Consider the following 144,179-nt stretch of genomic DNA (forward strand, 5'->3'; position numbering starts at 1 on the left):
GCCCCCAGCACGTTCCTTAGTAACAATACAGGATTTCCCTTTATATATGTTCCAAGTGAATCCAAGTTTTTGGAGCAACAGCAGCCTAGATGCAGAATATATACAAGAAGGAAAATGTGTTCTGTGGCTTTCTTCTCACTTCATAAAATATGCATACTCACATGAGTGATACTATGTTTAGAAGTTCTTGCTAGGTAAAAAAACAAAAAAAACAACCACCAACTGTTCACACATCATTATCAGACAATACCAGCTGTGCACTTGAACAGTAATCACAAACTGTAAACAAAACACATCAAGAGCCTTTTATTCAACATAATGTCCAAATGTACTACAATAAAATGATGAAAAAACGACGGCGAGACCGGGGGCCTGGAGAGGAGCAGACGGCTAACGGTTACTTGTAGAATTCATGTTCTTGTTCATCCTTCTTGATCACCGTTTTATACGCTTTCTCGAAGTCCTTGGCCAACACGATATAGCGATTCTCCCGCACCGCGAGCATGCCGGCCTATGAAAACAAACACATGCACCATGGGACAGGGGCTACTGCCGCTACAGGGACACGGCCGACCCAGTCTTCTCCCCCTGCATACTACTACTGGAGAACATCTTATGCACATTGTAGTAACATAGAATCTAACGGCAGATAAGAACCGCTTGGTCCATCTAGTCTGCCCATTTTTTAACCTATGGTAACCTCAAAACCTATATGATCCTTAGTTCTTTGCAAGAACATCCTTATGTCTATCCCAAGCATATTTAAATTGCTCCACTGTATTAGCCTCTATCACCTCTGATGAGATGCTATTCCACTTACCCACTACCCTTTCTGTCTCTGAACCTACTTCCCCCCAGTGTCAGTACATGTCCTCGTGTTCTAATACTTCTCTTTCTTTGTAGAATGTTTCCCTCCTGCACCTTTTTATAACCCTTGAGATATATGAAAGTTTCTATCATGTCTCCTGTTCCCTTCCCTGCTCCAAACTATACATAATAAGATCTTTTAGTCTCTCCGGGTAAGTTTTGTGCTGTAGGCCATGCACCATTTTAGTTACCCTTCTTTGTACAGTGTGTAATGTATTTATATCCTTCTGGAGATACGGCCTCCCAAACTGAACATAGTATTCTAGATGAGGCCGTACCAATGACCTATACAGTGGTATTATTACTTTCTTTCTGCTACCATTACTCCTATTACCACAACCACACATCTGACTTGTCTTCCTCATTGCTTTGTTACATTACTTACCTGCCTTTATGTCACCTGAAATAATAATTCCTAGATCCCTTTCCTCCTCAGTAGTTTCCATTATAGTGACATTAATACTATATTTAGCCTCTGGGTTTTTGAGACCCAAGTGCATGATTTAGCATTTTTTGCCATTAAACTGTAGTTCCACTCTCTTGACCAGTCCTCTAGTCTACCCGGATCATCAATCATTTGTTTTACCCCTCCTGATGTGTCTACCCTGCTGCATATCCTTGTGTCATCTGCAGAAAGGCATACTGTCATTTAAAATACCATTTGCAATGTCACCAATAAAGATATTAAAAAGCACTGGTCCAAGTACAAATCCCTGGATTACTCCATTGGTCACCTTTCCCTCCTGTGAATGCACGCCATTCATTACAACTCGTAACACTGTGTCACAATGTATTACTGACAAGGTGTCATCCAAATGCAATATTTTTTTATATGGGTTTAAAATCTCCACCCCTGCAATCATCACACCTGGAGACAATATGTATTGACCAAAAAATGCAAATGACTGATAACATTACAGTAACTTAGTAATAGGAGTGCTCTCATTTAACCACCAGAAAACATCCTATCATCAAGTTTTCTTGCTTTGGTTCCTTCTTAGTTAATAAATGCTAAACAGACACAATATTTTAATATTGATAGCAATATGTAAGGTTTCCTGGACTGACACCTGTGAAATAGAGATGTTAGAGGACAAATCACAGGCCCTACCTCTTGGCAGATTGAGTTAATATCTGCTCCGGAGATCTTATCAGGACGAGCCACATCTGTGACCGTGGTCAAGGAGTCCAACATTTAGTATTTCTGAAGCCTGAGAGAGGATTTTATGGTTATACAGAGAGTCATCATCTGTGTCCCTATCTCGTCACTAGATCTATTGGGACAATTCTCTGCACAGGTAGGATCCAACCACGTGGCAGCGAACCATCCACAGAGAACCAGGACATATGGACTAGCGATGGACTTAATTTCTCAACCACCATCATATAACAACTTATCTTCTCCGTTATCCTTCCAAACCTTTAATATCTCATGTCTTATATTTATCAAAGCTGCTATAAGCTTTTAAATTCCAATTAGTGGAATTAGTATTGACATGTGATGAGCCAAGTCAGAGATACGGGCACCTAGAAGTCATAAGGGTGAAATACTGAACCCGGTAGATAAGCCTATACACAAAAAAGGATACAGTCTTCTAGGTCCATCTCCTCGGACAAGTTCATCTTGCTGGTGATGGTGGACAAGATGAGACGTTTTTGCCTGCGGTCTGGCAGAGGGAATTCTATTTTACGGTCCAGACGGCCGGGTCTCAGGAGAGCTGGATCCAAAGTGTCCGCTCTGTTTGTCGCCATGATGACCTATAGGCGGGAGGCGAAACGTGTTAAAAAATGAGGAAAACAAAATCAACAACAGTAAGTACATGCAGGGTATGAACACTTTACTCGCATCGTTCGGTGTGTCCTAGACCACTCCAGGAAGTCTAGACTGACCTCTATAAGGACAGTAATAGCCTCATGTATTAGATTGAAAATGTATGCCCACAATTATGAGATAACAAGACTGATAGATTTTTTTTGTAGTATCCCCATCTTGAAGTCACACTGATCGGTCTCTGATGTCCTTTTCCTGGCCAGTGGCTCTTAGCGCCCAATGCTTCATTTGAAGGGCTTAGTTCTGATTCGATAAATTCTATGGTAGACCCAATGGAGCAAATTAAAAAGGAACAGCTGGAAGTCCTGTAGCTTTATCTCATGGATGATTGTGGAAGACACAGATCTTGGTTGTGTCCACAATGTAGCATGCCGGGTGGGTTGCTTGGACAATAGGCAACGCCAGACACCAAGCCAGGAATAGCTACTTAGAGGTGGGACTGAAGCTTCCTGGAGTTGATGCAGTGACTGCCGACTGCCAGAACCCATACAGATGAAGAAATGACCCTGGTCAATCTGCTCGGCCCTTTGATAGGCCAGAATACACCGACAAATTAGATCCGACAGGGATAACTCACCTTAACGTTGACGTTCTGATCAAACCCATCCATCTGGTTCAGAAGCTCGAGGAGAATTCTCTGCACCTCACGGTCAGCTGTAACCAGACATAACCAAAGATCAGGCCAATGTATAACTAATGACATTTACTTATTATTGAAACATTAAAGGCTTCGGAAGAAAAGTGTAACTTAGAAGCAAATAAATACATTGACATTTGAGGATGAAAATAGGGATTACATAAATCAAAAGTTACTGAAGAAAAAATAAATACAGTTGGAGCTGCCATTTCTTTGTCCAGAAACCAGGTGACAACCGCTGGTTACAGAGTAAACTAACTCCATGCTTACATTAAATTATATATCAGCAATGTATATTTTAATCTCTCCCCTTTTCTGAAATTGCGCAAGTACACAGCGCCAAAGTGAGACGCTGGAATTACTGAGTGCCCTTCGCTCGTCCTACAATGGGCCATGGATGGACGCCAGCACCAACCTAAGAGAAAGGGTACCGTAGCGGTTGGTTAAGCGATCCCCCCCCACCAAGGGCCACTCACCTCCCGTCTGTGCATCAAATCTCTTTGTGGCGATGGCATCAATCTCATCGATAAATATGATGGCAGGAGCGTTCTCTTTGGCCAGCCGGAAGACGTCCCTTACCATGCGAGGACCTTCCCCCAGATATTTCTGGACAAACTCCGAGCCCACCACACGAATGAAAGCAGCTGTGAGAAGGACAGGTCATGTGAGTGAGGCCATGTGAGTGAGGCCATGTTTCATAACCAAAAGTAATCACAGAGGTCTGCAATTATAACAGGGTTATCTAAATTACCAGCGGAACCTCACAAGAGGAACAAAACAAAAACCAAGTTCTCTAGTTCACCCACATTTCTTTACAATGGCCTATTGTTTGGATAGACCAGTAATATCCTAAAGAAGTTTATATTCTTTATTGTCAGTTTTCTTTAACCGCTGAAGCTATAAAATCTATTGCAGATGGAGTTATGTCACATGGTCCTCTACAATCAATCTGTCTTGCAGTGTTTCTGCCCGATTGAGTCTGTAACATGATTTTGTTGCAATGAGGAGACAAAAACAAGAGTCTCTCAATGCCAGTGTCATTCTAACCATGCATTTAATGATCAAACTTATTCCTCTTCCCGCTTTGAAATTTATATTAAAAAGGGACTTGTAAACAGTGCATTCACCCTTTGTAATAATATATCATTATATGCTATCTAGTTAGGAAGGACTGTGATTAGATGGTAACATATTTAGTGATTATTTGTGCTATTGCTCCACTACTCCATTGCTCTGTTGAAGAGAACAGAAATGGTAGTCAAGAATGAAAGCTTATAATACTTTCACCTACCTGTTGTGTGATGAGCTACGGCTTTGGCCAACATGGTTTTTCCGCAACCAGGGGGTCCGTACATCAACACTCCACGGGGGGGATCAATACCGATCTGCATGGCGAGTGGAGATAGAGAAAGACGTTATGGGTCACTCTATACCAAACACTCTAATGTAACAGTCTCTGGGCAAGAAGATGGTAGAGTGTGGAGTGTAACATACCTGTTTATAGAGCTCAAAGTGTGTTAGTGGCAGCTCCACGGCCTCTCTGACCTCCTGCTTTTGGATGTCCATGCCACCAATGTCTGAATATAAAACATCCGGTTTCTGGTCTGAAGGGACAAGAACATGAAGTGAGTCACTGCTGAGATACAGAATTACTGGAATGGGTGAGACACATGGGAGAGTGGGAATTTATCAAGTTAAATGATTGTAAATTGATATCAGTAGGAAACACAGCAAACTGAAGAGATGAAGGCTCTAACCAAGTAATGATCGTTGCAGATATTACCCACTGACAGTCGTGTTTCTTGGGTTCTATAGGAGTTAACTATTTACCAAGGGCATGAAAAACATGAGTACAGGCCAGACAGCACCAAGGAGAAAGGGCAGTTGTGGACAAGTAGTGTGAAAGGTGGAGGTTGTAAGAAGCCTTAGATTGGATGGGTACCAGATGTAAAATAGGGGTCATTTATGGAAGGTGACACCATGAGAGGGTCAGTAGTAGAGTTAAGTAAATTTAGGAGAGGAAAGAAGTGACCTGGGGGATGTGGGTGCGGGGTGAAGAAGAGCAGGTTGAAGGGGAGAGGGGAACGACACAAATAAAATGAGTTGGAAACACTTAGTGATTACCTGAGGTGAGCATCATGATACTGCTATCAGCCTCTGGGGGAAGTACATCTACCAAAGCATTGCTGTGTTTGTGGAGAGCAACTGAGGCATTCGGCTTCAGCAGCTCTCGGTCAATGGTGCTCAGTATTCGGACATAGTAATTAGATCCTAAAAACAGGATTTAAATATACAAATGGTTAACGCAGAAAAAGATCTCAATTGCATGTCAACCTAAGAGTTTTAGTACCCCTAGTAATCATAAAACTCTATAGGTAGTTAGACTTTCAATGACATGTCCTACCAGTTGTGGACCCGACAATTGCCGTATTCTGGTCCACTGCCTCCAGGAACTGCCCAATGACCAGGGGGATGCTCTGGATGCGCTTCACCTCCTCCTGGGCGTGCAAAAATTCCTTTTTCAAGTTCTTCTGCTCATCCTTAATATATTCCTCTTGAACCTCAAGGAACTCCAACTCCTGTTGTAGTTTCTATGACGTACAAAGGGAGACGATCAGAAAAACGTGTCCTCAGGTCTATCTATCTATCTATCTATCTATCTATATATGAGGACAAGAACTTTAGATCTGAAAAGTGATCAGACCACACTACATCTTATAGAAAGTTATCTCGATTTAGCTGGGGTGAGATCAAGCACACAGTCAGTCCTGCAGCACATGTAGGACAGATATAGACTAGTTTTCCTAGAATTTACGGCTTAATACAAATCGCTTATGTTATCAGAAAGACTATTGTGTATCTCAAAAAGCAACGCACACACAACTACTGGCAGTGTAGGAGCAGGGCCGTCTTTCCCATTGGGCACAATGGGCAGGTGGCCGGGGGCCCTGCAGCCCAGGGGGGCCCGTCGGAGGCAGCAACAAAAAAAAAAAAAAAAAAAAACTGGGGAAAAAAAAAGACAATACTTACCTTGCGGTCAGCTGACGATCCGGCTTCCTCCATGGTCTCCTCCTCCGTACGGCGCTCGCAATGCATGTCGGGCGTGACGTCATCACGCCCGCCCGACATCCATTGCGGAGTGCGACGGAGGAAGAGACCATGGAGGGAGCTGGATCGCCAGCTGACCGCAAGGTAAGTATTGTCTTTTTTTTTCCCCAGTTTTTTTTTTTTTTTGTTGCTGCCTCCGACGGGCCCCCCTGGGCTGCAGGGCCCATATATATATATATATATATATGGAGGAGGAGGCCAAAAAATATGTATATATCACCCAGGTGTAAGTGATAGGGGTGTATACGTATCAAACATGGAAATTCCACTACATATGACCAGTGTATTGTCAATAACAAATCCCTTAGCCTGAATTAGGGGGTCACCAAATCCACATATATATAGATGTATGCGTACCAGAAATAAAAACTTTTCCGCTTATCTGGAATGATGTTCCATAGACAGCACGATCAGGTCACATTCTCTTTAGGCAAAGAGGTCCTCAAATGACAAAGATAGACAAAGGACCAGCGATGTATTAACTCAAAAAACACTTTATTAAAAAAGGTAGCCACTTACATGTCTAGTAGCAGGTATTAAGCCTCTCTGGACAGGACCACCTTTCAATATGCATAGACCAGCAGTAACACAGCAAGTACTCAACGCGTTTCGTCTACAACAGCAAAATAGATTATTTTCTCCTGATGAAGTCTGCTGTTGTAGACGAAACGCGTTGAGAGTACTTGCTGTGTTACTGTTGCTCTTACTTATTGAAAGGTGGTCCTGTCCAGAGAGGCTTAATACCTGCTACTAGACATGTAAGTGGCTACCTTTTTTAATAAAGTGTTTTTTGAGTTAATACATCGCTGGTCCTTTGTCTATCTTTGTCATTTGAGGACCTCTTTGCCTAAAGAGAATGTGACCTGATCGTGCTGTCTATGGAACATCATTCCAGATAAGCGGAAAAGTTTTTATTTCTGGTACGCATACATCCATATACATGTGGATTTGGTGACCCCCTAATTCAGGCTAAGGAATTTGTTATTGACAATACACTGGTCATATGTAGTGGAATTTCCATGTTTGATACGTATACACCCCTATCACTTACACCTGGGTGATATATACATATTTTTTGGTCTCTGGTTTCCTCATCACTGGTGCTCATGTCCCACTGTGGATTCGTGTATGACTCCATTTGCATTATTGTACTACACTATTGTGCGCCTCCTCCTCCATCTTTTTTCTACAGATTTTTCCATGCAACACCGCCTGGCGAAAGGAGGATTGGCAGCCACCTGTACATGGGGAGTGTACTTCTAAGAAGAACATAGACTTTATGTTGCAATTAATTTGTGTACTGATATATGCCTTAAGCGCCATTGTATATCTTTTATTGTGATATATATATATTTTTATATATATTGATAGGGGCCCCGGTGCACTGCTGTGCCCAGGGGCCCAAGATGTTGTTAAGAGGGCCCTGTGTAGGAGTATAGAGCCACACTGCAGATTTAGAACCATGTACAAACGGCACATTGATTATCAGCAGTAGCTGGAGACTTTGAACTATAGGTAACATAACGCTCACCTTGTACCGACTGTATAAATCCTCCAAGTCTTCAGGCTCCGGACCAAGGAAAGAGAGAGCTGTAACTGGCCGCGAAGAAACCAGAGAGGGGGCCTCCTCCTGGGATAGAAGTACATTAAAATACATGAAACCTCCTACCATAGTAGAACACTTTACACGGTTTTTAGACTTATTATGCTTAATAAAGATGCCGACCTTTAAGGATGGTCTTAACCTCCTCCCAGCCTCATCGCTATGAAAGCAGTGATTGGGCATTTGCAGGCTAGGAGAAGACCACCACCATACAATGTCCCAGTGGTTGGATCACCCCCCAGTACACATTAATAAGGGAAGAGGTGGGAGATAACAGAGAGGGGCCTGTCAGTAGGATATCCCAGCAATAAGCATATGGACGCCTTGCCATGAATGACGGAGGTGGTGCAGCTTTCTCTGAGCAAGTATGACTTTATTTCCAATAGACAGATCAAGTAGAAGATACATTAAAGGACTCTCCCAATACGATATATAACAGAGAGAATAGAATTACATCAGAAAAACCACAGGAACTATATAGTAATTATATCCTACATATCCTGTTATGTAAGTGGTGATATACTAAGCAGTGGATTAGAGGGAGGTGTCTATGTATGAAATATACTGTAATAAGCAGATCTGCAGAAACAGAAGATTATACTGATATAACAGACTGATAGGAGCTGGGCTCCTGTGCTGCCCTGTATATAACGTCTCTGTACGGACAGATGTCACTGTACGGATATATAATGTCTGTACGGACAGATGCCGCTGTACGGATATATATTGTCTCTGTACGGACTCTGAGCTGGATGATGACCGGGCGTGCGAGGTATGGGGAAGCCGGAGGTGTGATGTGGGGGTACAGGTACCTGGACGCCGGTCTTCTCTATGATAACTCCGATGTCCTCCATTACTCCGTATCTCTGAGTCACTGCGGTGTTAGCTAGATCCGGTTCACCAAAGGACCTTCTTCCGTCACCAGGTCACATGGTACACAGTGGGGAAGACCTTCTAACTTCACGAGATCATGTGACTGCTGCGTATGATACACAGGGAGGAGCTGCGGACCTCACGAGGTCATGTGACTGCTGCGTATGATACACGGGGAGGAGCTGCGGACCTCACCAGGTCATGTGACTGCTGCGTATGATACACGGGGAGGAGCTTGGACCTCACCAGGTCATGTGACTGCTGTGGTCACATGGTACACGGGGGAGGAGTCTGCTGCACATGTGCCTGGTACAGTAATACAGAATCAGAGCAGTGATCCGGCCACAAACACTGTAATATTCTACTGAGGTCAGACCTCTCCCCTGCCAGGTCCAGGGCATCAATCCCAGGGAAGAGACTAAGATACAGGACACATGGGAGGGTATTATCTAGGGTTACTTGGCAGTAGTTTGAATATTCCAACATTGTGAATGAGTATCCCCCAAGGTGAGTTGCAAGTCCTATGTTTTTTTTTTTTAGTGCACTAAATGAGATACTTAATATTGGACAGTGATTGATCCAAATTGTCATCTTATGAATACCCTAGTAGTGAATGCCACAGTGGGTCCTGTCCCAACAATGAAGGGAGGCAAATGTACTTCACACTTTCAGAATGCAGAACTTCAACAGTAATAAACTGAGCTCCCCCAGTGACCTGTCTGTTTGATTATATCTACTGAGCCACCCAGTGACCTGTCTGTTTGATTATATCTACTGAGCCACCCAGTGACCTGTCTGTGTGATCATATCTACTGAGCTCCCCCAGTGACCTGTCTGTGTGATCATATCTACTGAGCCACCCAGTGACCTGTGTGATCATATCTACTGAGCCCCCCAGTGACCTGTCTGTGTGATCATATCTACTGAGCCCCCCAGTGACCTGTGTGATCATATCTACTGAGCCCCCCCGTGACCTGTCTGTGTGATCATATCTACTGAGCCCCCCAGTGACCTGTCTGTGTGATCATATCTACTGAGCCCCCCAGTGACCTGTCGGTGTGATCATATCTACTGAGCCACCCAGTGACCTGTCGGTGTGATCATATCTACTGAGCCCCCCCCAGTGTCCCGTCAGTGTGATCACATCTACTGAACCCCCCCCCAGTGTCCCGTCAGTGTGATCGTATCTACTGAGCCCCCCTGAGTGACCTGTGGGATCATATCTACTGAGCCCCCCGTGACCTGTATGTGTGATCATATCTACTGAGCCCCCCAGTGACCTGTATGTGTGATCATATCTACTGAGCCCCCCAAGTGACCTGTGGGATCATATCTACTGAGCCCTCCTAGTGACCTGTGTGTGATCATAACTACTGAGCTCCCCTGTGACCTGTCTGTGTGATATCTACAAATTAGTATTTCTACAGAAATACATAAATAACAGAGACCTGTGCATTCCCACAACACTTCTGAACCCTAACACAAAATACCACCCCCCATGGTCAACAGCTATGAAAACTGGTGCAAAACCAGCTGCTGAAACTACCAGTCATGTTGTAGTGCAGCTTGGAAAATAAAAACAACATCTGATTGGTTGCATCATTTTATCAATTTCCAGCAATGATCCCCTTTTGCATTTGGTGCAGTTTGTTTTGCTACATGTTGAAAGTAATAACTTTCTTCTCCAATTTCACTGACTTCTCTGTAATGCGCCTGCGCACATACGAGAGGAGTGACGCTTTGGCCATGTGTTTTGACTGATCTGATTTTTAGTGTGTAGTATGATCAGGGGAAGGAGGAAAACAAGCAGCTTCTTTGTAGTTTTTGACAGTAAACAGGTTAAGGCGGCTGTTAAAGTTCACACAGGGAGAGGTGGGAGGTGATACTTGGTGATAAACATACAGAAAGCTGCATGGTGTGAATAATGAGAATAAGGGCAATCAATAAAAGAAGTACCTGCATCCCACCTAGAGAAAGCAGAGCAGGGGGCATGCTAAATCTACGTGCCTTAATACTGCTCGAGTAGAGATCATTGATCCCAATGATAAGAAGTGCCATGCAGACAGGCAAATTCACATAAAGACATGTTCTATAGTATTATCAATAATTCTCCGCTAGCGTTGACAGGAATAAATGGAGCCAGACATATACTGTAAAATCCGTCTGCTTAGGGAAAAACAAAGTGAACTGCACACAAATCAATAACACAATCATTGAAGTCTTACGGACATGAGTACAGCAGTGTCAACCCCCTCCCGAAAATACTGCAGACACAGAGAAAACCAAAAATACAACTTTAATTATCTCGACCCAATGGGGCTTTAGGACGTCTCTCAGAAAAATGAGATAACGTTATGGAGCTACAAGTTCTGGAGTACAAACAATGGCTGGAAATAAAGCAATTTCAGCGTGATGACTTGAAGGAGTTTGTGAGCCGGTGTCATCTTGACAGTATTTTAGTTTCATCCATCCACGGCTCCAACCCTTGTCCAGATGGCGAGGTCTATAGAAGAAAGGCCTGTAGAAGGGACAGACCTCATCGCACATACAGTCTCTGGTAATAGAATTTGGGGGATGGTGGTTTCACGATTCGGTTGGTATTTTGGAAGTGACGGAGTCCAGCGGCTGCCAGCGACAACAGATCAACGCGTCGTACAGCTCATCGCTTTGCTGCATGAAATCTTTATTGGCCTCATTCACATCCACCGACGGGCTGGGATCTGTGGATCACAAACACCAATTTTAATACATTGTTTACATGCAAGAGCTGTATCAGAAACATGCAGAATATATATATATATATATTCATAAATTCACTTTCCATTACCTTCCAATTCCTCCTCTGCGTATACTTCAGGTGCCTAAAAAAAAAGCGAAGCGACAAATTAAGAAGCGTCCACATGACCATTTTTGGGTTTATTTTTTTTCCATGACGACACAGTAAAAACTTTACGTTATTTTGACATTTCTCTGCATTTATATCACAAGAGCCAATACCGTATTTTCTACTGAGATGAATGCAAAGGGGTAACTGCTGAAAACAGTGCTGCATTATATTGAGAAGGTGGTTTTACCCACAGCAACCAGATATTCGCTTTATTTTCTAAGGTATACTAAAAAATCTGATTGGTTGCTGCAGGAAGCGCTCCCTCCTCTAGTAACCTGAAGAACAACTTTCATAGAGGTCACCCAATAGCATCAATAACCAGCACCACCTAGTGGCCAAACGTCCATAGTTCTTGTCTCCTGCTTTTCAAAAAATAAAATAAAACATACATTTCTAGGTAATAAAAACTAACTGTCCTCACGAGCCATTAGGCTTTTTGCCCTTGGGAAAAATAGACCTCAAGGTCTACTACCTTGTAGGGATACCTAATATATGTACTTTATTACAGGTTATGCTTCAATATGTGATTGAAAAATGCTGCAGGCATGTGGTTATTTTTTTACTTGATGTCAAATGTGTTATTTACACTTTGTTTTCTTATATAGATTTTAAAAAATAAAAACCTTTTATTACAATCCCCACATTTACATGAGCTTGGAGACCAGGGTTATCTAGGCTAATGATAAAGCCTGTTACCAGGCTCTAAGAGGAAGAGGCACAGTATAGAGATGAAGGTAGAAGGTCACGTCACACGCACAGCGTTCTATACTGATCACCGCGTGAGAGCGATCTAATGGTCGGGGAACAACTCATTATGGATCCCCGTCATGACAGAACAGCCTCTGTGCTACTGCACGCGCTGGACATCATCAAGGCAACGTAACTATGATGCCTGGTAATCTAAGGCACCGGACAGAGGGATGTACAGTGACGTCTTATTACATGACCGGGTTAAAGAATTCCAAAACAGAAAACTTAGTTTTGGATGGAGGAGGTCATACAATAATACTGAGAACTGGACTAGGACAGTCCTGCAATGTTACGGTCATGTTATCGTTGCTTCTTTTGCAAGTTTCCTGTCTCAGACTGACAACAGTGTTGTCGTTGGCCCATGTGAGTGAATGGGAGAGTCATGAGGGAGGGGCACTGACAACACATCGCTTGTCCACTACAGACATCAGATACTCGCCAAATCGTAGGGGGAACGTCAGAGTCTGCGGCAAAGTAGTTTCAGTTTTAAGTATAACCTACTGAAATAAAGGATAACTCCGCTTATAACTTCACGTGCTCACAACATGTCATTCTAAGGCCTTCTTTATTCATGTCCAGGTGATTTAAATCTACATGACTGGGTCAGTAACTAGGCCACCTGTTCCCAGAGTGAGAAAACCCCAAAACGTGACCCGTTACGGAAACTAAATAGAGGAAACTTATACACAGAATAATATAACATGTTCAATAGTAAATCGGCAGCCTCACTACCGTTATCTGGTGCCTGCCGAGATGGCCACTTCTAATCTTTTAGTGAATGTGACATTTACATATCAGACAGATGTACAGCTAAGAGGTTCCCTTTACCCAGAGAGATCCCATGCAGGGCTCTTAATACAGACCCCCAATCCCCCTCCCCTCCGCCATACCTGCCAATTATTTGCGGTGTAGCCGTACTGTTGGGAGCTGTCATAGCCACTTTTCTGGTCGTACTTCCAGTTGGAAAACATATGTTGAAATTGCTGAGAATAGTAATTAAATGCCTGCATGTACTCTGCGGCTGGGTTCCTCGTTGGAGGACTGAAAACAAAAAGACATCAAATTAAAGACCACATTGTATTCTTCATGATACGGACAGCCCCAGAAGTGTGAGCATTGCAGCAACTCTTCCCACCCAAATACCCAGAGAGTTATCATTAATTATACAGCTGCAGGCGGACACCCCACAACATTTGCGAAATATATTAAGGGTATTTGACAAAAGGATATAGGATTGCGCTCTATTCCTATTGATTGCAAGGGCTGCACTAACCTCCCTCCCTTATAATAACAAAACATTTATATTAAGGGTATTTGTTTAGTTCTGCTTAAAGGCAAATTCCACCCAAATCTAAATGCAGCCTCTACACAGTATTGAGTCCTTGCATGGTCTTTAAACCAGCAAACTAGGAACACTTGTTTTAAAACTCCATGTAAGAGACAAGTATTCAGTCATAGGAAAGGGATAAATTGGTATTTTACACCAACTTACAGCTGTGCCACAGCCGCCGCTCCCGCTGAGTGGGCGCTGCCACGATCCTCGCTCAACGTGGGCGGTACTCTACTGTTTAAAAAAAACCTTTATGTAAAGTTGGAGAACCCCATTAAAATGTACAATATTACTCTAATCCCCCATTCTGCTTCACCGCACAACTCTAATATGTGTTATTACAATCTGTTAATGAAAAACAACAGGATAAGAATTCACCTCGGGTCCGGTGGCTTTGTGTATAGTGCGTGTTTCAGCTTAAACCTCTTAGGCTGTGAAAATAAAGAAATACATTTACTATATAAAACAACTATATGCTATAATATGATTTAGGGTCATAGAACACATCATCAGTCATAGATAGCAGGAGATCCCAGGGGGCCAGAAGCGGAGAATACCATCAGACGCTACAAGTAGAACATCTTCCAGCAAGAAGCCTGCACGGTGTAGAACGATCAGAGGCACCAGACAGTGCTAGGCTGCTCTCATAAGGTTTTGTATGAAAATAAGTTACTGTTTTGGCTAAACTAAAATATATATAAAAAAAGATCATATAAAATAAAAAATAGTATCTTTCTAATGGAGTATGGAATCTTGGGGCAAAAAATATGACAGCAGCAATCCCATAAGGGCTGCTATTAATGATTTTGGACTCTACACTACCATGGCAACCACAGTCACATAAACACAAGATGCAGAGAGGCTTTGAATCTCCCATCTGAACTCTTGTCTGCACTTTGACAACCCCACCCCTCAGCCATGACATACTGAGAACTGCAAGCCTGTGTGTCCATAGCAGACTGATTGTGCCTGGCAGTCATTTTTGATTGCCAACCAGAGAGCTTCTGTAAAGGAGAAAATGATTTGTAGGACAGATTAGAAAAATTACTCTCAGATGCATGCTTAAAAAATACTGAACTTGCAATTTAAAGGAAAAAAAAAAAACACCCATCTTCTATGTGATACTGCAGCTTTGAAATCTGTCACAGTGCTATGTTGTGGAAATTGTGACTGCACCGTATTGTGAATCTAACTTACAGGATTCGCGCTGGGGATCAGTTTTCCATTTACATTCACCAGACACCTGGAAGCTGCCGCGTGATCAGGAAACTCCACAAAACAATAACCAGACAGCGCACTGTGAAAGGAAGAGATCGATGAGCGCTGATGCAGATTTCATTGATACACTACATTTAAGATACAAACTATCTCGAATAAAGATCATTTTTTGTGCTTTTAAATTAAAGCAATTTTCTTGAAGTTTATGTTACCCAAGCGTCAGAATTATTAAAAAATTATTATTGTGGAATTACTGGGGACCTTTACAAGAGCCATAAATAGTAGTCAGGTGTCACCTGGTGGGATCATAATTTGTTCCCTCAAAGAATCAGAATCTGACTGCACGAGAGACATTGTTTTACGTTACAAAAATACCTTTAAAAAAAATGAAAAATGTTGTTGGATCCCCACACATTAATATTCTGTAGAGCCGCCGTTTGCAGCAATAACAGATTTAAGTCTTTGGGAGTAAATGTGTTCCAGCTTCAGACACTGTCAAAAGTGACTTTGGCCAATTCTTTCAGGCAGATTTGCTTCAGGTTGTACAGATTAGTCAGATGATGCTTAGGCACCCTAATTTACAAATAGAGCCACAGATTCTCTGTTGCCTATTGTAGGACATTCACCTTGTTGTTCTTGAGCCACTGCAATGTTAGTATAGCCTGGTGCTTGGAATAATTCTGGCTAATCCACTCACTTAAACCCAATGAGGCAATTCCGGGGAGGTGCAAAATGTTACATTACCAGATACCCAAAAAGAAAGAATATACCAACAATATGCAGTCTAAAGTAGAAACTTGAAATTGCCATTTTGTCTACGAGTAGTTGAAGACTATGCAAAAACAACAAAATTATTCTTGTCAATTTCAAAAATTCTCACCCTGTGAATCGATTACGGATGATTTTGACACTCAGGGCAGTCTCTCCCATAACTTGAAAAGCCTGCATTATAAAACTCTCATTCATGTTCTCGTCCACCTGTCCAGGAAGCAAGAAAACAAGATGTTAATAATAAAAAAAAAAGTACAGGTATACACACATATAGAGGGGGTGGTACAGGTATACACACACATATATAGGGGGGGGGGGTGGTACAGGTATACACACATATATAGGGGGGGGTGGTACAGGTATACACACATATATAGGGGGGGTGGTACAGGTATACACACATATAGAGGGGGTGGTACAGGTATACACACACATATAGAGGGGGTGGTACAGGTATACACACACATATAGAGGGGGTGGTACAGGTATACACACACATATAGGGGGTTGGTACAGGTATACACACACATATAGGGGGTTGGTACAGGTATACACACACATATAGGGGGTTGGTACAGGTATACACATATAGGGGGGTGGTACATGTATACAGACATATAGGGGGGGGGTGGTACAGGTATACACACATATAGGGGGGGTGGTACAGTTATACACACATATAGGGGGGGTGGTACAGTTATACACACATATAGGGTGAGTGGTACAGGTATACAGACATATAGGGTGAGTGGTACAGGTATACAGACATATAGGGGGGTGGTACAGGTATACACACACATATAGGGGGGTGGTACAGGTATACACACACATATAGGGGGGTGGTACAGGTATACACACACATATAGGGGGGTGGTACAGGTATACACACACATATAGGGGGGTGGTACAGGTATACACACACATATAGGGGGGTGGTACAGGTATACACACACATATAGGGGGGTGGTACAGGTATACACACACATATAGGGGGGTGGTACAGGTATACACACACATATAGGGGGGGGGTGGTACATGTATACAGACATATAGGGGGGGGTGGTACAGGTATACACACATATAGGGGGGGTGGTACAGGTATACACACATATAGGGGGGGTGGTACAGGTATACACACATATAGGGGGGGTGGTACAGGTATACACACATATAGGGGGGGTGGTACAGGTATACACACATATAGGGGGGGTGGTACAGGTATACACACATATAGGGGGGGGTGGTACAGGTATACACACACATATAGGGGGGGGGGTGGTACAGGTATACACACATATAGGGGGGTGGTACATGTATACAGACATATAGGGGGGGTGGTACAGGTATACACACATATAGGGGGGGTGGTACAGGTATACACACATATAGGGGGGGGGTGGTACAGGTATACACACATATAGGGGGTGGGGGTGGTACAGGTATACACACACATATAGGGGGTGGTACAGGTATACACACATATAGGGGGTGGTACAGGTATACACACATATAGGGGGGTGGTACATGTATACAGACATATAGGGGGGGTGGTACAGGTATACACACATATAGGGGGGGTGGTACAGGTATACACACATATAGGGGGGGGGGGGTGGTACAGGTATACACACATATAGGGGGTGGGGGTGGTACAGGTATACACACACATATAGGGGGTGGTACAGGTATACACACATATAGGGGGTGGTACAGGTATACACACACATATAGAGGGGGTGGTACAGGTATACACACATATAGGGGGTGGTACAGGTATACACACATATAGGGGGTGGTACAGGTACATGTATACAGACACATAGGGGATGGGTCCCAGGTACAGATATACAGACATATGAGGACCACCAGGCATTGGGGGTGTACTGTGGATCACGTGGTACATGGACACTAGCAGCAGTAAATAGATAATAAACATCCGGGTATCTCGCTCCCGTCACCGCCCCCTGCTGGACACTCACATCTCCCATCCACAGACTCGCCATCCTCGGTGCTCTCCGCTCACACCGAGACCCTGCTCGACGTTACACACGCAGATACGTCTAGTCTCTGATTGGTTAACTGGGGAGAGTGGGCGTGTATAAAGCTGTGCATCCAATAGGGAGCTATTTCCGGGTGTGACTTGCAATGAGCAGGGTAATACTAATACACACTAGAAAGTGTCCGCGGTATTGAAGCTGGAGGCGGCCATTTTTTCGGAGAACAAAAATCATATTTCCCCATTGCCAGATACAGGTGTAATATAAATACCTGTATGTAATGGACTCTGACAGAATTCCGGGTCTTCTAAAGCCAGTGCTGGTGATGAGATTTATATTCCATGATTAGTACAGACAGAAAGTCCCTCTTCTTGTTATCCTGAGAGAGCATATAATAAAACATTCACTTAACCTATCATTAAAATTCAAGAAGATGTCTTCCACCCAAAATATTTTTTGCCACATTGAATTTTTTTTTATATGTAAAACTGTTTTACAAACATCTTTTCCTAATTTGTTACCATTTAGTAAATGTGCTCTGCATACCACCCAACATTTGGGTAGGTGGTCCCAGGACAGGGTGCGTGCCTACGGCATGACATGGGAGCGACTACATCATGATGAATTTCAATCTGGGTGTAAGTACATGAGACTAGGGGGTAAATGTATCAAGCTGAGAGTTTTCTGGCGGGTTTGAAAAGTGGAGATGTTGCCTATAGCAACCAATCAGATTCTAGCTGTCTCTGGACTCATTTGAATCCAGGAGGCGCCATTAGAAAATCCTCCGGCAGCCAGTGAATTGAGGCCGCAGGCGGGGGTGTGACTGTGTGGTAGCTAATGCCCTATGGTGCAATAGTTCTACCAAACTCTGACATTTCCATGTTATTACAGCTGCATGCCGCACACTATCGTGGAAAGATAATACCCAGCTTGCATGATTTAGCCAAAAAATATGGACTTGCAGCATGGCAGTGATTAGTTGACATGTGGGTATGATGAAAATGATTTACTATTTTTAGTATGGTGAAAATGGAGATCTTCAGACCTGTTTTTTCATATATGTTCATATACCCAACATGCAAGTTTGCATCCATAGAACGTAAGATGTTACAACATCTGTATATCTGTATATCTGTATATCTCCATAGACCCTCATATGACACCAGATAGCCAATATGCCCCTTATACCCATAATACAGCCACTCCTTATATGCCAATATATAGTCAATATGCCTTACATGTTATCAGGTACCCAATGTACCCATATAGTTTTATATGGCCCTATGTAATGTATGTAGGCATGCAAGACTATATGACGTAGCCTCATGTCTCTCAATCCCCTTCCCCACCCACAAGGCCCAGAGTACTCTCCTATTTAGGTACTGTCGCTGGCAGCAGGGGCAGTAGCTTTATTGCTCCTCTGCTCCTCTTCTCCAATGCCAGAGTTATACAGTGGGATCTTTTGCATGTCCGATTTAGAGATGATTCATGTTTAATCCTCCATAGACTCCTGTATCTGTACTGGGTGTGGCATTTTCTTTTGACTTTGCACCCCTTTTTATATTTATGTTATTACTTTTCTGAAATGCTTCATGTAGCTTTTAGAGAGTAATTTGCTTTCTAGTTGATCTCGAGTCAGTTCTGTATTTAAACTTGATCTTCGAATTAGTGCAGTTGGTGGGTGTAATCTGTCCTTTCGTATGTGTTAGAGGTAAAAGGTGGGCGTATATTTATGTAAATGTGATAAGGAATGATTGGACCAATATTGCATTAATTAAGACAAAGCACTTATGACCGGACGACAAGTCTTCTGGTGTAATCACTGACGTTTGGGGGATGACTTGGTTGAAGTCTTATTTTGTAGACATTTTTCATAGAGGGAGCAGTTCTGCTTGAGCACCCTCTTAGGTGTTTGGCTTCTACTGATCATGATTATTATCCCTTACAGGTAAGTGGTCTATGTATAAAAGTGTAAAGTATTCACATAACATTGACAGATAATCTAACATACTTTCTCTTTCTTCTTATCTTGTCATTCGTTGTGGTCTACACAGAGAATAGTCTTATAGGTCAACATCCTGAACACAGACAACATCTATATTGACATTGTTCCTGATTGTATGTCCCTGTTATCCATGTGTGTATAAGAAGATGCCCATTGTGAGTGTAGCAGCCACATCTATGATCATACCCAGAAATAAGGTGTTAGGTGGGTGTTTCGTGGTTCCCAATAAGGGTGATTAGCTTAGATCTTGCTCTGTGGCTGACACTGTCCAATGTACATTATCCCTCATCCTGCTGGACGGAGCTATGAGCTGCCACAGGAGACCAGTTGTCTCCATTTAGTCTGTGCACCCGCTGTGGTCTGTGCTGATATTGCCGGTAAGATGGATGTAATCCCCCCTCTATAATTCGTGATGCATGTCAGCCAATCAGAAACTTGAATATCATGTCAGCCATTTTAATTTGTTTGGCAATGTATCTGATTGGTTGAATGCTCCACTACCTGCATTTACTAAGAGGACCTTGTACTGTTTCACCTGTAATAGAGATACAATTCACCATCTGTGATATCTCATCCACGTGCAACCATTTATTTTGTTCTACATATGGTGCTTTTGCATCACTCCCATATACAGATTTTATTTCATAATGAAAGCAGTTATTGGTCAAAGGATTTTTAAGCTGACCCCAGTTAAATAACACAGACAGGAGATTGGAAGGATCTCAACTTTATTAAAATTTGAACAGAATATACCGCACATGAGTGCATGTGTGTACATGTATATCATTACATGTAATTACTGTGTCGAGTAGGCTCAGTCACATTGTTCCGGATGTACACAGACGCCTTTTCTGTTACGGTAATACTTCGGCTTGCACTGACATGCTGAGTGTTTGCAGTTGGCAGTGCACATGGGTGGCTTGCGCCGATTTGCACACGTAACTGGACAATTGTTAGCGCATGTCACGTACACCTCGTTAGGTCCAGGACACTTTCCTGAATTAAAAGAACAAAAACAAGAAACTTACAAATCCACAGTGGACGGTTTTACTCAGACCCCATCAATTATTAACAAATCATAACACAAGCAGATGGAAAAGAAACAGCCAACATTATCTAAAGGCCTGACGCATACAGTGTGGTCAGTCACTTATCATCCACCCACAGAGAAAATAATTTACGAAATTGCAAAACGAATGAGCCGGGTGGCAAAATCCTCTTTGGTGGCGCTAAGTACCTGGATTTGCGCAGATGGACCAAGATCTGCCTCGTCTTATATATTTAATGGGTCACATTTTGCACATTCCAGTTGCACTTTGATGGAGAAGCGCATTTCAAGTCGCTCTTTGTCAAAGAACTTCAAACTCATAAAAGTGACCCCTATAATAAATACGTTCCTGGTGTCCCCTTACTTTCATGACTAATTTAAGCTGTAAATGAGGCTAAAATATTTTAGGAGAAAACCTGCAAATCTAATGAAACTGGTTCTAAATTGATAGGAGGTCTTTTCATTTAAACTTTACACTCTTACACAATGCGCCTCCTCAGAATTTCCTATCACGTGCCCACCGAGGAGCTCGTCTAGTTTGTGGAGGAGTCTACAACATATTTGCCTACGTTATATTTCTCTCCTCCGTGAGATCCCACAAGTGCTGAGGGATGCGATTCACTGCAAATTACGTCATCGTCGCCCCCGTCGTGACTCTACCCGCTTCATGATGCGCAGTATGCTGGAAAATGGCCGGCTGTCGCGCTAGTCCGGGAGATCTACCCAGAGTTCCAGAGATTCCGGCATAGTGGACAAGTTTGGTCTATAAAGGCCTTAAAGCAGGATCGGCTTAACAACATTATAGTCCCCAAGAAAAACGTGCACAGGGGCCCTACCTACACAACCACTCACCCACCTATGTACAATTAGTACGTGTACGTTGTCTACATCAAGGTCAAGATATGTATTCGCAAAAACAACAAGATCGCATGTACAGATAACTTCTGATACTTATGTGATTAGTTCACCTAAATGTTTTAATAAAGAGGGTTTGAAGCTTCTGAATAAATCTCCCAGAATAATTTACTAAAAAGTTGCCAATCCTATGGGGCCCCTATGTTCGTGGGGGCCACTGCCCAGCATGCCCATGTGTTAAGGTGGCTCTGCCTTGAAGTATGCTGGGAAGATCATATAGGCACACCGGCGGCACATATTGGAAAACCAAATAGATATCCAACGCGCATCCAGTGTGCTTTTGTAAATAAAGTCAAGTGCTTTTTCCTGTTTGTTTGGGAATTTAAATTAACTTGTTCCCAGATTCTGCAGAACTTCATTCTTTAAAATGAAGGAATTTTGAATGTTAGCAGCATCTGGAAACACTCCCCACTAACTGAGAATAAAAGCAGGTGAGGTTCAGTTCCGTGTAAGAATATTAAGTAGAACAGTATATACAGTATATGAATAGCCCTATGGGTCGTTGCCTTAGTGTGGGTGGGTAGTTTACCTTGCACATTTGTCATACAAAAGAATATAAAGAAAAGATATTTTATTTATTTTATAATAAAACAGAGTTGTACAGACCTGGGCGGCCCCCTTCCACCAATGCCAAGCACAGAACTAGAGGGTAAAAGTATAATACGTTAATATTCTAAAGACAGACAAATACATTTAAATGACATAATTCACATCTCCAGAAACTAAACAAGATATAAAGCTATAATGAACAATGATCTTTTTTTAAAAATACATTCATGAATAAAAAAGCAATATATGTGCAATTTAAGCGCTAATTTTTCTGAAATTGATACATTGGTACTTTATTGGCCATGTCTCCAGTTTAGTAAATAAGATATAGTTACTTCTGCCCATTAAAAAAATAAACTACCTTTATTTCTGCTTTGTAAATTGCTTCCAAAACCCAGGGCAGTCTAGGCTTTTGTAAATATTACCAGTTACTCTTTAATATATGGTATTAATCACCTTCTTCTAAGCAACGGGATGCAGTGCTAATACTCTTGCAAAATTCAGCAAAAGGCTTTCATGTGAAAATGTCAAAGTCTGTCAATGGGCTGAACAATATGAAACTTTACAATATGCTACTGGATTATCGTAACAAAACTCACCTATGCCTGCAAACAAAATAAAAGTCTTCATTTTCTCCTCTCGTTTCTGAAAGGAAAGTTGGATGTAAATATTATTTGTTAAATAATCTGAGAGATAAAAGGTTAATCAGAGATATAGTGACACAGAGGGATTAGGGAGAGAGGAGGAAGAACGAGTAAGAGACAGAGAGAGACACAGACAGAGAACGAGGGACAGAGAAAGCAGCAGAGAGATGGATGTCATATATCTCTGAGTCTCCAGTAAATAGCTGATATGTCTGTCGGTGTTTACCTGGGTGTGCAGACTGCATATATATGAATGAAGAAAGTTTATATTGGTCTTGGCTATTGCCCAAGATATGTTTAAAGTAGAGATGCTTACTGACCCCCGTGAAGTGGTTTTGGTTTTGGATCTGGATTAGCTTTGTGTTTTGGTTTTGGTTTTGGCAAAACCACCCTCGTCTGTTTTGGTTTTGGATCTGTATTTTTTTAGACAAATTGCTAAAATATGCTAAAATCACATAATTTTGCTCTTTTTTTGTTCCTACATTATTATTAACCTCAATAACACTAATTTCAAGTCATTTGCAGTCAATATTGACCACCTCACAGGTCACAATATTATTTTCATGCACTTTCGGACAAATACTGCAGCAACCTGGCTGGATGGTAAGCGACAGAGCAATGACACAAACACACGGCAGTTCCTACCACATCTAGGACACATTGTCAATGGAGCAATGGAGCTCTTCTCTTTGGGTGTATATAACACTGTACATTTTTTGGTGCAAATTGAGAAGAAAAGTCTGCAAGGACAAATATTTGTATTTCAGCTAAAGAGAAATGGAGCTCTTCTCTTTGGGTGTATACCACACCGTACACTTTTTTTTTGTGCAAATTTAAAAGAAAAGCCTGCAAGGACTAGTATTTGTATTTCAGCAATGACAATTAACAATAGAGCAATATAACTTTTCTCTTTGGGTGTATATAACACCATACACTTTTTTGTGCAAATTTAAAAGAAAAGCCTGCAAGGACTAGTATTTGTATTTCAGCAATGGAGCTTTTCTCTTTGGGTGTATATAACATCGTACACTTTTTGGTGCAAATTTAGAAGAAAAGCCTGCAAGGACTAGTAGTTTTATTTTTATTTTTCTGCAATTAGAATTACCAACGCAGCTCTCCTTTTTGTGTGTTACCTATATAACACAGTACAATTTGACTGCAGAATTACACCAACCCTGACAGCACTAGTATTTGTATTTTTCTGCAATGAGATTTAGTGATGGAGCAATGGAGCTCTCCTGAATGTTACTGATTACTTTGTTGAACACTGCTACCCCTCCTCTTTCAATTCTATCTATTTTCCTGCCCAACTGCTCTACACTCTGTGCTACCCCTTCTGTGTCCCTCTCTCAAATGGCGCTAGATCGCCGTGGAGGGCGGTATATATAGATTCCAAAACTCCCGAGATCCAACAACGTCACAATGACGTTTTGCCTCGTTTTCGATTCCGAAAAAGCGTAAAAGTACCGAGTCGTCTCGGCTCGGTACTCGGATCCCTTAAGTTCGGGTGTGTTTGGTTCCCGAGGAACCGAGCCTGAGCATCTCTAGTTTAAAATTGCAACACTTAAGGTTTCCCAATTTACAATTTCACATCTGTGACAAATTTCACAGACATTTAAACAAGTAATAAATAATCAATGTTATGCTATATAGTGTAAATTGTATTGTCAGGACTGCACTTAATTACTGTGTTTCTGATGAACTTTTCTATTCATCTTGTTATTCAATTAGACAAATTTATTCCAAACCCGTTAGGTAAGTACTTTGCTCCTCATTAGAGGTTACACCATTGTAGGGAAGCAGATGGATGTTACACGCAGATTATTACTGGATGTGGTCATATATTTAACTTATATGTGGCAACTATTGCATTGTGTTTTGCATAACAAATTAATGTCATAAAATATAACGACTGCAATTATATTCTTAGTTCTTGCGTTACTTATTTAAAAAAGACTACAGCGAAATTACTTGTCTGAGCAGAAATTCATGTTCTAATGTATAAATCTTTTAGACATAATGCTTGTCTACATCGCTATATAGTATAGGACTAGCCCGATAGATGCTTGTCTTAGTGTGAGTGAGTGGATGGGTGGGTAGGTCAGCTTGCACATTTTTTATACAAAAGAAAGTAAAGAAAATATATATAGATATTTGTTCTTATAATAGAAGAGAGAATTTTACAGACCTGGGAGGTAGTCCGCTTCCGTCAATACCAAGCACAGAACTATAAGGTAAAAGTATAATACGTTAATATCCTAAGGACAGACCAATACACAATAAACTGAAAATCATCATTCACATCTGCAGAAACCAACCAAGGAAATTTGCATTGATGCAGAATCAAGGAGAAAATGTATTTGTGTCCAAAGCATCGATCCCAAATGTGTGTTTTAAAAATATTTTAGAAAGTAACACTTAAAATGACTCTAGACATAGAAAATAAATTCATATTCCTAAAACTCAATGTAAGTGCTATTAAAAAAAATAATAATAATAGAACGTATTGGTGCCATTTTCTTTACCCAATGATAATCGGTGACTCCGGCAGTATGTAGCTAGCAATGATATGTTACTGAGGGGGTCAATATCCTGGTAAATAAGGCTGGGCTAACTGAGCACTGAGCAAACACATCTTTGACCAATTGTAGAGAGCCAGCCCAGCCGAATGGCTGAAGTCTACAAGGCAGGTAGGGAGGTTGGTCGTTGACCACGAAAGATCCAATGCAATCATCTCCCGACAGTCTGAGAGACCTCAATGAGGTATTGGTCAAGATCGGTGGTCTGTTGAGGCCGACAGATGCTCTGATTTTAAACTAGACAAAACTACCTAGTTGGCTTGCAAAATAGCAGAATGTAAGGACGGTCAACAGGTTCATTAATTAAAGTGACCAGCAGCAGCCCCAAGTAAAGTTAGTGCAATTCAGCATTTACTTTTACACATGAACAACTAGCTCTCTTTAGGCATTTAGATAGTTAAACATGTTGATAGCCGAAAAGGTCTCCTCCAATGCCCAGATCAGACTATGTCATTGTAAATGTTACAATTTAATATCCGTAACAAGTGGTGTTTATATATATATATATATATATATATATATATATATATATATATTCATTTTGTTATTCATTTAGACTTAACCAACCATCCTGTTTACAGATTATGATTTTGCAGGGATGGTGGAAATATACAACACAAATGTCACATAGATGGAGGCCCCCAGTTAAAACAATCAGTTAATAAAGAGGGTGCAATTCGCCAGGCTATATGTGAGGATACTGGGTTAATGTTTAGCTCTTCTCCTGTAGCAGCTGGTTGGTTGGCAAACAGACAGCCTCATGTACCAGCTCGGCACATCCTAGTGAGAACAAAACGACCCATGCGATCAGTTGGAAAGAACAAAGCAGTGTTTGGGCCCCATTAGGTTTGCTTGGCTGAGATGTTAAACAATGGGATCTTACTCACCCACACAATGGAACATAATTACTCCTGTATCTCAACATCTTCAGCCACCTCCTGATTTAACCATTTCCAGTGTTTTTGGGTAAATTTCGTGCTACCAACTGACTGGCACTTCCTGTGACATATGCCAGCAGTCTGTGTTGCCAGTAGCCTAGGGACCCCCAAGTGACAATAGATTTTTTAGTTGGCCTGGTATAGAATGCAGCAGTGTCTAGTAATACACACCTTGTGATATTTAACAACAGTTGTAAAGATATAGATTTAAAACATACATTAGCATTAGCAGTGCCATATAATCTAACTTCTACTGGTGAGAGGGGATTGCAAGCAGCTTGACCTTTATGTTTAGTTAGCCTGGCACCCTGCTCCTGCCACACCTAATAACACTAACTATATTAACCGACTAAAAGAGACCACAAAGTAGCGACCGAGGCAGTAAGTGGATTTTAAAGCTATACATTTAGGGCTAGATTTGCTAAGAATTAGAGATGCTCACTGACCTCCGTGTTTTGGTCTTGGATCTGGATTACCTTTGGGTTTTGGTTTTGCCAAAACCGCCCTTGTGTGTTTTGGTTTTGGATTTGTTTAACTATTTTTTACAAAATTCCATTTTTTGGGGTAAAATTACATAATTTTTGTATTATTTTGTACCTACATTATTATTAACCTCACTAATACTAAATAACAGTGATTTCCATTCAATTTTTACCATCTCACAGATCACAATATGCTTTTCATACACTTTCAGCCAAATACTGCAGCGAGCTGGCTGGATGTTAAGCGACAGAGCAACGACACAAACACACTGCGTGTGTAGAATGTCATGTTGGCAATTTTTTTGTTATCGGCAGTTCACTTTTCCTGGATTACAGCTCTTTTTTTCTTCAACACGGTAAAAGGTGTTTTTTTTTTTTCTTTGACTTCAAAAGATTATGTACTTTTACATAGGCTTTACCAGATGACGTACAGGGATAACTATCATCAGGACTGGTGGCAGCAGCTGCTTGCTGCTCCTGCTCTTCTGTGTACTGCTGTGAATCCATTTGGATAACACCCTACACCCTTTTTGGTGCAAATTCAGAAAAAAAGACTGCAAGGACTGGTATATTAGTATTTCAGCAATGACAAATTCAGCAATGTATCTCTTGTCTTTGGGTGTATATAACACCATACACATTTTATACACTACACCTACTCTCTTTCTCAATCTATCCTACCCCTTCTGTATATCTCTCTCAAACGGCGCTAGATCGCCGTGGAGGACAGTATTTATACATTCCAAAACTCCCGAGATCAGACAACGTCACAATGATTTGGAATGGCCTTGATTTGGAATCTGAATTGGCGTGAAAGTTCCGAGCCGACTCGGCTCAGTAGCGGATCCCCTAAGTTCGGCTGGGCTCGGTTTTCGGGAGCCCCCCATCTCTACTATGAATTGATTTTGGTGGTGGTTTTAAATTGCCACACATCCCCGGTGGTTTAGTGGTCCAAACCGCCATGTTTGCTATAGGGCAGTTTGAGGCTGCGATTTAAAATGGATGGCGATGTGTGGCAGATTGATAAAGCTAAACTGCCACAGTTGTTTTTCCAAATGACCTGCGGATGGGTTAAAACCGCCATTTAAATCGCCATCCAAAAGACAGGACAGGACAGTTTTAGTACCTGCTGCTGAATTGTTTGATGGCTCAAGCATGGAAAAAATTCATTATATTAAGGCAGGGGTCCTCAAACTATGGCCTGGGGGCCACATGCGGCCCGCTGAGGACATTTATATGGCCCGCCGGGTGTTTATGCCGCCGCTGCCTCATTCACCCCTGAAGAAATTTGCCAAAGCGAATGAAACGCGTTGGGTCACGCCCCCCCATCTTTGACGTCACCCGGAAGTAACGTGCGTTCCACTGTGGAACGCTCGCCATCTTCTTCCTGTTGTCGGCACTCACTACCATCAAGGATTCACCTCGGGACCGCGGCTAGCGCTATTTGATGTATCAGGGATCCCTGCATCGTTAGTTAGACAAGGACACCGCTGGACTTGATCCTATTGCTGGACTGACTGAGGTTGGTTATAGACTGCCTATTGAACCCTGTGCCCCTTCTTTTATCTAGTGACTTATTTGGGCTCACAGGATTTTCCATCTTCACACAGGGCAATTTGCAGTAACCCCTACTGCCCCGATATAATTGGACCTCCAGACATTGTTTTTTGTGACCATCTAGCACTGGTTGCTATGTTTATATTTTTATTATTTATTATTTTTTAATTTATTATAGAGTGATTATTCCTATGTTTGTATATTTGGGTGTACAAATAAATGTCATTGTTATACTATATTTTTTGAGCATCACTGTTTTCTATAGTCCAACATAATACATGTTATGTGGATGCATATTGCTTGTTATTGTTCCTAATCCATGTTAATTCTCAAACACCATTACTATTTATAGTCTCCTATAAGTTTATATCTACTACAAAGACAATCGAGCGCAATTACTTTACTATTGTGTATGCCGCCGCTGCCTGTCTGTCATTTTTTTTACATGAGAAGGACGGTCATTGGTGGAAGAGGAAGAGGGGGTGGCGGCCGCAGCCGATGGGCTGGCCGGCTGAAGCGCTGGATCATGAGAATTGTTGTCCGGCTGCAATCTAGCTTCAGGCGGTGAGAGGAACCGAACAGCGCAGCCGGACTACAACTCTCATCTCCCAGGATTCAGAGGAAGCCAAGGCACTTATGTCTGTGAACAGAGTTTTTCTAGAATGAAACATTTGAAATCTCCAACCAGATCAAGACTAATGATGCACACTTGCATTACTTGTTACGACTAGCAGTGACAAATATGGAACCAGACATTGACCATCTCATTAGCCAAAAGCAGGCCCATAGTTCCCATTGAAACACTGGTAAATTTGTTGATTTAACTTTACTTCATTTTAAATATTGTATTTATTCCCGTTTTGTTTCTTCACTTCAAAATAAGATATATGCAGTGTGCATAGGAATTTGTTCATAGTTTTTGTTTTTACTATAGTCCGGCCCTCCAACGGTCTGAGGGACAGTGAACTGGCCCCCTGTTTAAAAAGTTTGAGGACCCCTGTATTAAGGGGACAAAATTATTGAATTATTAAATATTTGTTGCCCCGATAATGATTTTTCTTATGTTCTGAATGACAAAATAGCTCAAACAGAAGCAGTTTGAGCAATCTCGCTACTCAACTACGTCTTATATTTTGGCCATTTGGATGGCATTTTTGCAAACCTCAGCTTAGTAAATCTGCTGGTTTGTATGTTAATCATTGTTAAAATCGGGATGGTGGTTTGTAAAATGATGGTTTTGAAAAATGTCAATTCTGTCTGTTTTAATGGCGGTTTGCGCTTTAGTAAATCACCGAAAACTGGCGGTTTCACCAAACCGTCCTTTTAATAAATCTAACCCCTAGACCGTTATCACATTGAAAAAATATTAGGCATCACTGTCAGGATGGGAGGTGTACCCTTGGAAGATCAGGAGTATGACTGATTTGTGTACACTTGGGGCCTTATTCATTAAGACATGTAAATGTTGATACTTGCCGTATTTCACGGAAAATCGCTCTGTGCATGACCAGAAACAATCCATACTCCAGAGAACGCAGCAACGTCCAATTCATCTTCGAGTGCAAAGGACCCTACTACAGCCTACGATTTCAGTGGCAGAACGGGGAGGGGTCTGGGCATATGCACGTAGTCATTGTACAGTAAGGGCGTGTAAAGCTGGAGTGCACTCAGCAGCGTCTGATTCAAGTTTTGGGCATCTCTAAGGCGGTGGTAGCTGACTACCCCGACACTACTTACCCCGTAGTGGAGAGACCGAAGGGCTTCTTTCCCGACCAGCGTGTGGGACGACTTCTGTGTAAGCCGACTGGAAGTCATGGCAATCCCTGAAGAAGCCGGCACCAGCTGATGACATCACCGATAAACGCACTCATCGGTGCTGTGAAGTACCCCCTTCACAGCACCAAAGTGTCATAGTTCATAGTTGAAGTACCCCCTTCAACTATGACAACTATGCAATCAGAGAAAAAAAGATTTGGGCAGGGAATCCCCTCCTTTTTCCCAACAGGTTTTGCATGTTGTCTACCATTTACCGTTTTAACTGTTAGCGAGTCCTAACTACACAAAGAGACCGATTCAATTACGCGGGAGCATCCGTAGTACCCTCTGGGCTATGTCACTGAGTGATGGATAGGTAATGATCTTCGCTCAGTTTTGTCTTCACCGTAATGGCTGGTAATGTGGACATAAACATAGCAGTGAGGTTACTATGGCACCTTCGGGCTAACTGAATCGGTATCATAGTATCTGCTTAATTGTGTCTAACACTAAGGAAAGTACATACTAAACATTATATTTATTGTTTCTATAATAAGTAGAGAATATGAGATTTTTAAATGTTTGACATTGTATTTAAATTTGCATGCCTACCAGCTGTTCCCATTTTGATGAGGTCATTTGAGGCCAATGTCTGGCCAACCTGTCAGTCATCATGTTTGTCCTAATTTTGCTGGAAACTCAGAGGTATAGTGAGTGTGTGCTATCTGCTCTGCCACTACTGCCCACAGCAATGCAGAGTTATTTTAGGGGATGGGCAAAAGCTTCAGACTGTTGGGCACGTCAGTTGGGGACGAGGAAGGTCCCAACGTGGCATGACCATGGCCTGATAACCCTGGGGCAATATAGGCAGGTATGCATTTGTGTAAATGAGACAAAGGTATTTTTCTCTCTTATCAATTATTTACTGCAGAAGTTGCTGCAGTTTCTTTCAGTGGGATTGCTGACAGGAAGTCCACTGTGTGTGGGAAATATCTGCCCCCAATTACACAACTTTATCTCAGATATCTTATACTCAGAAGCTTCTACAACTTCTACCTATATATTTGTAGATTATATTAGCAGCTCTTACATGTAAACTAACTTGTATTCTACATTTAGTGGTCCTTTAATATTAAAATGTGTGGGTTAGTAGAATTAGTTGTGGCCAAGACTGTAGACCTCATCCATTATCTCATTTACCCTCAGGCTCAACCCTGTTATGAAAGTTCTGCAGTCAGATGTCTCCTCTTTCCTAATTGAGAAACACAAAATACATCCTCCTGTTCCAAGCTGAGACACAAGTGTTCCAAACCCATCAGGAAAATACCTTCTTCTGCATTACAGGTTACACCATTATAAGGAAGCAGATGACTGTTGCACGCAGATTAGCACTGATTACATTTATCTAATATGTGTAAACTGTTGCACTTTATTTTTCATATCAAATTAATTTTACAAAATATAACTACTGCAATTGTTTTTTTTAGTTCCTGCATTTCTTAGGTAATGACAATTACAATGATATAGCTTGTTTGAAAACAAATTAATTGTAGCGAGTACATTTTGCATACATTACATAGACATAACCCTTCTCTTCTCTGGTCCCCCTATCATACAGTGAAGGGAGAGCCTTATAAATCTTCTCTACACACTAATATTACATGATCTGGTGCTATATGTACCCAGTAGCAGCTGGCCTGTAGTTTCACTTTGATAATTGAAGCAGTAAGAATTAAATCATTCAGTGACAGACTGGGTCAAACAACTGTAGAACGCACTGGAGTGAGGAATGCAAAAGCCTTGACGATCTGACCAATGCAAATTGGAAGGAACAAGGTGTTTTGAGTTAAAAGTACAGGACAAAACCTAATCTCCACCAGCTCAGACGTGGCACAAAAATGTACTTCTTTTGTGGAGTGTAAATGGCCGTGTGCCCCTTCCCGAAACAGCAATGAATGTCCAAAAACATGTGTCCTATCCACACCTGTTATTTCAATAATCTTGCTCCTTAGATTGAAACCTTATTGTTTGCACTGTTCCACAAAAACTAGGCATAGATGAGCACATACGACAGCAGCGGGTTGGGAAAGCTACAAGGTATGGGGTGAACATCACTGTCTGACACCTGTCCTGAATGTTTTGGTCATTTCCAAATTTGAAGGCCTGCTCCAAGCTACCAGGACTTAGTCAGTAGGGCAGTGTGCCCCACAATGATGCTCTACTCATGAGAGCCACGTGCACCTAACAGTGGTTATCCACAGGCCAAGCAAAAAAAAAAAACACCCATCAGCATCATCTACTGACAGTTTGTAAATAACAGGGATTGTAAAGATAATTTCTGAAAGCCAAAAACTTTATTTTTAAAGAAATGCGCTCAATTTCACATGACACCTGTGAAGTTTGCATATGAAAATGACAGCGTCTGCAGAGGTGACGCACTCTTCCCATTGGAGGATCTGAATGGATTGGGCTATTGTCAACTAAATGCAGACGGGGTGCACCGATGCCTTATGTTATGTTTACAGATTTTGTTTTGCAGGAAGAGGTTTGTAAAATATCCTCCAGCTTTGGCACACACTGGGCCATTTGGTTGAACTATTCTCCTGTGCTGAAAGTTACCAGCTAATCCCTGCACTCACCATTAAACAATTAGCCGCTATGCTGACCTCACCATTAAATTAAAAGCCTTCTCCCCATTTAATTAAGTATCCCCTCTTCCAATCGGAGCTGTATGATGTAGCAGGCAGACTCCTCGGTCTGCCTCCCTTGGTGCCTGCAGATGTGGCATATATTGCTTATGTCAGAAGCTGCGCTCCATACATATGAGTCGCTGCCAGGGGGAGATAGAGGGGGTAAGATGGGCACAATCAGAGGGATTGGCAGGAGGAACATTCAGGCTGACCTGCGGGCATCACACATATGGAAACATATCAATGCCAACAAGATTGCGTGGCCCTACAGAGAGGTTCCAGGCAACTGGAAAGCCCCTTAAATGAGTTCCTGATCTCAGAATGTTAAACTAGGCAGTTGTTGTGTCTCATTCAAAAGCTAAAACGTATTCTGCTCTCAGGGTCTCATCTGATGATTTGAAGACATGACGACATTTCCCTAATGTGCAATGTTTTTTTACAGTATAAATTTCATAAGGTTTATTTGCTGACCTAATAACATCCATTATACACAACAAGGTAAGTTTTAAGGACAGAAATCATTTGAGATTGAATAAACTGGGATTAAACCGCCTAGCGGTTAACATAAACTTACTCTTATCTGATTACACTTACCAAAAGAGTTACCTTACCTAAATATTTAAAGACGCAAGACACTTGTTTGGCGAATGAAAGGTCACAAATCTTATTGAAAATTGAAATTAAAGTGGTGGCAACTAAAAGCAAGACCAGTCAGCTATCAGCCATTATAAAACCATGAGTATAGCAAACTAAAATATTCGGACACTTCTAGGCTTCTAGATGGTGGAGCCCAACTCTACTCTGTTTTGGCTCTCTAGCTGGGGCTGCCCGAACAGGTGGTGTCCCATTACTCCCAAAGGAGGAGTATTACTAACAGAACCTCCCTGTTAAGGGAGATTGCCCAACTGCCAACTGAATGTGTCATCATGGCTGCTGATTGGCATGTTTTTCTGCCACAGCTAGGTTGCCCCACAGTGACCTCTCAAATCCAAACAAGAACCCTAAATATTTTCTTCACAAAGCAAGCTACACCCTTCTCAGGCAAATACCCCCTTCTGACCTGTACAAGTGTGGCAGAGTAATTTAATGGTTGGATGGCTACACTTTTTTTTCTTTAGTAGTTACTAGAGAGGAACAAATGGTAGAAGTAATACATAAAAATGGAAATGAAACCATGCCATTAATTAATACTTGGTTGTCAGAGGAAGAAGTCCAAAGGCGACTGAAGAATATTAAGATAAATAAAGCTCCAGGTCCAGATGGCATACACCCAAGGGTCCTTATGGAGTTAAATTTGGAAATAGCTATTCTTAATTTTCAGAGATTCAATCTCATCAGGCTCAGTACCAAGGGATTGGCAAATAGCAGATGTGGTGCTGTTGTTTAAAAAGGGGACGAGATCACAACCAGGGAATTATAGACCTGTAAGCCTGACATCAATAGTGGGGAAACTACTGGAAGATATATTAAGGGACAGTATTCAGGATTACTTGGTACGCCATAAAATTATTAGTGGCAATCAACATGGATTTGTGAGGGATAGGTCATGTCAAACTAATCTAATTAGTTTCTACGAGGAAGTTAGTGGAAACTTAGACCAGGGTAGCACAGTAGATGTGGTCTACTTAGATTTTGCAAAGGCCTTTGATACAGTGCCACACAAGAGGTTGGTTTACAAAATTAGGGAACTGGGTGTAGGAATCAACATTTCTACTTGGATCGAAAACTGATTAGAGAATATGGAACAGAGAGTTGTGATAAATGGAAAATTTTCTAATTGGTCAAAAGTCTTAAGTGGAGTACCTCAAGGTTCCGTGCTGGGACCACTCCTTTTTAATATATTCATTAATGACCTTGGTGATGGTTTAGAGAGTAAAGTTTCTATTTTTGCAGATGGCACTAAACTCTGTAAGGTAATAAAATCAGAGCAAGATGTAGCTTCTCTACAGAGGGACTTAAATAAACTGGAGGATTGGGCGGCCAAATGGAATATGAGGTTCAACACAGATAAATGTAAGGTTATGCATTCAGGGATCAAAAACAAGAACGCAATCTATAAATTAAATGGAATTAATTTAGGAGAATCTATAATGGAAAAGGATTTGGGAGTGCTCATAGACAGTAGACTTAGCAATAGTGCTCAATGTCAAGCAGAAGCTGCAAGGGCAAACAAAGTATTGGCATGCATAAAAAGGGACATAGATGCAAGGGAAGACAGTGTCATTTTGCCACTGTATAAATCATTGGTAAGACCTCATCTTGAATATGCAGTACAGTTCTGGGCACCACTCTATAAAAAAGATCATTTGGAACTAGAAAGGGTTCAGAAAAAGGGCGCCAAAATTGATAAAGGGTATAGAGTCATTAAGTTATGAGGAAAGGTTAGCCAGTTTAGGCATGTTTACTTTAGAAAAGAGGCGTATAAGGGGAGATATGATTACTATGTACAAATACATTAGGGGTCAATACAGAGAACTTTCATGGGAACTTTTTACCCCAAGGACTATACAAAGGACACGTGGTCCCCCTGTAAGGTTAGAGGAGAGGAAATTTCACAACCAGCAAGGGGAGGGGTTCTTTACAGTAAGGGCAGTCAAGATATGGAATTCATTGCCAGGGAAGGTTGTGATGGCAGATTCAATAGATATGTTTAAGAAAGGGTTAGACAAATTTTTAGCGGAAAGGTGTATCCAGGGATACGACCGTTAATTAAAATATAGGATTGTAGTGGAAATAGGGTAAAAATAGGACTGCAATAATGAGTCTGGGGGGATTTTCACAATTGAAACAGATTGGCGGTTGCTTACTCTGGATCAATTTCAAATATAAGTGCAGGATCGCAGGAGATCCAAAATAGGTTGAACTTGATGGACTGGTGTCTTTTTTCAACCTCATCAACTATGTTACTATGTTACTATGTCTACAGGGTCAGTCACCTTTAGAGACACTGATCTTCTCCTTGGTGAGGATTGGTTGAGAAGATGCAATGGAGTCACACTGATGAATGTCACAGATGCCAACTGTGCCCATCAATTGCTAAATTTTGCCAATAGGTGGACTCTTGTCTCTTGTCACTTTGCACTAAAAGGTATTGATGTCCCGAGTATTGTGCAGTGACAGCGGAGGTGAAGGCAAATGTGGCCATCAGCTCTGATGAACCTTTGTAAGTGAGCGAAGGGATCCCAAAATATACGGCCACACACCTTACTGAAAATTATATTGCATGCTTGTGCACAAAGGCAACCTTTTATTAAATAGGCTCAATTTACTTATTGTATTAAATTTAATATAAGAACAAAATTGTTCCTAGACTGAGTTCTTAGTTTTTAATAAATATAATATAAAAATATTACTGTTTATAAAACTGAGCACGTTCTGCATCCTGTGGGGTTTAGATGTCAGGTGAAGAGTTGATCCTATGATTTGTTATGTTGGTCTTAACTATAACCAAGTAGTCACTAGAGTAACTATAGAGCTAGAACGTATTTTTAATTTCTCTGGTTGATGTAATTTATTAATCTCTCAATGTGGGATAATCATTAAACTAACAATACAAAGGACTCGCCTATCCCCTGTACACGCCCTCGACCCTATGTCTTATATAACTCTGTACACTTAGCAGCGTCAGAAGAACACACTGATATAACACACAGGTATGTATTGCGTTGCAGCATTACTTGTTTGATTGATTTAATACAGACACAAATATTATGAAAAATTATTTCATGTTTTAATGATTCATGTTAATATAAAGCAAATATATAACTAATACAAATTGTAATTTGTGGTAAATATTTTCATTTCTACACATTCATACTATACTCGCTTTGTATTACAATGACTCTTGTCTTCCTTTGCTTCCCAGTTTTCTATTCAGTCATATCCTTCATGGTCACTCCACCGCTTCCTAAAAGAATGTGTCTGCTTCCTTAATAAAATATAATGAAATTTGCCTCGGTATTAGTTTGTTTTATAGCTTTGGGATGTTTTCAGTTGTTTATTGTAAGGCATGTTTCAATCTTTTTTTGCATTTCAAAATCTACCAAGTGTTGCATGTTCATACAGTGATAAAATGTCTCCCTGTATAAATACACTAATTCTCCCAATCTCTCGCTTCCCATGCAGGATACAGTTCAAGCAAATCTATTAAACATGGCACCGACATCTCTGCACCAACTGATGACCATTGGTAAGTTCATATGTCTGCTAGTACATAATTTAATTTATGTGTCTTAGATTAAGCAAACACAGGTGACTTTATTTCTGTTTGCGGGAGATTCACAGGAGGTACCTTATATCCGCCCAAGATTTATATATATATATATATATATATATATATATATATATATATATATATATATGTGTGTGTGTGTGTGCTCTTATTTTCTATGTAAGGGCGCAGCACACTGCCACTTCTAGTGATGAAAATGCATGGGATAAAATATTGATATCTGTTCTTTTTATAGATAATATTGCAATTTTAAGATTTCAGTCATGTGAGCATTTAACATACAAGTGGTTTGTTTAATGACCATGCAATTTGGTCATCGACTGTTATTGGTGCAGTTTGAGTAATAATGATTTGGATGCGGTCGATAAATCCATTTGTAAATCCATTTTAAATCATTTATCATAATTCACAGACTGTTCATTACCCTCATTCTATAACCAAATAGCTTATAAACATTTTTTGTTTTGCAGGTGTGACCTTCCTACTATTAAATACAATAACACCAACTAATTCAGGCGGTAAGGAATGTGTGCAACAATGCTATTATAATTTATTATCCAATCATAACATTAAACCTGTTTAAATATGGGTAATATTCTTTAAGAGGCTCTAAATCTATATATTTTTTAGATTTTCTATTTGTATTTGACTAATTTAAATATTAAGGGATATATGTATAAAAATGATTTGTTAGATTACTTTGCCTAGTTTCTTTGGTATGCTTACAGAGTTCACTATTCAGTAGAGATGTCATTGTTTCTCTTCTGTTAACCAAAATCCCTGACTCTTCTCTGAACTCTCCTGTTAATCTTATTGAGTATGGTTATCTTCTCACAATACAATATAATGATGGAGTTGTCTAATAACAGAGAATATTTATAGTCTGATGTAAATGAACAGCTCAGGAAATGTCCAAAGTCTTAACAGAGAACATGTAAAGAGGAAACAGATACAACCCCTGAATTTGCTCACAGCATGCACAGAGATAACATAATTCTATACTATGTCTATCATATACATTTCTTCATGCTAGACACAATCAGGCAAAGGACATTTTAAACCTATGTTACCTTTAAATGTGAGGTGATATATATCCTCCTGGAGAGTTCTGGTGGTCTTCATTAGAGACCTGCTGGATGTTTGGTCTACAAAGCCATTTTCTTCAAACTACTTTAATTATGTTGTTGCATGTTTACAGGCGCAGTTAATAAGTGTGAAGAGAAAAAAGAATTTAGTGAGTGTGGAGCTGCCTGTGTGCCAACGTGTAGCCAATACGACCCCCCTCCTGCGTGTACCAAGAAGTGTGTCCCAGGCTGTGTCTGTAAGAAGGGCTTCCTAGTCGATGATTCAGGACAGTGCATTCCGAGAAAAATGTGTATCTCCTGTAAAGGGAACACAACATACACAAGCTGTGGTACCGCTTGCCCGAAGACATGTAACAATATGTATGATACTGGAGTGAAACCCTGCAATCTAATGTGCCTAATAGGCTGTGTCTGTAAGCCAAGATATGTGCTTCTGAATGACAAGAAAAAGAAATGTGTGCTTCCTAAAGATTGTCCTAAAAAGAAACCAAAGCAATAAAGAATTTTAATAAAACTATGATTCCGGGGGCCTGTGTTTTCCTAAACTCTGTGTCCTATAAATATATATTTATTAAAAAATATGGGTTCCCCTCATTGGCTACCAGAGCATACTGGCATTTGCAAAAACTACAGAATCCTATAGTGCACAGGTAAAAAATACACTCAAATAAATACTCTAACACCATGAACAAAGTCCTTTATTAAAAATAAATACACCCCCATATACCCTCGTTCATCACTTTATTTTTTTCACCTAAATCCTTGTGGAGAATATTCATTTTCTTTTTCCAGCAATTAAATCCCTTTGAAAAACATAATAAAACCATCTCTGACGCCAAGGATATGGTTCTGGAAGAGCTGCAAAGCAAATGACAAACTCTGAGCCTGTCTTTCCAAGCAGTATTGAGCAGCTACATTCTGATTGGTCAGAGCACAGGGAAAACTGCTTTTAATTGTTTACTATTGATGAGACCACACATGCATCAGTAGTTCAATGATAATGTCTAGGCTATGACCTCTAGTGTTGGTTGTCCTTTGGGGCATGGTATGCTTTTAAGAAATACATTTACTTAGTAAAAGAAAACACTAACACATTAATTTTGGTGGTGGTTTTAAATTGTCACACATCGCTGGTGGTTAATTGGTCCAAACCGCCAAGTTTACTATAGGGCAGTTTGAGGCTGCGATTTAAAATGGTTGGCGATGAGTGGCAGATTGATAAAGCTAAACCGGCCAGCGTTTTTTTTCCAAACGACCTGCGGTTGGGTTAAAACCGCCATTTAAACCACCATCCAAAAGATAGAACATGACAGTTTTAATACCTGCTTCTGAATGGTTTGATAGCTCAAACATGGGAGAAAAAAAAATTCATTATATTAAGAGGACAAAATTATTGAATTATTATATTATTCGGGAACTATGTAATGCCAAATTGTGCAACATGATTAATTATATCCACCATTAACAATCAGTTAATATTATTATCTATTCACATTTCCCTCATGATATAATTCTATAATAGTGTCCCCTTAAAAAAAAAAAAAAAAAAATCCCCATAAGTTACTATTCGATTAATTTTGCACCTCAATCAATAAATATTTGTTGCCCCGATAATGATTGTTCTTATAATCTGAATGACAAAATAGCTCAAACAGCAGCAGTTTGAGCAATCTCGCCACGCACAGCCACCTGTTTTATTTTGGCCATTTGGATGGCGGTTTGCAAACCTCAGCTTAGTAAATCCGCTGGTTTGTATGTTAATCATTGTTAAAATTGGGATGGTGGTTTGTTAAATGGTGGATTTGAAAAATGTCAATTCTGTCCGTTTTAATGGTGGTTTGCGCTTTAGTAAATCACCGAAATCCACCCTTTAGTAAATCTAACCCCTAGACCAGGGTTTCCCAAACCCAGTCCTCAGGGCTCCCCAACAGTGCAGGTTTTCTGGATCACATGTGACATAATTAGGACCACCTATGGATCTGTTACAATATGTCAGTCAGTAATGAATACACCTGTGCTCCAGCAAGGAGATATGGAAAACCTGCACTGTTAGGGAGCCCTGAGGACTGGGTTTGGGAAACCCTGCCCTAGACAGTTATCACATTGAAAAAATATTGGTCATAACTATCAGGATGGGAGGGGTACCCTTGGAAGATCAGAAGTATGACTGATTTGTGTACACTTATTCATTAAGGCACGTAAATGCCGATACGTACCGTATTTCGCGGAAAAACGTTCTGCGTATGACCAGAAACATACCATACGCCAGAGAACGCAGCAACGTCCAATTAATCTTCAAGCGCAAAGGACCCTACTACAACCTATGATTTCAGTGACAGAACGGGGAGAGGACTGGGCGTATGCACGTAGTCAATGTACAGTAAGGACGTGCCAAGCTCTAGCGCACACAGCAGCGTCCGATTCAAGCTTTGGGCATCTCTAAGGTATGTGTTTGTCAGTCCTATCACTTGCACCAGCTACAGATCGGGTGTAAGCAGGGCCTGATCAACCACTAGGCTGACCAGGCTGCAGCCTGGGGCGCTGGGTCCCGGGGGGCGCTGCCCTGTGGGTATTTAAAAAAAAAAAATTTTTTTTTTTAATTTTTTTTTTTCTTCATTCATTTTTTTTTTCGGGGTGGGGGAGGGAGGGGGTCGCCGCAGGGGGGTGGAGGGCTCGACAATCAAAAGCAATGGTGGTCAGTGGTTAGCAACACACAGCCAATCGCCAGGCTGCCTGTTGCTGTGCAGCAGACAGGAAGCAGGACGTCTTCACTTCCTATCTGCTGATCTGAGGAGAGGAGCGACGCTGGCACAACTACAGGTAATTGAAGGGGGGAACTGCCCTGCATATCTATAGGGAGGGGGGGGAACTGCCCTGCATATCTATAGGGAGAGGGGAACTACCCTGCATATCTATAGGGAGGGCGGAACTACACTGCATATCTATAGGAAGGGGGGGAACTACCCTGCATATCTATAGGGAGGGCGGAACTACACTGCATATCTATAGAGAGGGGGGGAACTACCCTGCATATCTATAGGGAGGGGGGGGGGAACTGCCCTGCATATCTATAGGGAGGGGGGGGGGAACTGCCCTGCATATCTATAGGAAGGGGGGGAACTACCCTGCATATCTATAGGGAGGGGGGGAACTACACTGCATATCTATAGAGAGGGGGGGAACTACCCTGCATATCTATAGGGAGGGGGGGGGAACTGCCCTGCATATCTATAGGGGGGGAACTGCCCTGCATATCTATAGGGAGGGGGGGAACTGCCCTGCATATCTATAGAGAGGGGGGGGGGAACTACCCTGCATATCTATAGGGAGGGGGGGGGAACTGCCCTGCATATCTATAGGGAGGGGGGGAACTGCCCTGCATATCTATAGGGAGGGGGGGAAACTGCCCTGCATATCTATAGGGAGGGGGGGGGGGAACTGCCCTGCATATCTATAGGGAGGGGGGGGAACTGCCCTGCATATCTATAGGGAGGGGGGGGGACTGCCCTGCATATCTATAGGGAGGGGGGGAACTGCCCTGCATATCTATAAGGAGGGGGGGAACTGCCCTGCATATCTATAGGGAGGGGGGGAACTGCCCTGCATATTTATAGGGAGGGGGAGAACTGCCCTGCATATCTATAGGGAGGGGTAACTGCCCTGCATATCTATAGGAAGGGAGAGGGGGGACTGTCATGCATATGTATAGGGAGGGAGAGGGGGACTGTCATACAAATCTATAGGGTGGGAGGGGGGGGCTGCCATGAAAATCTATAGGGAGGGAGAGAGGTTGATATGTATGAAGGAGGGCAGAGGAGGGGGGCTGATATATGTGACTGGGGGAGTTTTGATGTGACGGGGGGGGGATAGCTAGCTAGCAGAGTGGAGGTAAGGAAAATAGCTGCAAGGGGGATGGATGCAGGGTGGGAGGTAAAGAAAATGGCTGCAGCAGGGGTTAAGATAAATGGCTGTGGGGGGGTTGTGGTTAAGGAAAATGGCTGCAGGGGGTATTTAAAAAATACAGCAGCTTTGGGGGGCAGAATCTCATGATTGTGTGGTGGTCACATGGGTGGTCTCAGCAATCACTAGAATACTAAATATTAGTGAGATGGGGCTGGTAGAGGTTTGTATTTGATTGACAACAAATATTCAGATATTGCTTATATATGCCTGTCCAATGGGGTACTTTTAGCCGGCCATAATGGAGTGTTTTGTTTTAACTAAAGGGCCTAATCATTCAGGGTTTGCATTATAATACATTCTTGCATTTTCAAAACAGGATGCCAACTTTCCAGAAGCCAGCGAGAGGATAACAAAGTTGCAAGAGAGAAGAGCAAGAACAGGTAAGAGACAATGGCACAATCTGTCTAAATTTGAATGCTGGAGAATACACCTGAACATTCATATTCAGGAGTGTTCCTATACACCTATATATTCGGAGGAGGGGGGGGGGGGGCGCTGCGGCCGTATTAGCCTAGGGCGGCCAGAACCCTTAATCAGGCCCTGGGTGTAAGTGCTGATTACTAGTGATGACGGCTGTGTATACAGCTAGAACATGTGTTTGTAATCAGGAGCAATTGTAACAATGCATTTTATGTACAGTAGACATTAATAACATCCTAATAAATGTATTTTATGGAGAGAAAAAAACAGGGGGAAAAACTTTTTTGTTTTTATGTTTTGTCATTAATGACTATATTAGTTACAAATGTCATTAATTGAATAGTTTTTTCTTCTTCTGTGTGTTCTTTTGGGACTTTATATTCCACACATGTATTGGACGTATCCTTCAGAGTGCCGTCTGTTACCGCGGAGCTGACCTAGACCCGTATTCATCCTCAAACGTATCTTTACATCTGCTGTTTTTTTTTAATACGGACGTGCGTATGCCCAATGTATGTGTGTTCTGCGTTCCTTAATGAATCAGGCCCTAATTGTGTATTTGGATTTATGAAATTTTGTGGGGGGTTTAGGCAATTTCTGGTGTAAACCAGCCCACTGAATATTTGTTTAAACAATGATGTTCTGGAACACAGCAATTGCTAAAAATGCTATGAACAATGTGGAAAATGTAATTTCAAGAGAATCACTCATCTCTAACATTTAAACTACTGGATTGTACATTTCTGTGGAATTATATAGACATTTTTTTTAATTTTTAGGGACAATCTCAGATTTTTAAAATTTGCCCTTGTATATTTTTATTTCTCTGTGGACATATTTTTAGTATTGATCAACTGCACAAGAAATAGGAACTGAGGGCTGAATCTAAGCTCGAGGGATATTAAAATCTAGGCCTGGACCTGTTAACTGTAGTGGTGCTCTGGGGTTAATAATTTGACTAAGGGAGTACGCCATTCTGATGTCACGGAGGAGGGATTGTCAGAAGTGATATATTAGATGGGCAGAGATTAGGCAGCCTCTTGGCTTCTGGATGTTGCCCACCCACCCTCCATGTTTGTTGGATGTCGTTAGGGACCGTAGGTATGCAGTCGGTTATCTACAGCCTTGAATCCGGTCATGGTACGCGAGCGTGGCTGGTGGACATCACAGTCGAGGCAGTGCCGGAAAACGCAATGCAGTCGACAGCCAGTGGCGAGGGCACATTACTGTTGCGGGCACACTTAACCCACCTCTCTTCAATAGAATCGGCTATAGTCTCGGTCCAAGTACCACCCAGGCGGGTCGGCTTGCGGCTGCTTCCATTAGCCCAGAAGAGGGTCGGGTTCTGTAGTGCCCGGGGTGGCTGCCCCATTTAATGTAGATTTGTGCGCCTGGGGTGTGTTGGTTGTCCCCCGTTTGCGGATATCCCATGGTAAATGTCGGGACATCCTGGTTTGTCTGGCTGATGTTGAATTGACTGCTCTCATTTTCTCCACCACCATACCTTCAAAATAAATTCCTTTTATTTTGCCACTCCTAAGTGGTTGTGTCATTTATTTAAGATTAGTTAAATAGAGTTAAGAGTTTAAGGGATAGAAGGATGTCAGCCGTTAAGCATTTTAATATGTTTTATGAATATTAGAATCTATTCTTCCCATCTATTCCTATTCTTTATAAGCCAACAATCTCTGTAGAGGTGTACGTAAAATGGAAAAAGTGAATTTTAATTAACGCAACAACATTATGAAAATTGTGGTGCACCAAGGTCTGCCGAGACAGTAGCCCGTGAGATGGGTTTAGATGCCCCAAACGCAGCCACAACGTGTCCCTGACAATGATTTATAAATGTTGCAACTGGCGATAGACTCTCATGTCATGTTTATTGTATGCAACAATACTGTACTTCTTATATTTTAAATCAACAGTCTCATGTAAAGAAAATAATAATTTTTAAATACAAATCATTGTGGAAGACTACAAGAAGAATGTTGATATTTATTATTTTCCCTTGTTTTATTTATTTATATGTACCCAGTAGCAGCTGGCCTGTAGTTTCACTTTGATAATTGAAGCAGTAAGAATTAAATCATTCAGTGACAGACTGGGTCAAACAACTGTAGAACGCACTGGAGCGAGGAATGCAAAAGCCTTGACGATCTGAGCAGTGCAAATTGGAAGGACCAAGGTGATTTGAGTTAAAAGTACAGGACAAAACCCAATCTCCACCAGCTCAGAGGTGGCACAAAAATTAACTTCTTTTGTGGAGTGTAAATGGCCGTGTGCCCCTTCCCAACAGCAAAGAATGTCCAAAAACATGTGTCCTATCCACACCTGTTATTTCAATAATCTTGTTCCGTAGATTGAAACCTTATTGTTTGCACTGTTCCGCAAAACTAGGCTTAGATGAGCACATACGACAGCAGCGGGTTGGGAAAGCTACAAGGTACGGGGAGAACTTCACTGTCTGACACCGGTCCTGAATCTTTTGAACAGTTTCAAATTTGAAGACCTGCTCCAAGCTATCAGGACTTAGTCAGTAGGGCAGTGTGCCTCACAATGATGCTCTACTCATGAGAGCCACGTGCACCTAACAGTGGTTATCCACAGGCCAAGCAAAAAAAAAACAACACCCATCACCATCATCTACTGACAGTTTGTAAATAACAGGGATTGTAAAGATCATTTCTGAATGCCTAAAACTATTTATTTTTAAAGAAATGCGCTCAATTTCAGATGACACCTGTGAAGTTTGCATATGAAAATGACAGCGTCCGCAGAGGTGACGCTCTCTTCCCATTGGAGGATCTGAATGGATTGGGCTAATGTTAACTAAATGCACCAATGCCTCATGTTACGGTTACAGATTTTGTTTTGCAGGCAGAGGTTTTAAAATATCCTCCAGCTATGGCACACACACTGGGCCACTTGGTTGAACTATTCCCATGGGCTGAAAGTTGCCAGCCAATCCCTGCACCCACCATTAAGCAATTAGCTCTCCATTAAATTAAAAGCCTTCTCCACATCCACATTTAATTAAGTGTCCCCTCTTCCAATCAGAGCTGTATGATGTAGGAAGCAGACTCCTCGGTCTGCCTCCCTTGCTGGCTGCAGATGTGGCATATCGTGCGCATGTCAGAAGCTGCGCTCCATACATATGAGTCGCTGCCAGGGGGAGATAGAGGGGGTAAGATGGGCACAATCAGAGGGATTGGCGGGAGGAACGTTCAGGCTGACCTGTGGACCTCACACAATACCACTGGAAACATATCAATGCCAACAAGATTGCGTCGCCCTACAGAGAGGTTCCAGGCAACTGGAAAGCCCCTTAAATCAGCTCCTGATCTCAGAATGTTAAACTAGGCAGTTGTTGTGTCTCATTCAAAAGCTAAAACGTATTCTGCTCTCAGGGTCTCATCTGATGATTTGAAGACATGACGACATTTCCCTAATGTGCAATGTTTTTTTTACAGTATAAATTTCATAAGGTTTATTTGCTGACCTAATTACATCCATTATACACAACAAGGTAAGTTTTAAGGAGAGAAATCTTTTGAGATTGTATAAACTGGGATTAAACCGCCTAGCGGTTAACATACACTTTTAATCTTATCTGATTACACTTACCAAAAGAGTTACCTTACCTAAATAAATAAATGAAAACACAAGACACTTGTTTGGCGAATGAAAGGCCACAAATTTTATTGAAAATTGAAGTATAGCAAACTAAAATATTTGGACACTTCTAGGCTTCTAGATGGTGGAGCCCAACTCTACTCTGTTTTGGCTCTCTAGCTGGGGCCTGCCTGAGCAGGCAGTGTCTCATAACTCCCCAAGGGGGAGTATTCCTAACAGATCCTCCCTGTTAAGAGAGAGTGCCCAACCGCCAACCGAATGTGTCATTATGGCTGCTGATTGGCATGCTTTTCTGCCACAGCTAGGTTGCCCCACAGTGACCTCTCAAATTCAAACAAGAATCCTAAATATTTGCTCCGCAATTCAAGCTACAACCGTCTCAGACAAATATCCCTCTTCTGACCCATACATGTGCGGAAGAGTAACCTTAATGGTTGGATGGCTAACTACTATCCCCCCTAATACCAGCAGAAATGTCACATCGGCCAGGTTAACTTTAGAACGGGCATTACTGAGGTCAACCAGGTTAATAAGGCACCTCCAAGTTCTCCTAGAGATAATAACTGACCAGACTAAACAAATTCCAGGCCAGTGGGACAGAATAAACTCAAAAATCAGACTCATTTTGCTCAATGAGGTTGGAAACCTTCAATTACTTGGGTCATTACCACCTAAATGAACTACCAGTATCTCAGGACACCCAATCGAGCCTCAATTGGGATGGAATACCCAAGAAGGAAGTTTTTCAGTGAACCTCTCTAGCCTGGGGGAAAATGCTCGAGCAGAAAACTGGACCACCCTTACTGACCCAATATAAGGAATGACGTCATGGAGTTCCACCGTGAACCGGAAAAGATGGAGGCAAGACAAAACATGATAAACAGCCGAATGCATTATATTAATTTCTTAACACAGCAGGTCTAGCCAAGGATGTATGAGATGACCCATATGGAGATAAAAATGAAAAACATTGAGGAAATTAAGGCTATCCCTCCATGCCCCTTTGAAAACAAGGCAATCAATGCATATACATATTATTACACCTAGACTTCTATTTACCCAATACCCTAATGGATTGAATAGAACAACCTTACTTGGCCATAACCGTACTGGCATTGAACCTAAATGAATGAGCACTGTAGCAGGCCAATTTCAAACTCAGTTTACTCAAACATATCTGAAAAGCTGCCCTGAACTGAAACTTGGTCAACAAGGACCACAATGTCCCAATACAACCAGGGGCCGGACCTTTGAACAAATTAACCTCCTCCAAACTAACCAGACAATAGCATTTCTGTAAACCAGAGTCATACAACATGAAAACCTTGAAGAAGCCACCATATCACTAACCCAGAAAGCACCAAAAAAGGCCATAAAGAAAGCCAACCTAAACAAGCATACCTCAAACATCTCCACCACAATATTGGGAACAGCCCACATCATTCTAACCAAAATCAATAATCCGCCTTCTGTCCGCTACCACCAGAGCAAGCCTGGCCCAGCCTTTCAATGCATTATGGACCATAAAAGTCCTTGTGACATCCTCAGCACCCTGTAACTGAAAAAATAAAGAGAAGCCCACCAGGGACAGCACCATGGAGACCTTAGATGTACCAGAAGAAAAAACAATCCCATAGAACAGCAACAAACACTGTTCCCTTGCCACTAATGTCACAGAAACCGTGCCTGGCACTCCCCGATTGCTCTCTGGCCAAGCGGCAGGTAAGACTCAGAGAAGCCGAGCTCACCAACACGTCCAAACAGCGGACATGCCCAGGCAGAGATGGGGCCCAGGGAAGCCTCTATGAGGACTCTTGCGCTGCAATATGACATTTTGAACAATAATCTTTTCTATATTTTTAATTTTTAATCCTTGTTTACAGGTCAAATTTCAGCTCAATATCATTTACTGAGATGTAGCCCCTCAAACACCATGCCCCGTTTGCAAAGTTAACATTGTAGAATGTAATTTTTTAGACTCAATATATTTGCATGAATGTACCCTTTACTAGATGTTCCCATCCTTCAAGAAATACTTTTAAAAAATGACTCGCTCCCAACATACAAACACATTAGCAACACTGTAGCAATGTATATCTCCCCCCTTGGCTCAAAATATCTCCCAACTCAACTTCACCACTCCGCCCAAGATGTGTGCCCATCAACCTTCCTCATTATTTGCACTTCCATCCCATACCATTGTTACCATTCCTGCTCACAGACTCCCTTGTACAACTAGAATTTCCCCTAGCCTGCAAGCGTTCCCTGAAAGCTCTCTTCTTTATGAAAGCTTATAAAATTCCCAAACCACCCTCTTAATCTCCCTAGGGTATTCTACCCAAATACCCCCCCTCTACACAGTTCACTTAAAGCGTTACATTTTTTTCTTGCTATACTCAGACATCTTACTTTCCTTTCCCCTTTAACTGAAATTTTGGGGTTCCTGCTTTGTAACCCTCTACTTCTGCACTGCTGGGGTCCCTCTGAAACTCTGTCATAGGGCACAATTTTCAAATAAATTGTGGCACAGCTTCTGTCAGCTTTAGGATTACTACTTAAAAACATATATCAAAAAGGGAAATTGTCCAGTAATTTAAAATGGACGTGTGTAAAAATATTACTTGGTAAATTCAAAATAAATTTGCAAACAAATTGTAGAATGTTCAAATGTTTCTTCTGTGGGCAAAGGGGCTTTATTTACATAACAGTCTTCATAAGTATATACATACAGGTGGAGACATTATGGACTTGTGACCTTGGATCACATTATATGCACTTAAAATATACATTGCATTAAGTGGGACGAAGGATTTACGTTAACAATGTAATACAATGGGAAGTGAATAATATTCTGGATTGTCATACTTAATATAATTAACGTGATACTTAAACCACCCTACCAGTCTTAAAGAACATTTTACAGAAGTACATCCTCTTAACTTAACCCCAATTTAATCCTTACAACCTTGATATAAACTGCAAGTGATCAGATCGTTTAACCATTCTCTGAGAACAAGCAAATAACAGTCAAATAAATCAGGCGCAGAGGGTCAGAAGAAACTATGTATACTTTCTTCAGAAAGTTAATACATATAAACATATCATAAAAAACTATATATAATAATAAATATGGTAAGGCTGCTGTCAAAAAAAAAGGATAAGGGCTGCCCCAGCCCCTCCAAATATAAAAACCACAAACTCACAATATAATTGAGAGCGTTCTAAACCCTTGTAAAAATTAAGGATGAGCGGGCTCGGATTTTCTAAATCCGAACAGATCCGAACAGTGCGGACCCGAGCCCGATCCGAGCACTGTTCGGGTATTCCCGCCGATCGCAAAACGAGGCATTTTGTCATAATCCTGCCGTCGGATCTCGCGAGATTCGGATTCTTTATATTCCCTGCTTGCCGCCGCCATCTTCACTCGGGCATTGATCAGGGAAGAGGGAGGGTGTGTTAGGTTACGTGTCCTCTGTCCTGGTCATTCCGGTGGTTCTGTCCTGGTCAGTCCAGTGGTGGTGTCCTGTAACTCTGTCCTGCTCAGTCCAGTGGTGCTGTCCTGTACTCTTTCCTGCTCAGTCCAGTGGTGGTGTCCTGTACTCTGTCCTGCTCAGTCCAGTGGTGCTGTCCTGTGCTCTGTCCTGTTCAGTCCAGTGGTGGTGCTGCCATTATTCCAGTGGTGCTGTCCTGTGTCCAGTACAGTGGTACTGCTATAGAAGTTCACTGATCCTGCAGTATAAATCTATTGGTACTGCAATATAATAACTACGTTCACTGATCCTGTAGTATAAGTCCATTGGTACTGCAATATAATAACTACGTTCACTGATCCTGCAGTATAAGTCCATTGGTACTGCAATATAATAACTACGTTCACTGATCCTGCAGTATAAGTCCATTGGTACTGCTGTATAACTCCAGTCCAGTGGTACTCTCATGTGCCGCATATACTTTTTAAAGGCCTTGCTGAGTGTGTGTGGTTTAGGGGTACGCTCTCTTGTGCTGCATATAATGGAGAACAAAAATTTGGAGGATAAAGTAGGGAAAGATCAAGAACCACTTCCTGCTAATGCTGAAGCTGCTGCCACTAGTCATGACATAGACGATGAAATGCCATCAACGTCGTCTGCCAAGGCCGATACCCAATTTCATAGTAGAGGGCATGTAAAATCCAAAAAGCCAAAGGTCACTAAAATGATATAAAAAAATAAATTAAAATCATCTGAGGAGAAACGTAAACTTGCCAATATGTTATTTACGACACCGAGTGGCAAGGAACGGCTTAGGCCCTGGCCCGTGTTCAGGACTAGTGGTTCAGCTTCACCCAAGGATCTAAGCCCTCCTCCTCCCCCCCCTCTAAAAAATTTAAAAGAGTTAAGCTGTCATCAACAACACAGCAAACAACTCTGCCTTCTAAAGAGATGGCATCACAAATCCATAAGGCGAGTCCAAGGGTGTTGGTGGTTGCGAAGCCTGACCTTCCCATCACTGTACGGGAAGAGGTGGCTCCTTCCACCATTTGCAGCACGCCCTCTGCATATGCTGGAAGGATCACCCACAGTCCAGTTACAGATTTGGATAATGAAGGTGTCAATGTTGTACACCAGGAGGAGGATATTGATGTAGCTGGCGCTGAGGAGGAACTTGACGAGGAGGATGCTATTGTGGTTATCTTAAATGAGGCAACAGGGGTGGAAACAGTTGTTGTCCATGGGACGAAAAAGCCCATGGTCATGCCTGGGTAGAAGACCAAAAAATCCACCTCTTCAGTCTGGAATTATTTCTATCCCAATCCGGACAACAATTGTATTGCCATATGTAGCTTATGTAAAGCTGCAATAAGCAGGGGTAAGGATCTTGGCCACCTAGGAACATCCTCCCTTTTACGTCACCTGAAGACCCTTCATAATTCAGTGTTTAGTTCAGGAACTGTGGCTAGGACCGTCAGCAGTCCAGGGACACCTAAATCCCTTGGTCCCATTGTATCCACACCAGCAACACCCTCCTCGTCAATTTCCTCCTCAATCTGGATCGGAGATAGTCCTGCAGGCCATATCACCGGCATGACTGAGTCCTCTTCAAACCGGGATTCTTCCGGAGGATCCTGTAGCGCTACGCCTACTACTGCCGCTGCTGCTGGGAGTCGGTCATCTTCCCAGAGGGGAAGTCGTAAGACCACTACGTCTTTCACAAAGCAATAGACCATACAACAGTCGTTTGCCATGAGCACAAAGTACGACAGCAGTTATCCTATTGCAAAGCGGATAACTGCGGGCTTGACAGCTATGTTGGTGTTAGACGTGCGCCCGGTGTCCGCCATCAGTGGAGTGGGATTTAGACGGTTGATGAGGTATTGTGTAACCAGTATCAAATCCCGTCTAGATTCCACTTCATTAGGCAGGCAATACCCGAGATGTACAGAGAAGTACGAAAAAGTGCCCTCAGTGCTCTGAAAAATGCGGTTGTACCCACTGTCCACTTAACCACGGACATGTGGACAAGTGGTTCAGGGCAAACTAAGGACTATATGACTGTGACAGCCCACTGGGTAGATGCATCGCCTTCCGCAGCAACAGCAGCAGCATCATCAGTAGCAGCATCTCCAAAACGCCTGCTCGTTCCAAGGCAGGCAACGTTGTGTATCACCGGTTTCAGTAACGCTGACAACCTCTTAGAGAAACTGAGGGAAATAATCTCGCAGTGGCTTACCCCACTTACACTCTCCTGGGGATTTGTGGTGTCGGACAACGCCTGTAACATTGTGCGGGCATTACATATGGGAAATTTCCAGCACGTGCCATGTTTTGCCCACACAATAAATTTGGTGGTGCAGCATTATCTGAAAAGTGACAGGGGTGTGCAGGATATGCTTGCGGTGGCCCGCAAAATTGCGGGACACTTTCGGCATTCTGCCACTGCCTACCGAAGACTGGAGCAGCATCAAAAATGCCTGAATCTGCCCTGCCATCACCTCAAACAAGATGTTGTGACGCGCTGGAACTCCACCCTCTATATGCTGCAGAGGATGGAGGAGCAGCAAAAGGCCATTCAGGCCTACACAGCCACCTACGACATAGGCAAAGGAGTGGGGATGCGCCTGAGTCAATCACAGTGGAGACTGATTTCCGTGTTGTGCAAGGTTCTCCAGCCATTTGAACTTGCCACACGAGAAGTCAGTTCCGACACTGCCAGCTTGAGTCAGGTGATTCCCCTGATCAGGCTGTTGCAGAAGCAGCTGGAGAAAGTGAGGGAGGAGCTGGTAAACCATTGCGATTCCACAAAGCATATAGCTCTTGTGGATGAAGCCCTTCGTACGCTTTGCCAGGATCCGAGGGTGTTCACTCTTTTAAAGTCAGAGGAATACATTCTGGCCACCGTGCTCGATCCTCGGTTTAAAGTGTATGTTGTGTCTCTGTTTCCGGCGGACACAAGCCTACATCGGTGCAAAGACCTGCTGGTCAGGAGATTGTCATCTGAAGAGGACCGTGACATGGCAACAGCTCCTCCTTCATTTTCTTCCACACCTGTGGCTGCGAGGAAACAGCTGAGATTTCATAAACCACCCGCTGGCGGGGATGCAGAGAACATCTGGTCCGGACTGAAGGACCTGCCAACCATTGCAGACATGTCTACTGTCGCTGCATTGGATGCTGTCACCATTGAAAAAATGGTGGAGGATTACTTTGCTGACACCATCCAAGTAGACATGTCAGACAGTCCTTATTTTTACTGGCAGGAAAAAAAGGCAGTTTGGAAGCACCTGTACAAACTATTTTACCTGAGTTGTCCCCCCTCCAGTGTGTACACGGAAAGAGTTTTTAGTGCAGCAGGGAACCTGGTCAGTGAGCGGCGAAGGAGGTTGCTTCCGCAAAATGTTGAGAAGATGATGTTCATAAAAATGAATTATCAATTCTTCAATCAAGACCAGCAATGGCCTCCAGAGACTACAGAGGGACCTGTGATTGTGGAGTCCAGTGGGGACGAATTGATAATGTGTGAGGATGAGGAAGTACACACTGAAGGGGGAGAGGAATCAGAGGATGAGGATGAGGACGACATCTTGCCTCAGTAGAGCCAGTTTACTTTGTACAGGGAGAGATAATTAGCTTTTTTGGTGTGGGGGCCCAAACAAACCAATCATTTCAGCCACAATAGTTTGGTAGGCCCTGTCGCTGAAATGATTGGTTTGTTAAAGTGTTCATGTCCTTTTTCCGCAACATAAGGGTGGGTGGGAGGGCCCAAGGACAATTCCATCTTGCACCTCTTTTTTTTCTTTGCCAGCTTGTTTTGTGGGGATCCAAACGAACCAATCATTCCAGCCACAGTTTTGTAGGCCCTGTCACTGAAATGATTGGTTTGTTAAAGTGCGCATGTCCTATTTCACCAGCATAAGGGTGGGTGGGAGGGCCCAAGGACAATTCCATCTTGCACCTCTTTTTTTGGCATTATGTGCTCTTTGGGGCCTAGTTTTTGAAACTGCCATCCTGTCTGCTACTGCAGTGCCACTCCTAGATGGGCCACGTGTTTGTGCCGCCCACTTGTGTCGCTTAGCTTAGTCATCCAGCTACCTCGGTGCAACCTTTTGGCCTAAAAACAATATTGTGAGGTGTGAGGTGTTCAGAATAGACTGGAAATGAGTGAAAATGAATGTTATTGAGGTTAATAATAGCGTAGGAGTGAAAACAAACAAAAAAACAGGGTTTTTTTTATCAGTTTTTAGGCTTTTAAAAAAAAAAATCAGAACCCAAAACCCAAAACCTTGAGGGGGGTGTTTTGGCAAAACCCATTAGAACCCAAAACCTTAAGGTAATCAGAACCCAAAACCCAAAACACGAAAAGTGGCCGGTGCACATCACTAGTAAAAATTAGTGAACCACACACATGGCAGAGTTAGTAACTAGACACAAGCTGCAGTGTGTAATAAAGTATCAACATGTATTAAACATAACAGAAACAATAAATTCTAAATATAAAAAAAACTAGTTGAAAACAGAACAGACTGAATAACAATAGATAAATAAATAAACAAATAAATAGCAAGGAATAAAATATCCACTATAATGCAATAAGTGACTGGAGCTTATTAAGCTGATTAGACCTCGTAGATCAATGCTCAGAAAAGAGCCCTCTATGACACATTTCCTTTTACATACAGAATCCTTTTCTGTAGGAGGATTATTGTCTCCAAATGCATATAGCTTATAATAATGTAGCCTCAATGCTCAGGCAGTAGATACAAAAATGTAAATTAATGAAAAACAGAGAAAGTCTTATACTTTACCCGTCCTGGGCTATTGATCGACAAAGCGTAGAATACTTGCAGTTCCTTCTCCAATAGAATCACACAACACCGTACAGGTGGCCACCTGAATAAGATCCCCTCCCCTCGTTCCTTACTTGTCAAAAAGACAAACCAGTCCTGGGGTAAAGATTATAATCACCCTTCAGTATCGATATCATATTCCAGTTTTACCGTGGCTCTAAAACAGAAAGGACATAGACTCCGACTCATTACTCCCCACCATCTCAGTGACGCGTTTCGTAACTCATCAGGAGATCACCTGATGAGTTAATTGGGAGGGAGACTATGATTGGTAGCAGATATGTATAAAAGGAGCTTTATTTCTTACTTCATATATGCTTGAAAAAGTTCAGTGGAGCAAAACGCGTCGCTGAGATGTTGGGGAGTAATGAGTAGGAGCTATTATTTGATGAAATAATCGCCTTTCCTACTCATTATGTAATGAGTAGGAAAGGCTATTGTTTCCCAACCAAGTCACTTATGTTACAACTGGCAGACATTGTATGGGAACCATGTTTCCCCAAATATGTATTAGTAATCTGCATATGGGTCATTACATTTATATTAGATAACATTACAGTTTAGGTTTATTTACCCAGTAAATAATACATATTAGAGATTCTAGCTGATAATGCTAAATTGTTGCAAATGTTCATTATATGCATTTTGTTCTTTACTTGCGTTTCATATTTCTTTACAGCTTTTAGCTGATTTGTGCTATTTTACGTTGACCTCTCCAGCATCGCCGTTATACCACCAGGTGATATGTAATATGATAGACCAATATGTTCATCTAAACATATTTTTCAAAGGGCATCTATCCTATAACCTGAATTATCTTCTTCATATATATCAAACAATTCTTGAGACTTCAATATGAAATAATCCAAAATTCCCTGCACTGGATAAAAGACGTAGCCGCTCTGCAACAATTTTTCACAACTTTTCCCAGTGGCAAGAACTTTCTGTCCTACCTCATAACACCTTCTATAGACATCTACAGTTAAGTCATGGTCTATGGGTCCAATATCTGACTATCCCATAAAAGGTATATTGAACCCTGTAAACAAGGTTTGTATGGTGTTATTTCTGACTTGTATATTCAACTTCTTCAGTCTAAAATCACCAATCTGTCTACAGGGTCAGTCACCTTTAGAGACACTGATCTTCTCCTTGGTGAGGATTGGTTGAGAAGATGCAATGGAGTCACACTGATGAATGTCACAGATGCCAACTGTGCCCATCAATTGCTAAGTTTTGCCAATAGGTGGACTCTTGTCTCTTGTCACTTTGCACTAAAAGGTATTGATGTCCTGAGTATTGTGCAGTGACAGCGGAGGTGAAGGCAAATGTGGCCATCAGCTCTGATGAACCTTTGTAAGTGAGCGAAGGGATCCCAAAATATACGGCCACACACCTTAATGGGAATTATATTGCATGCTTTTGCACAAAGGCAACCTTTTATTAAATAGGCTCAATTTACTTATTGTATTAAATTTAATATACCAACAAAATTGTTCCTACAGTGAGATCTTAGTTTTTAATAAATATAAAAATATTACTGTTTATAAAACTGAGCACGTTCTGCATCCTGTGGGGTTTAGATGTCAGGTGAAGAGTTGATCCTATGATTTGTTATGTTGGTCTTAACTATAACTATATAATTAGTCACTAGAGTAACTACAGGGCCATCTTAACAACATTATGGGCCCCTGGGCAAGGCAGTGCACCGGGGCCCCTACATATATATATATATATGTATATATATATATATATATATATATGTATATATATATATATATATATATATATATATATATACACATATATATATATATATATATATATATATACATATATAGATTTATAGAGATACAGATATAGATATATAGAGATATAGATATAGATAGATGTACTTGCTCAGTGACCCTTGAAGTGTTTTTCTGCAGGTTTTTTCTTTTGCAGGATTATTTATTCTAATTAAGAGCCCTGCCTATGGGGCCCCCTTGCCCGTGGGGCCCCCAGGCACCTGCCCATTGTGCCCAATTTGAAAATATGGCCCTGAGTAACTATAGAGCTAGAGCGTATTTTTCATTTCTCTGGTTGATGTAATTTATTAATCTCTCAATGTGGGATAATCATTAAGCTAACAATACAAAGGACTCGCCTATCCCCTGTACACGCCCTCGACCCTATGTCTTATATAACTCTGTACACTTAGCAGCGTCAGAAGAACACACTGATATAACACACAGGTATGTATTGCGTTTCAGCATTACTTGTTTGATTGATTTAATACAGACACAAATATTCTGAAAAATTATTTTATGTTTTAATGATTCATGTTAATATAAAGCAAATATATTCCTGAAAAATGGATGAATGCTGTACATGTTTACACAAGTTTTTTTTTTAACTAATACAAATTGTAATTTGTGCTAAATATTTTCATTTCTACACATTCATACTATACTCGCTTTGTATTACAATGACTCTTGTCTTCCTTTGCTTCCCAGTTTTGTATTCAGTTATATCCTTCATGGTCACTCCGCCGCTTCCTAAAATAATGTGTCTGCTTCCTTAATAAAATATAATGAAATTTGCTTCGGTATTAGTTTGTTTTATAGCTTTGTGATGTTTTCAGTTGTTTATTGTAAGGCATGTTTCAATCTTTTTTTGCATTTCAAAATCTACCAAGTGTTGCGTGATCATACAGTGGTATTATGTCTCCCTGTATAAATACATTGATTCTCCCAATCTCTCGCTTCCCATGCAGGATACAGTTCAAGCAAATCTATTAAACATGGCACCGACATCTCTGCACCAACTGATGACCATTGGTAAGTTCATATGTCTGCTAGTACATAATTTAATTTATGTGTCTTAGATTGAGCAAACACAGGTGACTTTATTTCTGTTTACGGGAGATTCACAGGAGGTACCTTATATCCGCCCAAGATTTATATATATATATATATATATATATATATATATATATATGCGTGTACTTATTTTCTACGTAAGGGCGCAGCACACTGCCACTTCTAGTGATGTATATGCATGGGATAAAATATTGAGATCTGTTCTTTTTATAGATAATGTTGCGTTCTTAAGATTTCAGTCATGTGAGCATTTATCATACAAGTGGTTTGTATAATGATCATGCAAATTGTTCATGTCATCAACTGTTATTGGTGCAGTTTGTGTAATAATGCTTTTTATGCTGCCGATAAATCCATTTTCAATCATTTATCATAATTCACGGACTGTTCATTACCCTCATTCTATAACCAAATAGCTTATAAACATTTTTTGTTTTGCAGGTGTGACCTTCCTACTATTAAATACAATAACACCAACTAATTCAGGCGGTAAGGAATGTGTGCAACAATGCTATTATAATTTATTATCCAATCATAACATAAAACCTGTTTAAATAAGGGTAATATTCTTTAAGAGGCTCTAAATCTATATATTTTTTAGATTTTCTATTTGTATTTGACTAATTTAAATATTAAGGGATATATGTATAAAAATGATTTGTTAGATTACTTTGCCTAGTTTCTTTGGTATGCTTACAGAGTTCACTATCCAGTAGAGATGTCATTGTTTCTCTTCTGTTAACCAAAATCCCTGACTCTTCTCTGAACTCTCCTGTTAATCTTATTGAGTATGGTTATCTTCTCACAATACAATATAATGATGGAGTTGTCTAATAACAGAGAATATTTATAGTCTGATGTAAATGAACAGCTCGGGAAATGTCCAAAGTCTTAACAGAGAACATGTAAAGAGGAAACAGATACAACCCCTGAATTTGCTCACAGCCTGCACAGAGATAACATAATTCTATACTATGTCTATCATATACATTTCTTCATGCTAGATACAATCAGGCAAAGGACATTTTAAACCTATGTTACCTTTAAATGTGAGGTGATATATATCCTCCTGGAGAGTTCTGGTGGTCTTCATTAGAGACCTGCTGGATGTTTGGTCTACAAAGCCATTTTCTTCAAACTACTTTAATTATGTTGTTGCATGTTTACAGGCGCAGTTAATAAGTGTGAAGAGAACAAAGAATTTAGTGAGTGTGGAGCTGCCTGTGTGCCAACGTGTAGCCAATACGACCCCCCTCCTAAGTGTACCAAGAAGTGTGTCCCAGGCTGTGTCTGTAAGAAGGGCTTCCTAGTCGATGATTCAGGACAGTGCATTCCGAGAAAAATGTGTATCTCCTGTAAAGGGAACACAACATACACAAGCTGTGGTACCGCTTGCCCGAAGACATGTAACAATATGTATGATACTGAAGTGAAACCCTGCATTGCAATGTGCATAATAGGCTGTGTCTGTAAGCCAAGATATGTGCTTCTGAATGACAAGAAAAAGAAATGTGTGCTTCCTAAGGATTGTCCTAAAAAGAAACCAAAGCAATAAAGAATTTTAATAAAACTATGATTCCGGGGGCCTGTGTTTTCCTAATCTCTGTGTCCTATAAATATATATTTATTAAAAAATATGGGTTCCCCTCATTGGCTACCAGAGAATACTGGCATTTGCAAAAACTACAGAATCCTATAGTGCACAGGTAAAAAATACACTCAAATAAATACGCTAACACCATGAACAAAGTCCTTTATTAAAAATAAATACACCCCATACACCCTCGTTCATCACTTTATTTTTTTCACCTAAATCCTTGTGGAGAATATTCATTTTCTTTTTCCAGCAATTAAATCCCTTTGGAAAACATAATAAAACCATCTTTGATGCCATGAACATGGTTCTGGAAGAGCTGCAAAGCAAATGACAAACTCTGAGCCTGTCTTTCCAAGCAGTATTGAGCAGCTACATTCTGATTGGTCAGAGCACAGGGAAAACTGCTTTTAATTGGTTAGTATTGATGAGACCGTACATGCATCAGTAGTTCAATGATAATGTCTAGGCTATGACCTCTAGTGTTGGTTGTCCTTTGGGGCATGGTATGCTTTTAAGAAATACATTTATTTAATAGAAGAAAACATTAACACATTGAACATCATCTTCAAGTGATTAATGATGACTGACGTCTCTCTATGTCTCTCTCTATAGTAAAATGCACTATTTAAATTTCCCGCTCACCTCTTCTTCTGCAGTGAATAAATAGTGACGTCACAGAGCAGCTGGAACATAATAAATTCTTGTACAACAGCCTCATGTAGATGGATTTTCAGCCAAAAACAGAGGTCTTACCCATATTCTGCCCTGTGCTGGTGTCCTCATCATACAGAGAGCATACACCAGTTCAAGGAGAGTTATGTAAGCCAGGTCACATGACTAGCTCCATCTGATGATCTATCTACTTGTCTCTGGCACAGCACGGGTTAAGCTTACTTAAATAAGTTCCATGCCAGGGCAAATATTTTTAAAGTGAGCCCCTCACAACCCCAAAACACTACCTAGCTCCCCTGTTTTCCCACATATATGGCTCATTCATCTCCCACTCACGAAAAAAAAATGTCAACAGCGGAAAATCAGCCATATTGTGAACGTCTTTTAAGTCAGTCACATTACACCCATCAGAGACCTTTACTGGCCATGCACAAAGTTATAAAATCACTTCTATTTAAAATGGAGAAGCTGTAACTTTTTTTTTAAAAAAAACCAAACAAACAGTTCATTTCTTAAAAAATAACCCCCAAAGGCTCTCCACCGAAACACTAGTATTGCAACACAAATAAACACTAGTCTTACAATGTCCTGTACAATAAGTTATGATTCCCCCCCTAAAAAAAAAATTGTGATTTCGGAAAAGCTGAGGTTGAGAAAAATTGACAATATAAAACATTTCTCACATTATTGTATTTTATTCGTTTGATCTCTGTTTACATGCCAAGTTTCAGCTCAATATCTTGAGACTGAGATGTAGCCCTACAAAAACAATGGCACCCAATTAACATGGTAGAATGTGATTTTTTTTGTTTAGCTTTAATATAGTTCCACGATCGTGACCTTATAATATGCTCCCATCCTTCAATAAAAAAATTGAAATATTACTTTTTCTAACATAGAAAGTCATTAACAAAATTGCACCAACATACATCTCTTCCCTCATCTCATTATACCTCTAAATTCGATCTCATATCTCTGCCCAAGATCTGCGTTTTTCATCCTTCCCCTTTACTGGCTTTCGTTTCCTTAAATACCATTGCTCAAATTCCTGTTCACAGGACTCTTAAGTCTGTACCCTCCTTTGTACAATTAGACCTTCCCCTAGCCTGCAAGCATTCCTTGACAACTCAACTCTTGAATAAAGCTTATTAAATTCCTGAATCACCCTAAGCTATTCTCTCCAATTACTACCCCTCACTCAAACTGTAACATCTATTCTCTCTCTATATTCAAACAACCGACCCTCCTACTACCTCCAGTAGGTAGTAACCACCCTACTGAATTTTTGAATTTTTGGGGTTTCCTCCTTCGAGACCCTCTTCCTCGGTGCCATTGGTGTCCCTATGGAAATATTGCATAAGGCACATTTTTTGAGTAAATTGCAGCAGGGCCACTGTCAGGCTGTGGATCGCGATTTAAAGACAGCTAATTAAAGTTAATTGTTTCTAATGATATTTATGAAACAAACTGGCATCATTTAGATAACTGTCTTCATAACTACATACAGGTTGGGACATTATGGCCATTTGAAACACGGTTGCTTTATATGAACTTAAAATATACATTGCACCAGGAGGGGCAAAGTATTTATTCTGACAATTTAATAAATGGGAAAGGGAATAGTATTCTGAATTATTATACTTTATTAATTACTGTGGTCCTTAAACCAACTAACCAGTTTTCAATGAAAGGGCTATATATGGAAGTATTTGCATTACCATAACTCTTATTTAATCCTTACCACCCTGATATAAACTGCAATTAATGAGATCATTAAATATTTCTCTAAGAAGATCAGAAAGGAAATGTACTTTATATTTGTAGATTTAGAGGTAAAGGTTGACTAGAAACAAATATAGTAACGTTGAATGGAATTAAGACAAACTGTATATGTGAAACTTCCAAATTGTACATAACATCGTTTGATCGTTGATCGTGAACAGTAGGAAGTTTTATAAAACCAAATCAAACGATGCAACGTGCTTTAGTGCAAAAAAACATGATGGTGAGAGCGTGCACACGAATGCGATATTTGACCAAACTGTCGTTTATTGTGTGAACTGCACACTAATTGCATGAAATTACTGTAGTGTGCACCCAGCTTAATGTAGCATCATCCAGTTTCCGTCACTGAATGAGCCAATAGTTGAAGACATATATAGACATATATTATTATAACCTGTATTAAACTCTGCAGTCAAGATTTATTGAGGGCAGTATCTGTATAATTTTCATGAAAATGATACAGGTACTGCCCTCAATAATTGTAAGTACCGGTATATAGATACTGTGTTCAGAATGTGTCTTTGTAGCATGACATAGCCTCATGCAAACATCCACCTACAAATAGCTTGTTACATGCTTGGAGTTCTCAGGGTGACTAGGGAAAGTAAAAAGTGAAAAAACTAAAAAACAAAAGTGAAAAAAGTGAAAACACTATGTTTTTAAATACTTGACAGATTACACAGAGAACACATCTAAAGATTAGATTTGATATAATCTTTTCTCTGAAAGTTGAAAATCGCACTTCTCATTAAACTATTCTTTAAATTTGGAAATTTTCAATAAAGAAACTGCAGAAATAATATTGGACAACATAGGGTATTTTTGTAACAGACCCCAATATTTTTTTTTACAATTTTTTACACAGTTGATTATATCCAGTAATGGAAGGAATTTAAGTACTTTGTTTTTGTCTGTTTTAGTGATTCCCCTTTTTCTGTATCAATTGCTAAAGTGTAAGCCTTTTCTACAATGCTCAGAACATATCCCTTATTTAAAAGTATCCTTTTCATCTCATTAGCTTGCGTAAGAAAATATTCCTTGTCAGAACAGTTTCTTTTTACTCGTTTAAATTGGCCAGTATGTTCCTTTATTAATTAATGTGATGATTACTTTGAGAAGTTATTTACGTGCTGGAATCGGTGGGTTTAATAAAGTTTCTTGTATAAACCTTATGAGTTTCAATATACAGAGATAGATTGAGGTAATTGACTTCTCTTTTTACTGATTAATATTATTGATATATAAGCAAAATTGGTCTAATTTCTCCCTTCTACTGTCCCAGATGACTATTACGTTGTCCATGTAAGGGAACCAGGTCATGGGGTTTGCCCCATGTTCATGGCCACTCCAAACACTTACCTCCCAGTGGCCTGTGAAATTGTTGATATAGCTCATGGCGAACCTGGTGCCCATTGCCGTTCCAACTTTTTGTATATGAAGCTGTTCATTAAAACAGAAATGAATTTCAGCTAAATTAACTCAAACCCCTCCAGCAAAGAAGACTTTAACGAAGTGAATAAGAAGAATACCTTCAGGTTGAAATTTTGTGCCTTCTGACAGTGAATTTTGTCTTATTTAATCCACTATGTATTGAAGTATCCCTGTGTTGTATTTCAGGTGAAGCATCAGAATTAATTTACTTGTATTTAGTAGTCCAAAGATTCCTTGGACTACTAAATTCTCTTTTAAGCAAATTAGGCTATAATGCATCTATATAATTACAATGTATGTCCTTGATATTATTATTATCTGTATTAAATTGTGCAATGAAGATCACCTAGGAGCAGTATCTACTTTTCATGTATGCCCTGGTAAATGTCTGCAATTATTGCTTATTAATCAGTGATGCAAAATTTATGATGCTACATTAGTCTGATTATTATTAAGTCTAACTCTCAGTACATATATTCGTTTATCAGCTGACAAATTAAATCCAATGGGCTTAGTCTTTAAATTAGCTTAACTATATCCTAATAGTCAGCCTAATATATTTCCTGGGGGTGATGTATATAAGTATTCATGTAATATTAACCCTTATAGTACCATGCCTTGTCTTTCTTCTTTTCTTGACATTTGTTGTTGTCTACACACAGAATAGTCTTATTGGTCAACATCCTGACCATAGGCAACATCTGTATATTTGACATCATTGCTCCTAAGTGTGGGTGCCTGTAATCTGGATATAAGAAGATGTCTATTTGTGAACATACATAGAAATAAGTGGAGGGTGGTTGTATGAAGGTGGTCAATGAGTGTGATTGGCTTAATAATTGCTCTGCGGCTGAACTGTCTTATGTACAGTGTCCCACATCCTGCTGGATGTAGCTATGGAGCTGTGAACTGCTTGTGAGTTGGATGTAATCCCCCCTCTCTAATTGGTGACACCTGCCATCCAATCAGAAGCTTAAATATCATGTTAACCAATTTAATTTGGTTTGCTATGTCTCAGACTGGTTGAGTTCTCCACAACCTGCATTTACTAAGAGGAGCTAATACAGCTTCACTTATAAAAGCAGAAATGCAATTTATCTGTTCTATATCATCCACATGTAAATATTTATATTTTTCATTCTCATGTAAGTGCTTTTACACCATCCATTATTATATAGAGATGAAAACAGACATTGTAATTTCTTTTTTTTTTTCAATTAAAGAATTTTTATTGAGAGCATCTTTTAAACAGCAGGTATGAGCCAAGGGGACGACAATGACCGTGGGAAGTGTAAAAAGTAAAAGGAGGTGGTAAGGTTACACAGCATTGCAGACTAGATAATAATGGTATATGAGAAGAGAAAAATAATAGAATACCACAATTGATATTAACAGACTTGAACTTAGGTGTCAATTGGAAGAGGAATCAAAACCATACTTGCCTACCTTTGGCAAATTGTATCCGGGAGAGAGGTGTGTCTAGAGGGTGGGAGGGGGTGGGGCATGGTGAATTGCGTCATATTGGCCCCGCCCCCATGTCAAATATGCCATTTTGTCATGGGGACGGGGCCAAAATGAGGCGATTCACCACAAACCGCGTCATTTTAGCCCCTCAATTGCGGGATGCAGGAGATTTGCCAGCTCTCCCGGGAGTCCGAGAGACCAACCCAAATTTCGGAAGGGTTGGCAAGTATGCTCAAAACTAGGTGAGATGTTCAGCGGAGTACACAAACCAGAGAGTAGAGTATATAAAACCAATCGCCTCCATTTCATTACTTTATTAAATTTTAGAAATAATTTTAGACAAAGGAGGTGGAATAGAATCTTTCCAGTGTTGAACGATAGCAGCTCTGGCAGCTATAAGAATTCCAGTTATATATTTGGGCTCGGAGGTGTGGGGGGTAAAGAGTTAGTAAAGCCATCTTAGGTGTGGAAAGTAAGTTTTACTATTTATCACATGTTGTGATATAAAATGACCAAAATTCAGCGCTCAAAGGAGTGCAGCTAAAGTGATCTAAATCTGCCACTGCACAATAAACTAAATATTACAAAAATGAACAACACTATACAGCGCTCTCCCAGTTAAACATAAATGGGCCTGATTCATTAAGAAAAGTAAGGCAAAAAATGAGTAAGTTTTCTCCTGGACAAAACCATGTTACAATGCAAGGGGTGCAAATTAGTTTATTATTTTGCACATAAGATAAATACTGACTGTTTTTTCATGTAGCACACAAATACTTGATAGATTTATGCTTACACTGACACTTAAAGTTGATCTACGACATGCCCTATCCCAACTATAAATCTGCTATAACATTTAAATTTACCTCCCCCTCCAATGCAACATGGTTTTGCTAAGGTGCAAAGTTACTCATTTTTTTTGCTTTCCTTTCCTTAATGAATCAGGCCCAAATGTGTCTAAACAACATAATAACACAATCTAACACACCATATGTTACAAAATAACATACAATGTATTAATTGTGAAAGTCCTTCAAGATTCCCTGTAACTCTAGGGGGTCAATTTATCAAGCTGCACGTTTGAAAAAGTGGAGATGTTGCCTATAGCAACAAATCAGATTCTAGTTATCATTTATTTAGTACATTCTACAAAATGACAGCTAAAATCTGATTGGTTGCTATGGGCAACATATCCACTTTTTCAAACCCGCAGCTTGATAAATTTACCCCTAGGAGTTTCACTACATGCTGAATATCTGCCATCTAATCATAAGTGCAATTACAAAAGGGATAAGTGATGCTGTAGAAGAAAAAATATCTGTATTTCTTAATGTTTGCACAGGATATGGGGATATTTTAATAAGATTTTGAAGGACTTTTTACAATTAATAGATTGCATGTTATTTTGTCACATATGATGTGTTCGATTGTGGTATTATGATGTTTAGACACATTTATGTTCAACTGGGAGAGCGCTGTATAGTGTTCTTTATTTTTCCAATATTTATCACATGATGGACTAGAGCAGGGGTAGGTAACCTGCGGCTCTCCAGGTGTTGTGAAACTACAAATCCCAGCATTTCTTGCCACCTATCTGCTGGTTTTCTACTGGCAAAGCATGCTGGGACTTGTAGTTTCAGAACACCTGGAGAGCCGCAGGTTACCTACCCCTGGACTAGAGCAAAGACCTCAGACCACAGCTTCCACCCTTATGGGATTTAGCTGAGAGCTTTGCAGGAAGGTATGAATGGAGAGCTTGGGAGTGAATCCAATGTTGTACCTGTAGATATTTAGAAAAGTTGTCTAAAGCATTTTTAAAGTTGAGCCCCAGTTATATAGTACAGAATGAAGATAGCAAGAACTGCACCTTTGTAAAAAATTTAAGATAATATCCAGCAAACGTACATCTATATAATTGCATGTAAGTGATGTGTCGGGCAGGCTCATAGGCAAAATCTCGGAAGTACACAGATTTTTTCTTTGTTACGAACACATCCAGGCTTGCAATCACATCCTGAGCGAAAGCACGCCTTGTTGCACATGGGTGGGTTGTGCCTGTTTTCACATGTAAGTGGACAATTGGAAACGCAGTGCACGTACTGCTCGTTAGGTCCATGACACTTTCCTGAATTCCAAGAACAAAAACAAGAAATTACATATCCACAGTGGACTGTTGTACTCAGATCTCACCAATTATGAACAAGCCATGACACAAGCAGATGTGAAAGAAATGGGAAACATCATCTAATGGCCGGACGCATACAGTGGTCAGTCATATATCACCACCCACAGTTCCTTCAGAGGAAATCATTTAAGAGTTGTATATAACAGCTGAGCCCAAGTGCAAAATCCACTTTGATGGTATTAAATAGCTCAATTTGTCCAAATGTGCCTACATCTAGATTTACGTCAAAGCGCGTAGGTCTGAGGCGAAAGGTGTTGGCATTTGCAGAGGACAAGACATTTGCGTTGGCCATTGGGTAGAGTTGGGTGGAGCGAGGGAGTTCCTTGCTAAGAATATAAGATTTGCACAAGTGCCCCTTATTTTGCAGATCAATGCAAACATGACAAATCATTTTGTAGAGCAAGATTATAAAAACGAGATCAAGGGGTTAAGTGAGAGGTCATATTTTTAACGGAATTTCATTGCTTTGCAAAATAGCTGATGGCAGGGGCATGACCTTCACTCATTATTGCCCCCCCCCTTACCATCAGCCCCCACAGTGGTTATATGCCTGGCTGTCAGCTGTCTTCACTCCAGAAAAATGCCTTCTGCACCAACTCTGAACTAGCCAAAATCTGGTTTAATCCTCTATATTTAATGGGTCACATTTTGCTTCTTCCTGTTGCACTTTGGCGCATTTCTAGAAATAAGAGGCAAATCCCAATGTCCCCTCACTCTCATTAATAATATAAGACAAGAATGAGTCTACACTGAACAGTGTTTTAGGAAAAAGTGATTGTTCTAAATTGGTAGGAGATATTTTTACGTGATCATTACACTTTTACCGGTGGTAATCGTTTTTACAATTACCACTATTCCGACATGGAGAAGCCCTACAAAGAAAATCGGAAATTATGAAAAATCGATTGGAAAATAAACAGACTTACCTTCAACCAGATGGTGGAAATCTCTGATGGGAGCACCATGCTGACAGCAAGTGATTCCGATTGGAGAAGTGTTCGGCACTGCAGGCTGACGTCATCGCGACATCTGTCAATACAAATTTAAACCGGCAATGTGGGGACCCCTAAGGTTAAGCATTTAAACACTTAACCCGACATTACCACTTTAAATTGCTATTGACCGATGTCGTGATGACATCAGCCTGCAGTGCCAAACACTTCTCCAATCGGAATCACTTGCTGTCTGCAAGTGATCTCCGGAGATCTCCAGCGTCGGGTTGAAGGTATGTCTGTTGATTTTCCAATCGGTTTTTCATAATTTTGGATTTTTTTAGTAGCCCTTTTCCATGTCGGAGTAGTGGACATCGGTAAAGTGTATCCAACCCACCTTTACACACTGCGCCCCATTCTGAATTGTCCCACACCCTGCAAACCTAGGTGCTCTTTTAGTTTACGAAGGCGTCTACAAAGACCTTGACGTAAACAATGTTTTGTTTGGGAAATTTAATTCACCTATTCCCAGATTCTGGAGGGCCTTCAAGCATTTAAATGAAGGCGTTTTGAACGTTAGCAGTATCTGGAAACAGAATGAAAATACAAGCAGGTAATGTTCAGTTCCATGTTACTTCAAGACCAAAGTTTGGAAAAAAACATAGAAAGGCCCTACGGTTCACTAGTTTATAATTCTTATCATTAAAAGTTTATTTTTAATTAATACCCTTAAAACGAATATTCTCTGTTATATGTCAGGTATCACTTGGCAAAATATTAAAAAAATAAAATAATAATTAAAATAATCAAACCTTAGGTGGGAACCGAGTAAACAATTTGGAAAAAAAAGGCTTGGTGAACACTTTAATATTCTTGTGTCCTATTCTACTAGACTATTCCAAACCCTGAGAAAATACAATCTCTTCTATTCCGTACCACTAGTGAATTACGTGGATTTAAAATAATGTGTTTCTCAAAGGGTATTTCCTCTAAGGGCTAGATTTACTAAGCTGCGGGTTTGAAAAAGTGGGGATGTTGCCTATAGCAACCAATCAGATTTTAGCTGTCATTTTGTAGAATGTACTAAATAAATGAAAGCTAGAATCTGATTGGTTGCTATAGGCAACATCCCCACTTTTTCAAACCCGCAGCTTAGTAAATCTAGCCCTAAGAGTCTATTTTTTAAATATTTTACCAAGTGATACCAGAAATATAGCAGAGAATTTTCTAAATAATAACATAGTAACATAGTTGATGAGGTTGAAAAAAGACACCAGTCCATCAAGTTTTAACTATTTTGGATCTCCAGCGATCCCTCATTTATATTTGAAATTGATCCAGAGTAAGCAAGCGCCAATCTGTTTCAATTATGAAAATACCCCCAATATTGCAGTTCTATTTTTTCCCTATATCCACTACTATCCTTCATTTTAATTAACGGTCGTATCCCCGGATACACTTTTCCGCTAAACATTTGTCTAACCCTTTCTTGAACACATCTATTGAATCTGCCATCACAACCTTCCCTGGCAGTGAATTTCATATCTTGACTGCCCTTACTGTAAAGAACCCCTTCCTTTGCTGGTTGTGAAATTTCCTCTCCTCTAACCTTAGAGGATGACCACGTGTCCTGTGTATAGTCCTTGGGGTAAAAAGTTCCCATGAAAGTTCTCTGTATTGACCCTTAATGTATTTGTACATAGTATTTTTTTTTCTTTTTTTTTTAATTCTATTTAATTGTATTAATTAAAAATAAACTTTTAAAGATAAGAATTATAAAATAGTGGACCGTAGGGCCTTTCTATGTTTTTCCAAACTTTGGTCTTGAAGTAACAGTAATCTGTATGGTTAGAAGAGCACCCCCTCATAATATTCTGTTAGTAGTGAACTACGGTATTTAAGCAAGGAGGACAGTTCCCCTCCTAGGGGTATATTTACTAAACTGCGGGTTTGAAAAGTGGAGATGTTGCCTATAGCAACCAATCAGATTCTAGCTGTCATTTTGTAGAATGCACAAAATAAATGATAACTAGAATCTGATTGGTTGCTATAGCCAACATCTCCACTTTGCAAACCTGCAGTTTAGTAAATATACTCCCTAGTGTGGAATCAAACTCTTTTTTGGCAATGTTCAGTTCCATCTAAGAATATTATGTAAAACAATATAGACAGTATAGGACTAGCCCAATAGATAGTTGTCTTAGTGTGTTGGGTAGGTTAACTTGCACATTTGTCTTACAAAAATGTAAAGAAAAATATAGATTTTTTTTTTCATAATAGAAGAGTTTTTTACAGACCTGGGAGGTAGTCCGCTTCCACCAATGCCAAGCACAGAACTATAGGGTAAAAGCATAATACGTTAATATCTTAAGGACAGAACAATACAAAATAAACTGAAATTTAATCATTCACATCTGCAAAAACCAACTAAAGAAAATTTGCATTTATGCAGAATCAAAAAGAAAATGGATTTGGGCAGCACGGTGGCTCAGTGGTTAGCACTTCTGTCTCACAACACTGGGGTCATGAGTTCAATTCCCAACCATGGCCTTATCTGTGTGGAGTTTGTATGCTCTCCCTGTGTTTTCGTGGGTTTCCTCCGGGTGCTCTGGTTTCCTCCCACACTCCAAAAACATACTGGTAGGTTAATTGGCTGCTATCAAAATTGACCTTAGTCTCTCTCTGTCTCTGTCTGTCTGTGTGTGTGTGTGTGTGTATATATTAGGGAATTTAGACTGCAAGCTCCAATGGGGCAGGGACTGATGTGAGTGAGTTCTCTGTACAGCGCTACGGAATTAGTGGCGCTATATAAATAAATGGTGATGATGATGATGATGATGATTTGTTTCCATAGCCTTACCCCGGATGTGTGTTTTAAAAATATTTTACAAAAATAACACTTAAAATAAATCTAGACATAGAAAATTAATTCATATTATTAAAACTCAACTTAAGTGCCATTGAAAATATAATAATAGAATGTATTTCTGTCATATTCTTTACTCAGCGATACTTGGTGACCCCAGCAGTATGTTATTAGCAATTAATTGTTACTGAGGGTGTCAAAACACTGGTAACTAAGGCTGGGCTAACTGAGCACTGAGCAAACACATCTCTGGACAATTGTAGAGAGCCAGCCCGGCCGAATGGCTGAAGTCTACAAGGCAGGTAGGGAGGTTGGTCGTTGACCACGAACGATCCAATGCAGTCATCTCCCGACAGTCTGAGAAACCTCAATCAGGTATCGATCAAGATCGGTGGTCTTTTGAGGCCAACAGATGCTCTGATTTTAAGCTAGACCAAATTACCTAATTGGCTTGCAAAATAGCAGAGTGTATGGATTTTTTACATGTTTATTAAGTAAAGTGACCAGCAGCAGCCCCAAGGACAGTTAGTGCAATTCAGCATTTACTTTTACACATGAACAACTAGCTTTCTCTCTGCTTTCAGATATTTAAACATGTTGATATCCTAAAAGGTTGCATCCAATACTAAAACCTGCCAACAGTTTGAACATTATGGAATATTACAATCTGCTACTGAATTCTCTTAACAAAACTCACCGATGGCCACAGACAAAATAGTAGCTGTCATTTTCTCTTCTTGTTTCTGAAAGTAAATTTGGCTGTGAGTATTATTTGTTAAATAATCAGTAAAAAAGAGAGATATAGAGATAAAATGATAATCAGAGTGAGTGACAGAACGGCACTATAGAGAGATAAGATGAAACAAGTGAAAGAGCGAGAGAGAGAAAGCGACAGAGAGATGGATATCATATACCTCTGTCTTGAGTAAATGGTCTGTCGGAGTTTGTAATTTTCTTTAGCTGAGTTTGCAGACTGTATATATATGAATAAAGAAAGTTTTTTTTTCTGTTGTAATATTTATTTCTAGTTCATAATACAATTAGAACAAATATAGGTGTTAGCTATTGCCCAAGATATATTTAAAGGTGCAATACTTAAAGTTTCACAATTTACAATATGACAACCGTGAGAAATTTCACAGACTATTAAACAATTAATAAATATTATTTAATGTTATGACATATAGGGTAAATTGCATTTGTTAGAACTGCACAGATTACTTAATTTCCACACTTCTAATGAACTTCCCTATTCATTTTGTTATTCACTCAGACTTAACAAACCACCCTGTTTACATCTTATGATTTTGCAAGGATGGAGTAAATATACACCATAACTTTCACAGAGGTCAGGATGGAAGTAGTCAGTCAAAATAATCAGAGGTTGTTAAAGAGGATGTAATCCACCAGTCTGTATGTGAGGATAACGTGTTAATGTTTAACTTGTTTCCCATACCAGCTGGTTGGTTTGCAAATAGACAGCCTTATGTTCTAGCCTGGCACATCCTAATGAGTACAAAATTACTTAGGCAAATAGTTGGAAAGAGCAAAAACAGACCTTTATTGTACAAAATACACAACCCAGATTATATCTGTTTCAAAGAACTAACACCAGGAGGGCCACCACACTCAGAGCCTACAAAACAACCCTATCATAAATGAGGCTGAGCCACATGATTCACCCCCTCTACCAGCATGGCAGGGATCAAGCCCAATGTCTTCCTGCTTTTTTCAAGTGCACAAAGTGACAAAGTTTGCAGAGGCTTAAAGATCCAGGTACCAGTAACAATTCACAATTAGTCTGACAGAAATTGTAACACCAAGTCAGTACTATAGAATATACATGTTACCTGGCTGAGGTCCACTTATATCTCTTATCTGGTTCCCACAGTATAGGGCTTCCCAGAAGGAGAGTAATTAGATATTAAAGTGTCTATGGATTGGGTCTTGTTCTGTAGAGTGCTGGCCAGGTCTCCCTCGTCCCTTATATACTCAGCAGGCCCCCTGCAGTGCTGGACTGTGGGAAGTCTGCTTGGCTGAGATGTTAAACAATGGGATGATACTAACCCACCAATGGAACATAATTACCCCTGTATCTGAACATCTTCAGCCACCTCCTGATTTAACTCTTTTGTGTAAAATCATGATACCAACTGACTGGCACTTCCTGTGAAATATGCTAGAAGTCTGTGTTGCGAGTATCCTACAGACCCCAATAAACTCTAAGGACAACAGTTGTTTTGGTTGGACTGGTATAGATTACAGCCTAGTAAAACACACCGGCTGACATTTAAGAACAGTTGTAATGATATAGCATTAAAACATTAAGTACTTTACCATTAGCAGTGCCATATAATTTGTGTACGTTTTTTTGGATTTATGACATTTATTTTTGGCAATTTCTGATGTAAAACATCTTACTGAACGTTTGTTTAAAGATGATAATTTGGAAAACAGGATTTACTAAAAATTATATTTTAAACTGTGAAACATTGTATATAAAGAACAAACTAAAAAATCTCAAAGCAAGCAACAAACTGAACAAGTTAATAACATAAACTAGAGATGCTCGGGCTCGGTTTTCTGAAAACCGAACCCACCCGAACTTAGGGGATCCGAGCCGGCTCGGTACATTCGCCAACCTCGGATCTGAATCGAGGCAAAACGTCAACATTGCGTTGTCTGATCTTGTGGGTTTTGGATTCCATAAGTACCTCCCTCCCCAGGAGATCCAGCATCATTGCTCACACAGAAACAGGGGTAGCAGTGTTCTTGTCACTCTCCAGTCTCCAATGACATTGCTCAGTGCCATTGCTCACACAGAAACAGGAGGGGTAGCAGTGTTCTTGTCAGTTGACAAAAATTGACTAGAAATGACTGGAAATTATTGTTATTGAGGTTAATAATAATGTAGGAATAAAAAAAGAGCCCAATTATGTTATTTTAGCGAACAAAATAGGGATTTTAGAAAAAAATAGGGATCCAAAAACAAAAACAAAACATGCGAGGGCAGTTTTGCCAACACCAAAATAAAAACAAAAACACAAAGTTAATCCAGATCCAAAACCAAAACCAAAACACGGGGGTCAGTGAACGTCTCTAATAAAAATATGCTTATTTTTGCTATCAGAACATTTTAACAAAATACCATTTTCTGTTTTATCTAGGAATAATAATACATGCAAATAGATTTGGGAAACCTAGAATTATTGATCCATTATTGGAATAATGTGGAAAATAGAATACCAACAGAATCACTGATCTCTAACAGACGTTTAAACTAGTGGATTGCACATTTCTGTGAAATCATGTAGACATTTGTTTAATTTCTAGGGACAATCCCAGGTTTTTAAGATTTGTCCTTGGATTTTTTGCCTCTTAAAGTGGACATATTTTTAGTATTGATCCACTGCCCAAGAAAATAGATATTATTCTGAATGCTATAGGCTACTCCCCCCATCTATTCCTATTCTTTAGGTGTACGTAAAATGCCAAAATTACATTTTAATTAACAAGAACAACATTATGAGAATTGTAGTGCACCAAGGTCTGCCGAGACAGTATCCCGGTGAGATGTGCTTAGAGCCACCAATGCAGTCACAAAGTGTCCCTGATAATCATTTTAAACTGTTGTTACTGGCGATAGCATCTCTCTGGAACTTGGAGCACTACAATTCCTATCATGTTTACTGAATGTCACAATACTGTACTTATTACATTTTAATGCAGCAAGCCCATGGAAAAAAACATTGTTTTTAATATAAATCAAGGTGGCAGACTAGAAAAAGAATGTTTGTATTTACCATCTTCCCTTGGTTTTTTTTTCTTCCGGCTGCTATTAATGATTGATGATTCTGAACTACCATGGCAACCACAGTCATATGGGCCAATGATGTGGGGAGCAGAGAGGCTTTGGAACGCCTCTCTGAGCTCTGTCTGCACTGTGACCTTAACACGTCCCCTATCATGCTGCCCTCAAAAGACTTCATCAAGACCATCAAGATGGAGCTTGAACACCTAAGAGTCCTTTATTCTCCATTACTGAGGAATTATCTGTCGGAGATCATCGACAAAAGACATCTGAAAACCTCATGAGAAGGATTGGAAAACTGAATGATGTTCTCAGTTCTGAGTGGTTGGCTGCTGGGGACACGAACATCATATTTGAGTTCTTCAGCCGTGCTATAACATCAAGAGAGGACGCTGCAAAGCTATTTCCTGAGAACATCGCACATATGGTCGAGAAGGCAATAAGTGTAGAAGATGGTTCCTCTGCACTCTCAGTAAGCACTGCTGAACTCAAACCACCAGTTCCATCTGGCAGTGCTTACGATACATGTGCATTGACTAAAGACCTTGTCAACAACATCATCGAGAGCAGGGTCTATGGAGAAATTATGGAGGATATGAGGCCACTGTACAATTCCAGTGATTCCAACAACAAACTGATGGGTGCCATTATTTCAGCAGGTTTATTGGCACAGGCACCCGATTTGTATAGTGGGAGAACATTATGATCAGGTCATGCATGAAATCCTAACCATGCTGTCACACACCGCTCCCATAACTAGGTGCTGCTGTGTGACTTGCCCTTTAAGGAACTATGCTGGTGCTTGTCTCCTGTTTCAGAGTCTCTACCTTTTCATGGCTGTTATTAAAGTAATTATATCGTTTTAAAATAAGCATTGCCCAATCAATTGTATGTGTTTCCAAAGCACATGGTGGTTTATTTTAGCAGATGTAAATAATCAACAATTCAATACATTATTATATTATGATAAAGTACAGTACAGCACAGCCAATACCAAAAGTTACATACATACATATCGCTGCAATCGCTTCCATGGGTCCCAATGGAACAGTGTATCTGTTAGATAACTGTGGTCAGAGTAGACTGACCCTGGTGGGGGATGCAGCTAATATATACAGTCAGTGTTTCATTGTGAACAATAGAGTTGACGTAGCTTGCTTCTATAGGTCCAGGCACAGGGTGGCTTCAGGGTAAACAGTTCATAGGCTGATTCAATCTAAGGAATCCAAAGGAGGGGGTCGTCTCTCCAGGGGGTCTGCTCCTTTCATAGCAGGCATCATACAAAGGTTTATTCCCTAATATTAATAACTAAGGTATGCAATGTGTGATCTATTCGCCGACTGCACCGGACAGCTGCTGATGATTAGGGCTTCAATATGATATCAGGCATGACACCTTTCCTATAACCTAAACCTTTAATAACACTAAAATGTACATATAATCATATTATATAAACTAATAATAAACCACATGCTATCTGCTCATAAATTACAGTGTAACGGAACCAATATGAATTGTATAAATAACTAAATGTTGTAATGCCAGTGTGTGCGTGCGTATTTTACCGTGCGATCGCATCACGCCACGTGTTACGTCTCAGCGTTGAACTGTGTTATTTGTTTGCATGCGGTTGCCTATGGTTACCACCTGAAGTACTGCTGTGATTATTTTATTTCTGTGTACTCAGCATAGCTGAGTTGTACATACTTTTCTGCTGTTGCACCATTGAACAATATACTAAAGTTGCAACACTATTTCCATCGTCTGTGTATTTCTTCATTGTGACTCTCATCTGAACTTATCCCAGCGTGTTCTGTCTCCACCAGCCTCTGCTTTACCACCTATGTAGAGGTTGGGGATCCAATAATATCCTTAGCCGTGACACATGCTGAGTGATGAAAACCATGACATCCGGCTCCAAGCTCTTCACTCTGTGCGAAACTTCATATTGGCATCAAGGGACCAGGCTGTGGGCTTAACGCACACATTCATAAAGACCCTGCTCAAGGCCATGAAGATTGAACCCCCGGAATTAGTCCCCATGTACCTGAGAACATTGTTAGCGGTAGTCCAGATGCACAGAAAGAAGACCTGGCACAAATTTGATGAGCTTCTATATTACATCCTGAGGTACCTGAAGTAGGACAATGAGGACATCAACCTGCAGGCCATCATCTTGTATACTGAAATTGTGCGCAGGTACAGGATCTATCCCTGTAGCCATATCACCGCCACAGTGAAGGAGCAGTGCCTGACATTGATGGTCCTGCAGCACAGCTCCAATGCAGACATATCATCGGCTGCAGCTGTCTGCCTCTCCATGTGCATTCAACATCTAGGCTGCAAGGCCACAGCACTGGATGCAGGCAGTGATTGGAGACATTCCATACATAGTGCCCTGGCTAGGAAACATCTGCTCAAACCCCTGCTCATTGAAGCAGTGCAAGGCCTCTGTATGTATATATGGACAATGGGGCACTAGTAAGATTCATATTAGCAGTACATGACTACATGGGTGACAACGAGTTGGTTACATCAGATTATAACAAAATACGTAAGTGCCTTGAGAAAGCACGTTGTCACCCACACAAAGACATAAATAAACCTGCGAAGACTGCAACCATGTTCCTGGAAAGGAAATGGAAGTGCCTGAGACCAGCGGCTGAAACATCGGCGAGTCATCCAGGACCCTGGTGGAAGAGAAGGAAGGTGAATAGTGTGGAAAGGGACCGACAACCCAGGAAATGTCTAGAAAAGACAAAGCACTTGGAGATGCCAGGACCCTCTTCTACAATATGGCAATGTCAGCAAGATTCTGAATCCTTTAATTGCTCTTATATAGAATAAATGAATTATTAATAAAGCATTTACATTATAAAATGATAACCATAGATTGTAAGCTTGCGAGCAGGGCCTTCTCACCTCTTTGTCTGTTTTACCCAGTTTGTTTATTAGTTTATTACGTTTGTCCCCAATTGTAAAGCGCTACGGAATATGTTGGCGCTATATAAATAAATGATGATGATGATGATGAACTTGTATTCATTTTGTGTTGAAAACCTAGAATAACATTTCCATTAAAAGGTTATTGCACATAACTGCAATCACTGTGGGTGCACTATGAACAGAGGAATAGATTGGTTGGCTATTCAGCTAATGGGTTTTGTTGCTGGGGAAGACGTTTTCAATAATTTTTTACTGTGAGTGAAAAAAGAGAGAAGATATAGAGAAAGAGATAGAGAAAGAGATAAAGAAAAGAGAGAGAGGAGAGACAAAAAAAGAGAACAGAAGAGAGAGATAGACTAAAGGAGAAGAGAAAGAGAAAGAGAGGTGAAAGAGAGAAGAGAGAGAGAGAGAGAGAAAGAAGAGAGAGAAAGATAGAGATAGAAGAGAGATAGGAAGTAGAGAGGAGAAAGACAGACAGAAAAGAGAGAAGATAATTAAATAGAGAGAAGTAGAGAGGGGAAAGAGACAAAAGACAGAGAGAGAGAGAGAAAGAAGATAGAGAGAGTAGAGAGTGAAAAAAGAGAGAATAAAAAGAGACAGAGGAGAGATAGAAAAAGAGATAAAGAGAAGAGAGAGAGGAGAGAGAAAAAAGAGAAGAGAGGAAAGAGAATAAAAGAGAATAGAAAGAGAAAGAGAGGTGAAAGAGAGAAGAGAGAGAAAGAGATAGAGAAAGAAGAGGGAGTATAGAGAGAAAAAAATAGAGAAGAGAAAAAAACAGAGAGGAGAGAGAAAGAAGAGAGAGAAAAAATTTAAAGATAGAAGAGAGAGGGGGAGTAGAGAGAGGAGAGAGACAGACAGGAAAGAGAGAAGAGAATGAAATAGAGAGGAGAGGAAGAAAGAGGAGATAGAACAGATAGAGAGAGTAGATAGTGAAAAAAGAGAGAAGAAAAAGAGACAGAGGAGAGACAGAGAAAGATAAAGAGAAGAGTTCACATTCTACCATGTTAATTGGGTGCCATTGTTTTTGTAGGGCTACATCTCAGTCTCAAGATATTGAGCTGAAACTTGGCATGTAAACAGAGATCAAACAAATAAAATACAATAATGTGAGAAATGTTTTATATTGTAAATTTTTCTCAACCTCAGCTTTTCTGAAATTACAGGTTTTTTTTTGGGGGGGGGGAATCATAACTTATTGTACAGGACATTGTAAGACTAGTGTTTATTTGTGTTGTAATACTAGTGTTTCGGTGGAGAGCCTTTGGGGGTTATTTTTTAAGAAATGTATTGTTTGTTTTTTTTAAAAAAGTTAAAGCTTCTCCATTTTAAATAGAAGTGATTTTATAACTTTGTGCATGGCCAGTAAAGGTCTCTGATGGGTGTAATGTGACTGGCTTAAAAGACGTTCACAATATGGCTGATTTTCCGCTGATGACATTTTTTTTCGTGAGTGGGAGATGAATGAGATATATATGTGGGAAAACAGGGGAGCTAGGTAGTGTTTTGGGGTTGTGAGGGGCTCACTTTAAGAATATTTGCCCTGGCATGGAACTTATTAAAGTAAGCTTAACCCATGCTGTGCCAGAGACAAGTAGATAGATCATCAGATGGAGCTAGTCATGTGACCTGGCTTACATAACTCTCCTTGAACTGGTGTATGCTCTCTGTATGAAGAGGATAAGAATAGGGCAGAAAATGGGTAAGATCTCTATTTTTTGGTGAAAATCCATCTACATGAGGCTGTTGTACAAGAACTTATTATGTTTCCAGCTGCTCTGTGAAGTCACTATTTATTCACTGCAGAAGGAGAGGTGAGCGGGAAATTTAAATAGTGCACTTTATTCTAGTTCCTGCTTTAAACACACGGAGCTGAGCAAGCACCGGTAGAGAGACGTCAGTCATCATTAATCACTTGAAGATGATGTTCATTGTGTTAATGTTTTCTTCTATTAAATAAATGTATTTCTTAAAAGCATACCATGCCCCAAAGGACAACCAACACTAGAGGTCATAGCCTAGACATTATCATTGAACTACTGATGCATGTACGGTCTCATCAATACTAACCAATAAAAAGCAGTTTTCCCTGTGCTCTGACCAATCAGAATGTAGCCGCTCAGTACTGCTTGGAAAGACAGGCTCAGAGTTTGTCATTTGCTTTGCAGCTCTTCCAGAACCATGTCCTTGGCGTCAAAGATGGTTTTATTATGTTTTCCAAAGGGATTTAATTGCTGGAAGAAGAAAAAGAATATTCTCCACAAGGATTTATGTGAAAAAAATAAAGTGATGAACGAGGGTGTATGGGGTGTATTTATTTTTAATAAAGGACTTTGTTCATGGTGTTAGCGTATTTATTTGAGTGTATTTTTTACCTGTGCACTATAGGATTCTGTAGTTTTTGCAAATGCCAGTATGCTCTGGTAGCCAATGATGGGAACCCATATTTAAAAAAAAAAAGAATATTTATAGGACACAGAGATTAGGAAAACACAGGCCCGGGAATCATAGTTTTATTAAAATTCTTTATTGCTTTGGTTTCTTTCTAGGACAATCTTTAGGAAGCACACATTTCTTTTTCTTGTCATTCAGAAGCACATATCTTGGCTTACAGACACAGCCTATTTTGCACATTGCAATGCAGGGTTTCACTCCAGTATCATACATATTGTTACATGTCTTCGGGCAAAAGGTACCACAGCTTGTATATGTTGTGTTCCCAGTACAGGGCTCACACGGTTTTCCCGGCACGCACCTTCCTGAATCATCTGTAAATATAGAACAACATAATTAACGTAGTTAAAAGAAATGGCTTTGTAGACCAAACATCCAGCAGGTCTCTAATGAGGACCAACAGAACTCTCCAGGAGGATATATATCACCTCACATTTAAAGAGAACATAGGTTTAAAATGTCCTTTGCCTGATTGTGTCTAGCATGAAGAAATGTATATGATAGACATAGTATAGAATTATGTTATCTCTGTGCAGGCTGTGAGCAAATTCAGGGGTTGTATCTGTTTCCTCTTTACATGTTCTCTGTTAAGACTTTGGACATTTCCTGAGCTGTTCATTTACATCAGACTATAAATATTCTCTGTTATTAGACAACTCCATCATTATATTGTATTGTGAGAAGATAACCATACTCAATAAGATTAACAGGAGAGTTCATAGAAGAGTCAGGGATTTTGGTTAACAGAAGAGAAACAATGGCATCTCTACTAAATAGTGAACTCTGAAAGCATACCAAAGAAACTAGGCAAAGTAATCTAACAAATCATTTTTATATATATATTCCTTAGTATTTAAATTAGTCAAATACAAATAGAAAATATAAAAAATATATAGATTTAGAGCCTCTTAATGAATATTACCCATATTTAAACAGGTTTTATGTTATAGTTGGATAATAAATTAAAGTAGCATTGTTGCACACATTCCTTACCGTGTGAATTAGTTGGTGTTATTGTATTTAATAGTAGGAAGGTCACACCTGCAAAACAAAAAATGTTTATAAGCTATTTGGTTATAGAATGAGGGTAATGAACATTCTGTGAATTATGATAAATGATTTACAAATGGATTTATCGACCGCATCCAAATAATTATTACACAAACTGCACCAATAACAGTCGATGACTGGTGAATGAACAAATTGCATGATCGTTATACAATACACTTGTATGTTAAATGCTCACATGACTGAAATCTTAAGATTGAAACATTATCTATAAAAAGAACATATATCAATATTTTATCCCATGCATTTACACCACTAGAAGTGGCAGTGTGCTGCGCCCTTACGTAGAAAATAAGTACACGCATATATATATATATATATATATATATATATATATATATAGACACACATCTATGTCTATCTATCTATCTATCTATCTATCTATATATAAATCTTGGGCGGATATAAGGTACCTCCTGTGAATCTCCCCTAAACAGAAATAAAGTCACCTGTGTTTGCTCAATCTAAGACACATAAATTATATATTATATATTAGCAGACCTATGAACTTACCGATGGTCATCAGTTGGTGGAGAGATGTCAGTGCCATGTTTAATAGATTTGCTTGAACTGTATCCTGCATGGGAAATGAGGGATTGGGAGAATTTTTTGTACAGGGAGACATAATACCACTGTATGAAGACGCAACAAATGCAAAAAAAGATTGAAACGTGCCTTAAAATAAACAACTGAAAACATCCCAATGCTATAAAACAAGCTAATACCGAGGCAAATTTCATTATATTTTATTAAGGAAGCAGACACATTCTTTTAGGAAGCAGCGGAGTGACCACAAAGGATATGACTATATAGAAAACTGGGAAGCAAAGGAAGACAAGAGTCATTGTAATACAAAGTGAGTATAATCTGTATGTGAATGTGTAGAAATGAAATGAAAATATTTACCACAAATTACAATTTGTATTAGTTAAAAAAAAAAACTTGTGTAAACATGTACAGCATTTATCCATTTTTCAGGAATATATTTGCTTTATATTAACATGAATCATTAAAACATAAAATAATTTTTCATAATATTTGTGTCTGTATTAAATCAATCAAACAAGTAATGCTGGAGCACAATACATACCTGTGTGTTATATCAGTGTGTTCTTCTGACGCTGCTAAGTGCACAGAGTTATATAAGACATAGGGTCGAGGGTGTGTACAGGGGATAGGCGAGTCCTTTGTATTGTTATATTAATCATTATACCACATTGAGAGATTAATAAATTACATTAACCAGAGAAATGAAAAATACGCTCTAGCTCTATAGTTACTCTAGTGACTACTTATATGGTTATAGTTAGGACAGCCATGACATATCATATGATCAACTCTTCACCTGACATCTAAACCCCACAGGATGCAGAACGTGCTCTGTTTTATAAACAGTAATATTTTTATATTATATTTATTAAAAACTAAGATCTCAGTGTAGGAACAATTTTGTTGGTATATTGAATTTAATACAATAAGTAAATTGAGCCTATGTAATAAAAGGTTGCCTTTGTGCACAAGCATGCAATATCATTTTCAGTAAGGTGTGTGGCCGTATATTTTGGGATACCTGCGCTCACATACAAAGCTGATGGCCACATTTGCCTTCACCTCCGCTGTCACTGCACAATACTCGGGACTTCAATACCTTTTAGTGCGAAGTGCTCGTAGACCTGACCGTGGCATTTCCTGGCTGGCTGATACACATCACAAGAGACCGCCTATTGGCAAAACTTAGCAGCTGATCGGCACAGTTGGCATCTGTGACATTCATCAGTGTGACTCCATTGTATCTTCTCAACCAATCCTCACCAAGCAGAAGATCAGTGTCTCTAAAGGTGACTGACCCTGTAGACAGATTGCTAATTTTAGACTGAAGAAGTTGAATATACAAGTCAGAAATAACACCATACAAACCTTGTTTACAGGGTTCAATATACCTTTTATGGGATAGTCAGATATTGGACCCATAGACAATGACTTAACTGTAGATGTCTATAGAAGGTGTTATGAGATAGGACAGAAAGTTCTTGTCATTGGGAAAAGTTGGGCAGCACAGTGGCCTAGTGGTTAGCACTTCAGTCTCACAGCACTGGGGTCATGAGTTCAATTCCCAACCATGGCCTTATCTGTGTGGAGTTTGTATGTTCTCCCTGTGTTTGCGTGGGTTTCCTCCAGGTGCTCCGGTTTCCTCCAACACTGCAAAAACATACTAGTAGGATAATTGGCTGCTATCAAAATTGACCCTTGTGTGTGTGTGTGTGTGTGTGTGTGTATCTATGTTAGGGAATTTAGACTGTAAGCTCCAATGGGGCAGGGACTGATGTGAATGAGTTCTCTGTACAGCGCTGCGGAATTAGTGGCACTATATAAATAACTGATGATGATGATGAGATAGGACAGAAAGTTCTTGTCATTGGGAAAAGTTGTGAAATAATGTTGGATAGCGGCTACGTCTTTTAACCAGTGCAGGGAATTATGGATTATTTCATACTGAAGTCTCCGAAGGGGCCAATAATTGTCTGATGTATATGAAGAAGATTTATGCCCGTTCTAAAGTAATGGGAGTAATGGGACAACGCCTGTTTGGGCAGCCCCAGCTAGAGAGCCAAAACAGAGTAGAGTTGGGCTCCACCACCTGGAAACCTAGAAGTGTCCGAATATTTTAGTTTGCTATACTTATGGTTTTATAATGGCTGATAGCTGACTGGTCTTGCTTTTAGTTTCCACCACTTTGATTTCAATTTTCAATAAAATTCGTGACCTTTCATTCGCAAACAAGTGTCTTGTGTCTTTTAATATTTAGGTAAGGTAACTCTTTTAGTAAGTGCAATCAGATAAGATTAAAAGTGTATGTTAACCGCTAGGCGGTTTAATCCCAGTTTATACAATCTCAAATGATTTATCTCCTTAAAACTTACCTTGTTGTGTATAATGGATGTAATTAGGTCAGCAAATAAACCTTATGAAATTTATACTGTAAAAAAAACATTGCACATTAGGGAAATGTCGTCATGTCTTCAAATCATCAGATGAGACCCTGAGAGCAGAATACGTTTTAGCTTTTGAATGAGACACAACAACTGCCTAGTTTAACATTCTGAGATCAGGAACTCATTGAAGGGGCTTTCCAGTTGCCTGGAACCTCTCTGTAGGGCCACGCAATCTTGTTGGCATTGATATGTTTCCAGTGGTATTGTGTGCGGCCTGGAGGTCAGCCTGAACGTTCCTCCCGCCAATCCCTCTGCTTGTGCCCATCTTACCCCTTCTCTCTCCCCCTGGCAGTAAATCATATGTATGGAGCGCAGCTTCTGACATGCGCACAATGTGCCAAATCTGCAGGCAGCAAAGGAGGCAGGCCAAGAAATCTGCCTCCTACATCATCATTTATTTATATAGCGCCACTAATTCTGCAGCGCTGTACAGAGAACTCATTCACATCAGTCCCTGCCCCATTGGAGCTTACAAAGTTCCCTAACTTACACATACAAAGTCACACACACAGACAGAGACAGACATACTAGGGTCTATTTTGTTAGCAGCCAATTAACCTGCCAGTATGTTTTTGGAGTGTGGGAGGAAACTGGAGCACCCAGAGGAAACCCACGCAAACACAGGGAGTACATACAAACACCTCACAGATAAGCCCTACATCATACAGCTCCGATTGGGGACACTTAATTAAATGTGGATGGGGAGTAGGCTTTTACTTTAATGGTGAGATGAGGATAGGGGCACATTTTTTAATGGTGAGTGCAGGGATTGGCTGGCAACTTTCAGCCCATGGGAATAGTTCAACCAAGTGGCCCAGTGTGTGTGCCACAGCTGGAGGATATTTTAAAACCTCTTCCCGCAAAACAAAATCTGTAAATGTAACATGAAGCATTGGTGCGCCCCGCCTGCATTTAGTTAACAATAGCCCAATCCATTCAGATCCTCCAATGGGAAGAGAGCGTCACCTCTGCGGACGCTGTCATTTTCATATGCAAACTTCACAGGTGTCATCTGAAATTGAGCGCATTTCTTTAAATATAAATAGTTTTAGGCTTTCAGAAATGATCTTTACAATCCCTGTTATTTACAAACTGTCAGTAGATGATGGTGATGGGTGGTTTTTTTTTTTTGCTTGGCCTGTGGATAACCACTGTTAGGTGCACGTGGCTCTCATGAGTAGAGCATCATTGTGGGGCACACTGCCCTACTGACTAAGTCCTGGTAGCTTAGAGCAGGCCATCAAATTTGGAACTGTTCAAAACATTCAGGACAGGTGTCAGACAGTGAAGTTCTCCCCATACCTTGTAGCTTTCCCAACCCGCTGCTGTCGTATGTGCTCATCTATGCCTAGCTTTGCGGAACAGTGCAAACAATAAGGTTTCAATCTACGGAACAAGATTATTGAAATAACAGGTGTGGATAGGACACATGTTTTTGGACATTCTTTGCTGTTGGGAAGGGGCACACGGCCATTTACACTCCACAAAAGAAGTACATTTTTGTGCCACCTCTGAGCTGGTGGAGATTAGGTTTTGTCCTGTACTTTTAACTCAAATCACCGTGCTCCTTCCTATTTGCACTGGGCAGATATTAAAGGCTTTTGCATTCCTCGCTCCAGTGCGTTCTACAGTTGTTTGATCCAGTCTGTCACTGAATGATTTAATTCTTACTGCTTCAATTATCAAAGTGAAACTACAGGCCAGCTGCTATAGGGTACATATAGCACCAGATCATGTAATATTAGTGTGTAGAGAAGATTTATAAGGCTCTCCCCTCACTATATGATGGGGGTACGAGATGCAGAGAAGGGTTATGTCTAAAAGAATTACTCACTACAATTAATTTGTTTTCAAACAAGTTATCTCATTGTAATTGTCATTAATTAAGAAAAATGCAGGAACTAAAAAAACAATTGCAGTAGTTATAGTTTGTAAAATTAGTTTGATATGAAAAATAAATTGCAACAGTTTTCACATATTAGATAAATGTAATCAGTGATAATCTGCGAGCAACAGTCACCTGCTTCCTTATAATGGTGTAACCTGTAATGCAGAACAAAGTAGTTACCTGATGGGTTTGGAACACTTGTGTCTCAGCTTGGAACAGGAGGATGTATTTTGTATTTCTCAGTTAGGAGACATCTGATTGCAGAACTTTAATAACAGGGTTGAGCCTGAGGGTAAATGAGATAATGGACGAGGTCTACAGTCTTGGCCACAACTAATTCTACTAACCCACACATTTTAATATTAAAGGACCACTAAATGTAGAATACTAGTTAGTTTACATGTAAGAGCTGCTAATATCATCTACAAATATATAGGTAGAAGTTTCAGAAACTTCTGAGTATAAGATATCTCAGATAAAGTTGTGTAAGTGGGGGCAGATATTTTCCACACACAGTGGACTTCCTGTCAGCAATCCCACTGAAAGAAACTGCAGCAACTTCTGCAGTAAATAATTGATAAGAGAGAAAAATACCTTTGTCTCATTTACACAAATGCATACCTGCCTATATTGCCCCAGGGCTATCAGGGCATGGCCATGCCCCGTTGGGACCTTCCTTGTCCCCAACTGACGTGCCCAACAGTCTGAAGCTTTTGCCCATCCCCTAAAATAACTTTGCATTGCTGTGGGCAGTAGTGGCAGAGCACATAGCACACACTCACTATACCTCTGATTTTCCGGCAAAATTGGGACAAACATGATGACTGACAGGTTGGCCGGACATTGGCCTCGAGTGACCTCATCTAAATGGGAACAGTTGGTAGGCATGCAAACTTAAATACAATGTCAAACATTTAAAAATCTAATATTCTACACTTATCATAGAAATATATAAATATAATGTTTAGTATGTACTTTCCTTAGTGTTAGACACAATTAAGCAGATACTATGATACCAATTCAGTTAGCCCGAAGGTTCCATATTAAGCTCGCTGCTGTTTCTTTACACATTAACGGCCATTACGGTGAAGACAAAACTGAGCGAAGATCATTACCTATCCATCACTCAGTGACATAGCCCAGAGGTTACTACGGATGCTCCCGCGTAATTGAATCGGCCTGAGAACACGCCAAACCTGTTGGGAAAAAGGACAGGATTCCCTGCCCAAATCTTCTTTTTTTTTCTGGTGCATAGTTGTCAGGGATACAGGGATCTCAGGTTTGGAAGATTTTCACCAAAAAACTTTATCCCTAGAAAGGTCGCTATTTTGGAGTGGCGGGTGGCTTTCCATACATTTGCAAATGTGTGCAACTGAGACTTTTGCATTTTTATTTACAGTAGAAATGGCAGCTTCTTTGCTGGCTATAGCAGTGTGCTGGGGGATTTTTCTCTGTGTATGTTCCTTTTAGGATAACCCCACCCTTTCAAGCACCTGCTATGAACCTATAAATTGAGTGAGCAACTTCCACTACTGTATTGTTTGTTTGAGAGGCATGTTGGTGTCAGTAGCTGAGGGGGAGTGCTGTTGCTGTATTGCTATTTGGAGGCTTCTGGGGTACCTCTTGGCAAATTAGCTCTCAATTTAAAAACACATATATGTATGGCCCAAATATATTGGACTCTCCCTATTTAGAGTTAGGATCACCCTATTAGCCAAATCACCGTGGAGTGGCGGGTGGCTTAAAATACATATGTAAATGTGTGCAACTGAGACTTTTGCATTTTTATGTACAAGTAGAAATGGCAGCTCCTTTACTGGCTATAGCAGTGTGCTGGGGGATCTCTCTGTGTGTTTGTTCCTTTTAGGATAACCCCACCCTTTCAAGCACCTGCTATGAACCTATAAACTGATTGAGCAACTTCCACTTCTGTAAGGTCCCTATTTTTGTCAGCATTGACTAATTCCACAGTAACAATCTATTTTCTTTGCATGTACCATATATTTTTCCTCTAGACTTATTGAACCCTAAGTTCATATTTATTGGAAAATTAACATTTAAAGCAGCAATGCAACATAGTAGATTTTATTTTTAAATAGCAAGTTAAGTACCTTTAAGTTTGCGTCTGATTCTTCTTAGCTTTCCTCCTACAAATTGTTACAAAGAAACAGGCTCACAACTTCTCAACATGTCATGTGATGGCAGGGGAAGGGGGAAGGAGCATGTCACAGTTCAGACAGAGCTCAGAGGGGCGTTCCAAGGTCTCTCTGCTTAGTACATCATGTGCCATGGGACTGTGGTTGCCATGGTAGTTTAGAATCATAAATCATTAATAGCAGCTGGAAGAAAATAAAACAAGTGAAAATAATAAATACCAGCATTCGTCTTGTAGTCTTCCACAATGATTTGTATTTAAAAAAAATTTTTTTTACATGAGACTGCTGGTTTAAAATGTAAAAAATACAGTATTGTTGCATACAGTAAACATGACATGAGAGTCTATCACCAGTAACAACATTTTTAAACCTTGATAAGGGATACGTTGCAGCTGCGTTTGGGCCATCTAAACCCATCTCACGGGATACTGTCTCGGCAGACCTTGGTGCACTACAATTCTCATGATGTTGTTGTTGTTGTTAATAAAAATGCACTTTTTCCATTTTACGTACAATTTTACAGTGATTGTTGGCTTATAAAGAATTTGAATAGATGGGAAGAATAGAATCTAACATTCATAAAACATATTAAAATGCTTAACGGCTGACATCCTTCTATCCCTTAAACTCTCAACTCTATTTAACTAATCTTAAATAAATGACACAACCACTTACGAGTGGCAAAATAAAAGGAATTTATTTTGAAGATATGGTGGTGGAGAAAATGAGAGCAGTCAGTTCAACATCCACCAGACAAACCAGGATGTCCCGACATTTACCATGGGACATCCGCTAACGGAGGACAACCAACACACCCCAGGCGCACACATCTACCTTAAATTGGGCAGCCACCGCGGGCACTACAGAACCCGTCCCCTTCTGGGCTAATGGAAGCAGCCACAAGCCGACCCGCCTGGGTGGTACTTGGACCAAGACTATAGCCGATTCTATCGAAGAGAGGTGGGCTAATTGTGCCCACTACCGTAATGTGCCCTCGCCACTGGCTGTCAACTGCATTGCGTTTTCCGGCACTGCCTCGACTGTGATGTCCACCAGCCACGCTCAGGTACCATGACCGGATTCAAAGCTGTAGATAACCGACTGCATACCTACGGTCCCTAACGACATCCAACAAACAGGGAGGGTGGATGGGCAACGTCCAGAAGCCAAGAGGCTGCTTAATCTCTGCCCATCTAATATATCACTTCTGACAATCCCTCCTCCGTGACATCAGATTGGTGTGCTCCCTTAGTCAAGTTATTAACCCCAGAGCACCACTACAGTTAACAGGTCCAGGCCTAGATTTTAATATCCCTCGAGCTTAGATTCAGCCCTCAGTTCCTATTTCTTGTGCAGTTGATCAATACTAAAAATATGTCCACAGAGACAAAAAATATACAAGGGCAAAGTTTAAAAATCTGGGATTGTCCCTAGAAATTAAAAAAATTGTCTATATAATTCCACAGAAATGTACAATCAACTAGTTTAAATGTTAGAGATGAGTGATTCTCTTGAAATTACATTTTCCACATTATTCAAAGTTTAAAGTAGAATCTTTAGAATTTGCTGTGTTCCAGATTATGACCTTCAAACAAATGTTCAGTGAGCTGGTTTACACCAGAAATTGCCAAAACCCCGCCACAAAATTTCATAAATCCAAATACACAATTAGGGCCTGATTCATTAAGGAAAGCAGAACACACATACATTGGGCATACGCACGTCCGTATTAGTAAAACAGCGGATGTAAAGATACGTCTGAGGATGAATACGGGTCAAGGTCAGCTCCGCGGTAACAGACGGCACTCTGAAGGATACTGTTACGATTTTGATGCCTTAGTCAGTATTAGCACAGGCTTACCTAGGGCGCGGAGTCTAACGGCCTTCCGGTCTTCACCAAGAACCACCGCAAGGTAGTGTGGGCTTAGCTGCCGAAGAACCGCAGGTCGCGGCCCCCAGATTAGCCTACTGACGTAAGGGAGAAAGTTCTAAGTGATGGCAGGCAGACAAGAAAATAGACAATGCGGTGCAAGTACAGGCACTAACCGTGAATTCCAGGCGTAGTAGGTCTGGAACAGTAACCGGTAGATGCACGGAGGCAATGGGTGCGTGGCAGGATCCAGAGAATAGTCGGTAACACAGCCGGGTCGGTACACAGAAGGTATCAGGTATACGGTGCCAGAGGGAGATCCAGAGAATAGTCGGTAACACAGCCGGGTCGGTACACAGAAGGTATCAGGTATACGGTGCCAGAGGGAGATCCAGAGAATAGTCGGTCACAGCCAGGTAGGTACACAGGAGTAGGAGGAATAGAGGGGTAAACAGGGGGCAGGATCACAGGAGTCAGGACACAGGAACTGTAGCCAGGAACAGGAAACACATTGCTCTGACACAGGCAGCGTGTCAGAGCAGGGAAGATATAGGAGTTTGAATTCCCGGCCCAGGAGTCACATGATCAGCAGCAGAGAGAAGCCGGAAGTGCGGCAGCGCTAACAGAAGCAGCGCTGAAGATATGGACACCGCTGTCAGCTCCCGCTGACAGCGCAGCGGAACGGGGACAAGGTAAGTTCCTAACAGATACGTCCAATACATGTGTGGAATATAAAGTCCCAAAAGAACACACAGAAGAAGAAAAAACTATTAAATTAATGACATTTGTAACTAATATAGTCATTAATGACAAAACATAAAAGCAAAAAAGTTTTTTTCCCCCATTTTTTCTCTTCATAAAATACATTTATTAGGATATTATTAATGACTACTGTACATAAAATGCATTTTTACAGTTGCTCCTGATTACAAACACATGTTCTAGCTGTATACACAGCCGTCATCACTAGTAATCAGCACTTACACCTGACCTGTAGCTGGTGCCAGTGATACGACAGAAAGACACGTACGTTAGAGATGCCCAAAGCTTAAATCTGACGCTGCTGGGTGCGCTGGAGCTTGGCACGTCCTTACTGTACATTGACTACGTGCATACGCCAAGACCCCTCCCTGTTCTGCCACTGAAAGCGTAGGCTGTAGTAAGGATCCTTTATACTCGAAGATGAATTGGCCGTTGCTGCGTTCTCTGGCGTATGGTTTGTTCCTGGTCATGCGCAGAGCGATTTTCCACGAAATGCGGTACGTATCGGTATTTACGTGCCTTAATGTATCAGGCCCAAAGTGTGCACAAATTAGTCATACTCCTGATCTTCCAAGGGTACCCCTCCCATCCTGATAGTTATGACCAATATTTTTTCAATGTCATAAGTGTCTAGGGGCTAGATTTACTAAAGGGCGTTATGGTGAAACCGCTGGTTTTCTGCGATTTTTCCGGTGGTTTTAAAACCGCTGGATTTACTAAAGCCCAAACAGCCATTAAAACGGTTTGGGCTTTACAAACCACCATCCCGATTTTAACAATGATTAACATACAAACCACCGAATTTACTAAGCTGAGGTTTGCAAAACCATCGCAAAACCGCCATCCAAATGGCCAAAATAAAGAGGTGTTTGTGAGTGGCGAGATTGCTCACACTGCTGCTGTTTGAGCTATTTTGTCATTCAGAACTAGAGATGGGCGGGTCCGGTTCTCCGAGAACCGAACCCACCCGAACTTTGGGTATCCGAGTACCGAGTTGAGCAGCTCGGTACTCTCCCGCCCATTCCGAATCCAAATCGAGGCCGAACGTCATTGTGATGTTGTCGGATCTCGGGACTCGGTTCTCGCGATACTTCAACTTTATAAATACACGCCTCCACAGCAATCCATCGCCATTTGACAGAGGGAGAGAGCAGGGTGTAGTCATAGGCTAATTAGAGCAGGGACAGAGAATACAATATTGTTCTTGCAATTGCTCTAACCAAAATTGCTAGTGCAGAGAGGAGGATAGAGGTTTATTATTTTTTCTTCATATTTGGCACTCCCCAGCGCTTTTGGGGTGTCCCCCATAATTGTGCATTAATATTTCTGGCTGTCAAAAGTCATATCTGTCAGCAGTATCTACTAAATAATTTGTAGCACACCTCAGTGCTTTTGGGGTGTCCTCCCTAATTGTGCATTAATATTTCTGGCTGTCAAAAGTCATATCTGTCAGCAGTATCTACTAAATAATTTGTAGCACTCCTCAGTGCTTTTGGGGTGTCCTCCCTAATTGTGCATTAATATTTCTGGCTGTCAAAAGTCATATCTGTCATCAGTATCTACTAAATAATTTGTAGCACACCTCAGTGCTTTTGGGGTGTCCTCCCTAATTGTGCATTAATATTTCTGGCTGTCAAAAGTCATATCTGTCAGCCGTATCTACTAAATAATTTTTAGCACTCCTCAGTGCTTTTGGGGTGTCCTCCCTAATTGTGCATTAAAATTTCTGGCTGTCAAAAGTCATATCTGTCAGCAGTATCTACTAAATAATTTTTAGCACTCCTCAGTGTTTTTGGGGTGTCCTCCCTAATTGTGCATTAATATTTCTGGCTGTCAAAAGTCATATCTGTCAGCAGTATCTACTAAATAATTTTTAGCACTCCTCAGTGTTTTTGGGGTGTCCTCCCTAATTGTGCATTAATATTTCTGGCTGTCAAAAGTCATATCTGTCAGCAGTATCTACTAAATAATTTTTAGCACTCCTCAGTGTTTTTGGGGTGTCCTCCCTAATTGTGCATTAATATTTCTGGCTGTCAAAAGTCATATCTGTCAGCAGTATCTACTAAATAATTTGTAGCACACCTCAGTGCTTTTGGGGTGTCCTCCCTAATTGTGCATTAATATTTCTGGCTGTCAAAAGTCATATCTGTCAGCAGTATCTACTAAATAATTTGTAGCACTCCTCAGTGCTTTTGGGGTGTCCTCCCTAATTGTGCATTAATATTTCTGGCTGTCAAAAGTCATATCTGTCAGCAGTATCTACTAAATAATTTGTAGCACACCTCAGTGCTTTTGGGGTGTCCTCCCTAATTGTGCATTAATATTTCTGGCTGTCAAAAGTCATATCTGTCAGCAGTATCTACTAAATAATTTTTAGCACTCCTCAGTGTTTTTGGGGTGTCCTCCCTAATTGTGCATTAATATTTCTGGCTGTCAAAAGTCATAACTGTCAGCAGTATCTACTAAATAATTTTTAGCACTCCTCAGTGTTTTTGGGGTGTCCTCCCTAATTGTGCATTAATATTTCTGGCTGTCAAAAGTCATATCTGTCAGCAGTATCTACTAAATAATTTTTAGCACTCCTCAGTGTTTTTGGGGTGTCCTCCCTAATTGTGCATTAATATTTCTGGCTGTCAAAAGTCATATCTGTCAGCAGTATCTACTAAATAATTTTTAGCACTCCTCAGTGCTTTTGGGGTGTCCTCCCTAATTGTGCATTAATATTTCTGGCTGTCAAAAGTCATATCTGTCAGCAGTATCTACTAAATAATTTTTAGCACTCCTCAGTGCTTTTGGGGTGTCCTCCCTAATTGTGCATTAATATTTCTGGCTGTCAAAAGTCATAACTGTCAGCAGAATCTACTAAATAATTTTTAGCACTCCTCAGTGCTTTTGGGGTGTCCTCCCTAATTGTGCATTAATATTTCTGGCTGTCAAAAGTCATAACTGTCAGCAGAATCTACTAAATAATTTTTAGCACTCCCCAGTGGTTTGCGCTCAGAATGGATTCAAAGCAGTCCACATATGATCTAAATGAGCAACCAGGTTCTGTCACCAGTCCTGATGTTAGTGTTCCCAGTACGTCATCTGGCCAAGGCGATGTCAAACAACAGAGTGTTTTCAAATTAGTGCAAAAAACAAAAACCCAAAAAAAATTTACTGTATTGAAGCGAAAAAGAAGTGTAACTGAGCAAAAGTTAAGTGACGATAAAAAAAAAATTGCAAGCATGCCATTCTACACACGCAGTGGCAAAGAGAGAATGAGGCCTTCACCTTTGGCTATTAGTGGCAGATCCCAAAAAGTTACCCAGCCTACAATTGGTGCACAACTACTGTTACGCGTCAAAGCCGAGCTGCAAGATAACAGTGAGGCATTACAGGAGAATATTTGCTCTGATTCACAAATGACAACAATCCCTGTGGAGAGTCCATCCAACAGTGGGATGTCTAATCGTGAGCATTCTGCTGATGTGTGCCTTAATAGCCCGAGTGTAGCCGGTGATACCCAAATTGAGGATGCCACTTTGGAATTAGAAGAGGATGAGGGGGAGATTTGTGTAGGCGACGAGGGCGCTAATGAGGATGTTGATGAGGATGAGGTTGTTTGTGTAAGTCCTGCACCAGTGGCAGCAGTTCTGGCACGTGACAAGAAAAAGGCCATTGTCATGCCTGGGCATAAAACAAAAAAATCCACTTCTTATGTGTGGAATTATTTCTACCCAAATCCAGACAACAATTGTATAGCCATTTGTAGTGTATGTGAAGCCACAGTCAGTCGAGGGAGGGACCTTAACCATCTTGGAACCTCGTCTATGTTACGCCATTTAACGAGAGTTCATGGCAAAGTGTTGGGAAAAGCTGAAAGTTCTTCCCAAAAGAATACAAGCACTCCCTCATCAGCTAAGACCCTCCGCTCACCGACATACCGACGGCTACAAAATACACCCACCACACCATCCTCATCAATATCCTCAGTAGCGCTCGGAGTTAGCCCGGCATCCCACTTAAGGCTGGATGACTCCGGCACTATTATTGATTCCTCTGAAGAAAGCGTTAGTCCTGCTGCTGCTGGGGGTGAATCGTCATCCCAGAGGCAGGTGAATAAAATGAGCAGTCCTACATTTCAGCAATTAACTGTGAAACAATCATTTGCGAGGGGAAGCAAATATGACAGCAGTCACCCAGTCGCCAAGCGAATCACAGACGCCATGGCTGCAATGTTAGTGTTAGATCTGCGTCCAATCTCCACAATAAACGCAGCTGGTTTTTCACAGTTAATTGAGGTTTTGTGTCCGCGTTACAGAATTCCATCGCGACACCATTTCTCCCGTAAAGCTATTCCACAACTATACCAAAAAGTGTGTAAAAATGTAGAGATTGCGCTGAAAAATGCCATTCTGCCCACTGTTCACTTAACCACAGATATGTGGACAAGTGGAAGTGGCCAAACCAAAGACTATATGACTGTGACAGCCCACTGGGTTGGTCATTCACCTTCACCAGCAGGAACAGCAGCAGCATGTACACCACTACGTAACATTTGTCACAGGCAGGCCACTCTTTGTATCACCGGCTTCACTAACAGGCATACGGCTGACAATTTGTTACGCAAACTGAGAGATGTGATTGATGCATGGCTTATACCACTCGGACTCTCCCCAGGGTATGTCATTTCAGATAACGCCAACAATATAGTGCGAGCATTACAGCTGGGTGATTTCCAACATATTCCCTGTTTTGCTCACACCATCAACTTGGTGGTGCAGAGCTTCCTATGAAATAACCGTGAGGTGCAGGAGATGCTTTCGGTGGCCCGTAAAATTTCAGGCCATTTCAGGCATTCAGCCACAGCATGTAGGAGATTACAGCAGCTCCAAGAGCAGTTTAACTTGCCCTGCCACCAACTTAAGCAAGAGGTGGTAACTCGGTGGAATTCCACCCTGTACATGCTTCAGAGGATGGAGGAACAGCGCAAAGCCATCCAAGCATATTGCACAAGTCATGACATTGGGAAAGGAGGGGGGATGTATTTCACTCTTGCACAGTGGGGAATCCTTTCAGTGCTGTGCAAGGTGCTGAAACCATTTGAAGTTGTGACATGTGAGGTCAGTGCTGACTCTGCTAGTTTGAGCCAAGTCATTCCTTTAATTATACTATTGGAAAAGCAGCTTGAGAAAATGAAGGAGGAGCTGAAAGCAAGCAATTCAGCAAAGTATGTTGGCCTTGTCGATCAAGTACTTAATTCGCTTCACAATGATCCTCGAGTTATTAAGATCTTGAACTCGGATCAGTACGTTTTGGCCACTGTGCTTGATCCAAGGTTTAAAACCTACATTGAGTCTTTACTTGTAAATGAGCGAGATGTGAACTTTTGCAAGGAGCTATTGCTCAGCAAGTTGGCCGCTGAACTGGGCCTCGGCTTGACGACGTGTCCTCCTTCACTTTCTCAAGCTGTTGCTCGTAAAAAATTAAATTTCCAAAAAAGAAGCAGGGAAGACACAGGGGGCAGACGAGAACAATTTAACATCTGGGCTGGTTTGAAGGATTTTTCAAAAAAATGTGTCACTTTGCCCATAACTCCATCCAATATGAGTATAAACATGCAAAGGATGGTGGAGGATTACTTTCAAGAGGTAGTTGATATGGAAATGTCAGACAGTCCCTTTCCTTACTGGGAAGAAAAGCAGGCCATTTGGAAACCCATGTACAAACTTGCTTTGCAATACCTAAGCTGCCCACCCTCCAGTGTGTACTCTGAACGAGTGTTCAGCACAGCAGGGAACTTAGTCAGTGATCGCCGTAGAAGGTTACTTCCCAAAAATGTGGAGAAAATGATGTTTATAAAAATGAACTACATCTTCCACGAGGAAGGCCTTCACCATCCAAGACATCCAAGCACTGACTGTTCTCTAATGGCGGATTCAAGCGGCGATGAATTGATAGTCTGTGATGATGACGTACACACTGATGAGGGTGAGGATTAAGCTGAAGATGATGCCGATAACATCTTTTTAAAACTTTCTATGTAAGTGTAGGGTGCAATCTACCCCCAAAGAGGAAAGGGACTTGAGGCATTTCCATATCACATACCATCTTGAAAGGCTGCTGTTAGGGCAATTTATCCTTAAGGGTAGGGTGTCATAGACAGAGTGACCCTAAACTGGCTTTGTCCATTTTTCATAATATTGTACAGTCTATAATGGCTGAATTTTTGGGTATTTTATACAAGTGGAGGGGGGCCTAGAGAGACAGAAACCAAACTGTCTTTCTCCATGTCAATTAATATTGTACAGTCTATAATGGCTGAATTTTTTGGTATTTTATACAAGTGGAGGGGGGCCTTGAGAGACAGAAACCAAACTGGCTTTTTCCATTTCTTTACATATTTAACTATAAGTGTAGGGTGTAATATACATTCAAAGACGATGGCTGCATTGCCAATATGCATAGATGGAGAGGAAGACAATCTGTTTTGTGTGTAGAATAGGCCTACCAACGAAGAATTAAACTGTTTTTTTGGATGATTTATTACCTCAACAATTAGATTACTTGTCTCTAAAACAGTTGGAGCACTAAATTGGGTTAATTTAGGCCCAAAAACATGGATTTTCCCAAAAAATAGCAAAACAAAACCAAACAAATCCAAAACCAAAACCAAAACACGCAATGGCGGTTTTGCAAAACCAAAACCAAAACCAAAACACGACGGTAATCCAGATCCAAAACCGAATCCAAAACCAAAACACGGGGGTCAGTGACCATCTCTATTCAGAACATAAGAAAAATCACCACTGACATTTAAATTATCGGGACAATTGTAATAGGAACCTGTGTTCCGCCATAATAATGATACAATTCCTTTGCTCTTATTAATAACTAATCTCATTACTTATTGGGATATAATGCAATTTGCATCTTTTTCGTTATTTTAGTCACGTTGAATAATACACACCCGTGACATCTCAGATGTACTTTAGAGGCATTATTTCACTCAATCTTTTGAGCTTTCGCCTTGTACCATACGCATCCCAACTAGAAATCCGTAAGAGCGACTTACGCGATCCCTGTGTTTGACAAGGCTATATATATATATATATATACCGCCTAAGTATTACACATCTATTGACCTCCACATCAATAGCCCACCATTATGTGTTAATCGCTAAATAAATATCTATCATTTACCTCACTATACTGCATTATCTATATAAACATCCATTCATCCTATTCATTCCAGTTATCTAAACATAGAAAACAGGCATAAAGATACAAGTCTTTTACTTTACAAAGATAACCAAACATACAATGCATAAATGCATACATACCATACAGATAATACATTATAGATTCAACAGACATAGGGGCATATTCAATTAGCTTTCCAAATCGCGGTAACGTGCCGGAACAGCCGCAAAACATAATACACGTAACCGCAATAACGTGGATTTTCGTTCGCAGCCCATAGGGTTGCGTACGAAAATCCGCGTTAATGCGGTACCGTAATACCCACAAGAACGCGCACTTTTCACGGTAACGCGCGTTACCGCGAATCGGAAAGCTAATTGAATATGCCCCATAATGTTAAAACTTCAGAAGTATATAATATCATATTTTGTTGTCTGTGTATATATATATATATATATACATACATGTATGTACTAGTGTATATGCCGTAAGAAAGAAATGTATATGAGTGTATGGTCAGTTTTGCTCTTTTGTGTAGTGTGTGTTTAGATGTAACAAGAGAAAGAATGTGTTTTAAGCAAGCAGATGTTCGTGTATGTTTAAATGTGTAAGCAAGCACATGTTCGTGTATGTTAAAGTGGGTAAAGAGAAATGGGGTTAAGTGGTAGATAAAGAAAGATTAAATGAGAGAGAGAGAAATATATGAGATAAATTAGAGAGTGCATAATGCATGTGTGTGTACCATGTGGTCATGTCTAGAGAGAAAGAGTTGGGGAGATGGAAACTAGAGTCCATTGTAGTGTAGATAGGGGATGAAGCTATTGATAAAGGGGTGGAGATTTGCGCTCACCTCCTAATGGATGCAGGAGTTGCAAACAGGACCAGGGATCCCTCCCTAGTGATACAATGGCAAACAATATTTTCCTGTGAGCTCACTGGCTAAATAATTATGATACCAATATATATTGTATAGTGTGTCAGATATATATTAGTTGGTAACCTCTAATGATTGAATACTACTCAATAGTTTATAAGGTCTCTTCATTGATCCCTATCCATATATTAGCTAAGAACAGGCAAAGAAGCATTTAATAAAACAAATGTGGATCATAATATTACATGTAGTTATGCTATGTTAAAAATTCAATTCAGGATAGAGCAGATAAATAAACAGTACAAGGCCTGGTAAAACATATAGCGAGTCCACTAATGGACAAGCTATTTTGATAAAATGTGACCTTTCGATTGCCTATATATAGAAATTAAAATAGAAATAAAAAAAAAAAAATATATAGATATCTTAGGTGTACAGTGCTATACAAACGGAGTTCAAAACAATTGAGACATCTATAATGATGTTGCCTGAAATCCCCAGGCTGGGATGATATGATGTTGATAAAATAGTGTAACCAGATATCTCAATACAATCATGCAGTGGTAGTTATGTCCATTAGGGGATGAAGCTAGCCTTTGTAAAGTATGTGTGAAAAGGTTACTTAAATAGATATAAACTTTACATATATGTGTGCGTGGGTTTCCTCCGGGTGCTCCGGTTTCCTCCCACACTCCAAAAACATACTGGTAGGTTAATTGACTGCTAACAAATTGACCCTAGTCTGTGTGTGTGTGTGTTTAGGAATTTAGACTGCAAGCCCCAATGGGACAGGGACTGATGTGAGTGAGTTCTCTGTACAGCGTTGCGGAATTAGCGGCGCTATATAAATAAATGATGATGATTATGAAATAAGAAACGCAAGTGCTAAAAAAATAATTACAGTCATTATATTTCATGACATTAATTTGATATGCAAAACACAATGCAATAGTTGCCACATATAAGTTAAATATATGACCACATCCAGTGATAATCTGCATGTAACATCCATCTGCTTCCCTACAATGGTGTAACCTCTAATGAGGAGCAAAGTACTTACCTGACAGGTTTGGAACAAATGTGTCGAATTGAATAACAAGATGCATAGAGAAGTTCATCAGGAACACAGCAATTAAGTAATCAGGTCAGTCCTGACGTTGCAATGTACACTTTATAACATAACATTAATTATTTATTACTTGTTTAAGTGTCTGGGAAACTTGTCACAGTTGTGAAATTGTAAATTGGGAAACCTAAGTGTTGCAAGTTTAAACATATCTTGGGCAATAGCCAAGACCTATAAAAACTTTTTTCAGTCGTATATATACAGTCTCCATACGCAGGTAAACACCGACAGACATACAGCTATTTACTGGAGACTCAGAGGTATATGACATCCATCTCTCTGCCGCTTGCTCTGTCCCTCGTTCTCTGTCTGTGTCTCTCTTTGTCTCTTACTCGTTCTTCCTCCTCTCTCCCTAATCCCTCTGTGTCACTATATCTCTGATTAACCTTTTATCTCTCAGATTATTTAACAAATAATACTTACATCCAACTTTCCTTTCAGAAACGAGAGGAGAAAATGAAGACTTTTATTTTGTTTGCGGGCATAGGTGAGTTTTGTTACGATAATCCAGTATCATATTGTAATGTTTCATGTTGTTCAATCCATTGACAGACTTTGACATTTAGCTGAATTTTGCAAGAGTATTAGCACTGCATCTCGTTGCTTTGAAGAAAGTGATCAATACCATATATTAAAGAGTAACTGGTAATATTTACAAAAGCCTAGACTGCCCTGTGTTTTGGAAGCAATTTCTAAAGCAGAAATAAAGGTAGTTTTTTTTAATGGGCTGAAGTAACTATATCATATTTACTAAACTGGAGACATGGCCAATAAAGTACCAATGTATCAATTTCAGAAAAATTAGCGCTTAAATTGCACATATATTGCTTTTTTATTCATGAATGTATTTTTAAAAAAAGATCATTGTTCATTATAGCTTTATATCTTGTTTAGTTTCTGGAGATGTGAATGATATCATTTAAATGTATTTGTCTGTCTTTAGAATATTAACGTATTATACTTTTACCCTCTAGTTCTGTGCTTGGCATTGGTGGAAGCGGACTACCACACAGGTCTGTACAACTCTGTTCTATTATAAAAAAATAAAATATCCTTTGTTTAAATTCTTTTGTATGACAAATGTGCAAGGTAAACTACCCACCCACACTAAGGCCACGACCCATAGGGCTATTCCTGTACTGTACATACTGTTCTACTTAATATTCTTACACGGAACTGAACCTCATCTGCTTTTATTCTCAGTTAGTGCGGAGTGTTTCCAGATGCTGCTAACATTCAAAATTCCTTCATTTTAAAGAATAAAATTCTGCAGAATATGGGAACCAGTTAATTTAAATTCCCAAACAAACAGGAAAAAGCACCTGACTTTATTTACAAAAGCACACTGGATGCGCGTTGGATATCTATTTGGTTTTCCAATATGTACCGCCGTTGTTTCTATATGATCTTCCCAGCATACTTCAAGGCAGAGCCATCTTAACACATGGGCATGCTGGGCAGTGGCCCCCACAAACATAGGGGCCCCATAGGATTGGCAACTTTTCAGTATATTATTCCGGGAGATTTATTCAGAACCTTCAAACCCTCTTTATAAAAACATTTAGGTGGACTAATCACATAAGTATCAGATGTTATCTGTACATGCGATCTTGTTGTTGTGAAAACATATCTTGACCTTGACGTAAACAACGTACACGTACTAATTGTACATAGGTGGGTGAGTGGTTGGGTAGGTAGGGCCCCTGTGCACTTTTGCCCAGGGAACTATAAGGCTGTTAAGATGATCCAGCTTCAAGGCCTTTATAGACCAAACTTGTCCACTATGCCGGAATCTCTGGAACTCTGGGTAGATCTCCCGGACTAGCGCGACAGCCGGCCATTTTCCAGCATACTGCCCATCATGAAGTGGGCAGAGTCACGACGGGGGCGACGATGACATAATTTGCAATGAATCGCATCCCTCAGCACTTGCGGGATCTCACGGAGGAGAGAAATATAACGTAGGCAAATATTTTGCAGACACCTCCGCAAACTAGACGAGCTCCTCGGTGGGCACGTGATAGGAAATTCTGAAGAGGCGCATTGTGTAAGAGTGTAAAGGTCAAATGAAAAGACCTCCTATCAATTTAGAACCAGTTTCATTAGATTTGCAGGATTTCTCCTAAAATATTTTAGCCTCATTTACAGCTTAAATTAGTCATGAAAGTAAGGGGACACCGGGAACGTATTTATTATAGGTGTCACTGTTATGAGTTTGAAGTTCTTTGACAAAGCGCGACTTGAAATGCGATTCTCCATCAAAGTGCAACTGGAATGTGCAAAATGTGACCCATTATATATATAAGACGAGGCAGATCTTGGTCCATCTGCGCAAATCCAGGTACTTAGCGCCACCAAAGAGGATTTGCAATTATAGTAAATGATTTCCTCTGTGGGTGGATGATAAGTGACTGACCACATTGTGTGCATCAGACCTTTAGATAATATTTGCTATTTCTTTTCCATCTGCTTGTGTAATGATTTGTTAATAATTGATGGGGTCTGAGTAAAACCGTCCACTGTGGATTTGTAAGTTTCTTGTCTTTTTTCTTTTAATTCAGAAAAGTGTCCTGGACCTAACGAGGTGTACGTGAAATGTGCTAACAATTGTCCAGTTACGTGTGCAAATAGGCATGACCCACCCATGTGCATTGCCGACTGCAAACACTCAGCATGTCAGTGCAAGCCGAAGTATTACCGTAACAGAAAAGGCGTCTGTGTACCTCCAAAACATTGTGACTGAGCCTACTCGACACAGGAATTGCATGTAATGATATACATGTACACACATGCACTCATGTGCGGTATATTCTGTTCAAATTTTAATAAAGTTGAGGTCCTTCCAATCTCCTGTCTGTGTTATATAACTGGGGTCAGCTTAAAAATCCTTTGACCAATGACTGCTTTCATTATGAAATAAAATCTGTATATGGGAGTGATGCAAAAGTACTTATGTAGAACAAAATAAATGTTGCACGTGGATGAGATATCACAGATGGTGAATTGTATCTCTATTACAGGTGAAACTGTACGAGGTCCTCTTAGTAAATGCAGATACATTGCAAAACAAATTATAATGGCTGACATGATATTCAAGTTTCTGATTGGCTGACATGCATCACGTATTACAGAGGGGGGATTACATCTATCTCACCAGCAATATCAGCACAGACCACAGCGGGTGCACAGACTAAATGGAGACAACAGGTCTCAGATGGCAGCTCACCGCTCCATAGCTCCGTCCAGCAGAATGAGGGATAATGTACATTGGACAGTGTCAGCCACAGAGCAAGTTCTAAGCTAATCACCCTTATTGGGAACCTCAAAACTCCCACCTAACACCTTATTTCTGGGTATGATCATAGATGTGGCTGCTACACTCACAATGGGCATCTTCTTATACACACATGGATAACAGGGACACACAATCAGGAACAATGTCAATATAGATGTTGTCTGTGTTCAGGATGTTGACCTATAAGACTATTCTCTGTGTAGACCACAACGAATGACAAGATAAGAAGAAAGACAAAGTATGTTAGATTATCTGTCAATGTTATGTGAATACTTTACACATTTATACATAGACCACTTACCTGTAAGGGATAATAATCATGATCAGTAGAAGCCAAACACCTAAGAGGGTGCTCAAGCAGAACTGCTCCCTCTATGAAAAATGTCTACAAAATAAGACTTCAACCAAGTCATCCCCCAAACGTCAGTGATTACAGCAGAAGACTTGTCGTCCGGTCATAAGTGCTTTGTCTTAATTAATGCAATATTAGTCCAATCATCCCTTATCACATTTACATAAATATATGCCCACTTTTTACCTCTAACACATACGAAATGACAGATTACACCCACCAACTGGGCTAATCCGAATGATCAAGTTTAAATAGAGAACTGACTCGAGATCAACTAGAAAGCAGATTACTCCTTTAAAGCTACATGAAGCATTTCAGAAAAGTATTTAACATAAATATAAAAACTCTTAAGGAAGAGGGAAGGAAAATAAAAGAAAATGCTGCACCCAGAACAGATACAAGATTCTATGGAGGATTAAACATGATTCCTTTCTAAGTCAGATATGTAAGAGATCCCTCTGAATTCTTTCCTGTATGACTCCAACAATGGAGGAGAGGAACAGAGGAGCAATAATGCTACTGCCCCTGCTGCCAGCGACAGTACCTCAATAGGAGTGTACTATGGACCTTGTGGGTGGGGAAGGGGATTGAGAGACATGAGACTACATCATATATGTGTCATGTAAGGCATATTGACTATATATTGGCATATAAGTAGGGGCTGTATTATGGCTATAAGGGGCATATTGACTATCTGCTGGCATTTGAAGGTCTACCGAGATTTACTGACTATGTTGTAACATCTTTCATTCTATGGATGTATATTGGCATTTTGGGTATATGGACATATGTGAAAAAACAGGTCTGAAATAAGATCTATTTCTGACCTCCTCCTCCAGGTCCACCTCCACCGCTCCTGCCTCCGCCTTCACCACTGGTGCACCCTCCTCCTCCTCTTTCTCTGGCTCCACCACTGGCTCACCCTCCTCCTCCACCACTAGCGCACCCACCTCCTCCTCCTCCTCCACCACAGGTGCACCCTCCTCCTCTTCCTCTAGCTCCACCACTGGCGCACCCACCTCCTCCTCCTCCACCAATGGTGCACCCTCCTCCTTCTCCTCCTCTGGCTCCACCGCTAGTGCACCCTCCTCCTCCTCTGGCTCCACCACTGGCGCACCCTCCTCCTCCTCCACCACTGGCACACCCGACACGATGTCTACGATCTGTTAGAATAAATATAACATATAAGTGTATTGTTCAAAAACCAACCTGGTTAACAATTATACAGATGTAGTCAGATAATAATGTGATCAGACATTGTGAATCATTCATTGTGCTAAACAGATAAAGATAATCTTTACCAAAAGGAGATAAACATGACAGACACACACCACTGCTTTAGCCTTAGGAGATGTGGACTGTCTCAGTTTTAGTCAGTAATTATCAAATAGTCATTTTTGGGGGGCATATCATAATTCAAACAACCATATAAATAATGACTGATTAGGGACATATAATACAGTAGGTATTTGTGTTTGGACTATTAATATGTGAAAATCATCGAAGGGCAACATTGATTGTGGACATTGTTTACAAAGATAGTGTTCAATTCTTTTTGCAATATAACACATCTTCCACTGCAATATTATAGATGTTTGTAAGGTAAGGTCACCAAGTTGCCTTAGAGGGTAGCACTTCTGCCTCACAGCACTGGGGTCAAGAGTTGAAATCCAAAACCTGCCTTAATGGTCTGGAGTTTGGCCCTCAATCATTAAGGAAAGTAGATGATTATGAGACAGGAGCAAAAGCATGTTGCATTGGAGGAGGAGTTACATTTCTAGTCTAGAGGAAGATTGACATGTAGGGGTGCCATGTCATGTGATTTTTCTAAAGATTTTAGAAATTAAACCAAATTTGTTTAAGCACGAATTTATCCGAATAATAGAGAACATCTCCTAATCTGTTCTCTAAATTCAGCTAAGAGCTGGGGCTGGCGCCGCTGTAGGTCACTCCAACGACGCTGAAGTTGACCTACCGAGTGGTGGCGGTTAGACCACCGCCAGAATTCTCTGTGGACCCTTTGGTAGGCCTGCAGCTCGACCTCATTCGCAATATACCGACCGGAGGGCATGGTGTCCATGCCCGCGGTCAGCACCCTGGTCTCCTGTCTTGCAAACGTGCTTGCGCTCATCTTTGCCTTCTTTCAGTCACAATTCAGTAATCTGCTCTATGATTGGTTCTCAGAGCACAAATAGGGCAAGCTCACGTCACTCACGGATCTTTTCTACTCCTGTGTGCAAAATGTCTGCCTGTCATTCAGTCACCGTATTCAAGCAAAGAGCGGGCGGATCAATGGGGAATGTACTTTGCTATTCACAATTATTGGCACTTTATAACAAGAACCTTTAATTGCAGGCACCTGATAACAGGCACTAGATTTATAAGTATGTTAGTTTTTGTCCTAGCTGAGTTGTAAATCTAAGTGTAGAAATAAAGTGTAACTTTTTGAGGTAACTACCACAAAAAGCAGACAGTAATTTACTTATAGTTTAAAATATGTGTTTAATTTAAAACATAACTTTGTGATATGGTTTTGACAAGATTCAAAGTAATACATTTTTTGGACCCTAATATACTTCATGAATCTGATCCTCCTCATAAACTTACTGAGGAATTAAATTTTAGGCAACGCAGAGGGTATAGTGGTGTTACTTACAGTGAGTGAGATTGGAGGCTAGTTGGTGACTTGGGATGAGGACCAAGAATGAGCTCTGTATAGAACATGATTTGCTTTAGCTATCGCTGTGACATTCATGGGGCGAATTCAGAAAGACAGTGTTTTTTTCAACAGATAGTGCTGAAAGAAATAGGTCAGAAAAAGTAATGTACATTTGGGTGTCCTCGTCATAGAGATGGTATTGGAGGCCAAATGACCCAATTAGTACCCAAACACTAGAGATGTAGAATATTAAAGTACAACATTTTGCAAAAAAGGAGCCTTGTGGCACCTCAATAGAGAGTGAGAGTGAAAGGGAGAATGTGCCAGAGGTGGGTACACTACAGGAGCGGTTAGAGAAGTAGTAAGTGACCCAGGACAGAACTGTGTCTAGATGGACAATGGAGTGAAGGATGTGCAGGGGAAGAGGGCGTTAATCACTTTCCAAAGCAGCAGAGAGTTACAGGAGAATGAGTATTGCAAAAATAAATTATAATTTATTTTATAGACACAATTAAAGTGATCAAATGAAACATGAAAACAAACTGAAAATACCAACTCCTTTGTAAACTAAAAATTATAAACACATGCAGGTTGGCTTCATCCCATTGGTTAGAAGTGTTGCAGGGCAGGTCATGCTGGAACCCATAATGTCTGTCTTCTTTGTCTATTTAAAATGTAAGAGAAAAAGCAATCAACCTTAGGCCATTTTAAGTTTCAAAATTAGTTGACTGTGTACTTTGTACACACCTGTGCTTTCAAACAGTAAAATTTACAATTTGTTGCCTTAACTGTTACACAGGTCCCCCAATAACCTAAAAGGAATAACATAACTAGACGTACAAGCAGTAGCTCCTCCATATATTGATCCTTCTGCATGAAATGAAACTTGCCAATCCTCCTTGATTAATGAATATTTTTGAGGTGAGGCAGACATGTCCCAGCTAAGGCCTAGTACATAAAGAAAAGCCTTTAGTTTGGTCTATTTTAAACAAAACTCTACCAATCAAGCTTTATCATTATTTTTCTAAGTGCTATGGCTATAAAAGTCACATATGATAGGGGCAGAAGCAGCCCTTACAGCACGATTACAATTTTGCAGATTTCAAAGGTACACTTTTCTTTAAGTCCAAACTATCTGGTGCTTGTATTTGTATATGTTTATCAAAATGAAACAGGCCTTTACTTACATTCCAATACAATTGCTTTTTTAAGGATGTCAGATATTTCAAAAAGTGTGATATAAACCATATTAGAAATAATTTTTACCTTGGGCTGGGAATCTATTAGATAAACATGCACCATGGAAAATTTTCAAGACCACATAAGAAGTATATTATTTGATATTAGATCGGAAAGTTTAACAACACCCCCCTCCCAAAAACCCAAACAAAAAAAGTGGGTTACAATTGATAAGAACACACATTACAATACACATTACATATGAAAACAGAGATGCACCGTTCTTGTGTAACATAAAATATCTTACAATCACAAACATTTAACGTGTCTATAAAAGAGTAAACTAAAATATAACTCTCAATACAAATAAAAGACCACTATACAAATCCACAGCAGAAACACACACTATAGAGTCCTAACCAACTTCAAGTGTTGCAGGTGTATAGTCCCGCTGAGGTATCAGATAACAAGATTTGATGCTGGGTGTATGCAACGCTATTTACGAAAATCTTTTCTTTCCTTTTATGCTGATTAAAACATGTTTGTGTTTATTTCTGAATGCGAATTAATCTTATATACATTAGCATAGACTTTCTTATTTTAATTTTTATAAAACTAAACATGATCCTTTATGTCTGTTACTAAGAAGGTGTGTGCAATTGCTCATTTAGTTATGGACATTAACACTTTATTTTGCCAATAGTTCCTGTGCTGTGTTGTAACGGTGTTTGAATCTGAAGTATGCCATCCGGGTTAGAGAAATAAGCTGGCAACAGCAGGGTCATGAGTTCGAAACCAGAATCATGCCTGTATCTGTGCTGACTTTATATATCCCCATGTTTCTGTGGATGTACTCCAATGTGTCACTTATAAAAGAGTACGCTAGTATATATTTCGCCGTTTGCTTTGGCTATTAACGTGCATATTTATGATTGCGAATTGTTAGCCGTTACATCTGCATCCACGTTTATTTACATTTATAAATTTCCTATGACACATTTTACGCGATGGAGAACAAGAGAATGTGTGTGTGTAATTCTTTAGTGTTTATCCTTAAACCTTCATGTTGCCAGTAATGTATGTATTTGTGTTGGGAGTTTCTATATCTAAAAATTTAAACTGTGCACGTACCAAGGATTGAGGGCTCCAATATTTCATTGTAGAGTTGATAATAATCATATAATTGATTGATTATTTCATTAATTACAATTATTCCAGTAAAACTGTTTGTTATGAGAGATGTAAATGTATAAGTTTTGGGCATTGCACCCTATTGTATATATACATGTTACATCAGTGCACTGATTTTATTGTGTTTCTGGTTTATTACACAGCCATTAATATTTTTGGTGTCCGTGTATGATTTTCATTTGACTCTTTGGCGCCTTAAGGAATGCCTTTTTGTATATCTCTATCTAGAGGGTTGAAGCCCACCCCTCACATTCGCTTGAGGCAGCCTACCATCATTACTTATCTGTGGGAAGCGCAAATTCCAATCTTTTGTTACGTTCTATTATTATATATTTTTTTTAATAGCACTTACATTGAGTTTTAGGAATATGAATTTATTTTCTATATCTGGAGTCATTTTAAGTGTTACTTTTCTAAAATATTTTTAAAACACACATTTGGGATCGATGCTTTGGACACAAATACATTTTCTCCTTGATTCTGCATAAATGCAAATTTCCTTGGTTGGTTTCTGCAGATGTTAATGATGAATTTCAGTTTATTTTGTATTTGTCTGTCCTTAGGATATTAACGTATTATACTTTTACCCTATAGTTCTGTGCTTGGTATTGATGGAAGCGGACTACCTCCCAAGTCTTTAAAATTCTCTCAAGTATCTATCGGGCTAGTCCTATACTCTATAGCATTGTAGACAAGCATTATGTCTAAAAGATTTACACATTAGAACATGAATTTCTGCTCAGACAAGCTATTTCGCTGTAGTCTTTTTTAAATAAGAAACGCAAGAACTAAGAAAATAATTGCAGTCATTATATTTCATGACATTAATTTGATATGCAAAACACAATGCAATAGTTGCCACATATAAGTTAAAGATATGACCACATCCAGTGATAATCTGCATGTGACATCCATCTCCTTCCCTATAATGGTGTTACCCTTAACCTGCAATGAGGAAAAAAGTATTTGTCTGACGGGTTTGGAACAAATGTGTCTAATTGAATAACAAGATGCATAGAGAAGTTCATCAGGAACACAGCAATTAAGTAATCAGGTCAGTCCTGATAATGCAATTTACACTATATAGTGGAACATAAATTATTTATTGCTTGTTTAAATGTTTGTGAAATTTGTCACAGTTGTGAAATTGTAAACATATTTTGGGCAATAGCCAACACCTATACTTGTTATAAATGTGTCATGAACTAGCAAAAAACATTACAAAATAAAAATAAAAACTTTCTGCATTCGTATATATACAGTCTCCATACCCAGATAAACACCGACAGACATATCAGCTATTTACTGGAGACTCAGAGGTATAGAACATCCATCTCTCTGCCGCTTGCTCTCTCCCTCGTTCTCTGTCTGTGTCTCTCTCTGTCTCTTACTCGTTCTTCCTCCTCTCTCCCTAATCCCTCTGTGTCACTATGTCTCTGGTTAACCTTTTATCTCTCAGATTATTTAAGAAATAATACTTACATCCAACTTTGCTTTCAGTGACAAGAGGAGAAAATGAAGACTTTTATTTTGTTTTCGGGCATAGGTGAGTTTTGTTACGATAATCCAGTATCATATTGTAATGTTTTATATTGTTCAGCCCATTGACAGACTTTGACATTTTCACATGAAAACATTTTGCTGAATTTTGCAAGAGAATTAGCACTGCATCCCGTTGCTTAGAAGAAGGTGATCAATACCATATATTAAAGAGTAACTGGTAATATTTACAAAAGCATAGACTGCCCTGGGTTTTGGAAGCAATTTACAAAGCAGAAATAAAGCTAGTTATTTTTTAATCGGCAGAAGTATATATATATTGCGTTTTTATTCTTGAATGTATTTTTTAAAAAAAGATCATTGTTCATTATAGCTTTATATCTTGTTTAGTTTCTGGAGATGTGAATGATATAATTTAAATGTATTTGTCTGTCTTCAGAATATTAACGTATTATACTTTTACCCTCTAGTTCTGTGCTTGGCATTGGTGGAAGGGGGCTACCTCCCAGGTCTGTACAACTCTCTGTTTTATTATAAAATATATTTTATTTATATTCTTTTGTATGACAAATGTGCAAGGTAAACTACCCACCCACACTAAGGCCACGACCCATAGGGCTATTTCTATACTGTATATACTGTTCTACTTAATATTCTTACATGGAACTGAACCTCATCTGCTTTTATTCTTAGTTAGTGGAGAATGTTTCCAGATACTGCTAACATTCAAAATTCCTACATTTTAAAGAATGAATTTAAATTCCCAAACAAACAGGAAAAAGCACCTGACTTTATTTACAAAAGCACACTGGGGGGTAAATGTATCAAGCTGAGAGTTTTATGGCGGGTTTGAAAAGTGGAGATGTTGCCTATAGCAACCAATCAGATTCTAGCTATCATTTTGTAGAATGTACTAAATAAATGATAGCTAGAATACAATTGGTTTTTCAAACCCGCTGGAAAACTCTCAACTTGATACATTTACCCTCAGATGCGCGTTGGAAATCTGTTTGGTTTTCCAATATGTGCCGCCGGTGTGCCTATATGATCTTCCCAGCATACTTCAAGGCAGAGCCATCTTAACACATGGGCACGCTGGGCAGTGGCCCCCACGAACATAGGGGCCCCATAGGCTTGCCAACTTTTTAGTATATAATTCTGGGAGATTTATTCAGAACCTTCAAACCCTCTTTATTAAAACATTTAGGTGGACTAATCACATAAGTATTAGAGATTATCTGTACATGCGATCTTGTTGTTGCAAATACATATCTTGACCTTGACGAAAACAAAGTACACGTACTAATTGTACATAGGTGGGTGAGTGCTTGTGTAGGTAGGGCCCCTGTGCACTTTTGCCCAGCGAACTATAAGGCTGTTAAGACGATCCAGCTTCAAGGCCTTTATAGACCAAACTTGTCCACTATGCCGGAATCTCTGGAACTCTGGGTAGATCTCCCGGACTAGCGCGACAGCCGGCTATTTTCCAGCATACTGCCCATCATGAAGCGGGCAGAGTCACGACGGGGGCGACGATGACGTAATTTGCAGTGAATCGCATCCCTCAGCACTTGCGGGATCTCACGGAGGAGAGAAATATAAAGTAGGCAAATATGTTGTAGACTCCTCCACAAACTAGACGATCTCCTCGGTGAGCACGTGATAGAGAATTCTGAAGAGGCGCATTGTGTAAGAGTGTAAAGGTCAAATGAAAAGACCTCCTATCAATTGGGAACCAGTTTCATTAGATTTGCAGGTTTTCTCCTAAAATATTTTAGCCTCATTTACAGGTTAAATTAGTCATGAATGTAAGGGGACACCGGGAATGTATTTATTATAGGTGTCTCTTTTATGTGCTTGAAGTTCTTTGACAAAGAGCGACTTGAAATGCGCTTCTCCGCAAAAGTGCAACTGGAATGTGCAAAATGTGACCCATTAAATATATAAGACGAGGCAGATCTTGGTCCATCTGCGCAAATCTAGGTACTTAGTGCCCCCCAAACAGGATTTTGCCACCCGGTTCATCCATTTTGCCATTTCGTAAATGATTTCCTCTGTGGGTGGATGATAAGTGACTGACCACACTGTGTGCGTCAGGCCTTTAGATAATGTTTGCTATTTCTTTAACATCTGCTTGTGTAATAATTTGTTAATAATGAATGAGATCTGAGTAAAACCGTCCACTGTGGATTTGTAAATTACTTGTTTTTGTTCTTTTAATTCAGAAAACTGTCCTGGACCTAATGAGGTGTACGTGACATGTGCTCACAATTGTCCAGTTTCGTGTGCAAATAGGCATGACCCACCCATGTGCATTATGGCCTGCATTCACTCAGCATGTCAGTGCGAGCCTGATTATTACCGCAACAGCAAAGGCGTCTGTGTACCTCTGAAACAATGTGACTGAGCCTACTCGACACAGGAATTGCATGTAATGATATACATGTACACACATGCACTCATGTGCGGTATATTCTGTTTACGTTTTAATAAAGTTGAGATCTTTCCAATCTCCTGTCTATGTTATATAACTGGAGTCAGCTTAAGAATCCTTTGACCAATAACTGCTTTCATTATGAAGAATAATCTGTATATGGGAGTGATGCAAAAGTACTTATGTAGAACAAAATAAATGGTTACACGTGGATGAGATATCACAGATGGTGAATTGTATCTCTATTACAGGTGAAACTGTACGAGGTCCTCTTAGTAAATGCAGGTAGTGAAGCATTCAACCAATCAGATACATTGCAAAACAAATTAAGTTTCTGATTGGCTGACTTGCATCACGAATTATAGAGGCAGGATTACATCCATCTCACCAGCAAGATGAGCACAGACCACAGCGGGTGCACAGACTAAATGGAGACAGCAGGTCTCAGATGGCAGCTCACAGCTCCATAGCTCCGTCCAGCAGGATGAGGGATAATGTACATTGGACAGTGTCAGCCACAGAGCAAGATCTAAGCTAATCACCCTTATTGGGAACCTCAAAACTCCCACCTAACACCTTATTTCTGGGTATGATCATAGATGTGGCTGCTACACTCACAATGGGCATCTTCTTATACACACATGGATAACAGGGACACACAATCAGGAACAATGTCAATATAGATGTTGTCTGTGTTCAGGATGTTGACCTATAAGACTATTCTCTGTGTAGACCACAACGAATGACAAGATAAGAAGAAAGACAAAGTATGTTAGATTATCTGTCAATGTTATGTGAATACTTTACACATTTATACATAGACCACTTACCTGTAAGGAATAATAATCATGATCAGTAGAAGCCAAACACCTAAGAGGGTGCTCAAGCAGAACTGCTCACTCTATGAAACATGTCTACAAAATAAGACTTCAACCAAGTCATCCCCCAACCGTCAGTGATTACAGCAGAAGACTTGTCGTCCGGTCATAAGTGCTTTGTCTTAATTAATGCAATATTAGTCCAATCATCCCTTATCACATTTACATAAATATATGCCCACCTTTTACCTCTAACACATACGAAATGACAGATTACACCCACCAACTGCACTAATCCGAATGATCAAGTTTAAATAGAGAACTGACTCGAGATCAACTAAAAAGCAGATTACTCCTTTAAAGCTACATGAAGCATTTCAGAAAAGTATTTAACATAAATATAAAAACTCTTAAGGAAGAGGGAAGGAAAATAAAAGAAAATGCTACACCCAGAACAGATACAAGATTCTATGGAGGATTAAACATGATTCCTTTCTAAGTCAGCATATGTAAGAGATCCCTCTGAATTGTTTCCTGTATGACTCCAGCAATAGAGGAGAGGAACAGACGCGCAATAATGCTACTGCCAGCGACAGCACCTCAATAGGAGAGTACTCTGGACCTTGTGGGTGGGGAAGGGGATTGAGAGACATGAGGCTACATCATATATGTGACATGTAAGGCATATTGACTATATACGTATTGTCATCTAAGGAGGGGCTGTATTATGGCTATAAGGGGCATATTGGCTATCTGGTGGCATTTGAAGGTCTACCGACATTTACTAGCTATGTTGTAATATCTTACGCTCTATGGATGTATATTGGCATGTTGGGTATATGGACATATATGAAAAAACAGGTCAGAAGTAGATCTTATTTCTTTTGTCATGCTATATATTAGCACTATATCACTATTATTATATCTCTATTTTCGTTGTACTACAAAATAGTAAATAATTATTATCATACCCACATGTCAACTATTCACTTCCATGCTACAAGTACTTATTTTTTGTCCAAATCATGCACGGTGGTTATTATATTTGCACGATAGTGTGCGGCATGCAACTGTAATAACGTGCAAATGTCAGATTTTGGCAAGACTTTGTGCACCATAGGTCATTAGCAAGTTAATTTTGCCATGTTAACAAAGTGCTTATTTAACCGTTTGGTGCTAATTTAATACAGAAATTTCACAGCTCATGATAGAACTTTGGTGGAGAGCAAAGCAAGACACTCAGGGCCTGATTCATTCTCGGATGTAAGAACATTTGTGCACGGTATTTTGCGTGAATTCGCTCTGTGCGTGCACCGGAACGGTACTTACGCCATTGAGCGCAATTGAATGTAATTCACGTCTGAATGCAAATGACAGTTCCGACTGTCTACGACTTGAGGGACAGAATGGGGGAGGGGCGGAGAACGTAGGCAATGTATAGAAAGGGCGTGTAGAGGGTGTGCCAACGGCTGATTCAAGCTCTGGGCATCTTTTACATACTTTTTTTTAGCTTTATCACTTGAAAGAACTAAAGGGTAGGTGTAATTGCCGACTCATAGTGATGGCTGTCACGCATTGTCACGCAAGTGAGATTCTGTACTAGATCTGCGTCTCTCATCCACACTCATTACATCCTCCCATTCCCGGTTACAGGACTGTTTTTCGGGCTGCACCCACTCTATGGAATTCTCTCTCTCGCACAATAAGACTCTTCTCTGGTCTACAAACTTTCAAGCGTTCTCTGAAAACCTACCTCTTCAGACAAGCTTATAATATTCCTCAACTACCCTCGTAACCTCACTACATTACCCTATTACCATCCGTTACACAATTTCACACAAGACAACTACCCCTTGACCAACATTGTTGTGTGACAGGATCATTTAGCTTATGAGTCACTTTTACCTTTGCAGTCTGGCTGTGTGTCAAACTCCCATTGTCCCATAGATTGTAAGCTTGCGAGCAGGGCCTTCTCACCTCTCTGTCTGTTTTACCCAGATTGTTTATTAGTTTATTATGTTTGTCCCCAATTGTAAAGCGCTACTGAATATGTTGGCGCTATATAAATAAATGGTGATGATGATGATTATAAAACACGCATTGTGTATGTACAGTACCCATTATGAACCTCCTAATTTATAACTTTAACATAAACAAAAATATTTTTTATTTTAAAACACATATTTGTATTAATGATTATTGCATTATGTGTTGTTGAGTTCTTTGCATTTATTTTGGCACGCGTTTCTGATGTGACTTTACATTGCACAAATACTTGTGCGTATCTTGCAATCTATTGTGTACAGCAAGTACCGTTTAGACAAAGCGTACTGTGGCTGAGTCCACTATTATGCGTCGGCCGTCTTGAAATGTGCTCCGGCGCCAGGATGGGTTAAAACCCCAGTGTCGGAGGGGTTCAATTACTGGTTCTAGGCACCACATGTATAAAATAATTAATAAAACTGTATTTTAATTGTGCGCTGCGGTAAAACCCAGTGCCGCACATTGAAGTGGGAAAAACCCCTGCCTGGAGCGCCAGGAGTTTTAACATGTAGTGTAAAAGTGTTTAGAAATATTCAAATAAAATATAATTTAAGTGAAAGCCGCACAGTCAGGAGAGTAACACCTGGCACTGAAAGGGTCAGCTCCTAGCGCACAGTGCCGGGGGTGTGTAAATGTGTACAGTAACTATGTGTGCTCTGTGTAAGTAATTAAAATATGCCCCCCAAATGTATATATTGTAAATAAAAGTGCTCCTGCTTACACTGATGGTCCAATGTGGGTCCATTGATTGCTGTTCCGGTTGCCCTTCATCATCATCATCATTTATTTATATAGCGCCACTAATTCCGCAGCGCTGTACAGAGAACTCACTCACATCAGTCCCTGCCCCATTGGGGCTTACATTCTAAACATACACACACACACACACACGGAGGAAACGCACGCAAACACAGAGAGAACATACAAACTCCACACAGATAAGGCCATGGCATGGAATTTAACTCATGACTCCAGTGCTGTAAGGCAGAAGTGCTAACCACTACGCCACCCTGCTTCCCTTCATGGGGACAGGATCAGGGCCATCTTAACAACATTATGGGCCCCCGGGCAAAGCAGTGAACCGGAGCCCCTAGATATAGATATATAGATGTATAGAGATACAGATATAGATCTAGATATAGATATATAGAGATAGATAGATGTACTTGCTCAGTGACCCTTGTAGGTTTTTTTTTTGCAGTTTTTTTCCTTTTGCAGGATTATTTATTCTCATTATGAGCCGTGCCTATATGGGGCCCCCTTGTCCGTGGGGCCCCCAGGCAGCTGCCCATCATGCCCAATGGAAAAGATGGCCCTGGACAGGATCACTGTAGTGCCAAGGTCCTCTTTTCCCAGGTGGTCCAGTGGAGGGCTTCAGGAGCAGCCCAAAGTTCACAGTCACCCTCGTCGGCAGCCTGAATGGCTTGAATATGGGCAAAATCACGCTCATGTTTCGTGCTCGCAACTTGCGTGCAAAGATGAGACAGGCCCTCTGTATTGACCCCTGAGTAAGTTATTTGTGATCATGCACTGCAAAGAAAATATTAGCAAGTCTGATGAAGGAAGGCATGGCAGCAGAGCTGTCAGTTACAGCTACAGGCTGCATATAGCTTCTAATATTTACAAATCCATACCTCCAAAACGTTGCAATTTAGGCGGGACAGTCCTGATTTGTGAGCTGTGTCCCTCCATTCCGATCGGGATAGCTTTGTCCGGCTGGTGGGAAACTTGGGATGTATTCTGTATATATCTGCTCTGCACTGGTGCACAAACCAATGATGGTGTTTGGAGAAGAGGGGGGAGGGAACAAGGCAGCCTTCACCATGATGTAGTCGCTCCCATGTCTTGCCATAGGCAACGCACCCTGTCCCGGGGCCACCTACCCAAATGTTGGGAGGTATGCAGAGCACATTTACAAATTAGGAAAAGATTAGGAATATATGTTTGTAAAACAGTTTTACATATAAAAATACTTTCAATATGGCTAAAAAAAACCTTTGGGAAGACATCTTGAATTTTAATAATAGGTTAAGTGAATGTTTTATTTTATGTTCTCTCAGGATAACAAGAAGAGGGACTTTCTGTCTGTACTAATCATGGAATATCAGAAGACCAGGAACTCTGTCAGAGTACATTACATACAATTATTTATATTACACCTGTATCTGGCAATGGGGAAAGGTGATTTTTTTGTTCTACGAGAAAATGGCCGCCTCCAGCTTCAATACCGCGGACACTTTCTATAATACAAGGGTATAGAGACATTCCCCTGCCCGTTTCAAGTTACCGTAAGTAGCTTCCTATTGGATGCACAGCGTTATACACACTTAGTTAACCAATCAGAAGCTAGATGTATCTGTGTGTGTGTATCGTCCGAGCAGGGAGCCCGGTGTCAGCGGGAGCCGGGAGTACCGGGGATGGAGTGCCTGTGGATGGGAGATGTGAGTGTCCAGCAGGGGGCGGGGCCAGGAGCGAGATACCCGGATGTTTGTTATAAATTATTTATTGCTGCTCGTGTTCATGTACCACGTGACCCCAAATATATGTGTGTACCCTGTAATCCCCCCCTCCTCCTCCTCACAGGTGTGTGCCCTGTAACCCCCCCCCCCTCCTCATCGCTGTGTACCCTGTAATCCCCCCCTCCTCCTCCTCACAGGTGTGTGCCCTGTAACCCCCCCCCCTCCTCATCGCTGTGTACCCTGTAATCCCCCCTCCTCATCGCTGTGTACCCTGTAATCCCCCCCTCCTCCTCCTCACAGGTGTGTGCCCTGTAACCCCCCCATCTCATCGCTGTGTACCCTGTAATCCCCCCTCCTCATCGCTGTGTACCCTGTAATCCCCCCTCCTCATCGCTGTGTACCCTGTAATCCCCCCCTCCTCCTCCTCACAGGTGTGTGCCCTGTAACCCCCCCATCTCATCGCTGTGTACCCTGTAATCCCCCCTCCTCATCGCTGTGTACCCTGTAATCCCCCCTCCTCATCGCTGTGTACCCTGTAATCCCCCCCCCCTCCTCCTCCTCACAGGTGTGTGCCCTGTAACCCCCCCCCCCCCCCCCCCCTCCTCATCGCTGTGTACCCTGTAATCCCCCCCTCCTCCTCCTCACAGGTGTGTGCCCTGTAACCACCCACCCCTCCTCATTGGTGTGTACCCTGTAATCCCCTTTCCTCATCACTGTGTACCCTGTAATCCCCCTTCTCATCAGTGTGTACCCTGTAATCCCCCCTCCTCATCGGTGTGTACCCTGTAATCCCCCCTTCTCATCGGTGTGTACCCTGTAATCCCCCCTCCTCATCGCTGTGTACCCTGTAATCCCCCCTCCTCATCGGTGTGTACCCTGTAATCCCCCTTCTCATCGGTGTGTACCCTGTAATCCCCCTTCTCATCGGTGTGTACCCTGTAATCCCCCCTCCTCATCGCTGTGTACCCTGTAATACCCCCCTTCTCATCGGTGTGTACCCTGTAATCCCCCTTCTCATCGGTGTGTACCCTGTAATCCCCCTTCTCATCGGTGTGTACCCTGTAATCCCCCTTCTCATCGGTGTGTACCCTGTAATCCCCCTTCTCATCGGTGTGTACCCTGTAATACCCCCCTTCTCATCGGTGTGTACCCTGTAATCCCCCTTCTCATCGGTGTGTACCCTGTAATCCCCCTTCTCATCGGTGTGCTACCTGTAATCCCCCTCCTCATCGGTGTGTACCCTGTAATCCCCCTCCTCATCGGTGTGTACCCTGTAATCCCCCCTCCTCATCGGTGTGTACCCTGTAATCCCCCTCCTAATCGGTGTGTACCCTGTAATCCCCCTCCTCATCGGTGTGTACCCTGTAATCCCCCCTTCTCATCGGTGTGTACCCTGTAATCCCTCCTTCTCATCGGTGTGTACCCTGTAATCCCTCCTTCTCATTGGTGTGTACCCTGTAATCCCCCTTCTCATCGGTGTGTACCCTGTAATCCCCCCCCCCTCCTCACAGGTGTGTATCCTGTAATCCCCCCACCTCATCGGTGTGTACCCTGCAATCCCACCCACCACTCTTGTGTCTGTATATATGTACCCGATACTCCACCCACATATGCCTGCATATGTGTAGACGGTACCCCAACACTACTGCTCTAGTTGGTATGTGTTATCCAACATTCCCTCTTATGTTTTTATACTTGTACCTGGTACAGGGCCTCATGTGTCTGTATGCGATTACCCAGGCCCCCCCCCCACGTGTCTGTACCTAGAATGAATATATCCGGTAATACCATCTTGTGTCTGCATACGTGTACCCAGCACCACCTCTCCACCGTATGTCAGTATGTAGCGTAACCAGCACCTGCTCTCTCCCATGTGTGTCTGTATGCATGTCAATAGCACCCACCTTTTGTGTGTCCACATTGCTGAATTTTGTTTTTTTTCCTCTGAAACATAACATTTGATGCTGGAGATAACGCCGGTGGCCTTGGAATCATTGATGGGCAACGTTGTGGCAAAAGTAGTTAGCATGAGTTTGATTCTCGACCAGGGCCCTATTTGTGTGTGGCATCTGTATGTTCTCCCCCTGTTTTCCTGGGATGTTGCTTACAGTTTATTATAAATTTAAACCCTATATTCCAGTTTAACGCTTCAGCTATAACATATTAAATTACAAATACACAACGGTAGAAATACATTATGAATTAGCTCATTACAAACTCGCACCACGTAGATCCTACATTAAAGTAACTTTTTATTTTTTATTAACTTCTTGTTTTCTTGCTTCTTTGACAGGTTTCTGAGAATATGACTGAGAGTATGATAATGGAGGCTTTTCAGGCTATGGGAGAGTCTCCTGTGCGTGCAAGAATCAAACGTAATATGTTCACAGGGTAAGAATGTTTCAAATTGACAAGAATAATTTTGTTGTTTTTTGCACATTCCTCAACCTACTCGTATGCAGAATTAGGACAAAATAATGATTTTATTTCTACTTTAGACTGCATATTGTCGGTATATTGTTTCTTTTTGGGTATCTGGTAATGTAACCCTTTTCATCTCTCCTGCATTGTCTTATTGTGTTCAAGTGAGTGGATTAACCAGAATTATTCCAAGCACCAGGCTATACTAACACTGTAGTGTCTCAAGAACAACAAGGTGAATGTCCTACAATAGGCAATGGAGAATCTGTGGCTCTATTTGTAAATTGGGTTGCACAATCTGTACAACTTGGAGCAAATCTGCCTGGAAGAATGAGCCAAAGTCACTCCTGACAGTGTCTGTAGCTTGAACACATTTACCTCCAAAGACTTAAATCTGTTATTGCTGGAAGCGGGGGCTCTACAGAATATTAATGTGTGGGGATCCAACAACATAATTCATTTTTTTAAAAAATATTTCTCTAATTTAAAACAATGTCTGTCTTGCGGTCAGATTCTGTTTCTTTGAGGGAACAAATTATGTTCCCACCAGATGACACCTGACTGCTATTCGTGGCTCTTGTAAAGGTCACCAGTAATTCCTCAATAATTCTGACACTTGTGTAACATAAACCTTGCTTGTATTTAGAAAGAACAAAAAATTATTTGTATTCTAAATATACTGTTACAATGAAATATTAATCACTGCTCATTGATTTCCTTTGGCAGTGTGCTGACTGGTTACTGTGTTGTGATATTTCCTAATCATGCTGCAGCTTCCACGTGTCTGGAGAATTTGAATGGAAAATTGATCCCCGATATGTATCCTGTGAGTAAGATCAACATTATGACATAGTCACAATTACCTTATCATATCACTCTGCCAGATTTCAATCCCACATAGATTGTTTTTTTTTTTTCTCTAAATAGCAAGTTGATTATTTTTTAAGAATGCCTCATCATTCTAAACTGTCCTTCTACAAAGCATTCTCTTCTTTTCAAAAGCTCTCTGATTGGCAAACAAAAATGTCTGCCAAACAATCAGTCTGCTACAGACACAGGCTTGCAGCTCTCAGTATGTTATGTGATAGCTGAGTGGGGAGAAAGGGAATGTCGCAGTGCAGACAGCTCAGAGGAGCGTTCCAAAGCCTCTCTGCTCACTACATCATTTGCTATGTGACTGTGGTTGCCATGGTAGTCCAGAATCATTAAAAGCAGCCCTTACGTACTCCACTGAAAAGATATTGTTGTTGTTTGTTTTTGTTAATCTGATCTTTTGTATATATATATATATGTATATGTGTGTGTGTGTGTGTGTGTGTGTGTTATTTGTATCAAAACATAGTATCTTATTTTCATACAGAACCTTATAAGAGCAGCCTAGTACTGTCTGGTGCTTCCGATCATTCTGCATCTTGCTGAAAGATGTTCTACTTGTAGCATCTGATGGAATTCGCAGCTTCTGGCTCCCTGGGATCTCCTGCCATCTAATTATTATTATTATTATTATTATTATTATCCTTTATTTTTAAGGCACCACAATGGGTCCACAGCGCCGTACATGACTTATACAGAAAGCAGTGATCTATAACACAACATGATACATGAAGAATAAAATACAAAGAACAGACATACTGAATGAATAATTTTTTTTTAAAAAAAAGTACAGGTAACATGGTAATGCAGATCAGATTATTTGTGGGACAGTGAGCGAGAGTGATGGTAGTAAACAGCGAGACGTAGGCCTAAGCTTAAGAAAACAGGGCTAGGGAAGCAGTCCAAGAGGTACTGGGGGTGATGGAATAGTGGAAGGAGAACACAAGGAAAGAGGGCCCTGCTAGTGAGAGCTTACATCCTAAAGGAAAGGGGGAGACACAAATAGGGTGGTACTAACTGGGGGAGAGAGAGCCGGGACAAGGAAGTTAGGAGGAGAGCTGATAGACTTGAATAAAGAAGTGATTCTTAAGGGCACGTGGTGGTCCTAGACAGAGCGGAGGGGGCGGGTAGGAGTGTAGATAGGCATGAGGTTGGAGATGGATGGGGGTTATTGATTGAAAACTGTGAGGGTGATGAGTTTAAGTTTAATTCTGTAGGCCATGGGGAGTCAATGTAGGGACTGGCGGTAGAGAATGAGGCAGGAGAAAAATGAGGCGGGCAGCAGCATTGAGGATAGATTTAAGAGGGTCAAGGTGAGAGTCAGGTAGGCCAGGGAGAAGGAGGTTACGGTAGTCAAGGCGAGCGATTACAAGAAAATAAATAAGAGTTTTGGTGGTCTACGTGGTGAGACACGGTCGTATCTTGGATATATTTCGGAGATGGAACTAGCAGGATTTGAGAGGGACAGAATGTGAGGTTTGAAGAAGAGAGAGGAGTTAAGGATGACTTCAAGGCATCAGACTTGAGGGACAGAAAGGAGGGTAGTGTTGTTAACAGAAACAGACAGGTGAGGAGACCTGGAAGGGGGGAAGATGATAAATTTAGTCTTGAAAATATTAAGTTTAAGAAAGCGCTGGGACATCCAAGATGAGATGACCGAGAGACAGCAGGAGACATGAGACAAAAGGGAAGGGGAGAGTTCAGGGGATGAAAGATAAATTTGGGTATCATCAGCATAGAGGTGGTACTGGAGGCCATAGGAGCGGATGAGGACACCAAGGGAGGAGGTGTAGAGGGAGAAGAGAGGGGTACCAAGAACGGAACCTTGGGGAACTACGACAGGTGGGGGAAGAGGGGGGTGTGAAGTCATGTGTAGAGACTGAGGAGGATCGGTTGGTGAAGTAAGAGGAAAACCAGGAGAGAAGAGTGTAACAGAGGCCTATAGATTTGAGAGTTCTATGACTGATAATAAAGTGTTATACTATATGACCCCAAATCATATTCTAGTATATAGTTGTTTTTTATATTAAACGCATTTCTTTATTTTTACAGCCTAAGACTTTTCAGCTGAAACACGCACTATACACAAAGCCACCGGAACTAAGGTGAATTGTTATCCAGTTGTTTTTCGTTAATAAATTGTAATGATGCGCATATTACAGAGTTGTCTGATGAAGCAGAACGACTGATAGAATATTGTACATTTTAATGGGGTTTTCCAACGTTGCATAAAGTGGTATTTGACACCAGCTTACTTCTGTGCCACAGCCGCCACTTCAGCTAAGTGGGTGCTGCCACGATCTTCGCGGTTCGCTACTGTTTAAAATAAATCCCTTTTCTATGAATGAATATTTGCCACTTATATTGAAGTGTTCCTAGTTTGCTGGTTTAAAGACCATGCACGGTCTGAATACCACGGTCTCTGTATAGAGGCTGCATTTAGATTTGGAAGGAATTTAAAACAAAACAAATCCAATAGCCTAGTTTAATATATTTTACAAGTGTAATGAGTGATGGGCGGGTGGGGTGTGCGCCTGCAGCTGTGTAATTAATGATAACTCTCCGGGTATTGGGTTGGGAAAGGTTGCTGGAATGCTCACACTTCTGGGGCCGTCCATATTATGAATGTAGGCTTTAATTTGATGTCTGTTTGCGGCTAGGTCCCTCACTGAAGGACTGAACACAGAGTACATGCAGCCGTTTATTTACTATTCTCAGCAATTTCAACATACACTTCCCAACTGGAAGTACGACCAGAAGAGTAACCGCTACAGTTTCCAACAGTACGGCTACACCGCGGACAAATGGCAGGTATGGTGGAGAGGGGATTGGGGGTCTGTATTAAGACCTGTGTGTGTGGGGTCACCCTGAATAAAGGGCACTTCTTAGCTGCCCTCTGTACATCCGTCTGATATGTAAATGTCACATTCACTAAAGGGGTAGAAGTGGAAAGCTGGGCAGGCACCAGATAACGGTAGTGAGGCTGACGCTTTATTGCCTGGTGGGGGAGGTATGACCTAAAAAGTCCCTCATGTTTGACTAGTGAAACAATCTTTTCATCCAGCACATTGAGCACCTTAATGGGGATTATAGGCAGAATGGAGGAACACACCGTACAACTTTAGTTATTTAAAGTGTATTTGCCGGCACAATGCAGCCTATGGGAGAGAAGAAATCAGACTATACAATGTGCCTGTGAGTGATTGGCTGTTAGACTTCTGGCAAAGTGTTACCATTGTAATTACTGCCTTGTGCAACGGGAGTTGGACGTGTTACAGTAGGATTTACTATTGAACATGTTATTTCATTCTGTGCATGAGTTTCCTCTAGTTTCCGTAACAGGTCACATTTTGGGGTTTTCTCACTATGGGGACAGGTGGGCTAGTTACTGACCCAGTCATGTAGATTTAAATCACCTGGACATGACCAAAGAAGGCCTTATAATGACATGTTGTGAGCACGTGAAGTTATAAGCGGAGTTATCCTTTATTATACTAAGTTATACATAAAACTGAAACTACTTCACCACAGGGTCAACGATTTGGCGAGTATCTGATGTCTATAGTGGACAAGCGATGTGTTGTCAGTGCCCCTCCCTCATGACTCTCCCATTCACTCACATGGGCCTACGACAATACTGTTGTCAGTCTGAGACAGGAAACTTGCAAAAGAAGCAACGATAGCATGACCGTAACATTGCTGGACTGTTCTAGTCCAGTTCTCAGTATTATTGTATGACCTCCTGCATCCAAAACTAAGTTTTCTGTTTTGGAATTCTTTAACCCCGTCATGTAATAAGACGTCACTGTACATCCCTCTGTCTGGTGCCTTAGATTACCAGGCATCATAGTTACGTTGCCTTGATGATGTCCAGCGCGTGCAGTAGCACAGAGGCTGTTCTGTCATGACGGGGATCCATAATGAGTTGTTCCCTGACCATTAGATCGCTCTCACGCAGTGACCAGTATAAAACGCTGTGCGTGTGATGTGACCTCCCCCCTTCTACCTTCATCTCTATACTGTGCCTCTTCCTCTTAGAGGCTGGTAACAGGCTTTATCATTAGCCTAGATAACCCTGATCTCCAAGCTCATGTAAATGTGGGGATTGTAGTAATAAATGTTTTCTAAATCCATTTAAAAAAAAAAACTAAGTGTAAAAAAGAATTAATAATTTGACATCATGTTCAAAAACACATGCCTGCAGTGTTTATTACAAATTAAAGTTACTTATGAGATTTATAAAGTACATATATTCAGTATCCCTACAAGGGTTGTAGACTTTGGTGGTCTATTTTTCAAAGAGGAAAAAGCCTTATGGCGTGCGACGACAGGAGTTTTATTATCTGTAATACTTTTATTTTTAATTTAAACCCATAACATTTTAAGAATTTTTTTGTTAGACGTTTGAGCTACTTTTCTATAACAGGAGACTAGAAATATGGACGTTTGGCCACTAGGTGGTGCTGTCTATTGATGCTATTGGGTGACCTCTATGAAGTTGTTCTTCATGTTACTAGAGGAGGGAGCGCTTCCTGCAGCGACCAATCAGATTTTCTAGTATACTTTAGAAAATAAAGTGAATATCTGATTGGTTGCTCTGGGTAAAACCACCTTCTCAATATAATGCAGAACCGTTTTCAGCAGTTACCCCTTCACATTCATGTCGGTAGAACTATACGGTATTGGCTCTTGTGATATGAATGCAGAGAAATGTCCAAATAACCTAAAGTTTTTACTGTGTCGTCATGGAAATGAAATAAACCCAAAATGGTCATTGGGAGCTGTGATTGGACGCTTCTTAATTTGTCGCTTTGCTTTATTTCAGGTACCTGAAGGATTCAAAGAGGAAGCATTCGAAGGTAGTAGAAAAATTAAATATATGTATTCATTCAGCATGTTTCTGATGTCGGTCTTGTGCATGTAGACAATGTATCACGATTGGGCCTTGTTTTTTTTTTTTTCTGCAGTTCCCAGCCCGTCTGTTAATGTGAATGAGGCGAACAAAGAATTCATGCAGCAGAGCGAGGAGCTGTACGACGCGTTGCTGTGTTCTCACTGCCACCCGCTGTACGACTGGACTTCCAATATACCAACTGAATCGTGAAACTCCTGCCCCCTAATTCTGTTACCATAGACTGTCCGATGAGGCCTGTCCCTCCAGCTCTACACACGTCTATAGAACTCGCCATCTGGACAAGGGTTGGAGCGATGGACGAACCAAACCTAGTGCTGCCTGGGCAAAATCAGGGGGACAACACTAAGCTTTGCCAGCCTGAGTCTCCTTAGGGAATCCAGCCTGGAGCTGGTTTGGCATTATGGCAGGGGCCCCCATGCTGTGTGTTTCCCTGCTAGTAGTGAAATCAGGGGATCCCTCTGCTCTTTGTCCCCCTGATGTTACTAGTACCAGTCTACGCAGGCAACACTTGGCCTGGTTAAGGTGTTTGGAGGGCATGGCACAATTTTTTTTATTGTATTGCTGTTTTTATATGTTGTGATATATGTCAACACTTTGACTGTCCTAAGTTTTCTTATTTTTGTCATTAATTGAATAGTTTTTTGTTTTTTTTTTCTTTTGTGCTTTCTTTTTGGACTTAATCTTCCACTTATGTCTTGGACGTATCCTGCAGTGTATTGTCTGTTAGGGCAGAACGCACCTAGACCTGTATTCATAAGCAACGAATGTTTACATCCGATCCTTGTGTAATACGGACGTGCGTATTGCGTGCCTTAATGAACCAGTATATTGTGTATTTGGATTTAGGATTTTTTGGGGGCAATTTCTGGTGTTAAATAACTCACTGAACGTTTGTTTAAAGATGATGATTTGGAACACAGCAATCCTAGTTTAACATTCTATTTAAACGGCAAACTATCAAATCCGATCTCAAATTAAGCAACAAGTTAACCTTATAAACATGCTTATTTTTGCCATCAAAACATTAACAAAATATAATTTTCTATTTTTACTAGGGATAAAAATACCTGAAGTAGTAAAATTATAAAGTAGGTTTAAATTTATAGCAATTACGTGAGTGATGGTGGTAATTTGGATGGTTATAATTTAACCAGGGGGATATATTATGTACTCTTTTTCTGTTTATTTCTATTATTCTTTTACCCTCTAGTTCTGTAAAATTCTCTGTTCTATTATAAAAAAAATAAAATATATTTTGTCTACATTCTTTTGCATGTCAAATGTGCAAGCTCACCTACCCAGCCACCCACCACACTAAGGCAAGAATCCATTGTGCTAGTTCAATACTGTACATACTGTTTTTCTTAATGTTCATACATGGAACTGAACCTCACCTGCTTCTATTCTCAGTTAGTGGGGAGTGTTTCCAGATACTGCTAACATTCCAAATTCCTTCATTTTAAAAAATGAAATTCTGCAGAATCTGGGAACAAGTTAATTTAAATTCCCAAACAAACATGAAAAAACACCTGACTTTATTTACAAAAGCACACTGGATGCGCGTTGCAAATCGATTTGGTTTTGCAATATGTGCCATCGGCGTGCCTATATGATCTTCCCAGCATACTTCAAGGCTTTTATAGACCAAACTTTCCCACTATTTCGGAATGTCCGAGATAGTCTGGAATTCCGGGTAGATCTCCGGGACTAGCGTGAGAGCAGATCATTCTCCTGCATACTGCCATGTTCATCATGAAGCGGGCAGGGTCAGGACGGAGGCTTCGATTACGTAATTTGTGAATGGTGTCCCTCGGCACTTGTAAATCGCCTCCCCTCCGGGATGTCATGGAGGAGAGAAATATAAAGTAGGCGCAAGTATGTTGTAAAAGCTTAAATTAGTCATGAAAGTAAGGGGACACCGGGAATGTATTTATTATAGGGGTCACTGTTATGAGTTTGAAGTTCTTTGACAAAGCGCGACTTGAAATGCGATTCTCCGCCAAAGTGCAACTGGAATGTGCAAAATGTGAACCATTAAATATTTAAGACGAGGCAGATCTTGGTCCATCTGCGCAAGTCCAGGTACTTAGCGCCACCAAAGAGGATTTTGACACCCGTCTCATTCGTTTTGCAATTTCGTAAATGATTTCCTCTGCGGGTGGATGATAAGTGACTGACCACACTGTATGCGTCAGGCCTTTAGATAATGTTGGCTATTTCTTTTACATCTGCTTGTGTCATAGCTTGTTCACAATTGATGAGATCTGAGTAAAACCGTTAACTGAATTTGTAAGTTTCTTGTTTTTGTTCTTTTAATTCTGGAAAGTGCCGCGATCCTAATGAGGTGTACTTGAAATGTGCTTACAGTCGTCCAGTTACGTGTGCACATAGGCATGACCCACCCATGTGCATTATGGCATGCCTTCACTCAGCATGTCAGTGCAAAGCTGATTATTACCGTAACAGAAAAGACCAGTGTCGGACTGTAGCATGAAGGGCCCAACGGGGAACTACAGCGCTAGGGGCCCACCAGAGGGGGTGTGGCCAGCCATAATAGAGGCCAGACTATACACTAGAGGGGGAGTGGTCAGCCCATGAAGGACAGCTAGCACCATAGTGTAGTATATAAAGAATGCAGTATGTATACAAAGAATACACAGTCTTGACCTGCCCCTTAGATTGGGCAGAACAGTCACCAAAAATCGGGATTGTCCCACTAGAATCAGAACATATGACAGACTGTCCTACCTGTTCTTGTCACTTTCACCACCTGTTTCTACTGGTTTCTTTAGTTGCGGCTTGTCTGGATACTGGATTGTTGGGGGCCCTATTTGTAAAAAATAATGGGTACATTTAGAAAATTCCAACCAGCCCCAGCGTTAAATCATTAGGACCCACTATTAATACTTAGGCCGTCCTCCAGCCCCAACATTAAAGTAATAGGTTTATTTATTAAATTGGAATACTATTGCGAGCAGGGCCTTCTCACCTCTTTGTCTGTGTTACCCAGTTTGTTTATTACTGTGTTTGTTGCTACGGAATTTGCTGGCGCTATATAAATAAATCTTGATGATGAATAAAGTTGAGGTCCTTTCTATCTTCTGTCTGTGCTATATAACTGGGGTCAGCTTAAAAATCCTTTGAGGGATAATGTACATTGGACAGTGTCAGCCACAGAGCAAGATCTAAGCTAATCACCCTTATTGGGAACCTCAAAACACCCACCTAACACCTTATTTCTGGGTATGATCATAGATGTGGCTACTACACTCACAATAGGCATCTTCTTATACACAGATGGATAACAGGGACACACAATCAGTAACAATGTCAATATAGATGTCTATGGTCAGGATGTTGACCTATAAGACTATTCTCTGTGTAGACCACAACGAATGACAAGATAAGAAGAAAGACAAAATATGTTAGATTATCGGTCAATGTTATGTGAATACTTTACACATTTATACATAGACCACTTACCTGTAAGGGATAATAATCATGATCAGTAGAAGCCAAACACCTAAGGGTGCTGAAGCAGAACTGCTCACTGTATGAAAAATGTCTACAAAATAAGACTTTAACCAAGTCATCCCCCCAAACGTCATTGATTACACCAGAAGACTTGTCGTCCTGTCATAAGTAATGTTGTCCTGTCACTCACTCTACCAACCTTTACCTGCATTCCCCAATCCACCCTTAATTCATTCCCTCCAGTAACTGAAGACGAAGTCTCTGCACTTGTCTTATCATCTCACCCTACACAACCTGTCCACTCAACCCTATTCCCTCCCTGCCACTGCATGCCCACCCTTAACTCACCTCTTCAACCTGTCTCTCCACTGGCACATTTCCATTCTCCTTTAAACATGTGCTCATCTCACCTATTCTAGAGAAACCATCTCTCGATCCAACCTCTCCAACTACCACCCTATTTCTTTCCTCCCCTTTGCCTCCAAACTACTTGAGCCATTAGTGTACAAACCCCTGTCTTACTTTCTCTCCTCTCATTCCATTCTCGACTCTACAATCAGGCTTCCGCCCCAACATTCCATTGAAATTGCTCTCACAAAAGTGACCAATGATCTACTTACTGCAAAATCTAATGGTAATTTCTATATACGCATTCTCCTGGACCTCTGTGCTGCTTTTGATACCATTGATCACCCTCTTCTCCTACACACCCTTCACTCCATTGGTCTTCGTGACATAGTTCTTTTGTGGTTCACTTCCTACCTATCGAACCGATCCTTTAGTGCTTCTACCTCTGGCACATCCTCCCCTCCACTTCCACTATCTGTTGGGGTCCCACAAGGCTCTGTTCTTGGCCCTTTACTTTTTTCATTGTACACCTCTTTTCTTGGGGTACTAATTCGCTCATTAGGCCTCCAGTACCACCTCAACGCTGATGACACCCAAATCTATATCTTTTCCCCTGACCTCTCTCCTTCTGTAGGAGGATGTGTTCAGTCCTGTGTTTAATTTCCACTTTGTAACTTGCCGAGGGCATTTCCCTGTATTGCAAAAAAGATGCTGGTGCCAGTTTTATGATTATGTCACGTTGTGAAATGAATAAATCACATCACCCAGAGAAATGAAAAATACACACTAGCTCTATAGTTACACTAGTGACTACTTGTACGGTTATACTCAGGACCACCATAACAATTCATGTGGCCAACTCTACACCCCACACAATGCAGAACATGCACAGTTTGATAAAGAGTAATATTTTTATATTATTTTTATTAAAAACACCCATTTCTAACTCAACATGCCACCAAAACTCTTATCCATTCTCTCATCATCTCCCGTCTTGACTATTGCAACCTCCTGCTATCTGGCATTCCTGACACCCATATATCCACACTTCAATCCATCCTAAATGCTGCTGCAAGACTGATCTTCCTATCTCACCACTCCACAGCTGCTGCACCACTTTGCAAACTCCTACACTGTCTCCCTGTGTCCTGCAGAATCAAAGCCCTCACCAACACCACCCCTTCATACATTTCAAATCTTATATCAAAATACTCTCCCTCCTGCCCTCTTAGATCTACCTCTGACCTGTGCCTTGTCTCGTCTCTGATAACCACCTCTCACTCCCGCCTACAAGACTTCTCCCGTGCTGCACCTTACTCATGAAATTCCCTACTACACCAAATTAGACTTTCCCAGCCTTCAAAGCTTTAGATCAGGCCTGTCCAACCTGCGGCCCTCCAGGTGTTGTGAAACTACAAGCCCCAGCATGCTTTGTCAATAGACAACCTGTTGATAGCTGGAAGAGCATGCTGGGACTTGTAGTTTCACAACATCTGGAGGGCCGCAGGTTGGACAGGCCTGCTTTAGATGCTCTTTGAAAACCCATCTCTTTTTTAGAAGTGACCTTATCATCAATAACACTATTCACACTAATGCACCCTCACAATGATCCCAATCTTCACTTTGAGACACATTTACTCCTCTTGTTTCAGCTGTGCGCTCTTCCACTTAGAACGTAAGCTCTCTAATGAGCAGGGTCCTTCATGCCCTTTTTTTTCATGTCTGCTTTTATTTTGTCTACCTTGTATGTCCGGTTACTCCTTTAAAGTTACATGAAGCATTTCAGAAAAGTAATAAGATAAATATTAAAACTGTAATGGGGGTGGAAAGGAAAAGGAAATGCCACACCCAGAACAGATACAAGATTCTATGGAGGATTAAACACAAATCCTCTATATGTCAGATATGCAATGGAGAAGAGGAACATAGGAGCAATAATGCTACTGTCCCTGCTGCCAGCGATAGTACCTCTATAGGAGAGTACTCTGGACCTTGTGGGTGGGGAAAGGATTGAGAGGCTATATTAAATATTAGTACTATATCACTATTACTATATCTTTATTTTTGCCGTACTAAAAAATAGTAAATAATTATTATATCCCACATGTCAACTATGCACTGCCATGCTACAAATATTTTTTTGGGCCAAGTCATTCACTCCGGGTATTATCTTTCCACGATAGTGTGCGGCTTGCAACTGTAATAACATGGAAATGTCAGATTTTGGTACCACTTTGTGCACCATAGCGCATCAGCAAGTTAATTTTGCCATGTATGCTACATATATAATTTCTGCTTTGACAAAATTCTTATTTAAGTGTTTGGTGCTAGTTTAATACATAAATTCCCATAAATTTGCAGGCAATGTATAGTAAGGGGACGCCGAGGGTGTTCCAACGGCCGATTCAAACTCTGGCCATCTTGTACTTATGTTATTTTTAGCCATATCATTTTTTAAAGAGCTAAAGGGTGAAAGTGCCGACTGATATTGATGTCACATATTGTCTTGAATGTCTTTGTTGACTGAAAATCACATTTGTGCGTGCCACTAGATAGCAAGGAATATGTGCATGCAAGTAATAGAGACTATAAAAACACACTGTATGTACAGTATGCATTAAGAACATCCTAATTTATGTATGTAACAAAATATATATATATATATATTATTTTTAAAACACATATTTTTATTAATGATTTTATTATGTCTTGTTGAGTTTTTACATATTAAAACTACTTTAATTATGGACAAATAAAAACTTTGGGAAGACATCTTTTAATAATAGGTTAAGTGAATGTTTTATCATCTGCTCTCTCAGGATAACAAGAGGGACTTGCTGTCTGTACTAATCATGGAATATAAATCTCATCACCAGCACTGGCTTTAGAAGATCAGGAACTCTGTCAGAGTACATTACATACAGACATTTATATTACACCTGTATCTGGCAATGGGGAAAGGGGACTTTTTTTTTTGTTCTCCGCGAAAATGGCCGCCTCCAGCTTCAATACCTCGGACACTTTCTATTACACAAGTTCATTCAGACATTCGCCTGCTCATTGCAATTTATAACCGGAAGTAATGTCCTATTGGATGCTCAGCGTTCTACACTCCCACTCTCCCCAAGCTGTGTATGTAACATCCGAGCAGGGTCCCGGTGTGAGCGGAGAGCACCGAGGATGGCGAGTCTGTGGATGGGAGATGTGAGTGTCCAGCAGGGGGCGGTGACGGGAGCGAGATACCCGGATGTTTATTATCTATTTACTGCTGCTCGTGTTCATGTACCACGTGATCATTACCACTCTCCCAATACCTGGTGCTCCTCATATGTCTGTATACGTGTCCCTGGCTCACCCACCTATATGTCTGTATACGTGTCCCTGGCTCACCCACCTATATGTCTGTATACGTGTCCCTGGGTCACCCACCTATATGTCTGTATACGTGTCCCTGGCTCACCCACCTATATGTCTGTATACGTGTCCCTGGGTCACCCACCTATATGTCTGTATACGTGTCCCTGGCTCACCCCACCTATATGTCTGTATACGTTTCCCTGGCTCACCCCACCTATATGTCTGTATACGTGTCCCTGGGTCACCCACCTATATGTCTGTATACGTGTCCCTGGCTCACCCACCTATATGTCTGTATACGTGTCCCTGGCTCACCCACCTATATGTCTGTATACGTGTCCCTGCCTCACCCACCTATATGTCTGTATACGTGTCCCTGGGTCACCCCACCTATATGTCTGTATACGTGTCCCTGGGTCACCCCACCTATATGTCTGTATACGTGTCCCTGGCTCACCCCACCTATATGTCTGTATACGTGTCCCTGCCTCACCCACCTATATGTCTGTATACGTGTCCCTGCCTCACCCACCTATATGTCTGTATACGTGTCCCTGGGTCACCCCACCTATATGTCTGTATACGTGTCCCTGGGTCACCCCACCTATATGTCTGTATACGTGTCCCTGCCTCACCCACCTATATGTCTGTATACGTGTCCCTGCCTCACCCACCTATATGTCTGTATACGTGTCCCTGCCTCACCCACCTATATGTCTGTATACGTGTCCCTGCCTCACCCACCTATATGTCTGTATACGTGTCCCTGGGACCCATCCCCTATATGTCTGTATACGTGTACCTGGGACCCATCCCCTATATGTCTGTATACGTGTACCTGATACCCCACCCACATATGCCTGCACGCGTGATGTGTAGATGGTACCCCACCACTACTACTTTAGTCTGTATGTGCGTACTCCACCATCACACTCTTGTCTTTATACGTGTACCTGGTACAGGGACTCATGTTACTGTATGTGAGTACCTAGTCCTGGGAACATCTCTGTCTGATGAATATACCTAGTAATACCATCTTGTGTCTGCATATGTGTAGCCAGCACCACGTCTGCACAGTATGTCTGCATTTAGCGTAACCAGCACCTGCCCGCTCCCATGTGTGTCTGTATGCATGAAACAGCACATCCGTCACAGGGGAGATGCTGGAGTTTCGGTGGCCTTGGAATCATTGATGGGCAACGTGGTGGCACAGAAGTTGGCATGAGTTTAATTCTCGGCCAGGGCCCTAACTGTGTGTGGTGTCTGTATGTTCTCCCCGTGTTTTCATGGGATGTTGCTTACAGTATATTATACATTTAAACCCTATATTCCAGTTGGCTCTTCAGCTATGATATTAAATTACAAATACACAATGGTAGAAATACATTATGAATTAGCTCATTACAAACTCACCCCACGTGAAGCAAACATTAAGGTAACTTTATTTTTTTATTAATTTCTTGTTTTCTTGCTTCTTGGACAGGTGTCTGAGAATATGACTGAGAGTATGATAATGGAGGCCTTTCAGGCTATGGGAGAGACTCCTGTGCGTGCAAGAATCAAACGTAATCGATTCACAGGGTAAGATTTTTTGAAATTGACAAGAATAATTTTGTTTTTGCATCTTTTTCAATTACTCGTAGACAAAATTAGGACACTATAACGATTTTGTTTCTACTTTAGACTGTACCGACAATACGGTATATTCTTTCTTTTTGGGTATCTGGTAATGTAACATTTTGCACCTCCCCGGCATTGTCTTATTGTGTTTAAGTGAGTGGATTAACCAGAATCATTCCAAGCACCAGGCTAAACTAACATTGCAGTGTCTCAAGAACAACAAGGTGAATGTCCTACAATAGGCAACCGAGAATCTGTGGCTCTATTTGTAAATTAGGTGCACAAGCATCATCCGACTAATCTGTACAACCTGGAGCAAATCTGCCTTTAAGAATGGGCTAAAGTCACTCCTGACAGTGTCTGAAGCTGGAACACATTTACCCCAAAGACTTAAATCTGTTATTGCTGCAAGCGGCGGCTCTACAGAATATTAATGTGTGGGGATCCAACAACATATTTCATTTTTTTTAAATTACTAAATAACTTTGTGAACCATAGGGGATTAGCAAGTTAATTTTGCCATATATCATTTTGCCATATATGCATCACTGCTCATTGATTTCCTTTGGCAGTGTGCTGTCTGGTTATAGTTTTGTGGAGTTTCCTGATTACGCGACAGCTTCCAAGTGTCTACAGAAATTGAATGGAGAATTGATTCCCAACGCTATTCCTGTAAGTAAGATCAACATTATGGCGCAGTTCCCAATTCCCTCAGTATATCACTCTACCAAATCTCAAAGCTGCAATCCCACATTTTCTTCTTTAAATAGCAAGTTCATTATTTTTTTAAGCATGCATATGAGAGTATTTTTCTAATCTGTCCTCCTACAAATCATTATCTCCTTTTCAAATGCTCTTTTATTGGCAAACAAAAAACAACAAAGGCTGCTAGACACAATCAGTCTGCTACAGACACAGGCTTGCAGCTCTCAGTATGTTATGTGATAGCTGAGTGGGGAGAAGGAGGATGTCACAGTGCAGACAGCTCAGAGAGCTGTTCCAAAACCTTTCTGCATGTGCTATGTGACTGTGGTTGCCATGGTAGTTCAGAATCATTAAAAGCAGCCCTTTTGTACTTCGTTAGAAAGATATTGTTGTTTTTTTTTTTTTTTTTTTATCTGATCTTTTGTATATATTATTTTAACTAAAACAGAAAAACTTATTTTCATACAAAACCTTATAAGAGCAGCCTAGTACTGTCTGGTGCTTCCGATCGTTCTGCACCGTGCAGGCATCTTGCTGGAAGATGTTCTACTCGTAGCTTTTGATGGTATTCTCAGCTTCTGGCTCCCTGTGATCTCCTGCCATCTGTGACTGATGATAATGTGTTCTACTATGATCCTAAATCATATTCTAGTACATAGTTGTTTATATAGTAAAAGTATTTCTTTATTTTTACAGCCTGGGAGATTTAAGCTGAGACACTCACTATACGCGAACCCACCAGACCCCAGGTGAATTGTAATTAAAAAAAATTTTTTCTTTACATTGTAATGGGGGACGCATATTACAGAGTTGTGTGATGAAACAGAATGTCTGATAGAAAATTGTACATTTTAATGGGGTTTTTCAACCTTGCATAAACCTTCTTAATTTTTTCTTTTTTTAAACAGTAGCGTACCACCCACGTTGACCAATGATCCTGGCAGCGCTCACTCAGCAGACGCGGCGACTGTGGCACAGCCGTAAGTTGGTGTAAAATACCAATTTATCCCTTTCCTATGACTGAATACTTGACTCTTACATGGCGTTTTAAAAGAAGTGTTCCTAGTTTGCTGGTGTAAAGACCATGCACGGTCTGAATACCACGGCCTCTGTATAAAGGCTGCATTTAGACTTGGATGGAATATAAACAAAACAGGTTAAATAGCCTAGTTTAATATATTTTACAAGTGTAATGAGTGATGGGCGGGTGGGGTGTGCGTCTGCAGCTGTATAATTAATGATAACTCCGGGTATTTGGTTGGGAAGAGTTGCTGCAATGCTCACACTTCTGGGGCCGTCCATATTGTGAAGGGTACAATGTAGTCTTTAATTTGATGTCTCTTTGTTTTCAGTCCTCCAGCGAGGAACCCGGCCATAGAGTACATGCAGTCGTTTATTTACTATCCTCAGCAATTTCAACATACGCTTCCCAATTGGAAGTACGACCAGAAGAGTAACAGCTACAGCTTCCAACAGTACGGCTACACAGCGGACAAATGGCAGGTATGGTGGAGGGGGGATTGGGGGTCTGTATTAAGAGCCCTATTCGGGATCGCCCTGAATAAATGGCACTTCTTAGCTGCCCTCTGTACATCCGTTTGATTGAAGTCTTGTCCTGTATATGTCGCATTCACTAAAGGGGTAGAAGCGGTTATCTGGGCAGATCTACCTTCTGGTAACATTGAGCTATGCTTTATTCCCCAGCGAATAAGCTGTGCACTTGGGGCCAATACAGCTCTTTATAAGTAACCTGCATCGACCATGTAGTGATTAGATAAATGTCCTTCCCTGGTTCCCCGTCCAGTACCCCACCGTTTGGGATAATGACGATTTCGGAGCAGGTGAACCAGCGCCACCTATGTGTAGGTGTGGCATGATTGCTGTGCCCAGTTCTCCAAATGCCACCGTTGCTTCAACACCATCATTTCAGACTGTCCTGTGAAAGCCGCCGTCACCTCTCACACGGGAGGGTCTGGCTGCAGGTACCAGATAACGGTAGTGAGGCTGACGCTTTATTGCCTGGTGGGGGAGGTATGACCTAAAAAGTTCCTCTAGTTTGACTGGTGAAACAATCTTTTCATCCATTACACCCAGCACAGTGTACATCTTAATGGGAATTATAGGCAGAATGGAGGAACACACCGTACAACTTTAGTTATTTAAAGTGTATTTGCCGGCACAATGCAGCCTATGGGGAGAGAAGATATCGGACTATACAATGTGGGTGTGAGTGATCGGCTGTTAGACTTCTGGCAAAGTGTTACCATTGTTATTACTGCCCTGTAAAACTCCCGCGTTACAACAGGATTTACTGTTAAACATGTTAATTCATTCTGTGTATAAGCCGGTTTCCTCTATTTAGTTTCATTACTGGGTCACGTTTTGGGGTTTTCTCACTATGGGAGCAGGTGGGCTAGTTACTGACCCAGTCACGTAGATTTAAATCACCTGGACATGAATAAAGAAGGCCTTAGAATGACATGTTGTGAGCACTTGAAGTTATAAGCGAAGTTATCCTTTCGGTATGTTATACAATAATACTGTGACTTCTTCACCACGTGGTCTTACGTTCCCCTACAATTTGGCGAGTATCTGTTGTCTATAGTGGACAAGCGATGTGTTGTCAGTGCCCCTCCCTCATGACTCTCCCATTCACTCACATGGGCCTACGACAATACTGTTGTCAGTCTGAGACAGGAAACTTGCAAAAGAAGCAACGATAGCATGACCGTAACATTGCAGGACTGTCCTAGTCCAGTTCTCAGTATTATTGTATGACCTCCTGCATCCAAAACTAAGTTTTCTGTTTTGGAATTCTTTAACCCCGTCATGTAATAAGACGTCACTGAACACCCCTCTGTCCGGTGCCTTAGATTACCAGGCATTATAGTTACGTTACCTTGATGATGTCCAGCGTGTGCAGTAGCACAGAGACTGTTCTGTCATGACGGGGATCCATAATGAGTTGTTCCCCGACCATTAGATCGCTCTCACGCGGTGATCAGTATAGAACGCTGTGCGTGTGACGTGACCTCCCCCCTTCTACCTTCATCTCTATACTGTGCCTCTTCCTCTTAGAGGCTGGTAACAGGCTTTATCATTAGCCTAGATGACACTGGTCTCCAAGCTCATGTAAATGTGAGGATTGTAATAATTTTTCTTTTAAATGGTTTAAAAAAACAAAGTGTAAAAAATAAATAAATACATTTGACATAATGTACAAAAACACAGGCCAGCAGCATTTATAAATTGCATAAGTAACCTTAATTTGTAATAAAGTACATATATTCAGTATCCCTACAACGGTTGTAGACTTTGGGGTCTATTATTCAAAGAGCAAAAAGCCTTATGGCGTGTGACGACAAGTGGTTTTATTATCTGTAATATTTTTTAGTTTACTTTAGAAAAAAAAAAAAAAAAGCTAATATCTGATTGGTTGCTCTGGGGAAAACCACCATCTCAATATATTGCAGAACCGTTTTCAGCAGTACCCCCTTCATTCATCTCGGTAGAACAATACGGTATTTGCTCTTGTGATATAAATGCAGAGAAATGTTCAAGAACCTAAAGTTTTTATTGTGTCGTCATGGAAATAAAATAAACCCAAAAATGGTCATTGGGACGTGTGATTGGACGCTTCTTAATTTGTTTTTTGCTTCATTTCAGGTACCTGAAGGATTCAAAGAGGAGGCATTCGAAGGTAGTAGAAAGTGATCAATATATTTCAGTTTGTTTCTGATGTCGGTCTTGTGCATGTAGAGAACGTATCGCGATTGGGCCCTGTTTTTTTTTTTTTTTCCGGCAGACCCCAACCCGTCGGTGGATGTGAATGAGGCTAACAAAGAATTCCTGCAGCAGAGCGAGGAGCTGTACGATGCGTTGTTGTGTTCTCACTGGCAGATGCTGAATATCGGGACCACCAAAATCCCAACCGGATAGTGAATCCCCGTCCTCCTAATTCTGTTACCATAGGCTGACTGTCCGATGAGGCCTGTGCCTTCCGCTCCATACACATCTACAGACCTTTCTTCTATAGTACCAACCCTAGCGCTGCCTGCCTAGGCTGGTACTAGCAATATCAGGGGGACAAAAAGTATATTGATCTCCCCCACACCCCCACCACTAAGCTTTTACCAGCCTGAGTTATGGGCTCAATCTCCCTAGGGAATCCACCTCTATGCTGACCAGCTGGAGCTGGTTTGGCATAATGGCAGGGGGATCCTATCTTGCGCGGTTCACTGCTATGGTGCCACTAGGCTGGCAAAGCCTAGTCCTGGGAATAGTGACATTGGGGGAATGCCCACTATATTTTGTTCCCCATTTTTGCTAGCACCAGTCTAGGCAGGCAGCACTTGAGGACGCCAGAATATTTTTTACTTGTATTTCCATTTTAAATGTAGTGATTTATGTCATCGTTTTGACTGTACTTTGGTTTTCTTAACTTTTTTTTTTTTAAAATGTTTTGTCATTAACGACTGTTGTCAGTAGGGGACATTAATTAAATATTATTTTTTTTTCTTCTGTGTTCTTTTGTGATTTTATATTCCACATTTATATTGGACGTAACCTGCAGTGTATTGTCTGTTAGAGCAGAGCGGATCTAGACCTGTGTTCATCAACAGATGTTTTACATCCGGCACTTGCTAAAAATTGTAGTTTGAATTGTGAAACATTGTATTTAAATAAGAAGCTATCAAATCCTATTTAAAAGCAAGCAATAAACTGAACAAGTTAATAAACATGCTTATTTTTGCCATCAAAACATTTTAGCAAAATATAATTTTTGGTTTTGACCTGGGATAAAAAATACATGCAAATAGGTTTGGAAAAACTACATTTCTTGATCCATTATTGTTGGAAATGGAATAGCATGGAAATCACTCGGACTTGTAAACTGTCTCATTTTATAGACATTTGTTTAAATTATAAGGACAATCCCAGGTTTTTAAGATTTTTGCCTTGGATTATTATTTTGTCTCTTGAAGTGGACATATTTTTATATTGTTCAACTGCAGAAAACAATATTTTTCTGAATGTTAGAGGCTATTCTTCCCCTCTATTCCTATTCTGGGTCTTATAAGTTAACAATCACTGTAGAGGTGTACGTAAAATGGAAAAAGTGCATTTTAATTAACAACATTATGAGAATTGTAGTGCACCAAGGTCGGCAGAGACAGTATCCCCTGAGATGTGCTTAGATGCACCAATGCAGCTGCAAATTGTCCCTGATAATGATTTATAAAAGTTGTTACTGGTGATAGACTCTACAAATCCTATCATGTCATGTTTACTGAATGTAACAATACTGTTTTTCTTACATTTTAAAGCAACAATCCAATGGGGAAAAAAATAAATATATTTTTTTAATATAAGTTACCGTGGCAGACTACAAGAAGAACGTTGGCTTTGACCATTTTCCTTTGTCTTCCTTCCTGCTATTAATGATTTAGGATTCTGAACTACCATGGCAACCACAGTCGCATGATTTGTGAGAAGAGAGGTTTTGGAGATATTTATTGTTCTAAAAGAACCTGCAACATTTCGCCTTGTCCCCTTCAAGACCAAGAAACACATAAAACGGGATATACCCATGGGGAACTCTGAAACTCTTCACTCCACCTCCCCCCTATCCATGCACGGAGAAAATGACACCCAGGCCTTGAATCTCCAAAAAGATACTTCCGAAGTTCAGTTTAATAAAGGTAGTCAAAAAGAAGAGCACTTTGTTTACCATACTCCTGCCCCCCTCTTTTTTTATGTTTAGAGGTCACTGTGCGCTTAATGAGGTTTAACCTATTCCTCCAGATCATCTGAAAGAAAATTACATTATCTCTGGCCCATAAAGGTTTTGGCAAAATGCACACACAGTTAGTATACAAAAGGATTGGGATCAGGTAAGTTTTTGGATCAGATCCATCTCTTCCAAAACTCCACGTTGGTGGAAGCTTCTCCAAGCTTCCAATTTCGGGTGGCATCTGGGCTCAGCTGCACCCCTCTCACCTTGCTACCTTCTGATAAAAGGGTCAACTGCAAACACATATAAAAGGGGGCATCCCTGGCTGACTTGAATTCACTGAAAGGCAGCGCCCACCCAACCATTGACAAGAGGCTAAAGAGTACAAAGCCAATTAACCACCTTAGCTGGAAAACCATACTACAGTACAAAGCCAATAAACCACCTACATTGTTACCGAGCCTCCCAGATGCCAAGGACCGCACTATAGGTGCTGCGCCCTTTCATGCATTAGTGGGAAGGTGAAAATAACAGACTTAATATTTCATTAGGCTGTTGAAAGCACTTTTGCCAGAAACTTAGGATTCACATTGGAAAAAAAACTGATAGGACTCCAATTCTCAATTCTGCTTAGGATCTGTCCCTTGGGTAGCAGAATAATGGCAGAAACCGTCATGGAGGGTGGGAGTAATCCGTTACCCAGGCTCTTATTAAAAAAAAACATAAGGTAAGGTGTCGAGAGATCTCTAAAGCCTTGTAAAACTCAGATGTTAGACTATCTGGGCCTGGGGATTTTTTCATAGACAAGCTGGCTTTGGCCTTTTTGACTTCGTCTACCATTATCTATCTCCAGGTCATCCAAGCCAGCATGATTGCCCCTAAGTTCTCCTACAGAAATTGCTCTGTCTTTTCTCTGTTAAGTGCCTTTTTGCCGAGGATATCTGAGTAGAAGGATTTAACAACACACAAGATGACCTATCATTTGCTGTGAAAGACACTCTGCTTGTCAAACAAGCCTCTCACTCTCTCGGCAACAGAGTTCCTGCAGTTCTTGTAAGAACCATAATCCCTCTCCAGAACCAAAGATGCATATCGGTCATACTGATACTCCAGCAAAGATTTCACTGGGGAGATTTCCCCATCATCTGCACCCTCAAAGATCAGGAAACCAAGTGCATTGTAGGCATGGAATTTTAATTGTTTTTTTTGCTAAGAGACACTGGAAACATTGCTCAAGGTGGTCCTCAAGCCTCCCGTGTTTTCGGACCCAGTGATGGTGTTGAAATCGCCTCAAAAGACCACCTGACTGGCTATAAGAAAGGAAAGACTTCATGTCGCTGAAGACATTTTCTATCTCACTTTGTTTAGAGCCCATAAATATTAATAAGTCGCAGATCTTGCCCGTTCAGTTAATGTCCAAAATCATACATCTACCAATTTGTAACCCGCTGAACGGTTACCATTCCAATAAAAATCACTGCCAACTCACTGTTTAACTCGGCCGCAAGAGACCAATAGGAGAGACTACTTCTCCACTCACGTTTTGCTTTGTGATGTTTAGCAAAGCGCCCTACCCTAGTCTCCTGCAAAGACGTAAAATCGGCCTCAATGGTGCTGAAAAAAATTGAAGGCCATGTAGCAAGCTCGTTCGGAAAGAACAGATCCAGTCACAGCGGGTATTACTGGATCTTGTTTTCATGTGATAATAATTTGTGCATCCCCATCTGCCCCCACCATTTGGGACCCACCTTTTTTACCACTTCCCTCTCCTTCTCAACCACTTCCTACATATCGCCACACCCGCTGCCTCCTTCCCTCTCTCTTCCCTAACTCACTGTTTTTGGTGTTTTACCCTTACTCTTACCCCTACTGGACTAGATACTATCATTATTTACTATACATTCTCCTCGCTCTCATCATTTCCCGTCTTGATTACTGTAACCTCCTCACCAGCCTCACCCCACACCAGAAATCAAGGTTTCTCCCGTGCTGCCCCCCTCTACTGGAACAACCTCCCTCGCACCATTCATCTGTCTCCTATTCTAAGCACATTCAAAGAGGCACTCAAAACCCATCTGTTCCTCAAAGCCTACCAGCCATCCAACTAACCATCATGCTTCTCCTCCCTATTTCCTGTTCACGCTCCTCTTGAGCTCCCCTCCACTTACTCCTCTTGTGCCTGATGTTAGTTCCCCTACCTTTAGTATGTAAGCTCTTGCGAACAGGGCCCTCTTCCCTTCTGTCTCAATTCCATTTCTTCTTCTCCAACGTCATTGTACTAGCTATGCTTGGAGCTATTGGAGTCTTGGTTCTACTCGTCTTTTTCAGTACTGTTGTACCCTTTATGGTCCACTGTTCGTTTGTATTGTGTACAGCGCTGAGGAAACCTTGTGGTACCATATAAATAATAATAATAAGGCTTTCACTGGTGCCCTTTTCCTTCTTGGTTTAGAGCTGATCTTTTCCATTCTCTAATATAATCTCCTCTTGACCTTGCTCCTCATCTTCTAAATCAGCAGAAAAGGGGAACCTATGACTTAGGACTTTGTCAACAGCTTTCACTTTTGTTTTAATCTTCATCTTTCTTCTGCACCTCCCCCCTTGAACTAATACCCAATTGTCCACGACTCTGTCTGAACCGAAGTTACAATCTTTTTGTGGACGGATTTGGCCTCTAATGCTGGAGGCTTTGATGTGGGAACCAGCACTGAGGGCTTTGGAACAACTACCTCCTGCTAGAGGTTGGAAGTACTCTGTGCAGCCGAATCACCCGATTGCAATAGAGAATCCTCCACTGATTTGCTCACTGTGACCGTCTCCTCATGTGTTACCTTATTATGTTCTGCGGATGGGCACTTGCTGTAAGGGGGACCCTTTTTGACAACAAAAGTTGCATATAATCTGGCTACATTCACCAGCCATATGCCCTAGCTGTTGACACATCGAACACTTTTTCTGTGTACATGTAATGCTGAGGTGTCCCAATTATTTACCCTTAGGCTCATATCCGTTATGAAAATTTTGCAAACAGATGTCTCCTGCTTCCTGATTTAAATGCTATTGTTCCAAGCTGAGACACATTTGTTCCAAATTCATCAGGTAAATACTGTGTTCCGCATTTAACTGATAGGTGGGAGCTATTGCACTGATTTTGTAAAGAAAAAAATGGGGTATTCAATTAGTTTCTGCA

At 40.7% G+C, this 144,179-nt stretch overlaps 4 protein-coding genes and 4 long non-coding RNA genes across 11 annotated transcripts; 4 read left to right on the forward strand and 4 right to left on the reverse strand.

The window, feature by feature from the left end:
- Positions 1-291: 291 nt before the first annotated feature.
- Positions 292-9,028, reverse strand: PSMC4 (proteasome 26S subunit, ATPase 4). The gene is made up of 11 exons (XM_075191457.1): positions 8,859-9,028; positions 7,975-8,073; positions 5,740-5,926; positions 5,460-5,606; positions 4,830-4,939; positions 4,627-4,720; positions 3,812-3,979; positions 3,276-3,352; positions 2,457-2,625; positions 1,979-2,034; positions 292-511 (listed from the first exon to the last, which is right to left on the reverse strand). Exons 1-11 carry the CDS (start codon positions 8,898-8,900, stop codon positions 398-400), a joined length of 1,263 nt encoding a protein of 420 aa, XP_075047558.1. The 5' UTR covers positions 8,901-9,028; the 3' UTR covers positions 292-397.
- A 2,170-nt stretch (positions 9,029-11,198) lies between these two features.
- Positions 11,199-17,950, reverse strand: TRNAU1AP (tRNA selenocysteine 1 associated protein 1). Of its 3 annotated transcripts, none has more exons than XM_075189566.1 (8): positions 17,855-17,950; positions 15,985-16,082; positions 15,084-15,183; positions 14,265-14,317; positions 14,049-14,117; positions 13,447-13,597; positions 11,747-11,780; positions 11,199-11,639 (listed from the first exon to the last, which is right to left on the reverse strand). In XM_075189566.1, the coding sequence occupies exons 1-8, from the start codon at positions 17,876-17,878 to the stop codon at positions 11,503-11,505; spliced, it is 666 nt and encodes a 221-aa protein (XP_075045667.1). In that variant the 5' UTR covers positions 17,879-17,950; the 3' UTR covers positions 11,199-11,502. The 3 variants fall into 3 exon arrangements, with proteins under 3 accessions (XP_075045667.1, XP_075045666.1, XP_075045668.1); XM_075189565.1 differs by having other exon boundaries at positions 14,049-14,120; XM_075189567.1 differs by lacking the exon at positions 14,049-14,117.
- Positions 17,951-20,588: 2,638 nt separating this feature from the next.
- Positions 20,589-69,973, reverse strand: LOC142106997 (uncharacterized). The gene is made up of 2 exons (XR_012679839.1): positions 69,914-69,973; positions 20,589-20,873 (listed from the first exon to the last, which is right to left on the reverse strand). It is a non-coding gene; the product is annotated as an uncharacterized LOC142106997 (long non-coding RNA).
- On the forward strand, positions 56,875-59,126 carry LOC142108000 (uncharacterized). Its single transcript, XR_012680067.1, has 4 exons — positions 56,875-56,923; positions 57,445-57,508; positions 57,992-58,039; positions 58,720-59,126. It is a non-coding gene; the product is annotated as an uncharacterized LOC142108000 (long non-coding RNA).
- A 9,768-nt stretch (positions 69,974-79,741) lies between the features above and the next one.
- Positions 79,742-81,429, reverse strand: LOC142107091 (uncharacterized). The gene is made up of 3 exons (XR_012679868.1): positions 81,272-81,429; positions 80,684-80,731; positions 79,742-80,004 (listed from the first exon to the last, which is right to left on the reverse strand). It is a non-coding gene; the product is annotated as an uncharacterized LOC142107091 (long non-coding RNA).
- Positions 81,430-99,812: 18,383 nt separating this feature from the next.
- On the forward strand, positions 99,813-102,458 carry LOC142106962 (uncharacterized). Its single transcript, XR_012679826.1, has 4 exons — positions 99,813-99,872; positions 100,054-100,099; positions 100,587-100,625; positions 102,174-102,458. It is a non-coding gene; the product is annotated as an uncharacterized LOC142106962 (long non-coding RNA).
- A 14,961-nt stretch (positions 102,459-117,419) lies between these two features.
- Positions 117,420-127,015, forward strand: LOC142107341 (tRNA selenocysteine 1-associated protein 1-like). The gene is made up of 7 exons (XM_075190719.1): positions 117,420-117,524; positions 119,836-119,933; positions 120,690-120,789; positions 122,889-122,941; positions 123,497-123,647; positions 125,662-125,695; positions 125,804-127,015. The coding sequence occupies exons 1-7, from the start codon at positions 117,501-117,503 to the stop codon at positions 125,938-125,940; spliced, it is 597 nt and encodes a 198-aa protein (XP_075046820.1). The 5' UTR covers positions 117,420-117,500; the 3' UTR covers positions 125,941-127,015.
- Positions 127,016-132,661: 5,646 nt separating this feature from the next.
- On the forward strand, positions 132,662-139,772 carry LOC142107340 (tRNA selenocysteine 1-associated protein 1-like). Of its 2 annotated transcripts, none has more exons than XM_075190718.1 (8): positions 132,662-132,777; positions 134,414-134,511; positions 135,123-135,222; positions 135,952-136,004; positions 136,167-136,235; positions 136,608-136,758; positions 138,922-138,955; positions 139,061-139,772. In XM_075190718.1, the coding sequence occupies exons 1-8, from the start codon at positions 132,754-132,756 to the stop codon at positions 139,192-139,194; spliced, it is 663 nt and encodes a 220-aa protein (XP_075046819.1). In that variant the 5' UTR covers positions 132,662-132,753; the 3' UTR covers positions 139,195-139,772. The 2 variants fall into 2 exon arrangements, with proteins under 2 accessions (XP_075046819.1, XP_075046818.1); XM_075190717.1 differs by having other exon boundaries at positions 132,663-132,777; positions 136,164-136,235.
- Positions 139,773-144,179: the final 4,407 nt, after the last annotated feature.

This window comes from Mixophyes fleayi, chromosome 11, assembly GCF_038048845.1.
Source record: "Mixophyes fleayi isolate aMixFle1 chromosome 11, aMixFle1.hap1, whole genome shotgun sequence".
Classification (NCBI taxonomy): Eukaryota; Metazoa; Chordata; class Amphibia; order Anura; family Limnodynastidae; genus Mixophyes; species Mixophyes fleayi.

What these genes read in the sequence shown, in the direction of transcription:
- PSMC4 (XM_075191457.1), bottom strand. Translation starts at nt 8,900, where the DNA reads ATGGAGGACATCGGAGTTATCATAGAGAAGACCGGCGTCCAG. An exon ending in ATTTATACAGTCGGTACAAG is followed by an intron (nt 5,927 to 7,974) that starts GTGAGCGTTATG and finishes TGTACGTCATAG; the next exon opens with AAACTACAACAGGAGTTGGA. An exon ending in CGTAGCTCATCACACAACAG is followed by an intron (nt 3,980 to 4,626) that starts GTAGGTGAAAGT and finishes TCCTTCTCACAG; the next exon opens with CTGCTTTCATTCGTGTGGTG.
- TRNAU1AP (XM_075189565.1), bottom strand. Translation starts at nt 17,878, where the DNA reads ATGGCGAGTCTGTGGATGGGAGAT. An exon ending in CGAGTCTGTGGATGGGAGAT is followed by an intron (nt 16,083 to 17,854) that starts GTGAGTGTCCAG and finishes CTTCCTGGACAG; the next exon opens with GTGGACGAGAACATGAATGA. An exon ending in GCGGCGGCTGTGGCACAGCT is followed by an intron (nt 13,598 to 14,048) that starts GTAAGTTGGTGT and finishes TTTTGTTTTCAG; the next exon opens with TCCTCCAACGAGGAACCCAG.
- LOC142107341 (XM_075190719.1), top strand. Translation starts at nt 117,501, where the DNA reads ATGGAGTGCCTGTGGATGGGAGAT. An exon ending in AGTGCCTGTGGATGGGAGAT is followed by an intron (nt 117,525 to 119,835) that starts GTGAGTGTCCAG and finishes CTTCTTTGACAG; the next exon opens with GTTTCTGAGAATATGACTGA. An exon ending in ACAAAGCCACCGGAACTAAG is followed by an intron (nt 122,942 to 123,496) that starts GTGAATTGTTAT and finishes GTTTGCGGCTAG; the next exon opens with GTCCCTCACTGAAGGACTGA.
- LOC142107340 (XM_075190717.1), top strand. Translation starts at nt 132,754, where the DNA reads ATGGCGAGTCTGTGGATGGGAGAT. An exon ending in AAACGTAATCGATTCACAGG is followed by an intron (nt 134,512 to 135,122) that starts GTAAGATTTTTT and finishes TTCCTTTGGCAG; the next exon opens with TGTGCTGTCTGGTTATAGTT. An exon ending in GCGAACCCACCAGACCCCAG is followed by an intron (nt 136,005 to 136,163) that starts GTGAATTGTAAT and finishes TTTTTTAAACAG; the next exon opens with TAGCGTACCACCCACGTTGA.